The sequence below is a fragment of the Lepidochelys kempii genome, chromosome 8 (genome assembly GCF_965140285.1).
Source record: "Lepidochelys kempii isolate rLepKem1 chromosome 8, rLepKem1.hap1, whole genome shotgun sequence".
NCBI classification, from domain to species: Eukaryota; Metazoa; Chordata; order Testudines; family Cheloniidae; genus Lepidochelys; species Lepidochelys kempii.
In genome coordinates this window covers 879,666-994,499 of record NC_136387.1, presented here as the reverse complement: position 1 = coordinate 994,499, position 114,834 = coordinate 879,666, and the positions used below count along the sequence as shown (strand labels likewise).

The window sequence follows — 114,834 nt, the reverse complement described above, 5'->3', positions numbered from 1 at the left end:
ACGCGCTATCTCAGAGTGGTGGTTAAAAGGGCTCCCTGTGCTCAGGAGGTGGGTGAGAGGTTCCAGCAGTGTCAAGTAGGCGTGCGCTGCACCCACTAACCCACTGGGAGGCAGCCTGCCATCCGCAGCCTAATGAGGCACCTGGCCTGTGCCGCCAGGTCTCCTCCCTGCTGCAAACCCTGAGGCTACACAGGGCATGCTCTAAGCAGATGCTATTGAAGCCAATAAAGGAACTGGCGCACACCCTGTTGTGCCAGGACACTGGCTCCAGCCCCAAAGAGGCTGTGAACTGCTTGTATCAGCCTGTTACCCAAGAGCAAGAGGAACCTTTCTATCAGGGCTGCAGCCCTCTGAGATCCTGGGCTATGGGGAGTGCAGGGGAGGAGCCCTGCTGGGCTACGCAGCTGGGTTACACTTGCTCCTTGTAGGAGAAGCTCCCTCCAAGACGTTGGTGGAGACGGCGAAGGAGGCCACTGAGAAGGCCAAGGAGACAGCCTTAGCAGCCACAGAGAAAGCCAAGGACCTGGCCAGCAAGGCTGCCACCAAGAAGAAGCAGCAGTATGTGTGAGAAGCCAGCCCCCTTTGCTGCTGGCACAAGTGCAGAATAGCACTGGATAGCTCCGTCCCGCACCTCACAGCGGACAGGAGCCTCTCTAGAGTTTATATTTTTTAATTGAAACTGTACAAGTCTGACAATCAGCTGCAGCGAGATCCTTACTAAGGTGTAACTATCATTAAAGAATCTACTTCCACCAGGGGCTGGGCTGGACAATGACAGGCTGGCGGTGCTCTGCACAGGTTCCAGTCGTGGCCTTGGAATGGGGGTGTCTGGCCCCTATCCCCACTGACCCTGCCAGACCAGCAGAGCACTGAGGGACAACCCTGTGGTCCTGACTGGAGCTCTGGCCAGCTGGGACCCACAGCAGCTTCCTGGGGCTGCTGCTTTGCTGAGGCGCAGGCTCTCTAGAGTTGCAGAAACTCCCATGGCAGATGCTCCCTTGCAGCACCTGTGATGGGCAGGCCCCTACCAGAGCTGTCTGCAAAGCAGGGGGAGCCCCATTCCCCACTGGAAGGCAAGCAGCACGCTTGCTTCCCTACTTACAATGAAGGCTTCTCTCTGTTCCGAGGGAGAGCTGGGTTGTCTCCTCCTCCCCTGAGTGCAGTATTTATTGCCCCAGCAGCAGAGCAAGGCGCCCTGGCACAACTCTGCATGCCCCCACAGCAGCAGGCTGCTCCCACTCACAGAGGGTGACTGTCCCCTCTCCCATCCTGGCCCCATCCTGGCAGCTCCAGCCACTTTAGCTATTGGAAACCAGGCCAGGCAGCTCCCTCCCCGTGCCAGCCAGTGAGTTTAGGCCCCCTCGAAGCTGGCCAGGTGCTGCCAGGCTGCACCCCAGGGAGGCCTCAGCCTGGGGGTTTGTCTGGAAAGATGACTGCCAGACTCTGCACACCCCTTGCAGAGCCCTCCCTGCAGGAGCTGTGGCCCAAGGGGGTGGGAGGGCAGGGGCCTTTCCTGCAGGAGGCTCTGCAGCTGTAGCGAGGGGGGCATACTCTGCTGCGGCAGGCTCTGCAGAAGAAACAATCCTGGGACGAGAGCCCTTGGGAGTCGGTGTGGTGTGCTCCTGCAGGACCTGCCCAGAGAGGCCTGTGTGGGGAGCCCTCGCTCAGGGCACCATCTGGCATAACCAAGATTTGCTGGAGCAGCTGCGTTCCCTGCCGGTGCTGAAACTGGCCAGTCCTTCCCCATCACTGCCACCTCATGCCAGTCCTTCCACATGCGTCTCGGCCTCGGGGCGGGAAAAGGCAGCCCGAGCTGGAGCTGCCGGAGATGGCCGGGCCCAGCTGGCCAAGCCACAAGAGGGCCCATTCACAGCCCCCTACAGCTGCAGATGCATGGAAGCCGCTGTGGGATTCTGGGGTGAGGAGTAAAGAAGCCTCCCTGGGGGAGCAGGACAGGGGCCTCTCTGCCCTGGCTCAGGGTGCGGGGCAGAGGATGCACCAGCAGCCATTGCTGAGTGGTGTTACCAGCGCAGCTGCAGCAAGGGGAGGGCCCAGCCCAGCCCTGGGGTTCTGGGGCATTGACTTTGGTCGCTGCTTGTGAGAGAGCCTGGAAGAGTCCACGGCCTTGGCCCTGATTCCCTGGCTGCTAGGAGCAGAGAGCAGCTGCTCACACCTCAGCCTGTCCAACCTCCACACCCTCTGTACCTTGTCCTCCAGCATCGAGGCACCAGGCTGGGCTGCTGGGAGCGGACGGGCCAGGTGCAAGAGCCTTCTGGACCAGAGCCCTCCTGGGCTTCACAGCTCATCAGTGCTGCTCAGCGGGCTCTGCCCCCACGCGCTGGGCAGGGAGAAGCCCGGCTCCCCGAGGGCTCACCCCACTCTGCAGCGGGGCCAGCACAGGCGGCTGAGGGGGGTGTAACGGGAGCCCTCCGTTCACTGGATCCTGCTGCTCTGTGCAGGCGATGCAAGCTCAGGGCTATCCCCCAGCCAGGCAGAGCAGGGCCCCTGGCACCCCTAGCTCCAGCGGGCGGCATGGGGCAGCCACTTGCCCCTCCTAACCGACGCCTGGCCGAAGCGTGGGAGAACCCAGAGCCAAGCCTGGGCCGGGCCAGGCCAGCCCAGCCCAGCCGGCACCTGCTGCGCAAACCCCACAGGCCGGGCCCGCTGTGGCCTTACCAATAACTGGACCCCTGAGGCCCCACCCTTTCCCACCAAGGTCCTGCCCCCCCCCCGCTCCCTCTCTCGCTGGATCCCTCAAGGAGCCCACCTGGCAACTGCAGGTAGGAGACGCCCAGGCTGAGCAGGGGTTGGTGCAGGTTGATGGCCAGAAACTGGGCCCCTGGCCACCCTAAATGGCACCTGGGCATAGAAGCCAAAACCTGGCCAGGTGGCAGCTCTCCCTGCCCATCCCCATTGTCCCCTGGCCTGGCCCCCACCCCACCCCCAGGCACTCGCTGGCATACAGCAGCAGGGGCAGAAGGACGTGCCTGCGGGCACCAGGAGACAGGCCACAGCATGGGCAGGACAGAGCCCCTCGTCCCTCCCCCGCCCAGGCTGAGTGGAGCAAGCCCTGCTCGGTGTTTGCAGACATTAGGGGTGGGGGGGAAAGCCCACCCAGCCTAGGCCCACAGCTGGCAAGGGTTACCGGACGTGGTGCCTCCCCCAGTCTGGGGTAACTAGTCTTCCTATTCGAAATCCAGACAACTGGTGACCACCTGAGTTTGGAGCCAGGCTGCCATCACCCGCACTGAGCAGGACCATACAGCTCAAGGGTCCTGCATTCCTGGGCCAGACCCACACCTGGCCCCCATTTGTAAAGTCATCCCGCAGGGCCAAGTCCCTGCCCTACAAGCATGCGGCATAAGGGATGTTTTCTGGGCTTGCCTGTGCCTGGCTTCCTCCCACAGCCAGCCACGGCCCCCTCTGCACGGCTGTGCTGCCTGCCCCCCGGGGAACAGAGGAGAGCTGCATTCAGCCACCACCCCCCTTTCTCTGGGCTGCAAACTTGGATCCTGAAAACAAGTTGTAATAATGTCCCCCGTTCTCCCACAGTCACCTGACTCCACGGTTCAGGGCTTACTCCAGCTGCAGCTAATGTTCCTGGTTTACTGCATTATTTGAAAACCAAACTTCATTTTGCTTGTGCACAACCTGTGCCATTCATGGATGCAGGTAACCTGCTCCCGCCACCTGCCCATCTTTAAAGGGACAAGAGCCACTGAAACAAAACATAACTTTTGCCATTGCTTCTTAAGTATGCGCGTTACACACAGAATCGTTGTCCTACGTTCCAGCCTAGCTGGGTGCTTGGATGCACTCTTTTAGTGAAAGCTTGGTTGCCCCTCGTGGTCAGGGTCACAGGCCAGCCCAGCAGCGAGCACCAGGAGCGGGGGACTCTGTGAAGCTGCAGACAGGGCCAAAGAGAGCTGTTGGTTGGCGTTTCGTTTGCTAGGCTCTACGCTGGCAGGTGTGGGACTGAATGGGAGCTTGCCTGAGAAAGGGCCTGCTGCACCGTGCCAGCCACATGCGGGTGCCCAGCCGTGGCTGTGGCCACTCTTCCACAGGGCACTAGCCTTCATCCAGCCTAGGGCTTGTTCTTCCTGGCAGAGCTTTCCACCAACCCTACCCAGGTGCAGGCTACAGCCTGGGCCTAGAACAGCTGCAGCTTCCCTAACCCAGCCAGGAGCTCAGAGCCACGATCCTCCCCTCCAGCCCGCTCGGGAGCAGAACCATGCAAGGACAGAGGTACCTATCCCACCACGGGGCTTGGGAGAGGAAAGTGTGAGCGCTTTGAGACCCTGGTTGGAAAGAGGAAGAGAAACTCTCCCCACACACACACAGTGGCAGGGGACAAGGAACAGCTCAGGAACCACCTGCAGCCCCCCCCCCCGCCCCCAGAGTCAAGGTGCAGCCCACACTGACCGATGCCAGTGGGCAGGACCACCCCATTGGGCCAGCCGGACCCCTATGCTCACTGGGATGCGGAGTCTCCCGCGGCAGCCGCTTCCTCTGCACTCCACAGGGGCAGCTGCCTGCATTCCAATCTGCTCTGTGCCTGTTAGTTGCTGCCTCGGCTGGGTAGAGTCTAGGGGCTCCGGGTTTAGTCACTGCTCATGCCAGACCCTGCAGCACCCAGAGCCCCTCTTGCCCCCGGCAAGGCTGGGCAGCCCTCGAGATACAACACTGAGGTTTTCCCAGCCCTGCTTTCAACAGTGTGCAAGGGTGGGCTGGCTTCTGGCACCAGTCCCAGTGGCTGATCTGAGCTGTTCAGTGAGTAGGACAATGCACCTTGCCCACAGCATGGGGCAGGCGGGGATGGAGAGAAGAGAGGAGGAGTCCTCCCCCTGTTCCTAGGCCCCCCACCGTGCCTTGGTGCTGCAGGGGAGGCTTGCCACTGTCACCAGAGCCAGCACTTAGTACCCTGCCGTGCAGGCCCAGACCCCTGGCCTCAGAGCTTCCTTGGGACACGAACTGAGCTCCTGAACCCACCTGGCTTCGTTTGGGAGAGTGGCACAAGAGGCTGGGGCACTGGGCCCAGCTCATGGCCAGGTGGCCAGCACCAGGCTGCGTTCTCTGCAGTCACTTCAGGAAGCAGACCCTGCCTGTCCCAACGCCTCGAACTAGGAACAGGGAGGAGCACGTCAGGCGAGTCCGGCTGGGTCACCGTGGAGCCGGTTCTGTTGCCAGGGGGATCTGCTGTGGTCAGAGTGAGCAGGAGTGGCTGGAGTGCAGTGCCCACAAGTCCAGGCACCATCCCTGTGGGCCCTCCCTTTCCTACCGAGATGGCAGCTGGAGTGCAGCTGGCTGGCTCAGATCCAGGGAGGGTGCACGTGGGGATCTGCTGTCTCCACAGCCCACCCTCCAGCTCAGACAGGGAGTCCTTGACTTAAAGATAAAAACCCCATTGCAAGAAGTAGTGAGAGCCCTTCCGGGAGCTCCCCACCAGGTCTGCGCAGTGTCCCGGCCCGCTCCGTAGGTGGTGCAGGCTGCCAGAAGCCCTGAGCAGTCTTTGGTAGCTTTCCGAGGTAAAGGGTGTGCGATGATCCACGCCACTGGGGCCGCCAACGCACGCAGCCGAGAGCGGCTCAGGGGCGGCTGGGGGTCGGGGGCCTGGCGGGGAGGTGCATGGTGTAGCAGTGAGTGCAGACACGCACTGGCTTCAGGAGGCCGTAGTGAGGGAGCGGCGCCGTGTGCTGGGAGCAGCGAGAGCAGAAGATCTGCCAGGGAAAGAAACTGAGCCATGAGTGAGGGGCGCCGCGCGGGAATCCAGCTCCGGCCCGCTGCAGGGCCACCCGAGGCAGGGGCACCCAGCGCGCCCAAGGGCAGCAGCCGTGAGCACTTGCCTGTTCCTGCATCCGCCAGTCCACGCAGCCCTCCCCCCGTGGGCCCCACCGCCCACTCAGAGGCTGGGGAGGAGCCAGTCTGGGCTGCCCAGGAGCAGCCCCGCTGCCAACGGGGCTTCGTTTGCCCCTCCTCGCCACCCCACAGGCGTCCGCTGGCAGGAGCCCCCAGCGCAGCCGGCAGGGTGGGAGCCCCCTGCCCGAGCCCGGCTCCCTACCTTCCCGCAGCTGCGGCAGTGGTGACGCCGGCGGACCACGGAGAAGGGGGCCTGACACGCCGGGCACCGGCTGCAGGTGCCGTCCGGCACCCAGGGCGGCAGCCTGGAGATGCCTGCGGAGGGACAGGAGGAGGGCAGCTGGTGAGACGAGCCGGGCCCCGAGGAGGCGCATGAAGAAACCAGATCCTGCCGCGTGCCAGCAGCAAGGGGCGGGCAGAGCAGCTCACGCAGACACGGCCAGCCAGGCACCGACAGTCCCCACCACTGGAACGCCTCCCCGGCTGGCTTGCTCCTCCTGCACAGGACTCAGCCACTTGCCCACCGTCACACGGGGACCTGAGCCCCTAACGACTGGGCCAGCCTGCCGCTAGTCACGGGGGAAAGGCAGCCAGAGATCCGGATCTTGTGCGAGCCCAGGGGCCGGAGCCTCACTTTGCACCAATCCTCAAGTGAGGGGGTGGCCGGGCACAGCTGGGCCTGCCCAGAGCTGGGAGGGGAGCATGCTGGAGAGGAAGGGCCTGCTCCAAGGGTTCGATACCTTTCACAGTGAGGGCATCCCAGGGGCTGGCCCCGGGCTGGAACAGGTGCTCTCGGCTTGGCCAATTAGGAGGGCGGGGCAGCACCTGGGCGCAATAAAAGCTCAAGGAGAAGAGACCAAGGTGGGTCCCTGGGGGGCAGGAGAAGGGGTTTGCCAGGGGAGGGGGTGGACCTGTCTGAGGTGACCTTAACAGAACCTGGGGTCTGGCTGGGAAGAGCAGGTGCACTCGGGGAAGGGCTGGGGTAGCCGTGGGGGCAGAGGTGCAGGAGGGGAGCCTGGGGGGGGTGGCAAGCAGATGCTGGAGCCTGGTGGGTGCTACGTTGAGGGGGCGTTAAGGGCCGTGTCCCCTGACAGGAACGGGCTTGGGCCGGTTCTGCAGGGTGCAAGTGAGGTCAGTCTGCGGGGGGATGAGGGAGCAGTGGGAGGGGGAGCACTCGGGGACCCGCAGGTAACTAGCCACTGGCACAGCTACTACCGAGGGCCGGGGTGGCTCTCTCCTCACTGGAATATGTAAACCCAGCCCAGCTGTTCTCCTACCAGCCGCTCTAGGCAGCCAGGAATTGCTGCGGGGGCCTCTGCCCTGTCTCACACAGGAGGGCCGACTTGGTGATCACAGTGGGCCCCTGTGCCCTGATCCAGCAACCCAAGAGCTGCTCATGGAAACTGGAACTGTCTGGAACAGGAGGCCGGGGTGGGATCAGACCTCGTGTGGTGCCAGGGTGCTGACAGCAGGGACCAAGGAAGAGTTTATTTAGTCAACAATTAGGGGCCAGCAGGGACCCCAGTCACACTCTACCCCCCTTACCGTCTCCGTGCCCGGTCCTGTTCCCCTCCCTGTGGCTGGAGCACAGAGCACAGTCTGCCAAGGGGGAAGCTTCTCCCGCTTCTTCCTCCTCTGGGGTGCAAGGGGAAGCGTCAGCACCATGCACACAGGAGCTGTTCGCAGCAGGGAGGGGCTGGTTTCTGCTGCTCAGCTCCCTGCTTCGCGACCCAGCAGCGTGCCAGCAGGCGCACGCCCCGTGGGCAGAGGGCTGGGGCCCCACAGCACAAGGCGATGCTGTTTGTAGCCCGCAGCGTGGGGCTGGTGCTGCACATCGGCTCCCAGACAGTCCCGCAGCTTTAGAGGCCAGCCGCATGCTCCAGGGCAATTGCTCGGCCCCATCAGGGCAGTCCCCGTACCACAGTGTGGGGTGTACTTTGTCTGGGGTGCTGCCTGAGCCGTGTGCTTGGCCATCGCGCCTCCCCAGCCCTGGACCCTCCCCAGGGCAGATTTGGGAGCCAGCATCATGCAAGGGGCTCCCTGCTTGGCATTGCCACTAACCAGCGAGTGACAGACAAGACCGATGGGAGGAGCATCTTCTGGGCCAGCCCCACAGCCACCCCCTCCCGAGAGACTGCAGCTGACGGAGCAGGAGCATCACTCACGGCCGGTATCTGTCCCCACCGGAGCCTCGGGCTGGGACATCACGATGTGGAACACCGTCTTCAGGATGCTCCGCAGGTCGCTGGCGAAGTTGGTCTGCAGCTGGTCTGCCACCCCTGCCCGAGAGAGAGCAGCAGCGTCAGGGCCCGGGGGCCTGCAGCTGCCCCAGAGAGGGGCTCTGCCGGAGTGCTGGTGGCTTGGCCCACAGGGTGAGATTCAGACAGCGCCAAAGGACTCCGCACTAATGACTCGGTCTGGGGCTGGCCACCGCTGTGTCTGCAGGCAGTTTGGGGGGGGGTTAGCCCCACGCTCAGCATGGGGTGGCCTACGGAGACACCAGCGTCCCCAGACGACAATGGACTTTATAGGGACGTACGCGAGGTGCTCGCAGAGCTCGGCTCCTCCAGGCCCGCAGACCCCCCCTCGGGGCTCTGGCCGAGGATGCAGCCTGCAGAGACTGCAGATCCCGCAGCAAAGCTCAGGCTTAAGCCAAGCGTTGGCAGGCAGTGCCGGGTGGGACATGTAGCCTCCACGGCTCTCTTGTGCAGATAGGCGGAGCCGCTGTTTTGGGCAGCGTTACCCTCGGGCTCTGTCCTGGGCTGGGCAGCCTGGGCACAGGCACCAGGCTGGGGCTGGCACTCGGCCTGCCGTGTCCGCTTGTGCCCAGCGGCTGGGAGCATGTGTGCATGCTCCCCCTGCCCTGTTCCAGAACCGCTCCAGGTCCTATGGGCCCAGCTAGCTCCACGCTGCTGCGGCTCCCTCTGTCCCCTTGCGGGGTCCCAGCGGGTGGCAGGACAGTGCCCTCTGATGAGCCGCTCCCCGCTGCCCGCTGTGGGGAAGCGCCTGGAGGACGCACCCCCTGCAGTCACACCTGCTGGCAAGAGCCATTGCTGCCCCATGGCAAGAGCTGACTAGAAGCAGGTTTCTGTGCGCCTGGCTCACGCTCCCCTCACAGGGCACCCCACTGCCCGCAGCGAGCCCAGGACAGCCCCGTGCCCTGGTCCCGGCTCCCCCACTGCAGCGCGGGACAGCGCAGGAGGCCAGAGTTCTCTCCCAGCCCGCTGCGCAGAGCACATACCAGAGATGCAGACGAAGAGCGTGTGGATCATGTCCTGGGTGCTGCTGTAACGGGAGCGGAGCTCTGAGCGTGCGCCGGGCAGAACAGCCCCGGGGAGCACTCTGCCCCGGGCACTGCCTGGCTGTTGCCCCAGGGGCCTGCTCAGAAGAGAGGAGCCAGTTACACAAGAGGGCACAGGTTGGTCCCCCTTCCCTGCCCCCCCAATCAAGCCCCCATCTGATCCGACAGCAGGGCCTTCCCTGCCTTCTTCACCCCCTGCCACCGGCACTGGCCCCTAGTTCAGACACCAGAACTGGGTTTGGTTGCCTCAGGTGACTCGTAGCCACATGGGCTACGAGGCTTGGCCTGGAGGAGGCACTGGTTTGCCCCAGGGAACTGCTCGCTGGGGCCCCTGGCATGGGTATCTGCTCCAGAGCCCGATCATTCATCACCACTTACCCGCCGCTGTTGCCAGGCAGGAGCGGGGGGAGAGGCCTCGCCCACCCGTTCTGCAGGCAGGCACAGGCCTCCATGCATCCTCCTGTCAGAGTCGGCTCCTGTGGCCTAGAAGCCACTAGTGCCAGCTGGCCACGGTCTGTGGAGCATGCCCAGGGCTGCTGGCCTCTGTCCCAGGGAGGCCCCATGCTGTCAGCGTGCCCTGCTCCCTCTGGCATGGCTGCATGCGTCTGCAGCCGCATGTCCCTGCTGGCATTGCCAGCTCTGCCAGGAACCCCCTGGCGCCCAGCCTGAGCAGGTGGCCACAGGCCCGGCGAGGCTGACCCTGTGCAGGCCGCATCCACATCACTAGTCCTCACGCTCAGGGGCCTTTCGGGGAGAGGGTCCGAGCCAGGGGGCACTGGCTCCTTTGCCTCCTCCTTGCCCTTTTGTGGGGCTCCACTCGCAGCCCCTGGGGCTCCAGCTGTTCCGTGGCTGCAGGCCACCGTGCGCTGGGCTCCCGCAGCAGCTGGGGGGTGCAGAGAGCAGTTGGGGGCGGGCTGCGGGGAGCACCAGGGGGCAGGGCGACGAGTATCCGGAGCCGCTTCGCCCCTGGGCTCAGGACCGGCTGCGCTGCAAGGACCCTCCGATTCGGCAGCACACAGGGTCTTCTCCAGCAGGGCGAGCTCCTCCTCCGAGAGCACCCGCAGCAGGTCCCTGCCGGAGACGGGCATGAGACCTTCCCAGGCTGGGCCTCCCTCTGCCCTCCCACAGCTGGGGGGCCGGGCGGGAGGGGAGCGAGGGCAGCTCCATGCCACCGGGCACCTGGGGCCCCACCACAGCTTGAGCTGGGCCCCTCCCAGGCACCAGCGCCAGGAGCGCACTGGCGAGGCAGTCTGTGCCGGGCCAGGGGTCGTGCTGCCAAAGGGCACCGCACCCCGGCTTTATTAACCCCACTGGAGCCCCTGTGCTCCCCATTACCCAGCCCCCCCACCCCACAGCGCTCCCCTTCCCCCTCCCCACCCTGCTCCCCACTGCCCAGCCCCCCCGCCCCACAGCGCTCCCCTTCCCCCTCCCCACTGCCCAGCCCCCCCGCCCTGCTCCCCACTGCCCAGCCCCCCCCGCCCCACAGCGCTGCCCTTCCCCCTCCCCACTGCCCAGCCCCCCCGCCCCACAGCGCTCCCCTTCCCCCTCCCCACTGCCCAGCCCTCCCCACCCTGCTCCCCACTGCCCAGCCCCCCCCACCCCACAGCGCTGCCCTTCCCCCTCCCCACTGCGCTCCCCTTCCCCCGCCCCACTGCCCAGCCCTCTCCCTCCCCCGGGCGCTCCCCCTCCCCTGCCCCATGGCTGCCCCCCACGGCCCAGTGCACCTACCTGATGTTTTTCAGCACGCTGCGAAAGGGGCTGAAGAGCCTGGACGTCTCCTCGGGCCTCCGCTCCAGGCCCAGGGGCCCCTCGGGATAGATGAGGAGCCCACTGCATGCAAGGAGAGGGAGCAGCCCCGTCAGCTCTGCCCTGGGCTGCCCCCTCCCAGCCCTGTCTCAAAGCAAACCCTGGCTCTCGGTCTGGGGCTCCAAACCGGAGGACACCAGCCTCCCACCAGCCGCTGGCCAGTGCCCAGGCCGGGGCGCAGCCAAAGGCTCAGCGAGTGGCTGGAAGGGGCAAGGGGTGGTGCAGGCCCTGTGGTCGGGAAGTGGTTCCAGGTCCCCTAGGGACACACCCGGGGCAGCTGAGCTCACGGGGAGAGGGGCTCAGCTCAGGCGCCCGCAGGCCAGTGACCCTTCTGCAGCAGCAGGGCGAGGAAGTGCCCTGTCCCGGGGCAGCTGCACTGCCTGGCGCCCAGCGGGGGGGGAGAGCGGGAGCCAGCCCAGGGCAGAGGAGAAGAGATGGGGCAGCTTGGAGTCGGGCAACCACTGCCCCACCCTGGGGAAGTCCTGGGCCACAGCTCCGGAAGCCCAGTGCGTGGGGGGATGCCTGGCTCCACACCACCCTGGCTTGTGCAGCCTCAGCCCCCCAGCATGGAGCTGCCCACTCACCTGATGATGGCCAGGCGGGGGATGGTGAACATCAGCAGCGGCTCGCACCCGTCAATCATGTCCTGGCTCAGGTAGCCGAGTTTCAGGGCTCTGCTCAGGGAGGGCAGAGGCAGGGGGCTTGAGACAGGCTGGGACCACGGGCTTCGTGCCAAAGAGCAGCAGCTGTTGCTTTAAGCCAGGCCTGGCAGGCGGGCTGGGGGACCCAGTGAACCTGATGCCCTTTGGTTCCCCAGCAGGCTTGCTGGGGGCGCCCCAGGAACGCTCTGTGAGCGTGACCCCAAGGCAGCAGCCGGGGGCTGGGGACAGTCTCTGCCCCACATTGTGGCAGTCCAAGCACCCTGCTTCCAGGAACGGCCAGGGGGACGCTCCAGCTGCTCAGCACCCAGCTGGCTCATGGAGCGGTGCAGGCGAGAGCTCCCCGCCCACCAAGGAGTGGGGAGCTGGGGTGTCCCCACTCCTGTATCGACTGGCATTCAGCTCCCATTCACCACCGGTGAATCCAGCAGCCCCTGCATAAGCTGCAGGGGAATTACACCCCAAAGTAGGAGCGGGGGCGGAATTAGCAATTCTTGCCCAGGGCCTCTCCCCTCAGGGTGCCCTGCCAGCCGCGCAGCCCCTCACCTCTCCACTGTCTCACAGAAGAGCACCACGATCTCCTGCTGCTTGTAGAGCTCCTCCGGGGACTTCACCGTGACCAGCAAGGACACGTAGCTACAAGAGACAGGCCAGCCATGAATCCCAGCCCTGTCCTGCTTCCCAGGGCACCCAGCGGGGTGTCCTGGAACACTCTGGCCTGGAGCGAGGGGCCCAGATTGTGCCCAGGGGGCTCCTGACAGCAGATCTAGCCCTGTTTGACTCCCTCCAGAGTGGCTTGTCCCGGAGGATGCCCTTTGTCACAGCCCCCGCACTACGAAGGACAAGCAGCTACCGGCATTCTGCACCCACCACGCCCAGCCTGGCGCTCTCTGGGCTGCTGAGGAATGGCCGGGGCGGTGGCGGAGGCTGCTGGCCTGCCCTGCCCCAGTGCTTGCACCTGGCCTCTGTAGCCAAGCTGAGTTCTGTGCCTGGCACGTACCGGAGTTCAAATTCAGCGAAGAGCGTGTCAAACCGGATCAGCGCCATACGCATGGGCTCCGAGCAGGGGCTGGCCTGGCTCAGGCTCTGCTCCCGCAGCACTTTCCGCACCAGCTGCAAGCTGCACACCAGGTTCTTGGCCAGGGGACGCAGCTGCAGCCCGTCTGCTTCCTCCAGCTCCAGGACGGTGCCCGCCACCAGACACTGTGGAGACCACACGAGCCGCTCACGGAGCCAGCCCAGCGCAGCCCCTCCCCTGCCCACCTAGCCGAATCCCACCACCCCGAGAGCACGTGACAGGAGTCGTGGGCTCAGCACAGGCCCAGGGGCCAGGCAGCCTCCTCGGAGTTGGGCAGAGCACGTGGTCTGCTTGGGTGGAGCCCAGGGCTGGACAGTTGGGCGTGGGGGGGGCACTTGCATGGCACCTCCCCTCAAGGTATCTGGGGAGAGCAGGTGTTTTTAGCCCCTGGCTCTCTTGGGTGCAATCCAGTCTAGCATGAGGGAGACCGTACAAAGGATCCTGGCACCCTTCCTGCGCCCCCCAAAAGGGGGTTCTGAGGCTCCAGACAGCTCCAGGAAGTGCATTTCCTAGAAGGACTGGGGTAGGGGAGCTCCCGGACTGCTCCCCAGGAATCACCGCAGGCTGACCTCAGCCGCAAACAGCACGTGGTTCCCCAGATTGTCCACCAGCAGCTCCTCCGGGAACTTGGCAAGGTAGTCACGGCAGTGCCTCTCCTTGGGGATGCACTCGTTCATGAGCTGCTCGATGAGGGTCAGCAGGTGAGCCTGGGCAGGGGAGCAGGAGGCGTCTGTTGAGATTGCTGTCCCACACACGAGGGATGCTGGTCGCTGGCGGGTCCCTGCCAAGCCATGCAGGGCGGGACAGAGCATGCACCATCTCTCCCAGCTCCTCCACCAGGGCCAGGGCCCCAGCCCTGAAGTCCCAGCCCTCCCTCCGCCCTCGCTGCGCTCCCACCCTGGACAGCAGCACAGCCCGCTACTCCAGCTGAGGGCAGGGCACGCGCACACGCCTTGGGCCTCATGTGGGGGGCAGGGCCCTGGTTCACAGGGTACCTGGCTGAGGTGCAGCTGGTTTAGCAGCACCAAGTATTGCTGAGGGTCTGTCTCCACGTCCAGGCCATTTATTTCCATCACCACGCGGGTCACCCTCTCGTCGGCGTAGAAGAACTGGGACAGCAGCCTGGGGTCGGATCGCTGGCGAGAGACATAGGGAGAAGGGGAGCCTCGGTCAGTCACTGTGGCACCCCAAGGACCAGAGCGCTGTGGCTCCAGCCTCCCCCAGCAGGAGGCACTGCAGGGAGCCCTGACTGCTGGAGGGGGTGTGACGAAGTGGGACTGTTCTTAGTGTTTCCTCTGAATAGTGTGGGGGTGCCTCAGTTTCCCCTAGGCAGTTCTTAAGTCTCTAGGGGGTGGGGTAAGGGTGTATGATCCTTGCAGAGCCCTAGAGGGCAGGTGTGTGCAGGGGTCTGGACACAGAGAACGGCCGACACCCTGTTTCCTGGCCACTGATGGCCTGGGCCCTTCCCCCCTCCAAGGTGAGAGCTAAAGGGTTGGAGAACAAAGGAATCCGGTGACCTCCTGGCCTGGGAAAGGGACAAAGCCCAGAGGAGGAGCAGCAGGAGAGAGTTTCAGTTTGGGGCTGGCTGGGGACGAGGAGTGAAGGGCAGACGGGGTTGTCTGGCTCACGCCCCCCCAAAATGGACCCGGCTGATGGGTCCTGTTCTCTGCACCTACAAGCTCTGTGTTAGACCATGTTCCTGTCGTCTAATAAACCTTCTGTTTTACTGGCTGGCTGGGAGTCCCGTCTGACTGTGGAGTTGGGGGGCAGGACCCTCTGGCTCCCCCAGGACCCCACCTGGGCGGACTCGCTGTGGGAAGCGCACAGAGGGGCAGAGGAGGCTGAATGCTCCGAGGTCAGGCCCAGGAAGGTGGAAGCCGGGTGAGCCGTGTGTCCTGCAGACAGGCTGCTCACAGAGAGGAGACTTCCCCAGAGTCCAGCCTGGCTTCATGGGAAGCAGTTCCAGAGCATCGCCCGGGGACCCCGTGACAGGGGGAAGGGGACAGGCCCAGCTCCAGAGCCCTGTCCTGCTTGCTCATATTCGGCCCCAAGAGCTCACATGGAGCCAGTACGACATGCACCACGTGGCCAGAGCGGGTCTGGGGCAGCGCAGTGAGCAGAGGAGGGGCACAGGCAGGAAGGACGGACAGCACCTGCCTCCTCCCAACCCATCGCGCGAGGGGCCAGCACTGTGTCCTGTTCCCCGGGCCCCCCATGGGCAGGAAGAGCTTCAGGGACAGGCCGTGTGGGTCCGGGGGGAGCGGTACTCTGGGCACTGCAGCCAAGCATGTAAGCACCAGAGGCGATTCAGAGCTGGGGGCATGGGGCGAGCTTGGCTCTCCTCAGGCCAGACAGCAGCATCAGTGGCAGCATGAACCAGCCATGGGCCTCAAGCCCGAAATTCCCAAGGGGCACCGTGTCCTTTGGCCCCTCATTTCCCTCCCTGTTACTGGGGGGCTAGGTCATGGCATGGGGATGGGGATGGCGAGAGCACCCTCACGCCACAGAACCCGCTTGTCAAAAGGCGCTCCCGGCCCTTCGCTCAGTGCGCCAGCCAGAGACACGGGGCAGCAACTCATCCACGTTCCTCCAGAGCTGGGGACAGAACCCAGGAGTCCTGGCTCCCAATACCCTGTCCGAAGAGCTAGATACGTCTGGTGCAACATGGACTGCCAAGTGGCCCCATTATTGCCGATGGCCTGGCCAGGAGCATCCAGCTACTGTCCTCGGTCGGGATCCCCAGGCTGCTCCCAAGGAAACCTGTGATGCCAAGATCATCTCTAGGCAGCCTCGGGCCAGCAGAGCTGAGTGCAAAGCTGCAGGCCGCGGCTGTTCCATCAGCAGGAGGCTGAGTTCAGAGCAGCCCCTAGCCCCTATCTGGCCCTGGGGTGAACATGTCCCAGGCCGTGACAAACAGCCCCCTAGGGCTCTTGGGGCTGTCGGCCTTCCTCCAGGTTTCAGAGTAACAGCCGTGTTAGTCTGTATTCGCAAAAAGAAAAGGAGGACTTCCTCCAAGGTCTGTGGGCCCAGGAGAGCAGAATACACCAGTTCTCCAAGCCACTCCTGGCCACAGCAGGCCGGACAGCAGGGTTCCCAGCATGGGTGCCAGCCAGAACCAGCGAATCCTCCAGAGGGGGAAGGGGTTGGGACACGCCTGGAGAATTCCTGCAGCTCTCCTGCTGCCAGAGGAGCCAGGAGCCCCTGCCCTGAGGGCAGCACAACAGATCCCAACTGTCGCTGACGCTCCCAGGAACACTGATCTGTCCGTCCGTCCATCCCCCCCCCCACCCCGAGCCCAGCAGTGGAATTTTTTCAGGGCCACCCATGACCAGCAGGGGGTGCTGCAGCGGGGTTTGGGGCAGGACTGACAGCAGGAGGGCTGCAGGCTCAGTTGAAGCTCACCTATAAACCGTAGCGAGGAGGTCTGTCCCTCAGGCCACGGCAAGCGCCCAGCCAGTGCACATGCTTGTGAACAGCCACAGCCGTGCAGAGCTCTTCAGCAATGAAGTCAGGGCCACAGCAGGCCCCGCCTAAGGCCATGAGGTCACACAAGCCCCGGGCAGGACCTAACCCGGTAAGAGGCCAAAGAGACTCAGCCATGAAGCAGGTTAGCAGCACACACCCCTGCAGCACGCCCGGCCTCTCACACGCTTCCTCAATCCAAGCCACTCCACAATTAGCTAACCACACAGCCGCTGAACTGGGTTGTGCAGAGGCAGCTAGAGTGAGTGGACCAGGCACAGGACTGGGATCCAGGAATCCTGGAGCTCTCATTTTGGTTCCACGCAAAGCCCCCACTGTGGACTGTGCAAGTCCCTACCTCAGTTTCCCCAGGTGTAGAACAGGGTTAATGAGCTCAAGCTGGATCCCAGTAGGGGTGGGGCTGGACGTGTGTGCACATGTCACACCCAGGTACAAGAGTCTGAGAAGGCAGCCTTTGTGACAGGGTGACTGCCCTCGGGAATAGTGAGAGCTAGTGGTCAGTCAGCCCCTGGCCTGGGGTGTGTCCCTTAAAGCCTGGGCCTTGTACAGAGGATGAAACGCGGAGAAGGGTAGAGCTAGGTGCCGGGAGAGCGGAAGATGGGCCCAGGGCAATCAGTCAGACTTGGGGAAAGCCCAGGCTGCTGTCCCTTTAAGGTCCTGGGACCAGAAGCCTTGTAGAGTGGCTGGGAGCAGAGCGTGTGTCCACATGCTGTCGCTGGGGCGATGCGTCGCCCCCACAAGGTATCCAGGGACCACGGCGTGGACAGGAGAACAGAGCCCTGCAGCTCCTCTTTCCCCACCACACACACACGGCTCCCGGGGCCGTGCACACAATGGGGTCACCTGGCGCTAAGACCCTCACTCCTGCACCTCTTGCGCGGGACCACCTCGCCTCTGCAAAGCCCCCAAACCTACTGTAACACTGCCAGCTGGGCGAGGGGCGGCATCCCCATCCTGCTTCGCCCCGTGTGGGAGAGAGCCGCAGACCACAGGAGCCACTCTGGGAGGGGCCGGTGAGACTGATCAGGGACAGCAAGAGAGCCCCTCTGGGCCTCAAAGCATCGCTCTGGAGAAGGCAAACAGCCTACTGCAGCCTGCTAGCAATGCAGCCCCCGTCCCCCATGGGGAAAAGCAGAGAGAAGCCTGGACAGTGGCCACTAGCCACCTGCAGCTCTTCCCTTCACCCGGAAGCCACCCCTCCCGCCGTCAGGAGGGCACCTTGCAGCTGAGCAGTCGGTTGCCTTTCCTCGGCAGTGTCTAACATCAGCCCACAGCACGGCCTGGATCCACCTGCCGAGCTGCCTGTGGACACACCCTGCCTCCAGCCCCTCTGCTTCCCAGTCACCCAGGACTCTCTGGCGTAAGCACACAGGGCCCACCTGGGGCTGGCCATGGGGAATCCCAGCCTGGGCCTTCCCTGTAGCTTTCCTCCAGGGAAAGTTGAAGTGGCAGGGCCCGGCTCTCAGCTAGGTTGGCTGTGCCCTCCTGTTCCTTCCCCAGCCCCCCTCAGAGAGAGACGCAGCTCCTGGCGCTGGGTCACCCCCCGAGCCGGGCCTCAGGGCCAAGACAGGGATCTTCCCTCCTGGGCCTTGCTTGGCCCTGTTCCAGTCTAGGTGTCAGCACCCCGAGCGCCAGGCCCCACCCAGACCCGTTCCCCTTCCTGGATGGGGGAAGACAACCCCCCCGCCCACATGTGGCCTTTTTTAAGCTGGAGTGGAAGGCCTGGGACTCCGGTAAACAGCTCCTGCCTGTTGACACCCTTCAGGCATGTGTAGGCTGTGGCCGTGGCCCTCCCCCACCCACCTTAGTCACCTCGGAGACATGCTCTTGTACCCGTCTTCCCCACAGCTCTGGCCCAGCCCAGGCCCGGGGCCCAGCCCTGCTGGCAGAGCAGCAGGGGCAGTAAGAGTGGGCCGGTTCTCACCCCAGCCAGACCCCATGGACGCTGTCCAGCCCCTGGAGCGTGAACTGTGCTGAGCCACCCCCCAGCCTAAGCCCCTCTTCTCTGGACGGAGGGAAGGAGCTGCAGGGCGCGTACAGAGCTAGGCAGGCCAGGGGTGTCCCTGGGAACACACAGGGGCCAGGCCCCAGGAGTCGATGGGACACTTCCACCCTCTCTGCCTGCACAGGGGGCAGGGGCTGCCCGGAGCTCCAGGTCTGGGGAGAGGCTGGACAGCAGCACCCAGGGCAAGCGGACAGGTTCCTCAGCAGTGCCAGGTGCAGGGACAGCCTAGGTGCCTGGTTCAGACCGGGGCACTTACACCAGGGAGCCGTGGGGCCAGTCTCAGTGCCGACAGGCTCCTGCAAGGGGGCTGCAGCGCTTCCTGGCCAGGGCAGGGCACTGTGCCACAGGGCAAAACTTGGGGCAAAGGGCCCTAGAGCCAAGCCCCCCCGCCAGCACTGCCAGTCCAGGCCGTCCCCCTCCACCTCAGAGAATCGCTGCCAGCGACAGGGGCAACCCACCCCTCATCTGATCCTTGGCTTGGCTGCCCCACAGCCCCCCAGGACCCAGGGATGAGTTCCCTGCCATCCCTGGGAAGAGCACGGGGTATGGGGGGGAGGGTACTGGGGCAGGGGATTCCTGCCAGCACCCCGAGGGGGGCAGATGGGAGTCCTGGGGGGTGGGACAGGGGGTCTCTGGCAGCCCTCCTGGGGGGCAGATGGGATTCCCAGGGGGTGTGACGGGGGTCTCTGGCAGAGGGGAGTCCCGGCAGGTGGGACAGGGGGTCTCTGGCAGCCCCCCCGAGGGCAGAGGGGAGTCCCGGCGGGTGGGGGTGGGACAGGGGTCTCTGGCAGCCCCCCCGGGGGGCAGAGGGGAGTCCCGGCGGGTGGGGGTGGGACGGGGGGTCTCTGGCAGCCCCCCCGGGGGGCAGAGGGGAGTCCCGGCGGGTGGGGGTGGGACGGGGGGTCTCTGGCAGCCCCCCCGGGGGGCAGAGGGGAATCCCGGCGGGTGGGGGTGGGACGGGGGGTCTCTGGCAGCCCCCCCGGGGGGCAGAGGGGAATCCCGGCGGGTGGGGGTGGGACGGGGGGTCTCTGGCAGCCCCCCCGGGGGGCAGAGGGGAATCCCGGCGGGTGGGGGTGGGACGGGGGGTCTCTGGCAGCCCCCCCGGGGGGCAGAGGGGAGTCCCGGCGGGTGCGGGTGGGACGGGGGGTCTCTGGCAGCCCCCCCGGGGGGCAGAGGGGAGTCCCGGCGGGTGCGGGTGGGACGGGGGGTCTCTGGCAGCCCCCCCGGGGGGCAGAGGGGAGTCCCGGCGGGTGCGGGTGGGACGGGGGGTCTCTGGCAGCCCCCCCGGGGGGCAGAGGGGAGTCCCGGCGGGTGCGGGTGGGACGGGGGGTCTCTGGCAGCCCCCCCGGGGGGCAGAGGGGAGTCCCGGCGGGTGCGGGTGGGACGGGGGGTCTCTGGCAGCCCCCCCGGGGGCAGAGGGGAGTCCCGGCGGGTGCGGGTGGGACGGGGGGTCTCTGGCAGCCCCCCCGGGGGCAGAGGGGAGTCCCGGCGGGTGGGGGTGGGACGGGGGTCTCTGGCAGCCCCCCCGGGGGGCAGAGGGGAGTCCCGGCGGGTGCGGGTGGGACGGGGGGTCTCTGGCAGGGGGAACTGGGGTCTCACCTTGGGGCGGTGCAGCCACTTCCTGACGGCCGCGGGCAGCATGTCGAGAGCGCGGCGGGAGCGCAGCGCCCGGTCCCGGACTCCCGGACTCCCGGCTCCCCGCCCGCACGGGGCGGGCCCGCAGCTGGCACCGCCCGGACGAGGAACAGGGGCGGTGCCTGCCGGGGCCAGCCCGCGCCCAGCGCCCCCGATTTCTCTCCCTTTTCAAAGTGCCCCTGGCAGGTCAAATTCTCCTTCAGCCCCGCGTGCGCCGCGCGGAAGGGACGTGCCCCAAACTCACACTGTGGCAGGTCTGGAATAGAACCCAGGAGTCCCGGCTCCCTCCCCTCCCCCGCCAACCACTAGACCCGCTCCCCTCCCAGGGCCAGGGCTAGAACTCAGGACTCCCGGCTTCCAGCCCCCCGTGCCCCGGAGACAGGAGGAGAACCCACCCCCTTTGTGCATTACACCACCCGGGCAGGGCGTCCCAGGCGTGCCCCTGCATGCCAAGGCACTGATACCAGAGACAGGCCATTCCCCTGCTGGGCTGGGCCCGGGGGCCCGGGAATGGGTGCTGGGGGCAGGATGTGTGACGCCATGCATGTGGGGTGGGACGTGTCCCAAGGGACAGAGCGGCCTCAGACTGACCCACGGAGGAGTGTTTGGAAGGGTCCCAAAGGACGGCCGCGGAGGAGATGGAGGCAGGCAGGCAGGGCCCCAGACACCCCCACACCCAGAGTCACTGGCTGCTTGCCCTTGGGTGACGGGGAGCAGTGGGGGTGCCGGGTAGGCTGCCGCCAGCAGGGTGGCCGGGGTTTCCTGGGTTCTGCGTAACCGCAGGGTAGCTGGGGAGGGGATTTCACTCCTGAGCCACAGTCTAGTCATGTCTGTTATTCATGGAGTCGTCTGGCCCCAGCCCTGCTCCCAGCCTGTCCAACAGTCATAACCACCGTCCCTTCCGTGGCAATAGCCTCACCCCTGCTCGGATCTGCGGGGGCTGAGCCAAAGGACTCGGAGTGTCTCCCCACCCCCGGTCACCTGGGTTTGTGTGGAGCCAAGTCTGCAATGGCCCACAGCAGCAGCAGGGACCCCCACCGTGCTCTGCCCAGATCCCTCTTGCACTGTGAGGAGCGAGCATATGCTGGTAGCAGGCCTGGCTGGGGTAGCTGCCCTGTACCTTTAACTAGATGGGAGACAGCCCCTGGGCAGGGCTGGGTGTTGCAATGGGCTGGACCGTAGCCCAGAGCAGTTGTTTGGTTTTCTGAAGTTTGTCAGGACTCGCTGAGCCAGGCAGAACTCGTTCATCCCAGCATAGGCCACGGGTGCAGCCGAGCCAGGGATGCCTCTGACACCAGCTGGTGGCTCCAAGAGCAAGACTGTGATTAAGCTGCAGTGAGCCATGTGCTGGTCCTGCATGCAAGTCCTGCTGGTCCTGCATGGGAGGCAAGGACAGCTCCTGGCCCTGCTTGGGTCTTTGCACCACAGCGCACCAGGAAGTGTAAGTGCTCTTAAGGACATTGGTGCCCTGCTAGTAGGAGACTGCCTCCTTCGGAGGCCATGCACCTAGAGTCTCTGTGTAAGAGCATAAGAACAGCCAGACTGGGTCAGCCCAATGGTCCAACCAGCCCTGTGTCCTGTCTGCCAACAGTGGCCAGTGCCAGGTGCTTCAGAGGGAGTGAAGAGAACAGGGCGATTACCGAGTGATCCAGGGCTTAAATTCAGCCGGAGCTGTCTGGAGCTGAGCTCTGGTAAATATTTTCAAAACCCCTGGAGTTTTTATAACATGTTTGGGGCAGGGGATATGTGGGGGCTCCAGGAAATACTCTATAAGAATTTAAGCCCTGGAGTGATCCATCCTGGTCAGCCACTGCCAGCTTCTGGCAAACATTGGTTAGCCACACTCAGAGCATGGGGTTGTGTCTCTGCCCATCCTGGCTAATAGCCATTGATGGACCCATCCTCCATGAATTTATCTAGCTCTTTTTTGAACCCAGTTATACTTCTGGCCGTCACAACATCCTCTGGCAATAAGTTCCACAAGTTGACTGTGCGTTGTGTGAAGAAGTACTTCCTGTTGTTTGTTTTAAACCTGCTGCCTCTTAATTTCCTTGGGTGACTCCCTAGTTCCTGTGTTATGTGAAGGGGTAAATAACACTTCCCTAGTCACTTTCTCCACACCAGCTATGATTTATAGACCGCTCTCATCTCCCCCTGAGTCCTCTCTTTTCCAAGCTGAGGAGTTCCAGCCTTTTTAATCTCTCAACATACGGAAGCTGTTCACACCCCTGATCATTTTTGTTGCCCTTCTCTGCACCTTCCCTGCCATCACCTACAAGGCAAGGGAAAGAATCCCAGTTACTCATGGTCCGCACCTGGGGGTGATTAACTGCCTCCTGGCGAGACAGGGCGGAGCTGGGCCTTTACGTAGGCCATGGGTGCTCCAGTGGAGGCAGCCTGCCGTGAAGCCCTGGTGTAGGGCTTGACAGGTAGCACCAGAGTCCAGGTTAGGCTCCTGCAGGGGAAGCCTGAGGTAGGGCCACGAGGGAACTCCCATGAAGCCTGAGGCGGGGGAAGAGCTGTTTGGCTGAAGATTTTTCTTTGGCCTTTTGTTTGGACTTGGGGTGCTCCCTGGGAAGGGGTCTAGCCCCAGAAAACCCAGAGGGGAGAGGAGAGATGATGCAGGTCTGAGGGGGGAGCCCAATGGGTGCCTGCTGACAAGGGAGCCTGGGGGAAGGCCCGGGCTGGGGGAGCATTGGTAAGAGAAAGGCAGTGGTTTCACCCTCAGGAATGCTGAGTGGGGATGGTGCTGAGGGAAAAACAGAAAATATCCGTCTCACGCAGGGATTGATAGGATTGTGCATGTAGAAGCCTAGGCTCTGCCATACCAGAGCAGATCAGGGTCACCTGACACTGACCACCATCTGCTGCTTCAGAGGAAGCTGCAAGAAACCCAGCAACTGGTAGGGTGAGGGCAGCCTGCCCCTGGGAAGCTTTGTGCAAATCCCCATTAGCTAGTGGGGATTCCTGAACTGAAGCTGGGGGGTTAGATCCCCTTCCCACCTCAGGTTGGTTTGTCTTTAACCCTTCCTATGCCATGTTGGATGTTCCTGTTCTCCATATAAACGTCCAGCCCTTTTTCTTGGAATCCTGTGAAGGTCTTTGCCTTGGTGATACCTTGTGGCAGTGAGTACCACAGGACGCTTGTGCACTGCATGGAAAAGGTCAGTTTTAAACATGCTGCCTTTCAATGGTTGAATTCCCCCGCCCCCCTCCTTGCTTCATGAAACGGGATTTGCTAGTTGTCCTGCTCTATTCCTGTACCTTTGTCCTGTGATCCGTGCCCGGGCTGCGTGGGCCCAGGCAGCAGGGGAAGCACTGCAGAGGCCTGCAACTTAACCAGATGAGACTGGACTACAAGCACCGAGTCTGGGTCAGAAAAAAGCCAGCCCCTCTGGGGTGAGCTGGGTCTCCGCCTCCTGCCCGCAGGGTCCATGCACGGGCCCTGCCCCTGACAGCCACTGCCACTTCGCTCCTGTGTGACTGCTGTGAAGTGAGGATGCGCAGCAGTCCGAACACCGCTCACCCCACAGCATGGAGGGCTGCCAGGAGCCGGGCATGCAGCTGCTAGGGCACACAGCCACCACAGCAACGCCCAGGCAGGAGCTGGCTCAAGTTTGGGGTGGGGGGGGGCTAGAAAATGACTTGACCCTCTTTGGCTTGGGTCAGGTGAGCTTGGTCTGGTTCCTGAATAAATATTAGGCCTGAGCAGACCCCTACTGTAGTGATCCATGTGCCCAGCAGCTGGGCAGCGTGGCACCTCGCTCCACAGCGCCCTCAGCCGGCTGATTCCAGAGCCATGGTGACGGACTCACAGGCAGGCCTGATTCCTGCTGAACAGTGCCCGCTAGAGGAAGCTGGGTTCTCACTGTGCAAGGGGCCTGCTTTCAGCCCACACAGAGAAGTGGGGCACAATCCTCTGTTTCTCCTGGTGCCCCTGTCTTACAGACACTGCGAGCTCTGGCGTGAGGGGTGCCACAGAGCCTTTGCCTACAGAGACAGGTAAGACAGGTAAGTGTGACGTCCTGCTGTGGCTCAGCCTGGCAGCAGGTGTGCGACTCGCACACAGCTGCACACCAGGAACTAGAGGCCCTCTTGAAATATGGCTCTGGGACTGCTCTCACAGCTGTGGGAGCCCCAATGCAATTAGAGTGCTCTCTCTCCTTCCTAGCCCCGTTCTCTCCCCGTTCCCTGCAGGGTTGGTTACTACAGAAACACTTGATTTTCCCCATCCTTTGATTGGAGTTTTCTGCCTGGGCTCCTAGATGGCCAAGCCCAAGAGCTGCACAGCCCCCTGTGCAGTCCTCTGTCCTACTGCTGCCGCCCCACGCAGCGCCAGCCTGTATCCGCTCCCCACAGGCTTGGAGGAAAGGCTGGGTGGCCGTGGCAGAGGGCTGACCTTGCTTGTTTCACCCATGATCTGACAGGACCTAGGGCTGAAGCCGCTGTGAGGGAGTGGCAGCCCCTTTCCCCTGACGGCTCGCAGCTGGGCAGCACGGGCAGCAGCCAGAGGCGCTCAGGAGCGAGAAAGCTCTTTCAATCCCACCAGTGCCCCGGCTGCCTCGTCAATCAGCCCAGCCCTGGCGAGCTAAGCAGCTGGCCTGGCGCAGGTGGGAAATGCTCGTTCGGATGCTGGCCCTGTGAGCGCTGTGGCTGTGTCTTCTCCACCCAGTACAGGAGCCTGGTGCTTTGGTGATGGGGACAAGTGTGTGTGTGGGGGGGACACAGCGAAGTGGCAAAGGCCTACCCAGAAGCTCCCCTCTGCAGTGCCAGCCACATGGCCTCTCTGGCTTCATGCAGCTGCCCCAGCCGTGCTGGCTGCTCAGGGACGTGACCGGCTTCTGCTTCATGGGAAGGATGAATGCAGGAGCAGCCCTGTAACCCTGAGCAGGTCGTGCCGTGGGGCCAGGAACTAAAGCCCAGGCACATGCAGGCTCTCTGTCCCTGAGAGAGAAGTGCTGCCGGGGCAGACCACGGCGCAGGGCCTCCGGTCTGAACCCTGCCCAGCGGCTCTCCTTGGAAAGGGGAACGTGTCTGGGACAGGCAGGGCAAAGCAAGAGTAGCACCCCGGCCTCCATGGGGCTCAGCAAGGTACGCACACGGGGACAAGACGGGGACCCTGCCTGAGCGCCCCCTCATACCCCACAGTGCTGGGGGGGGGGGGCTCTCTACCTCCAGCCCGGCCCTTCCTGCCAAGTTCCCTCCCCCCCCCGCCCCCCGGCTTCCCTCCCCACCCCACCCCCCCTTCCTGCCAAATCCCTCCCTCCCCCCCGCCACTCCCCTCCCAGCCAAGTGCCCTCCCTCCCTCTCAGCCCCCCCCTTCCTGCCAAGTGCCCTCCCTCTCAGCCCCCCCCTCCCAGCCAAGTGCCCTCCCCCCGCTCCCCTCCCAGCCCCCCCCTTCCTGCCAAGTTCCCTCCCCACCCCACCCCCCCTTCCTGCCAAATCCCTCCCTCCCCCCCGCCACTCCCCTTCCTGCCAAGTTCCCTCCCTCCCCCCCGCTCCCCTCCCAGCCCCCCCCCTTCCTGCCAAGTTCCCTCCCGTCCCCCCCCGTCCCCCCCCCGGCGCGCTTCCCCCTCCGCCCGCTGGGGGCGCGCTGCCCGGCCGCTGCCCGCTCCGGCGATGGCGGCGGCGGCTTCCCCGCGCCGGGCCGCCCCCGGGCAGGGGCCGGACGGGCCGCGCCGCCATATTGGCTGTTGTCCTGTCGGCGGCGGCGCGGGCCGGGCATGACTCGCAGGCGGAGCAGGGCGGCGGCGGCCGCGGCCGGGGCGCGCAGGGAGCGGGCGGGGGGCGCCGCCCCCCCCGCGCCCCCCCCGGCCCCCGGCCCCGCAGAGCCCCCCGAGGCGGCGCCGGGCAGCAGCGCGGAGCCGGGCAGAGCCCCGCAGGTACCGGCCCCCCTGCGCCCCCCCTGCACCCCCCGATCCCGGCCCCCCCCCGCGCCCCCCGCGCCCCCCGATCCCGGCCCCCGATCCCGGCCCCCCTGCGCCCCCTGCGCCCCCCGATCCCGGCCCCCCTGCGCCCCCCGATCCCGGCCCCCGATCCCGGCCCCCCTGCGCCCCCCGATCCCGGCCCCCGATCCCGGCCCCCCCTGCGCCCCCCGATCCCGGCCCCCCTGCGCCCCCCCTGCACCCCCCGATCCCGGCCCCCCCCCGCGCCCCCCGCGCCCCCCGATCCCGGCCCCCGATCCCGGCCCCCCTGCGCCCCCGATCCCGCCCCCCGATCCCGGCCCCCCTGCGCCCCCCGATCCCGCCCCCCGATCCCGGCCCCCCTGCGCCCCCCGATCCCGGCCCCCCTGCACCCCTCGATCCCGATCCCGGCCCCCCCTGCGCCCCCCGATCCCGGCCCCCCCTGCGCCTCCCGATCCCGGCCCCCGATCCCGGCCCCCCCTGCACCCCCCGATCCCGGCCCCCCCTGCACCCCCCGATCCCGGCCCCCGATCCCGGCCCCCCCTGCGCCCCCCGATCCCGGCCCCCCCTGCGCCCCCCGATCCCGGCCCCCCCTGCGCCCCCCGATCCCGGCCGCCCCCCGCGCCCCCCGATCCCGGCCCCCGATCCCGGCCCCCCTGCGCCCCCCGATCCCGGCCCCCGATCCCGGCCCCCCTGCGCCCCCCTGCGCCCCCCGATCCCGGCCCCCCTGCGCCCCCCGATCCCGGCCCCCCTGCACCCCCCGATCCCGATCCCGGCCCCCCCTGCGCCCCCCGATCCCGGCCCCCGATCCCGGCCCCCCTGCGCCCCCCGATCCCGGCCCCCGATCCCGGCCCCCCTGCGCCCCCTGCGCCCCCCGATCCCGGCCCCCCCTGCGCCCCCCGATCCCGATCCCGGCCCCCCCTGCGCCCCCCGATCCCGATCCCGGCCCCCCCTGCGCCCCCCGTCCCGGCCCCCCCCTGCACCCCCCGATCCCGACCCCGATCCCGGTCCCCCTGCGCCCCCCGACCCGGCCCCCCCTGCGCCCCCCGATCCCGGCCCCCCTGCGCCCCTGCGCCCCCCCCGGCCCCCGATCCCGGCCCCCCCCGCGCCCCCCGCGCCCCCCCCGGCCCCCGATCCCGGCCCCCCTGCGCCCCCCGATCCCGCCCCCCGATCCCGGCCCCCCTGCGCCCCCTGCGCCCCCCTGCGCCCCCCGATCCCGGCCCCCCTGCACCCCCCGATCCCGATCCCGGCCCCCCTGCACCCCCCGATCCCGATCCCGGCCCCCCCTGCGCCCCCCGATCCCGGCCCCCCTGCGCCCCCCGATCCCGGCCCCCCTGCCCCCCCTGCGCCCCCCTGCGCCCCCCGATCCCGGCCCCCCTGCCCCCCCCGCCCCCCCCGGCGCCCCCCCCGGCCCCCGGCCCCGCAGAGCCCCCCGAGGCGGCGCCGGGCAGCAGCGCGGAGCCGGGCAGAGCCCCGCAGGTACCGGCCCCCCCTGCGCCCCCCGATCCCGATCCCGGCCCCCCCTGCGCCCCCCGATCCCGATCCCGGCCCCCCCTGCGCCCCCCGATCCCGATCCCGGCCCCCCCTGCGCCCCCCGATCCCGGCCCCCCCTGCGCCCCCCGATCCCGGCCCCCCCTGCGCCCCCCGATCCCGGCCCCCCCTGCGCCCCCCGATCCCGGCCCCGATCCCGGCCCCCCCTGCGCCCCCCTGCGCCCCCCGATCCCGGCCCCCCCCTGCGCCCCCCGATCCCGGCCCCCCCCTGCACCCCCCGATCCCGACCCCGATCCCGGTCCCCCTGCGCCCCCCGACCCGGCCCCCCCTGCCCCCCCCGACCCCTGCCCCCCCCGATCCCGGCCCCCCGCGCCCCCCTGCGCCCCCCGATCCCTGCGCCCCCCGATCCCGGCCCCCCCTGCGCCCCCCGATCCCGGCCCCCCCTGCACCCCCCGGTCCCGGCCCCCGATCCCGGCCCCCCTGCGCCCTCCCTGCGCCCCCCGATCCCGGCCCTCCCTGCGCCCCTCGATCCCGGCCCCCCTGCGCCCCTCGATCCCGGCCCCCCTGCGCCCCCCGATCCCTGCCCCCCCGATCCCGGCCCCCCTGCACCCCCCCCGCCTGCCCCCCCGATCCCCATCCCCTGGCCCCCCGATCCCTGACCCCTGCACCCCTGTACCCCCCCGCCTGCCCCCCGATCCCCGCCCCCTGCACCCCTATACCCCCTGATCCCCGCCCCCTGCACCCCTGGTCCCCCGCCCCCTGTACCCCCCCGCCTGCCCCCCTGGCCCCCTGCACCCCTATACCCCCCCGATCCCCGCCCCCTTCACCCCTGTACCCCCCCGCCAGCCCCCCGATCCCCGCCCCTGCACCCCTGTACCCCCCGCCCTGCACCCCTATCCCTAGCTCCCCGCCCCCTGCATCCCTGCCCCCCGATCCCTGCCCCCCGCCTGTCCCCCGATCCCCGCCCCCTGCACCCTGTACCCCCGATCCCCGCCCCCTGCACCTCTGGCCCCCTGCCTGCCCCCTGTACCACCCCGATCCCTGTCCCCTGCATCCCCTGGCCTCCCACCTCTACCCCCCGCCCCCTGCACCCCTGTCCCCCCCACCTGTCCCCCCGATCCCCGCCCCCTGCATACCCTGGCCCCCCGCCTGCCCCCGATCCCCGCACCCCTGGCCCCCCGATCCCTGCCCCCCCGATCCCCGCCCCCTGTACCCCCTGATCCCTGCATCCCCTGGCCTCCCACCTACCCCCCCGATCCTCGCCCCCTGTACCCCTGGCCCCCCGCCTGTACCCCCGATCCCCGCCCCCTGCACCCCTGTACCCCCCAATCCCTGCCCCCTGCACCCCTGGCCCCCCGTCTGCCCCCCGATCCCTGCCCCCTGCACCCCTGTACCCCCGATCCCTGCCCCCCTGCCTGCCCCCCGATCCCCGCCCACTACACCCCTGTGGCCCCCAGCCTGTCCCCCCGATCCCCGCCCCCTGCACTCCTGTATCCCCCCGATCCCCGCCCCTGCCCCGATCCCCGTCCCCTGGCCCCTGCATCCCCTGTACCCCCCCGCCTGCCTCCCGATCCCTGCCCCCTATACCTCCCCGACCCCTGCATCCCCTGCCCCCTGCACCCCTGTACCCCCCGCCTGCCGCCCGATCCCCGCCCCCTGCATCCCTGTACCCCCCCTGCCCCTGATCCCTGCCCCCCCGCCTGCCCCCTGCCCCCCCGATCCCTGCCTGCACCCTGCTCCCAGATCCCCGCCTCCTGCATCCCCTGCCCCCCCCGCCTGCTCCCCGATACCCGCCCCTGCATTCCCTGCACCCCCAGATCCCCGCCCCCAATCCCCGCCCCCCGCCTGCCCCCGCTCCCTGCACCCCGCTCCCTGCACCCCCCGCCTGCTCCTGCACCCCGATCCCCTAGCTCCTGAACCCGCCCCCCGATCCTCTGCCCGCATCCTGCAGCCCCTTGCACCCCACACCTCAATCCCCCAGCTCCTGCACCCCGCTCCCTGTACCCATATCCCGATCCTCTGCCCTGCCCCAGAATCTCTACCCCATCTCCTGCACCCCCGTTCCCCAGTCCCCCACTTGCACTCATGCCTAGCTCCTGATCTCCTGCACCCCACAACCCTTCTGCTCCCAGCCTCCTGTGCCTCCCCACTGCTTTCTGCCTCCAATTCACCTGCCCTGATCCCCTACTTGCACCCGACCCCCATCCCCGCCTGTATGTAGGTCCCACCCCAGTTCCCCTCTGCACCCCATTGGGGCCCTGCTCCCACCCCAATCAGGAGATGTGCGGGGATGGGTACATGGGTCATATGTACCCATCCCCGCACACCCCAATTCCTCCCTGCACACACCCCCTGCCTGTAGTGCTCACGCCAATCCCATCCAGCCCTCTGCACACGCCCACCTGGCACCCGTCCCGTTCCTGTCCTGGGCCTGCAGTTCTCCCCCTGCACCCCCCGGCCTCCTGCACCCACCCCTTGCCTGTAGCGCCCCATTATTCTGCGTGTAGTAGCCATGCCAATCTGCACCCATCCCAGGCTGGCAGCGCTTACCTGGGTCCTGCCCACCCTCCACCTGCAGCACCTACCCGGATCTCAGCCCGCACCCGCGTGCGCTCCCCCCTGCATCCATCCCCATGACCAGACCTCCCCCAGTATGCAGAGCCCCGTGTCCCACCCCTGCAGGCAGCACCCTCCTCTCCCCCTCCCTCCAAGTCTCTGTACATAGAGCTTGGTGCCCCCTTCCTTCACTCTGCATCGCCCTTTCTGTTTCCTCCCTGCCTAGATGCAGAACCACATGCGCTCCTAGCCGCATCTCCGACCCTTACCACCTAGCCCGCTCCTTCCATCCCCCGTCCCTCTGTCAGCCGTCTGCTCTGCATGTGGCACCCACCTCGTTCCTTCCCTACCTAGCATGGTTCCCTCGACACTGAATCCAGCAGCCACAGCCTACCCTGCAGACACTCACCCCCATCTTTCCCCTGCTGCTACCTTCGGGGGTGGGACAGGGGGCTGGAGCCATGCAGCATGCACCCCTCCAGGAGGGCTCAGGTCCTGTCCCAGGTGATCGCAGCATCCTCTTTCTGCTCTCCTGTGGGCAGTTTGCAAGTGGGTCTGACACCCAGCCCCCAACGGGCTGGCCCTAGCCAGGGCTCCGGCTGCACAAGGCGGTTTCTCTGCGCAGAACTCCACTTCCCCTCAAAGCAGAGGGGGCTTTGGGAATTGCAGACCATTGTGCCTCTTGCTGGAGCCGGGGGGGAGGCCTCTGCAGGAAGTGGGCTGCGGGGTGCACAGATAGTCACCTGCCTGGGTCTTGCAGTGCATTGGCAGCGTCCGCATGAACGCTCGGCTGTGCAAACTGTTGCCCCGGCCTCTCCAGGAGGAATTCGGGGCCCCCAGCTGGAGCAGCCGAGATGAACTGTGGCATTGGGATGAATTTGCAGAAATCTCCTGAGTTCCTGTGAGAGTGATGGGGTAAGGAGACGGCAGCTTTGCTGCAAGCAGAGGGCAGCCTGTGCTGGAAGCTGGCACAGGCAGGCAGGCTCCTGGGGAGCTGGCAGCGAGCTGTGCCCTGCAGCTCCTTTCCAGGTGGGATGTTGGACCAGGCTGGATACATCTCTGGGTAGGCTGCACCTCCCCCCAGTGCACTGAGATGGTGGATCTCCGGGACGGGAGGATTCACTTCGCTTTGTGAGAGCTCACGGTTGTGGTATTAACCCTGTGGAAAGCCAGGCTGTGCACAGCTGCTGCGGCCTGTGGAAAGGGCTCGTCTGCCCTCCACACCTGTCAGCCGAGCGTGTCCAGCCCAGCAAGGGTCAGGCAGGAGCAGAGTCGGGGCTTCACGTGACCGCACAAGGTGGGGACGCTGGAGCCTGTCCGTGGCTGGAGGCGCTAGGCACCTGGAACGCCAAGCTCATCTCTGTGCAGGACATTATTTGCCTGCTGCCTTTGGAGGGAATTCCTGCACCGCTTCCCTCCAGCCTGGGCCGGCTGGCTGCAAGGTGTAGAGAGCTTCTCCAGGGTGACAGCAGCCCCAGGTCCACAGGATCAGAAGCTATGGCAAGTAGCCGAAGATGTCGGGCAAAGTGGGGAAGGAGTTGGTGGGTAGTAGGACATACCAGCCTCGCATCTGGCACTACCTGGCCAGCTCGGCGAAGATGTCCTGGGAACTGGCCCCCTTCTCCCTCAGCCAGGCTCCGCAGGCCGGGGGGCTCAGTCTGTTCGTGCAGCTCACGTTGCCCTCTGGGCTGAGCCTGTTCAGAGTGTGGCTCTCGGGTATCTTTCTCCAGCTCTGAGTTCACTGCAAGGAGAAGAACTGGAAGCGTGTGGGGTCAGGTGTGGCGCAGCGCTGGGGGGCGGGGAAGGCTGCCCTCTCTGGAAGGGGAGGGAAGGGCACCTGGCACTGTGTATTTTCATGATGTGCTCAAGATGTCCCCCCAAGCGGCTAACCCCGGACCCCTGCTGGGAGGAGCATCTAGACTAGATTCCCATGTGCCCCGGCGCGGAGCACGTCCATAAGCTGAGCGCACCGCAGAGGGCTATTGTAAGGGAGCTGCAGGGATAGGATGACCCAGCAGGAGACCAGCCTGCAGCCAGCTGGGGTTCAAACAGGGGAGGGCCTGGCGTTGCTGGCCAGCCCAGGGATGGAGTTCTGCGGAGAACAGCCAGCCAGGGATCACATCTGGCATGGCGGGTGGGCAGAGCAGCGGAGACTTGAGTCCCGGAGGGGAACACCTGTTACACGTGGACTGTGAGTCGGACAGAGCTAGCACAGAGGGGCCCTGCTGCAAGACGGGGGCTCCCGGCAGGCACCCCCCAATACAGGTTCTGCTGGCCTTGTGTGTCACGGGGCTGGCTGTCTGCTCCTCACACTGGGCCATGGCTGCTTGTTAGCAGGCAGTGATGCTAGCCGGCTGCTCCTGGATTTGCTGATCCTCGGGGCTGCATAGCCTTGTGCACAGGGACAAGAGGGGTGACCGTGTATCAGGGTCCTTCTCCTGCCCCTCTCTGTGGTCGCCATGGTGAGCCCTGCTCGGCACTGGGGCGCCCAGGGCTGTACACAGGTGTGGTCTCTCCAGAGCCGGGAGACGTTCCCCTACCTGCCCGTGTCTAGCTTCTCTAGGTCCTATTACAGCTCCCAGCATAGCCCACCGTGGATCCCTGGCCCTTTGCCACTCTCCCAGAACATTGGGCTGGAGGGCTGGCAGCTGGGCCAGGCAAGCTCCTGGGTGTCAGGGCCAGCAGCTCTTTGAAGTTGCAGATGCTCTGGTTCCTTCCTGTCCACCTGCATTCTGCATCCCTGACGTGCTCTCTTGGAGTGGGGTGAACCAGACGGCCCACTGGAGTGCTGAGCTGGGCTGTCCGCCTCTGGTGGGGCAGGAATGGCTCACCTGGGCCTGAGGACCAGTGGGGCAGGGCTTGGCATTCCAGCTGCCCTAGTGCCTCTAGCCATGGACAGGCTCCAGCGTCCCCATCTTGCGCGGCCATGTGAAGCCTGGACAGTGCTCCCGCCTGACCCTTGCTGGGCTGGACACGATCGTCTGATGGGTGCGGAGAGCAGACAAGCCCTTTCCACAGCATGAGCTAGAGACACTGGGCTGGAGGGATGCTGGGAAGCCAGGCTTTATCCATGCTGGGAAGGGAGAGGCAGTGTCTGAGGGGAGCTGGCTGGCAGCTCCCTTGGCCACAGGCTGGGGGATTCTCCCCACTTGATGTTGGTGCAGGGCCAGCTGTGTGTATTCACCAAGAGTCAGCCCCCAGCACGGTGTGATGACAAGGAAATCAGCCCCCTGGGCTCACACCACTTGCTGATTCTCAGCGTGTAGGGGAGCCGCTTGCTTCCCAGCTCCTGGGAGATCATCAAAGTCAAAACTCAGTCTTAAATACATGTGTGAAGATGCAGCCTGCCTGTTTGCCCCTCCTAGCCCCTGGGTGTGAGGAGACAGCGTTCTGCCCCTACCCCGCCTGGGCGGGAGAGGCACAGCCCCACTCGGTCTTGTGCCAGGTTTTTGGTTGAGGGCAGCCCTGCGTGACTTAGGCAGATATCACGAGACCCTGGGCAGTCTGAGCACTGAGACGCTCCAGCCACCAGTGATGACATGACTTGCCTGTGGACAGGCTGGTGGCAGAGTCCAGGCATCCTGTCCCTAGTCCCAGCTTAGCCACCGCCCCCTGCCCCAGGGGCATGTCAGGCTGCATCCTGCTCCAGGGGCACGTCACTAGCTGTTCACGGAAGGAAAACCCTGGTGTGGATGCTGTCCCCAGGAGCCTGCCATGGGAAGGGGTGTTTGTCCGCACTCTGAAGGGGTCAGCCGTTCCAGGAAGGGTGGCCCAGCATAGAGGGCAGCTCCCTGCGGGATCACACCATGGTGCCACTCTGTCCTTACTGAGAACTTCAGGTCAGCCAAGCTCTCGTTGTTCTGAATTAGAATAGTGTAGGTGGTTAGGTGGCTTTTTTGTAATTAGGCCTCTCTCGAAGGCCAAGTCTGCTGGCGACCATAACGCCTCACTCGTCTGTTACCGTGCTGATACATTAGTGCTTTTAAATGACCATTTTGATATCTATTGATCGATATTTGAGCAGTTATTTCGGAGCCTATAAAAGCCCAGCCTTCGGCAGGGCCCCTCTGGTTCTGGAGCGCCCATCTGACTGAAGGCTCTATTTGGCCCCATTCTCATTGTTGGAGCACCTCACAATAACACCCACCCCCGTAGGGAGGCCGTGAGTGCTAGCCCCATTGTGTAGATGGGGACCTGATGCACAGAGAGTCCAAGGCCCTAAGCCATGAAGGTGCCCAAACCCCACCCTTAGGCACCCACGGCTCGTGGTTAGGCACCAAAGTTTCAGTTTGGGCTCCAGCGGGAGCCCCAGAATCCCTGCTGAGCCCTGTGTGCACCTGAGTTCTCAGCTTGAATGTTTCCTTGGAGCCGGTATTTCTGTCCCGAGCGTACACTTGCCTATGGCACATGCAGGGCCAATCCAGTAAGCCCCCAGAGCAGGCCTTCTGGGTCAGGTCCCAGGCAGAGTCCAGCTGGAGGACGTGATTAGAACACTTCTTGGGATGTGGGAGACCCCGGTTCAATCCCCCTCCCCCCGACAGGATTTGAACAGGGGTCTCTCACTCCCCAGGTGAGTGCTCTGCCCGGGGGGCTTTGGGAGAGTCCGGGGGGGCTCCCACAGGCTGTCCTGTACAAGCTGACGGCATTAGCGCAGGGGGTCTGGACCCCGGGTCTCCCACCCGCAGGGACCATTACCGAAAGAGTTACTCTCACTCTGCTGGGCCCCGTGACTGGGATAAACGCTTCAGCAGCGTTCCCACCGCTGGGCTACGAGCTGTACCAGTGGGTGCCTCCAGCAATCCTGCATGGAGCCAGGAGGCGCCACAGGAGAAGCCTTGGGTGCCTAAGGCGGCGGGTTCCCAGTGCGGGGCCTGAGCAGAGATGGGCGCCTCCCTGCGGCCCAGACTTAGGCCCCTCTCTCCAAGGGGGCGGGGCTTCGTGTCCCCCTCTTGTCAGTCTCCAAGGGGCTAGTGGCTCCCTGCCTCGTGGGCTGGCTTGTGGCCCTGTGCTTACAGCCCATCGCTCTCCAGGCGCTGCGCGGGGAGCACACGTTGCAGGGACGTTTCTGGGACTTCCTGCTTGTTCGGGGCCCCGGCACTCAGCCTCGTGCTGCTGAGGTCCCTTCGGGGACTTGCTCAGGGCCCTATGGGAACCCTGGGGCAGAGCAGGGAACGGAACCCCGGTCTCCTCAGCTCCCCCCAGCACCGAACAGCAGACCCGTCCGTCCCTGCTGCCCGGGCACCCGTCACACAATGCCGCCCTAACGAATAGGTTCAAGGAGAAGCCATCCAGGGGCTCGCCAAGGTGTATCCGCAGCACGGTGGCAAGGGACTTCGCAGGGCAGCTGCAGAGCCTGGCGGGGCAGGGGCACACCAGCCCTCTGGCCCTGGAGGGCTGGGACAGGCTCCCTCTGAAAGCCGCCAGGGTCCCAGTGAGCATGTGCAGTAGGTCTCTGGGCTGCTGGCTGGGTGTGGGCCGGAAGCGGCTGGAGCTGAGGCTGTATAAATACAGCTCTGGGGCTGGCTTGGTCCAAAGGGGCTGAGTGGGGCGGGGGGTTGCCCCTTGTCCTGTCTGGGTTTGCCCCCTTATTGCAGGGGGACTCCTGTCAATAACTCACTCCCTTGGGGGCGTATGGGACCTGCCGGTTTGTAACTGGACTCTGGCACGTGGGAGGGGAGCCGGCTGCATGGGGCTAGCAAAGCCGGGGAACACGAGGAGCCAGTACACGGAAGATGTTCAGCTGAGGATGAAGTATGAGGAGTTGCACATGCCTCTGGAGGCAGCAGAATGCTACCGGGCTGGGGACGTGCAGGCTCGTGTCTGTAGGCAAACCTGCAGTGCTGTGAGGGGGAGTGATCAGCGCTCCCGGCTCTGCGTGTGGCCGAGTCACTTCTCCTCGCAGAGCCTGCCGGCTGGCGAACAGCAGACGGGCCCATCAGGAGGCGCAGTGGCTGTGCAGTGTCCATGGAGGGCGGGTGCTAAAGGGGGCCCAGGGCTCTGAGGGGGTTGTGCACGATGGCTGCTGGAAGCCTGGAGATTCTGGGCTGTATCCCCAGAAGTGTTGCAGAGCAGAAAGGGCCTGTTACTTGATGCTCATTTTACAGTTGTGGTGATGCTACCAGAAGCAAAAGGATTACTTTTTAGCTTTCTGTGCTGCCCTGGGGGGAGAGGGCTTGGACCCCGGCTCGGCTGATGGCCTCTGTGACACTCCAGACATTGACAGACGGGAATGAATTCAGGGGGTGAACGGCCATTGGTAGCACCGGGGCCACACCTGTGGGGGGTGATCCGCGGGAACTAGGGGTGATGGGGCTGCCCAGCTGGGGAAGTGTCTTTGGAGTTATGGGATAGTCTCCTGGGAAAGTGGGGAGCTTGGCTGTTTGGGGTGCTTCCTAGGCTAAGCAGAGCACCTGCTCAGGGCAACCCCTGCGAGCGCCCGGGGATGGGTCAGAACCTGGCAGGCCTTGTCCGCACCCCACACGGAGACTCGGCCACTGGGAGCTGAGGCTGGCGGAGGTCAGGCCAGATTTCAGTCCCTCTCCAGCAGATGCCCATGGGGGTGACGTGTGGCTGTCATTAGTGAGCGCAGAGAGGGAAAGCCCAGCTCAGCCCCTCCCCCAGCCTCTTTAAAAAGCCCCCCATGCCGGGTCTGTCGCAGCCCCCAGCAGCCTGCCCGGAGCTGACAGTCTCCTCGAGGCGCCCCCCCCCCAGCAGAGCAGGGGCTCCAGTGCTTTCGTTCTGTCTGTGTCTGGCTGGTTTCCGCGCTCGCTGGCAGAGCAGCTGGCCGGGAGCCCTGCCCGCGGCTGGCACCTGTGCCTGGGGCGAGGGGCTTGGGGAACATCCTTCCCCCCGCTGCGCTAGCTCCCTCCCTGGGGTTGCCGCCAAGGGACACAATGACAGGCGTACTGGAGCCTGCATCGACTTGCATTTCTCTGCTGGCAGCAGACCCTCCCGCCGGGTCCACATACTCTGCTTCTCACCTTCCCGACAGGTGCCTCCTGCATGCTCCCGCCGGGGTGGTGACATTGGCGCAGCCTGGCACTGCCCTGGGGGGCTCCTTTTTCCCCACTCTTGGGCAGCACTTGCTGCCCTCTCCCCCTGCCCGAGAGGCACAGGGTGAGCCAGGAGCCTGCCTGCCTCTCCCCTTCCCCCCAGGATCTGCGTCAGCCCTAGCAAGAGGAGAAGCTTGGCCCTTCCCTGTGCCCCCTTTGCTTCACCTTGAGTGTGAGGCGCCATCTGCTCCACAGCGGCAGTTAAACACGTGGCTCATTGTCCTGGCCCCGCTGCAGCGGCAAACAATGGGGGACCCCTCCCCAGCTCTGCACTCTGCTCTCCACAGCTGGTGGGGGGTCTCAAAAGTAGCCGTGGGCTGCGGCCTGGCTTCCCCACCAGCGCAGGCAGGAGGCCCTGGCCCTGGGTGCGACTGCGGGGCAGAATGCAAAGAGCAGCGAGGGCCTGCCTCCTGCCACATCTGTTCCTCTGTCCACACCAAACAAAGAGCTGGGGAGGGCCCAAGGCCAGTGGGGCTGGAACAAGGGTTTGGGCAGGGGGACAAGGTATCTAGAAAGCAGGGTATTGGCTGCCTACCCCAGTTGGTGTCCTCTGCCTGCCCTTGGGTATTCCCAGGGTCACTGCTTCTGCTCAGCTCTTCTCACTCAGCGCTCCCGGCATGTCTGTGCCCAAGCCAAAGGTGGGAGCTATTGGGAAGGGGCTGGCTGTGGCCATGACAGACTCCACAGCACTTCCCCTAAATGCCCAAGACTGCTGGATTGGGTAGTGCTGGGCTCCACTCGGTCTGTGAGGGCTGCCATAGTGGGATAGCAGCGTCCGGTGGGCACGGCTCTCAGAGGTGCTGCATGGACCCAGCCTGCTGGCCCTCGGGGCCTGTCCTGCGCCCGCACAAACACCTGGGAGCCCTGCAGCCTGCCTTGTGCCCAGCTGTGAGTGACTCGTTGCCTGTGTGTCCTGCTGCAGGTGCTGCCCACTGCCAACCAGTCTGTGCAGACATGTTGTTTGCTATGTCACCGAGAGCGCAAGGACTGGGGAGGCCCATCTCACAACGGGTTGGTCTCCCCGGGCGAGAGGCTGCCTCCAGACTTCGTGCCAACGCTCGTGCAGAACCTGCTGGGAGAAATGCCGCTGTGGATCTGCCAGAGCTGTCGGAAGAGTGTGGAGGAGGAGGAGCGGCGAGCTGTCCAGGAGCAGGCCTTGGCGGTAGGCAGCTGCTGTCCTCTGGCCATGCTGGTTAGGGCCATGGCTCCCCTCAAGGCAGGGGGTCCTGCTGAGCAATCGGTACTAATTGCCACGTGGCAGCAATGGCTGCTGAAGGTCCCCTTGAGCCTGGCACCCCTCTGGCCCTTGCTGAATGCCTATACACATACCTGTCTGCTGGGCATCTCCACGCGGCTGTCTCCTGAGGCTGTGATGCCCTCGGAGGGTTTCTCCTAGCTGGGGGGAGAGCCGGTAGTGCTGGTGGGGAAGGCAGGCGTTTGTTTGTTCAGGATTGTGTGAGAGCTGCCCATGTGGCATGAGGGGCCCCCTGCATGGTAAGGGCAGAGCTGGACGAGTGTGTGCACCACTGACTTATGCCTCAGTTCCGCGCCGCCCCCCATCCCTCTCCTGGCTGGGAAGACTGGCTCGCTGCTCCCGCAGACCTTCGGCTGTTCCTTGGGGTGAGGGGATTTTATTAAGTGACAGGAATTTCCCCCCGTGGCTTGGCAGGCCCAGCTCCTCACCAGAGCTGCCCCCCTCGAGGCCTGATTCCGGGCCCATCAGTCAGGGATTGGCAGCAACAGGCCAACGGAAACCATTGTGGTCAGCTCATCTGACCCCCGGTACAGCCCGGGCCTGAGAGCTGCCCCCAGACCTCCCCTACAGCAGATATGCTAGACAGACCTCCCAGCTGGATTTGAAATGGCCAGAGACTCTGCTGCAGCCTGTGGTAAGTTGTTCCAGTGGTCAGTTACTCTCATCGTTAAAAACGGGCCCTTATTTCCAGTCTGAATGGGTCTAGTGTCAATGTCCAGCCCTTGGATTGGGTTAGACCTGCCCCTGCCTGAGCGAAGGGCCCACTAGCAAATGTTTGGTCACTCTGTAGGCACTTAGAGGCTGAGATCTAGTCACCCCTAACACTTCCCTTTGGTAAACAAGGCAGATGGAACTTGAGGTATGGGCAGCCCTGGCCTCCATGCAGAGATGCACCAGGATTCATGCCTGTGCACATCCCTCCAGGGACGCTCTTGTTCTGGGTGAAGAGTGACAGAAGCACTTCATTAAAGGCGCCCAGTTGGTAGCCTGGTGCAGCTGACTGGTCTAGGCCAGAGCTTGCTGTTGTAGCCCTGCTGTACGCTGGAGAGTTAAGTCCGTGTAGCTGCGTCGCTCAGAGGTGTGGATGATCCACCCCCTGAGCGACAGAGTCATGCGGTGCACGGTGCTGCGTTGGCGGGAGAGCTTCTCCTCCAGCACGGCTCCCGTGTTCTTCAGGCGACGGGAGAGCTCTCTTAGAGCGACAGGTGCCGCTGTAAGTGTGTAGCGTAGACCTGCTCTCATCGAAGGCTGATGTGGAGACCAAGGTGGCAGAGTGGGGGAGACACAGGATGGGCCCCCCACGGCCAGGCTCGGTCCTGGCTGGGGGAGGCCCAGCAGGGAGCCCTGCGTGAGTGAGGATAGATTGGGGGCGTGTTGGGACTTGGCTTGGCCCTGGGGAGCCCAGACTAGACCCAGAGTGTTTGGGGATTCGCCTCCTGCTGCTTCATACTGTGAGTTTCTTTCCAGGTCTCATTATCGCACACGTCCTGCAAGTCACAGTCTTGTGGGGGCGGCTCCCACTCCTCATCTTCCTCCTCATCATCTTCCTCCTCCTCGTGCCACGGGAACTCGGGGGACTGGGATCCCAGCTCCTTCCTGTCTGCTCACAAACTGTCGGGCCTCTGGAATTCCCAGCATGCCAACGGAGCCACGCAAGGCAGCCCCTTGGGGGGGCTCCCTGCTGCATTAGGTGAGTCCAGGCCAGCCCAGGACCATATGGGTCCCGGCCTGGCTACTGGCCATCTCTGGGTCCGGGCCTGAGTGGAGTGCTGTGCTGGCTGGCCTCCAGGGGCCCTGCCTTAGAGAGCAGAACCCCTGGGGTTCCCTGGGCTCTGGAAGGGCTGGCTAGGGGGAAAGGGAGCGCATGGCCTTAGTGCCCAGGGTACAAGGGGGGCTGGATCCTCCCTTGCTGCGCCGCGAGGCTGCAGCCGGATGTTGCGGGGAGCGATATGCGCTCTGCTTCGGAGCTGTTCCAGAGTCTCCAGTGCTGGCCCAGGCCAGGCTCTGCACAGGAGAAGCCGTCTCCAGCGCTGACTCCATTTCAGGTGACAAGCACCCCAGCCTCCCGCTGGCTCCGGAGTGCGTCGGCCAGGCTCCCGCTGTGGCACCTGGGCTCAAGGCCTGTCCCTACAGCCACACCGTCCCCCCAGCTTCCAGCGGGGCTGCCCCCGGTTCGCCTCTGCCTACCTCACTCGACTTCTGTACGACGCTTCCCAAGCAGTTCAAGAGCATGTGCCGCAGGCCCACCCCGCCAGGTGTGTACTTGGGGCTCCTTGGCACTGCTCCTTTCCCTCGCCTGCTGTCCCGGGCCAGCCTGCGGCAAAGCCCTTCTCCCATGGGCTCGGGTTGCCTGTGGTGGGGGAGAAGAGCATGGCAGGCCCAAGGCCCTGCCCAAGAAGGGCCTTTTCTCATTGCTGGAGGATGAAGAGTCCTGCAGAGCGTGGAAGCTGCTGGGCCAGGCCCCTTCCCCAGGATGCAGCTGTGTCCTCTGCCTGTGGCTGGGAGAAGCTCGATGGGCTGAGAAAGTCCCCTTGGCATCTCCTTGCCAGCAGGGAGCAGCCATAAGAGCGGCCAGATGGGGTCAGACCAAAGCTCCATCCAGCCCCGTGTCACGTCTGCCAACAGTGGCCAGTGCCAGGTGCCCCAGAGGGAATGAACAGAACAGGGAATCGTCCAGTGATCCATCCCCTGTCGCCCATTCCCAGCTTCTGGCAAACGGGCTAGGAACCCCATCCCTGCCCATCCTGGCTACTAGCCATTGATGGACCTATCCGCCATTAACATTAGTTCTTTTTTGAGCCCTGTTATAGTCTTGGCCTTCACAAAATCCGCTGGCAAAGAGTTCCACAGGTTGACTGCATGTTGTGTAGAAAAAATGCTTCCTTTTGTTTGTTTTAAACCTGCTACCTGTTAATGTCATTGGGTGGCCCCTAGTTCTCGTGTTATGAGAAGAAGTAAATAACACTTCCTTATTTACTTTCTCCACACCAGTCATGATTTTATAGACCTCAATCATATTCCCCTTTAGTAGTCCCTTTTCCAAGCTGAAAAGTCCCAGTCTTATTAATCTCTCCTCACATGGAAGCTGTTTCATCCCCCTCATCATTTTTGTTGCCCTTCTCTGTACCTTTTCCAATTCCAATAGATCTTTTTTGAGATGGGGCGACCACATCTGCATGCAGTATTAAAGATGTGGGTGTTCCATGGATTTATACAGAGGCAACGTGGTATTTTCTGTTTTATTATCTCTCCCTTTCTTAATGATGCCCAACATTCTCTTAGCTGTTTTGACGGCCGCTGCTCATTGAGTGGATGTTTTCAGAGAACTATCCACAAGGACTCCAAGATCCCTTTCTTGAGTGGTAACAGCTAATTTAGACCCCATCATTTTATAGGTATAGTTGGGATGATCTTTTCCAATGTCCATTACTTTGATTTTATCAACATTGAATTTCATCTGCCATTTTGTTGCCCAGTCCTGGCAGCAGTGAGGATGCAGGAGGGTCCTCTGCAGCCCAGCGTGCTGGGCCAGGGTCAGAGCATGGGCCAGGGTGGGCCATGTGCTCTAGGGTCAGGGGTGGTGGAAGGTCCTCGGGGAGGAAGCCCCTGTTCTTTCTGCTCTTCTGCTGGGGCTCAGCAGAGCCTGCTGGGGTCCTGCTGGGCTCTGTGTGCGCATGGGTGCTCCCCTACCTGCCATGCTGGGCTGGGACAGCCTGGTGCCGCTGCGCTCATGCTTGACCCATCTTTGATCCTGCCTGTCTGCAGGTGAGGCCTTCCACTCCTTGGACCATCACCGGCACCCGGACCTTGCCGCTCCTCCCAACAGCCCCACGGGGCTCCCCTCCCAGCCACCGGCGCTGATCTCCACCAAGCAGTCACCCGCCCACCTGAACACCTCACCGCAGGCAGCGCCGGTCCCTGCAGCCAGCCCCCACGCAGCCGCTGCCGAGTCCCCTCCTGCTGGCACCCTCTCGCATGGCCAGGCCTCCTGCAAGAGCCCTCACCTGCCCCCCGCCAATGTGCCGCTTCTGAAGATGCCACCTCCGCTTTCAGGCTGTGCCCACCCCTGCAATGGGCACTGCAGCGGCTCCCTGGTGCCACCAGCTGCCCCGCACCAGCTGCCCAGCACTAACAGGTGAGAAGGTCTCTGCCTGCCTGTGGCTGGTGTGATGGCCCCTGGTGTTCTGAGGGCGCTAGCATGAGCCAGGGGCCCTGCCAGGGCTCAAGTTGCCCTGTCCTCATCCCAAGGAACCAGCCCTTGCAGGGCAGAAGGGCTCCTCACACCACGGCTCTGCAGAGATGGTCTCACTCCAGCACCACACAGCCCTGAGGCTCCAGGGCCTCTCCCTCCATGACAGTCTGCGAGGCAGACGTGGGCTTTGCTGCCTGTCTCTCCTGCAGTTCGGGAATTGATCCCTCTTGGCTCGGAGACCTGGGCCCGCCCAGCATGCTCTTTGTCACGAGCAGGACCAGGAGCCCAAGGACTAGCTGGTCTGCAGCCGTCTGCCCTGGCCCCTTGGAGTGGGCTGGAGCGTTGGGTTCCTCCCTGGGGATGCCTGTTGGCAGGGAGCCCCAGCCCACCTGGGGAGGGTCAGCAGAGAGTGCCGTAGTGGGGTCCGTGGTGGGTGGGGCGTGTAGTGCAGGCAGCTAGGCTCTGGCTGCACCCCCTGGCTCTGGCTCTGGTTTGCTGGCATGCTCGGCAAGTCTTTGCCCTACCAAAGGGCGTGGGGTCCCAGGGAGCAGCGCAGGGGTCTCTTCCCAGCCGATTAAACAAGCCAGTCAGTGTCAGGAGAGTGTCTGGGGGTGGGGACCACCTCCCCTGGGGCCTTCCCTCCCCTGCAAGGTGGCCCCAAGCAGTTCTGGGACATTGGAGGGGACTGCTCCTTTCGGCAGCCCCAGCACCGTCTGAGCTTGGCTCGGCTGCGGCCCCCAGTGCCTCACTGCCCTGGGTCTGCCTTCCAGCTACCTCCCTCCCTCCCTTCCCCCAGGGACCCCATGTGCAAAGGACACAAGTTCCCCAATGGTACCAGCTGCCACCCGCCACAGTCATGCGAGGCGGACGAGGGGCTCGGGGAGGATGAGGACAGCAGCTCCGAGCGCAGCTCCTGCACCTCCTCCTCCACCAACCAGAAAGACGGGAAATTCTGTGACTGCTGCTACTGTGAGTTCTTCGGCCACAACGCGGTAAGTGAGCCATTGAACTGGGCTTGCTGGCCAGGGGCGCTTGGGAGACTGCCATGCCGAGAGCACAGGCAGCTTTGTCCTCCACAGGCCTGACATCAGCCCCTCTTTGCTAGTCCAGCCCTGGAGAGCCACCCGGGAGCAGCCAGTCCGTCTCCATCTGACGCTGCCCCTGCCCCCTGCAGCTCGGCCAGCGCCTCTCAGTCCCAGCGCCCAGGGCCCCGTCTCAGCCCAGCAGCTCTCCTCGGCAAACTAGGAACCATGCTGCCTTCAGCAATGAGCTGTGGGTGGGGCAGCCCCATAAGCAGAGGGTGGGAAGGGGCCTGGGAACAGCATCCATCTGTGCCAGGCAGGACAGTAGTAGCCCAGGTTGTCTCTGCAGCCCCCTGCGGCCCCCACGAGCCGGAACTATGCCGAGATCCGGGAGAAGCTGCGCTCCCGTCTCACCAAGAGGAAGGAGGAGCTCCCACAGAAGCTGGGCCACAGCAGCAGCTCGGGGGAGCCGGCCGTGGATCACCGGGACGTGGACGAGCTCCTGGACTACATCAACAGCTCGGAGCCCAAGCCCCTGAACAGCGCCAAGGCCGCCAAGCGGGCACGGCACAAGCAGAAGAAGAAGGTGAGGACCAGGGGAGGGGAATGTGCTGTTCCAGACCCAGTCCAGCGGGGGTCAGAGCCACCTTGGGTCCCGTTTTTCCCTTGGTAGCGGCCCTGGCCCTGAGCCCCCCCCCGGAATAGCCCAGAGTGTTAGACACACCCCAGAGTTGGGAAAGGCCTTGAGGCCCAGCCCTACCCACCCTACCTGGGAGGCTGGATCAGGGTTGCACCCCCATAGGGCTCTGTCCTCCCCACCTCGGAAGCTTTCCCTGTGCTTAGCGCCCTCCCCAGGGGCCTGTCAGGAACACCTCTGGCTCTTTGCAGGGACCTGGGCACCTCTCCCACGTGGGGTCTCCCCAACATGTGCCTGTCCTAATGGGGCTGAGTGCCGGATCCCAGTGCGGGCCAGGGCCCCTCCTTGTTCTGGGAGCTGGGAATCAGCCACTGGCCTGTGGTGCAGCCTGTGCCAGCCGATAGGTCTCCCCCAGGCCTGAGCTGGTGGGCGGCCGTGCCGGAGCAGGGGCTGTCGTGCCCCCTCCAGAGGGCGTATGGCACCCCAGCTGTGCTTGCTACAGGCTGAGCTGCGCTGTGCAGCAGTGCTTGGGTTTGCCGCCCCACGCCCAGGGCGTGCCAGCCCGCTGGGCTTCTCTCCGGCCCCCTGAGAACCTCTCACCCTGGCCCACCGCCTTGCCTGTTCCAGGAGAAGGAGAAAGCCCAGCTGGAGGCGGAGGCCCAGAAGCGGGTGGCACGTGGCCCTCTGGCTGGCCAGGACAGGGAGCTGGCGGAGGAGAAGCTCCTGGAGTGGCCCCAGCTGGAGCTGGAGCGGGTGAACAGCTTCCTCAGCAGCCGGCTGCAGGAGATCAAGAACACCATTAAGGACTCCATCCGCGCCAGCTTCAGCGTCTACGACCTCAACCTGGACGTTGCTGACTTCCCCAAGAAGGCCGCTGTGCTGGAGCAGAAGACTCTGCTGTCCCACCTTAACGGCTCCTCGGGCCTGCAGGAGATCGATCTGGATCTCTCCCCTCTGAGCCTGGGCTCCTCCAAGAACCACATGCTGCTGCGGAGCGAGCTGGGCCCTCGCTGGGGGGAGGGCCCTGGGGAGGGGCCACCGCAGGCTGAGAACGGGGTGGTGACGCGCCTGAGCGCGGTGCCCAACCTCTCCCGGATGATCTGGGTCCAGTCCCCCCAGCCGACAGACTCTGCCCAGGAGAGCGGCGGGCCTGGCCTGGAGTGCAAGGAGGTGGCGCCGGCCAAGGGTCCAGAGCCACAGGAGCTGGCACCGGCGGGGGGCAGGCAGAGGAGGAACAAGCGACAGAGCTGCCAGGCGAGGAAGGGGGAATGCACCGTGGTGCCCGGCGCCCAGGCTGGGCTGGAGAGTCCCAGCTCGAAGGGGCTCGTGCTGGGAGCCAAGCACCCTTCAAAGCCTGGAGCAGTGCCCACTCTGCGGAGGGGGAGTGGCTGTGTGGAGCCGCCGGAGAGCGCCAAGGGGCAGGGCTGGGGCTGCGGCGGCTCCAGGCCCGAGAAGGAGAGGAGCAGCGAGTGGAAAGGCCGGAGGGGCGAGGGCAAAGCAGAGCAGCCGGAGCTGGTGCAGCCACCTCCCCTTGCCGCTGGGGACCAGCAGCCCCTGCACCCCGCCACCCTGGGCAGCTCCCCCCAGCCCAAGGGCAAGAGCAGGAAGAGCAGGAGCAGGATGGAGAAATCGAACACGTCCATCGGTGAGTCCCCTGTGCGGTCCCTCTGCTCAGCAGTGACCTTGTCCCAGCTCCGGCCTGTCATCCTGCGCAGCTGAGCGCTGTGGTGAGCGCGAAGCTCTCTTGTCGACTCGGCACGGTGCACGGGGGGAGTGGGGGGGTGGGCTCAGGTCGGTGTGGCTGTGTCGCCCCCCCTAGGCCACGGAGCTGTGCTGCCATAGGGTGGCTCTAGTGGAGACCAGTCAGTGGTGGTGTACCCTGGCTCTGCCCCCCTGCCCTGCACCCCATGGTGTCTATCCATTGCTCTTTGCTCCAAGCAGGCTCTGTGCTGGGCGGCAGCGCGGGCCCCTGGTGCTGAGGGGGGTGTTCTTGGGGCGTGCGGTCCTTGGCGCTGACCCTGCTCCGCCTGGAGCGCTTTGCTGACTGTGTCCCACCGCTTTGCCAGATGACGTGTTCCTGCCCAAAGACGTGGATGGGGCAGAGATGGACGAGACGGACCGAGAAGTAGAGTACTTCAAGAGGTGAGACCAGCCTGCAGCTCTCTGCGAGAGTGGGGCTGTGGGGGTGCCAGGAGGGGCATGTGTGTATCATCCTGGTGGGGGAGGGGCACTCCTGCCCTCTGGGACTCCATGTGTGGGGAGGGTCCCAGAGGCCAGGCTCCAGCCCGAGAGGCTCAGCTGTGCCATGCTGGAGGCATACCCAGAGGAGTGTTCGAAGAGCTAACCCCATTCTCCCTTCCTGCAGATGAAGCCCTTTACGTCTCGTCCGACCCTCAGTGGACATGGAGACCAGCTGATCCCCATCCACTTTGTAATAGCCCCCCCCTTGGTATCAACCCTCCCCCCTTTTGTTGTCTTTTCTCCAGACTAAACGCCGAGTTTTTTAACCGTTCCTCACAGGGCAGGGCTTCTAAACCTTTGATCATTTTTGTTGCTCTCAACTGGACTGTCTCCAGTTTGCTCACATCTTCTCTAAAGTGTAGCACCCAGAACTGGGCACTGCAGCTGGGGCCTCACCAGCGCTGAGTAGAGCGGGACAGTGACCTCCCCTGGCTTACGTACGACACTCCTGTTAGTACACCCCAGAATGATATTAGCCTTTTCTGCAACTTCATCCCATTGCTGTGATCCACTATAGCCTGCAGATCCTTGGCAGCAGGACTACTGTGTAGCCAGTTATTCCCTATTGTGTAGCTGGGCATTTGATTTTCCTTCGTAAGTGAAGTACTGTGCACTTGTCTTTAGTGAATTTGATCTTGTGATTTCAGACCAATTCCTAATTTGTAAAAGCGTTGTGAATTCAAATGCGAATCCTGACCCCCAAAGTGTTTGCAGCCCCTCCCAGCGTGGTGTCAGCCACACACTGTATGTGCACGCTCTCCACTCTGTTATCCAAGTCATGAATGAAAATAATGAATAGTACCAGACCCAGGGCTGACCCACACGGGACCCCACTAGAAACGCCCTCCCAGTTTGACAGCAAACCATTGATAACTCCTCTTTGAGCCCAGTCTTTTAGCCAGTTGTGCATCCACCTTCTAGTAATTCCATCTCGCCCGAACTTCCCCAGTTTGCTTCTGAGAATGTCATGCGGGACTGTGTCACAAGCCCTGCTAAAATCAAGACCTCACGTCTGCGGCTTCCCCCATCCGCTAGGCCAGTGACCCTGTCAAAGAAGAAGATGAGGTGGGTTCTTGACAAATCCACGCTGGCTGTTCCTTATAACCTGTTATCCTCAGGTGCTCACAAACAGATTGTGTAATAGTTTGTTCCAGTATCTTTCCAAGTATTGAAGTTAGGCTGACTGGTCTGTACTTTCCCAGGGCCTCTTTGTTCCCTTTTTGGAAGAGAGGTGTTGTGTTTGCTCATCTCCAGTCTTCTGGGCCCTCGCCTGTCCTCCAGGTATTCTTGAAGATACAGGAATTGCGAATGGTTCCGAGATGGCTTAGGCAGTGTTACCCGCACAAAATTCTTTGTCACTTGCACACTTTAGGACATCCCACCTCTACCTAGTTCCTAGGGATCAAGGCATAACCTGGTTCATTTAAGCACCCCAACCCTTTCCCAGTTCCTAGGGCTCCAGGCAAAAGGCACCAGACTTTACACCTCCATCGGCTCCGGGCTCTACTCCTCCGGGCTCAGAGCAAACACCCATTCCCTGTGGGCTCAGGGCTTAATCTTTGCGGGTTTACAGGGTCTTTTACCAGTGAAAGAGCCTCTCACAGTAATATCCGTCTTAACCTCTATTTATTAACAATCACCAAAACCATGCACATGCTACACATACAGTGCTTGCCACTCCCATTAAGACAGAAGAACTTTTCTTGATGGCCAGCCAGGATCAGGTCCATCTCGGGGACTCCAGTTTCTGCACGGTGTCATTGGCAGTGTTGAGTCTGGCAGCTCTGATCTTTGGGGCTGTGTCCTGGAGTTGGTTCTGCAAAACTTCCTTTTGGGCCTCAGTTTATATAGTGAAACTTGAGTCCTGCTTAGCTGTACCTTAACCAATCATTTTACTAAAACATTACTAAACAATCCTAACACTGTAACAAAAATCGCTAACCAATCCTACCCCACCACCTAAATTAATTTACACAGAGCAAAATTAATTACGTAGCAGACAGAAACAATCGAAGAACCAGACAGAGCTCATACAGACAAACAATAGGGAAGTGGGGACCATAAAGATAAAATAATAAAGAACTGAGGATTTCACAACCACAACTATTGATAAGTGGTTTCTTGACAGACAGATGTTATCAAACTAGGTTTTCTTTAACCATCTTAAGATCTGTTTCTTTACCTGGTGATAGTGGAGGCCATTAGGAAAGGATCTCCTCCTTAACATCCTGATATTACATTGTTTTAATGTCATTTAGATGGAATGTGAGGATGTGACTTCCTGCTTCTTAGCTCATGGCTACTGCTCTCTTAATCTGGCTGCAGATAAAGGCCTTAGGCCTGAGCATATGGCTCTAAGAAAAGGCTTTATCTATACACTAGCTCCTTAAGAACCCTGGGGTGAATTTCCTCAGACCCTGCTGACTCAACTATGTTCAGCTTGTCTAATGATTCTCTAACCTGTTCTGTCCTTGCCTGGGCTTGCGTTCCGCCCCCTTGCTGTGTTAGCAAGTGTCTGGTCGTCATTAACCTTTTTAACGAGAAGCAAAGCAGGCGGCAAACACCTCCACCTCGTGAAGTCGTCAGTTCTGAGCTCCTCCCGGGGCCCTAGGAGAGGACCTAGGCTTTCCTTCTTCTTTCTCTTGCCCCAGTGTATTTATAGAACCGCTTAAGCCTTGTCTGTCCCTTGCCAGGTGTAACTGATTTTGTCGCCGCGTGCTCGTGCTGTTCTTTTGTACTTCTCAGCACTTGGTTCAGGTTTCCACTGATGTAGGATTCCTTTTTGATCTTCAGGTCATTAAAGGGCTCCTCATGGCCTCTGACCGTTTTCCCTGTCTCTCCTTTACTCAGGCTGGTTGGCAGTTGTGCTTTTAATATTGCCCCTGTGAGAAACTGCCTCCTCTCCTGGGCTCCTTTATTCCTGGGCTTTTCTTCCAAGGGACCTAGCCTGCTCTGGCTAGGGTGGGGAGGGTAGAATCCCTGGCTTGGGTGGTGCTGTGGGGCGGGGGGTGGATGGGTTGGGCAGTGGCTGTGCAGGGGGCAGGGAGCGGTCACTGTCTCTGCTCTTTCCCTGATTCTCTCTCTCTCTCCCCTCCCCCAGGTTCTGTCTGGATTCTGCTAAGCAAACTCGGCAGAAAGTGGCCGTGAACTGGACCAACTTCACCCTGAAGAAAACCACTTCAAGTGCAGCTCAGTGAGGTGTGGGGGGAGCCCCAGTGTGTGCAAGGGGCCCTGTGCCTACCCCCCAGCACCCACAGACACTCGCCTCACTGTGCCCCTCCCCCTGCTGGGGGGCTCCTTTTGTTTTCTCTGTGGGTTCCTCTTCCTGTGAATGTGGAACCCCTTCCCCCCAGGCCTGTCAGGCCTGCACCTCCCCAGCCAGTCACAGCTCTCGGCGGGGAGGGGGGGGCGGGGGACTCCCTAGCTTAGGCAGCCCCCTCCCCCGCCCAGTCCCTCTAGGGGATTTTCTCTTCTCCCAGCACTCCGTTGGTGATGTGCAGGGAGCCTGCCAGCGCCAGTGGGCAGCCCCCCCGTGCCAGCCTGGCGCGCAGCCGGGGGAAAGGACCATGCTGGACCTAATAAAGAACTTTTTAATTTTTTATTTTATTTAAAAAACCCAACTTTTTTTGTTGTTTTTTCCTGGCTTCCTGGGACACCCTAAGCCCCCTCCCCCCCCCCAGCTCAGCTGCCCTGCCAGCCTGTCACAGGAGATACCCAGCTTCCTGTAGCAAACAGGCCGTCCAAGCTCCCTGGGGGGTCCAGCTGACCCACTGTGTCCCAGCCAAGCTGAGGGTTTGGGCCCTAGGCAGCAGCTGCAACTTCCACTCTGCCTAGGGGCTGATTTCACTCCTCTCCTGACCCTTCCGCCTCCCATCGCTACCCAGCCGCAGGCCCTGAGCTCTTCCCTGGGTGGGAGGGGCACCTTGCACCTGCTGGGGGAAGCCTCATTGGCACCATAATGAGCACATTGCAGCATCCCATGAGCCCAGCAGCACCTGCAGAGGGGCCGGGGCCTCCCAGTCTGCAGGCGCTGCTCTCCCAGCAGTGTGGGTGCCTGCAGCAGCCCTCTGCACCCCCTTTGCACCAGTCCATGTGCTCTCTGCTCTTGGGTTCCCAAAGGGCCATGCCTGGCTGGGGGCAGAGTGCACCCAGAGCAGCACTTCTGGGAGCCAGGGGAGGGATGTGATTGGTAGTAGCTGGGCTGTGCCTCGCTCTCCCTCTGGCCAGCCCTATGGCCGAGCGGACCTGTGCACGTCAGGCTGCCGGGCCTGCTCAGGGGGCAATGCCTGTGCCCCGCGCCAAGTACAGGGTGAGGTCCTGATGGGCGTGCTGCCCAGCCCAGCCCTGCTTTGGATTGAGGGGGATCGAAAGCAGGGCGTGGGTGCCTCAGCTCATGGAGCCTGGGGTAAGGGATGCCCAGGACAGGAGCTGGGGGCTTTCTCTGCCCCAGGGAGCAGCATGTGCACTCCACCTCCCCTCCCAGCTTGGGCCAAGCAGCACTGGGGCTGGGAGGAAAGAGGACGCCAGGCAGCCCAGCGGGGTCGAACACAGCCTGAGCTCTGCCACCTGCTCCATGCTGGATCTTCCTGCCCTGTGCAGATAACACCAGATTGGCTCCACCCTCGGCTCTGTGGCTCACAGGGTTCTGGTGCATCCCTGGCCCGCCGGGCCCCTGCTTGTACCATAATCCCAGCCTAACCCTGGTGTGACAGGTGTGGGAGCCACGGCGGGCCGGGGGCTCTGGCTGACAGAGCAGCGCTTCCTAGTCTGTTCTCAGGGTGTGTGCTGAAGGGCAGAGGGATGGACAGGCAGTGGGTCCCCTTCTCCGCACATGTGCCCGGCGTTCCCCACACCAACCTAACCCCTTAGGGAGCTACAACGGAAACAAACTGCCAATCTCTGGACCACGATTTCTGGTGCTACCCGGTCCCCCAGCCTGCAGGTGGCTGGGAAGGTGCCGCTGGCCTTGCCCCGCCTGCAAAGGGAGCGTGCTGTGCAGCCAGCCACGGCCAGACTGGCTTCTCTGGTTTTTTTAATTATTTACTTTTGATACTGTGAAAATCTTTCATGCTGAAAGATAAAATGCCGTTTGGACACAGAGCAGGTGTGTGTGCTGTGTGATTAGCGGGTGGCTGGAGGGGGCAGGCCCCGAGCCAGCAGCGTGTCCCAGGTCCAGCCGGGCCCTGGCAGTGATTCTGATCAGCAGCAGCCCGAGGATGCCTTGGCCGTGACATCATGGCCCCCTCGTGGCACTGTGGGGGGGGGGTAGATTGTGCCAGACGCTCCCCTGCTCTCCCCTGCCCCTGGCCATCTGCCCCTCTGAGTGCCTGGCTGCCGTTAAACCCAGCTGTCCCATGCTGACCTCTGCTGGCAGGGACTGCATGGCGGGGCCCCCCCGGGGATTGTAGGGGGAATGGGTCAGTGCAGAGAGGCAAACACAGCCCTGCCTTGAGGGCAGGGGACTGGACTAATGGCCTCTCGAGGTCCCGTTCTGTCCCACGGTTCTGTGAGAGGGCCCCACGCTAGGCCAAGCAGCGGGGCAGCTTCCCGCATGGCCACGGGAGCACCGCCTAGCAGCTGTGGCAGTAAGGGTGGCCTTCCCAGCGCTCCCATTGATGGCTCTGGCACTGACCCAGCCTGGCTGGCACAGGCAGGAGACTCCCTAGCCTGGTATCATGGGCTGGGCCATGTGCCCCTGCCAGACCCCCTGGCTGCTGCAGGCAACGTGATCAGGCACCTCTCACCCAGCATGCCAGCCCGCCCCAGGGTGCAGGGGGGCCAGGCTGGGACATGGAGTTACACTGGCCCCCGCATTCAGGCAACCTCTGCTAGGATGTTGCCTGACCTCTGGTCAGGTCAGCCCTTGGGTGGGAGATGGGGAGCTGCAGGAAGTGCTGCTCCAGCAGGAGGCTTCCCTCTGCAGGGCTCTGTGCTGGGGGGCTGCTGGCCGGTAAGAAAGGCGGCTCTCAGGAGGTGCGGCCCAGCCACGCTTCAGGGCAGGTCATTCTGCCGCCTTCAGCCCCCTCTGCAGCTTCAGCTGCACAAGAGTCACACCCTAAAGGCCTTTGTGCCGGCCCCTGGAGGCCATGCTTCAGTACTGGCCAGGGAGGGTGACCTCGAGTAGGGGGTGGGAATCCACCTCTGTGGAGAAAGGGAATCCTTGGGCCAGGAGATCTGATAAAGTACCCAGTGAGGGGGCTACGGCAGGGGGCAGGGCCACTGCTCTCAGCCTGTCCTAACCCTACAACAGGCAGGCTGTCAATGACAGGGGGAAGCAGCGAGTTCACAAATGGTAAAAGGACATATTTGTTCTTTCAGTGAACGATTAGCCATGGGAACTCTCTGCCACATGATGGCAGTGAGGCCAAGAATTCAGCAGGATCCAAAAGGGGCTCGGATGTTTCCATGGAAAACAAGATCCAGAGATATGAGTAAATATGGAAACCAAATGAGTGCTTGGAAAGGAGAGGAACCTTCTGCTTTAGGGCATGAGCCAACCCTAACTTGGAGCGTTAGAGGAAGTGCCCCGAGTACAGTTCCCCATCGCTGCCATCTGCGGGGCTCTAACTTCTGAACCAGCTGGGGTGGGCCACCACTGGCGGCAGGAGACAGAGCCAGGTGCAGCCCTGCTCTGAGCCAGCCTGGCCGTGCCGGTGCTGCAGCGTGGGTGGGGAAGGCCAGCGTGAACAGCTGCCCCAAAGGTGGCTGGTCGATGGGAGGGCCGTGTACTGACGCCCAGCACCAGAGTCTCTCCGCCTCTCCCACAGCAGGGAGCTGGCGTTTGAGGATGAGGGCCTGGCCAAGAGGAGAGCTGGCAGATGTGGCAGAGCCGGGGGTTGGTGGGTAAGAACCGAGGGAAGGTGGGTGGGGAGGAGCAGCCTAGGCAGCCGCCCCGAGAGAGAACCCACAAATTATAGGGGGAGGGGCAGCAAAATAGCCCCCTCCCCGTTTGCCAAAGCAGGTGTCAAACCGTGCCCAAAGAGCTAGATGCTGCATGTGCCCCGGGCGCCTCAGCCAGGGCCACTGCTGGGGGGCGACGGCCCCGTGCGTGGCAGCTTCCCGGCCATGGGGTGGCCCGTGCTGCCTGGGCCATGCACAGGGTTTGAGGTCCAGGTCTGCAAGGAGGGTCTGTTTGCCATAGTCAGACCCACCCTGCAGCCTGAAGGTGCCAGTCTGCTGCAGCGGCGACCAGCCGCGCCCCGGAAAGGCCTGCCAGGAGCAGGGATAAAGCTGCTGTAACTTGCATTTTGGATCAGCAGCCAGCCAGGCGCACAGGCAGGTCAGTCCTGCCGCTGTGGTGCTAATGCCCAACAAACACCAGGCGGGCTCGTGGGCAATTCAGGGTCTGGAGGGCAGAGATCGGGGTCTGGAGGGAAGCTGGGGGCAGGGTCGGGGGGGCAGAGATCAGGATGGGGGGTGGAGATTGGGGGAAGCTGGGGGTGGGGTGGGGATCAGGGTCTGGGGGGCAGAGATCAGGGTCTGGGGCGGAAGCTGGGGGCAGAGATTGGGGTGGGGGGTGGAGATCGGGGGAAGCTGGGGGCAGGGTCTGGGGGACAGATCGGGGTGGGGGTGGAGATTGGGGGAAGCTGAGGGTGGGGTGGGTATCAGGGTCTGGGGGGCAGAGATTGGGGTCTGGGGCGGAAGCTGGGGATCAGGGTCTGGGGGAAAGCTGGGGGCAGGGTCGGGGGGCAGAGATCAGGGTTGGGGTGCAGAGATCGGGGTCTGGGGGACAGAGATTGGGGTGGGGAGTGGAGATCGGGGGAAGCTGGGGGCAGGGTCGGGGGGGCAGAGATCGGGGGAAGCTGGCAGTGGGGTGGGGGGGTGGAGATCAGGGTCTGGGGGGAAGCTGGGGGCAGGGTCGGGGGGGCACAGATTGGGGTTGGGGGGGCAGAGATCAGGGGAAGCTGGGGGTGGGGGGGTGGAGATCAGGGTCGGGGGGAAGTTGGGGGGAGGGGCAGGGTCGGGGGGGTCAGAGATCGGGGTCTGCGGGTCAGAGATTGGGGTGGGGGGTGGAGATCGGGGGAAGCTGGGGGCAGGGTAGCTGGGGGGCAGAGATCAGGGTTGGGGGTGCAGAGATCGGGGTCTGGGGGACAGAGATTGGGGTGGGGGTGGAGATTGGGGGAAGCTGGGAGTGGGGTGGAGATCAGGGGCTGGGGGGCAGAGATTGGGGTGGGGGTGGAGATTGGGGGAAGCTGGGGGTGGGGGGCAGAGATCGGGGTCTGGGGGGAAGCTGGCTGTGGGGTGGGGGGGTGGAGATCAGGGTCTGGGGGGGAAGCTGGCTGTGGGGAGGGGGTGCAGAGATCGGGATCTGGGGGGCAGAGATTGGGGTGAGGGGTGGAGATTGGGGGAAGCTGTGGGGAGGGGGTGCAGAGATCGGGGTCTGGGGGGCAGAGATTGGGGTGAGGGGTGGAGATTGGGGGAAGCTGGGAGTGGGGGGCAGAGATCAGGGTCTGGGCGGGAAGCTGGCTGTGGGGAGGGGGTTGGGGATCAGGGTCTGGGGTGGGGTGGGGGGCAGAGATTGGGGTCTGGGGGGAAAGCTGGCTGTGGGGAGGGGGTGCAGAGATCGAGGTCTGGGGGGCAGAGATTGGGGTGGGGGGTTGGGGATCAGGGTCTGGGGGGCAGAGATTGGGGTGGGGTGGGGGGTTGGGGATCAGGGTCTGGGGGGCAGAGATTGGGGTGGGGGGCAGAGATTGGGGTCTGGGGGGGGAAGCTGGCTGTGGGGTGGGGGGTTGGGGATCAGGGTCTGGGGGGCAGAGATTGGGGTGGGGTAGGGGGCAGAGATTGGGGTCTGGGGGGGAAGCTGGCTGTGGGGTGGGGGGTTGGGGATCAGGGTCTGGGGGGCAGAGATTGGGGTGGGGGGCAGAGATTGGCGTCTGGGGGGGAAGCTGGCTGTGGGGTGGGGGGCAGAGATCAGGGTCTGGGGGGGAAGCTGGCTGTGGGGAGGGGGTGCAGAGATTGGGGTCTGGGGGGCAGAGATTGGGGTGGGGTGGGGGGTTGGGGATCGGGGTCTGGGGGCAGAGATTGGGGTGGGGTGGGGGGTTGGGGATCGGGGTCTGGGGGCAGAGATTGGGGTCTGGGGGGAAGCTGGCTGTGGGGTGGGGGGTTGGGGATCAGGGTCTGGGGGGCAGAGATTGGGGTGGGGGGGCAGAGATCGGGGTCTGGGGGGGAAGCTGGCTGTGGGGTGGGGGGTTGGGGATCAGGGTCTGGGGGGCAGAGATTGGGGTGGGGGTGGAGATTGGGGGAAGCTGGGGGTGGGGGGCAGAGATTGGGGTCTGGGGGGAAGCTGGCTGTGGGGAGGGGGTGCAGAGATCGGGATCTGGGGGGCAGAGATTGGGGTGAGGGGTGGAGATTGGGGGAAGCTGTGGGGTGGGGGGCAGAGATCAGGGTCTGGGGGGAAGCTGGCTGTGGGGAGGGGGTGCAGAGATCGGGGTCTGGGGGGCAGAGATTGGGGTGGGGGGTTGGGGATCAGGGTCTGGGGTGGGGTGGGGGGCAGAGATTGGGGTCTGGGGGGAAGCTGGCTGTGGGGTGGGGGTGCAGAGATCGAGGTCTGGGGGGCAGAGATTGGGGTGGGGGGTTGGGGATCAGGGTCTGGGGGGCAGAGATTGGGGTGGGGTGGGGGGCAGAGATTGGGGTCTGGGGGGGAAGCTGGCTGTGGGGTGGGGGGCAGAGATCGGGGTCTGGGGGGCAGAGATTGGGGTGGGGTGGGGGGTTGGGGATCAGGGTCTGGGGGGCAGAGATTGGGGTGGGGGGCAGAGATTGGGGTCTGGGGGGGAAGCTGGCTGTGGGGTGGGGGGTTGGGGATCAGGGTCTGGGGGCAGAGATTGGGGTGGGGGGTTGGGGATCGGGGTCTGGGGGCAGAGATTGGGGTGGGGTGGGGGGCAGAGATTGGGGTCTGGGGGGAAGCTGGCTGTGGGGTGGGGGGTTGGGGATCAGGGTCTGGGGGGCAGAGATTGGGGTGGGGTGGGGGGCAGAGATCGGGGTCTGGGGGGGAAGCTGGCTGTGGGGTGGGGGGTTGGGGATCAGGGTCTGGGGGGCAGAGATTGGGGTGGGGGGCAGAGATTGGGGTCTGGGGGGGAAGCTGGCTGTGGGGTGGAGGGTTGGGGATCAGGGTCTGGGGGGCAGAGATCGGGGTCTGGGGGGCAGAGATTGGGGTGGGGGGTTGGGGATCAGGGTCTGGGGGGCAGAGATTGGGGTGGGGTGGGGGGCAGAGATCGGGGTCTGGGGGGGAAGCTGGCTGTGGGGAGGGGGTGCAGAGATCGGGGTCTGGGGGGCAGAGATTGGGGTGGGGTGGGGGGCAGAGGTCGGGGTCTGGGGGGGAAGCTGGCTGTGGGGTGGGGGGCAGAGATTGGGGTCTGGGGGGGAAGCTGGCTGTGGGGTGGGGGGTTGGGGATCAGGGTCTGGGGGGCAGAGATTGGGGTGGGGTGGGGGGCAGAGATTGGGGTCTGGGGGGGAAGCTGGCTGTGGGGTGGGGGGTTGGGGATCAGGGTCTGGGGGGCAGAGATTGGGGTGGGGTGGGGGGCAGAGATCGGGGTCTGGGGGGGAAGCTGGCTGTGGGCTGGGGGACAGAGATCGGGGCTGGGGGGCAGAGATTGGGGTCTGGGGGGGAAGCTGGCTGTGGGGTTGGGGGTTGGGGATCAGGGTCTGAGGGGCAGAGATTGGGGTGGGGGGCAGAGATCGGAGTCTGGGGGGAAGCTGGCTGTGGGCTGGGGGACAGAGATCGGGGCTGGGGGGCAGAGATTGGGGTCTGGGGGGGAAGCTGGCTGTGGGGTGGGGGGCAGAGATCGGGGTCTGGGCGGGAAGCTGGCTGTGGGGTGGGGGGCAGAGATCGGGGTCTGGGCGGGAAGCTGGCTGTGGGGTGGGGGGTTGGGGATCGGGGTCTGGGGGGCAGGGGTTGGGGATCAGGGTCTGGGGGGCAGAGATTGGGGTGGGGGGCAGAGATTGGGGTCTGGGGGGGAAGCTGGCTGTGGGGTGGAGGGTTGGGGATCAGGGTCTGGGGGGCAGAGATCAGGGTCTGGGGGGCAGAGATTGGGGTGGGGGGTTGGGGATCAGGGTCTGGGGGGCAGAGATTGGGGTGGGGTGGGGGGCAGAGATCGGGGTCTGGGGGGGAAGCTGGCTGTGGGGAGGGGGTGCAGAGATCGGGGTCTGGGGGGCAGAGATTGGGGTGGGGGGCAGAGATCGGGGTCTGGGGGGAAGCTGGCTGTGGGGTTGGGGGTTGGGGATCAGGGTCTGGGGGGCAGAGATCGGGGTCTGGGGGGGAAGCTGGCTGTGGGCTGGGGGGCAGAGATCGGGGCTGGGGGGCAGAGATTGGGGTCTGGGGGGGAAGCTGGCTGTGGGGTGGGGGGCAGAGATTGGGGTCTGGGGGGGAAGCTGGCTGTGGGGTGGGGGTGCAGAGATCGAGGTCTGGGGGGCAGAGATTGGGGTGGGGGGTTGGGGATCAGGGTCTGGGGGGCAGAGATTGGGGTGAGGGGTGGAGATTGGGGGAAGCTGGGAGTGGGGGGCAGAGATCAGGGTCTGGGCGGGAAGCTGGCTGTGGGGAGGGGGTTGGGGATCAGGGTCTGGGGGGCAGAGATTGGGGTGGGGTGGGGGGCAGAGATTGGGGTCTGGGGGGGAAGCTGGCTGTGGGGAGGGGGTGCAGAGATCGAGGTCTGGGGGGCAGAGATTGGGGTGGGGTGGGGGGTTGGGGATCAGGGTCTGGGGGGCAGAGATTGGGGTGGGGGGCAGAGATTGGGGTCTGGGGGGGAAGCTGGCTGTGGGGTGGGGGGTTGGGGATCAGGGTCTGGGGGGCAGAGATTGGGGTGGGGTGGGGGGCAGAGATTGGGGTCTGGGGGGAAGCTGGCTGTGGGGTGGGGGGTTGGGGATCAGGGTCTGGGGGGCAGAGATTGGGGTGGGGTGGGGGGCAGAGATTGGGGTCTGGGGGGAAGCTGGCTGTGGGGTGGGGGGTTGGGGATCAGGGTCTGGGGGGCAGAGATTGGGGTGGGGTGGGGGGGCAGAGATCGGGGTCTGGGGGGGAAGCTGGCTGTGGGGTGGGGGGTTGGGGATCAGGGTCTGGGGGGCAGAGATTGGGGTGGGGTGGGGGGTTGGGGATCGGGGTCTGGGGGCAGAGATTGGGGTGGGGTGGGGGGCAGAGATTGGGGTCTGGGGGGAAGCTGGCTGTGGGGTGGGGGGTTGGGGATCAGGGTCTGGGGGGCAGAGATTGGGGTGGGGTGGGGGGGCAGAGATCGGGGTCTGGGGGGGAAGCTGGCTGTGGGGTGGGGGGTTGGGGATCAGGGTCTGGGGGGCAGAGATTGGGGTGGGGTGGGGGGCAGAGATTGGGGTCTGGGGGGGAAGCTGGCTGTGGGGTGGAGGGTTGGGGATCAGGGTCTGGGGGGCAGAGATCGGGGTCTGGGGGGCAGAGATTGGGGTGGGGGGTTGGGGATCAGGGTCTGGGGGGCAGAGATTGGGGTGGGGTGGGGGGTTGGGGATCAGGGTCTGGGGGGCAGAGATTGGGGTGGGGTGGGGGGCAGAGATCGGGGTCTGGGGGGGAAGCTGGCTGTGGGCTGGGGGGCAGAGATCGGGGTCTGGGCGGGAAGCTGGCTGTGGGGTGGGGGGTTGGGGATCAGGGTCTGGGGGGCAGAGATCGGGGTCTGGGGGGCAGAGATTGGGGTCTGGGGGGGAAGCTGGCTGTGGGGTGGAGGGTTGGGGATCAGGGTCTGGGGGGCAGAGATCGGGGTCTGGGGGGCAGAGATTGGGGTGGGGGGTTGGGGATCAGGGTCTGGGGGCAGAGATTGGGGTGGGGTGGGGGGCAGAGATTGGGGTCTGGGGGGGAAGCTGGCTGTGGGGAGGGGGTGCAGAGATCGGGGTGGGGTGGGGGGCAGAGATTGGGGTCTGGGGGGGAAGCTGGCTGTGGGGTGGGGGGTTGGGGATCAGGGTCTGGGGGGCAGAGATTGGGGTGGGGTGGGGGGCAGAGATCGGGGTCTGGGGGGGAAGCTGGCTGTGGGGTGGGGGGCAGAGATCGGGGTCTGGGGGGCAGAGATTGGGGTGGGGTGGGGGGCAGAGATCGGGGTCTGGGGGGGAAGCTGGCTGTGGGCTGGGGGACAGAGATCGGGGCTGGGGGGCAGAGATTGGGGTCTGGGGGGGAAGCTGGCTGTGGGGTGGGGGGCAGAGATTGGGGTCTGGGGGGGAAGCTGGCTGTGGGGAGGGGGTGCAGAGTTTGGGGTGGGGTGGGGGGCAGAGATCGGGGTCTGGGCGGGAAGCTGGCTGTGGGGTGGGGGGCAGAGATCGGGGTCTGGGGGGCAGGGGTTGGGGATCAGGGTCTGGGGGGCAGAGATTGGGGTGGGGGGCAGAGATTGGGGTCTGGGGGGGAAGCTGGCTGTGGGGTGGAGGGTTGGGGATCAGGGTCTGGGGGGCAGAGATTGGGGTCTGGGGGGGAAGCTGGCTGTGGGGAGGGGGTGCAGAGATCGGGGTGGGGTGGGGGGCAGAGATTGGGGTCTGGGGGGGAAGCTGGCTGTGGGGTGGGGGGTTGGGGATCAGGGTCTGGGGGGCAGAGATTGGGGTGGGGTGGGGGGCAGAGATCGGGGTCTGGGGGGAAGCTGGCTGTGGGGTTGGGGGTTGGGGATCAGGGTCTGAGGGGCAGAGATTGGGGTCTGGGGGGCAGAGATTGGGGTGGGGAGGGGGTGCAGAGATCGGGGTCTGGGGGGGAAGCTGGCTGTGGGCTGGGGGGCAGAGATCGGGGCTGGGGGGCAGAGATTGGGGTCTGGGGGGGAAGCTGGCTGTGGGGTGGGGGGCAGAGATCGGGGTCTGGGGGGGAAGCTGGCTGTGGGCTGGGGGACAGAGATCGGGGCTGGGGGGCAGAGATTGGGGTCTGGGGGGGAAGCTGGCTGTGGGGAGGGGGTGCAGAGTTTGGGGTGGGGTGGGGGGCAGAGATCGGGGTCTGGGCGGGAAGCTGGCTGTGGGGTGGGGGGCAGAGATCGGGGTCTGGGCGGGAAGCTGGCTGTGGGGTGGGGGGTTGGGGATCGGGGTCTGGGGGGCAGGGGTTGGGGATCAGGGTCTGGGGGGCAGAGATTGGGGTGGGGGGCAGAGATTGGGGTCTGGGGGGGAAGCTGGCTGTGGGGTGGAGGGTTGGGGATCAGGGTCTGGGGGGCAGAGATTGGGGTCTGGGGGGCAGAGATTGGGGTGGGGGGTTGGGGATCAGGGTCTGGGGGCAGAGATTGGGGTGGGGTGGGGGGCAGAGATTGGGGTCTGGGGGGGAAGCTGGCTGTGGGGAGGGGGTGCAGAGATCGGGGTGGGGTGGGGGGCAGAGATTGGGGTCTGGGGGGGAAGCTGGCTGTGGGGTGGGGGGTTGGGGATCAGGGTCTGGGGGGCAGAGATTGGGGTGGGGTGGGGGGCAGAGATCGGGGTCTGGGGGGAAGCTGGCTGTGGGGTTGGGGGTTGGGGATCAGGGTCTGAGGGGCAGAGATTGGGGTCTGGGGGGCAGAGATTGGGGTGGGGAGGGGGTGCAGAGATCGGGGTCTGGGGGGGAAGCTGGCTGTGGGCTGGGGGGCAGAGATCGGGGCTGGGGGGCAGAGATTGGGGTCTGGGGGGGAAGCTGGCTGTGGGGTGGGGGGCAGAGATTGGGGTCTGGGGGGGAAGCTGGCTGTGGGCTGGGGGGCAGAGATTGGGGTGGGGAGGGGGTGCAGAGATCGGGGTCTGGGGGGAAGCTGGCTGTGGGGTTGGGGGTTGGGGATCAGGGTCTGAGGGGCAGAGATTGGGGTGGGGTGGGGGGCAGAGATCGGGGTCTGGGGGGGAAGCTGGCTGTGGGGTGGGGGGCAGAGATCGGGGTCTGGGGGGGAAGCTGGCTGTGGGCTGGGGGGCAGAGATCGGGGCTGGGGGGCAGAGATTGGGGTGGGGGGTTGGGGATCGGGGTGGGGGGGGAAGCTGGGGCGGGGGCGGGGTCTGGGGGGCAGAGATCGGGGTCTGGGGGGGAAGCTGGCTGTGGGGTGGGGGGCAGAGATCGGGGTCTGGGGGGGAAGCTGGCTGTGGGCTGGGGGGCAGAGATTGGGGTGGGGGGCAGAGATTGGGGTGGGGTGGGGGGCAGAGATCGGGGTCTGGGGGGAAGCTGGCTGTGGGGTCGGGGGTTGGGGATCAGGGTCTGAGGGGCAGAGATTGGGGTGGGGGGCAGAGATCGGGGCTGGGGGGCAGAGATTGGGGTGGGGTGGGGGGCAGAGATCGGGGTCTGGGGGGAAGCTGGCTGTGGGGTGGGGGGAGAGATCGGGGCTGGGGGGCAGAGATCGGGGTCTGGGGGGGAATCTGGCTGTGGGGTGGGGGGCAGAGATCGGGGCTGGGGGGCAGAGATTGGGGTCTGGGGGGGAAGCTGGCTGTGGGGTGGGGGCAGAGATTGGGGTCTGGGGGGGAAGCTGGCTGTGGGCTGGGGGGCAGAGATTGGGGTCTGGGGGGGAAGCTGGCTGTGGGCTGGGGGGCAGAGATCGGGGCTGGGGGGCAGAGATTGGGGTCTGGGGGGGAAGCTGGCTGTGGGGTGGGGGGCAGAGATCGGTTCTGGGGGGCAGAGATCGGGGTCTGGGGGGGAAGCTGGCTGTGGGGTGGGGGGTTGGGGATCAGGGTCTGAGGGGCAGAGATCGGGGTGGGGTGGGGGGCAGAGATCGGGGTCTGGGGGGGAAGCTGGCTGTGGGGTGGGGGGCAGAGATCGGGGTGGGGGGCAGAGATCGGGGTCTGGGGGGAAGCTGGCTGTGGGGTGGGGGGTTGGGGATCAGGGTCTGAGGGGCAGAGATCGGGGCTGGGGGGCAGAGATCGGGGTCTGGGGGGGAAGCTGGCTGTGGGGTGGGGGGCAGAGATCGGGGCTGGGGGGCAGAGATCGGGGTCTGGGGGGGAAGCTGGCTGTGGGCTGGGGGGCAGAGATCGGGGCTGGGGGGCAGAGATTGGGGTGGGGGGCAGAGATTGGGGCTGGGGGGCAGAGATCGGGGTCTGGGGGGAAGCTGGCTGTGGGCTGGGGGGCAGAGATCGGGGCTGGGGGGCAGAGATCAGGGTCTGGGGGGGAAGCTGGCTGTGGGCTGGGGGGCAGAGATTGGGGTGGGGTGGGGGGTTGGGGATCGGGGTGGGGGGGGAAGCTGGGGCGGGGGCGGGGTCTGGGGGGCAGAGATCGGGGCTGGGGGGCAGAGATCGGGGTCTGGGGGGGAAGCTGGCTGTGGGGTGGGGGGCAGAGATCGGGGTGGGGGGCAGAGATCGGGGTCTGGGGGGGAAGCTGGCTGTGGGGTGGGGGGCAGAGATTGGGGTCTGGGGGGGAAGCTGGCTGTGGGCTGGGGGGCAGAGATCGGGCTGGGGGGCAGAGATCGGGGTCTGGGGGGGAAGCTGGCTGTGGGGTGGGGGGCAGAGATCGGGGTCTGGGGGGCAGAGATTGGGGTGGGGGGCAGAGATTGGGGTCTGGGGGGGAAGCTGGCTGTGGGGTGGGGGGCAGAGATCGGGGTCTGGGGGGGAAGCTGGCTGTGGGCTGGGGGGCAGAGATCGGGGCTGGGGGGCAGAGATTGGGGTGGGGTGGGGGGTTGGGGATCGGGGTGGGGGGGGGAAGCTGGGGCGGGGGCGGGGTCTGGGGGGGCGGAGACCGGGGGCGGGGTCTGGAGGGAAGCGGGGGGCGGGGGCTTGCGGCGGGGGCGGGACACGTGGTGCAGGGGGCGGGGCCCAGCGCGCGGCGGCCGGGCTGCTCCGCCCACGAGCCCTGCGCGGACCGCTCCGCAAGCGACTCACTAAGTTTGTCCTTCGGCGCAGCCCGTCCTGCGCGTCGCCCCTCACGTGGTACGTCTGCGGGGCGTTGCTGAGCGACAGGGCCCGCCCCAGGCCCAGCGCCGACGCTCGTGGGCGACGCGCGTTTCGCGGGCGAGTCCGCGGGGACCGGACCATGGAGGTCGGAAGCGACCGGAAGGTGAGAGCCCCTCCCCCCCCCCGCGCCCCCGCCCCCGCCCGGGGGCCGCGGCCCGTGACGTGACCTTGTGTCTCCCCGCAGCGGCCGCGCGAGGAGCCGGCGGAGGGGTCGGGCCCGTCCGGGGAGGAGGATGACGGATACGTGCCCTACGTGCCGGTCAAGCAGCGGAAGCAGGAGATGGTGACGGCGGGGCCGGGGGCGGTGGGGGGAGGGGAGGGGATCGGGGCCGAGGGGATCGGGGCCGGCGGGGGGGAAGCAGGAGATGGTGACGGCGGGGGCCGGCGGGGGGAGGGGATCGGGGCCGGTGGGGGGGAGGGGATCGGGGCCGAGGGGATCGGGGCCGGCGGGGGCCGGGGGCGGTGGGGGGGAGGGGATCGGGGCCGGTGGGGGGGAAGCAGGAGATGGTGACGGCGGGGGCGGGGGCCGGGGGCGGTGGGGGGGAGGGGATCGGGGCCGAGGGGATCGGGGCCGGTGGGGGGGAAGCAGGAGATGGTGACGGCGGGGGCCGGCGGGGGGAGGGGATCGGGGACGGCGGGGGCCGGGGCCGGCGGGGGGAGGGGAGGGGATCGGGGCCGAGGGGATCGGGGCCGGTGGGGGGGAAGCAGGAGATGGTGACGGTGGGGGCCGGCGGGGGGGAAGCAGGAGATGGTGACGGTGGCGGGAGGGGGCCGGGGGGGGGCTGGGTGTGGGGGGCCCGGGCTGGGGGAGGGCCAGGCGGGGCGGGAGGGGAGGGGCTGTTGTCACCCCCCCCACCCTCCCCCCCCCCCGTTGCCGTGGTGCTCCTGGCCCCAGTCCTGGCTTGTGAGCACTCTGGGCATGGGCCCCGGGGGGCTGCCCACAAGAGGTGGGGCTGGTAGGTTCAATTCCACCCCCCGAGCAGAGCCCCTGTGGCCCTGGGCAGGTCACTGGGGCTGTCATGGGGACGGCATCATGGTCCCCCAGGGCAGATTGCGGGGGGCCCTGTGGGTGGATAAAGGGGGGGTCTCCTCCCCCCAAGACTATCGTTCCTCTCCTTGCTGGCAAGGGCACAACGGGGCCCGTGAGCTCCGTCTCCTGTAACGGGGCCCTTGTGGCTGCTGCGTGCTCTGACTGCTCTGTGTTCCCGCAGCTGCAGAAGCTGCTGCAGATGCGCAGGAAGGGGGTGCTGGAGGAGGAGCAGCGGGACAGTAGCAGTGAGCACCGGGGTGATGAAGATGATATTCCTCTGGGCCCCCAGTCCAACATCAGCCTCCTGGACCAGCACCAGCACCTTAAAGAGAAGGCGGAAGGTAGGGTTGGCAGGAGGAGGAGGGGGTCCCTTAGGGTGGCTTGTGGCCGGGGAGTAATCTGTGGGCAGCACATAACTCCCTTTCTCAACCCTCCACAGCGCGCAAGGAGTCAGCCAAGGAGAAGCAGCTGAAGGAGGAGGAAAAGATCCTGGAGAGCGTGGCAGAGGGTCGAGGTGGGTCGTGCTGGGATTGAGGGCTGTGGGGGAAGTGGAGTTGGCTGTGAGGTGACATTCACTCTGGTTCCCTGCCTGTTGCTGGCGAAGCGACAGAGGGAAAAGGTGACGGTGCTCATGCTGTCCTCATGTGGAAGCCCAGCCAACTGGTGTGGGGTTCAACAGTCCCAGCCTCTCCCTAGCTCCTGCTGCTCTCCCTGGAGAGAGCGAGTCAGCGAGTCGGTGTTGCTGACCCAGCGGGGCCCCACATGCACAGAGAGGGACAATTCCCTGCCACTTCACTCCTGTTCTGGCTCCCCCAAACGTCCTTTGTCCTGACTGCCTCACTGCTAAACCTCTAGTTAAAGCCACGTGCCCAGCTGACCTCTCAAGAGCTGACACTGATCCTCCAGTCTCTGTTTTTGTGCAGCTTTGATGTCTGTGAAGGAGATGGCAAAGGGCATCACCTATGACGATCCGATTAAAACCAGGTGCGCTCCATGGGGATACATTGGCTGTCGGATTGCAGCGGCTTTGTGCAAGCTGAAAGAAACTCGAGGTGGTGTGAACTAGTGGTTTGAGTCCTCGACTGGGCATTGGGAGCCTTGGTTTTATTTTTGGAACTGGCAGCTGGGTTCTTCGACAAGCCATTTCCTCTGTCCCTCACTTTCTCCATCTGTAAAATTCGGGTGGTGACCCTGATTTCTTTTGTAGCAGGCTGTGAGGTCCCTGGCTGACAGTGCTATAGAAGAGCTAGGTATTGTCGCTTACTGCACTTCAGGGCACACTGGGGATCCTTCTGGTTCATAGTGGTAGCAAATGCTCCTGCAAACTGCTAGCCTTGGGCTAAATGCTGAGCCTTAGGGGGAGCCCCAGTGAAGGAAGCAGGAACCGAATCTCCCCACATACCAGCGCCATGGAACCTGCCTTCTTTGCTGGAGCCAGCTTTAGAGGTTCCCCCCGGGCCTTAGTTGTGACCCTGAAGATGCATGGCCTCCGAATTCTCTCTCACTGCGTACTTGTGCTCCACACTGACCTGTCATTTCAAAAAAGCTAGGCCATGCGATTCCAGAGCAAATCTCTGAAGTGTGACTGATGAATCTGCTTGAATCTGCAGAGAGCCTGAAAGCGTAGCTTGGGGAGTTCTGACCTGCCCCAGTCAGTTCATTCGGGTTCCCATGGACTCCACAGTTCTTTGGCTGTGAAAGCTGGCATTTTCCCAAGATGCCCTGGGATTCACCCTTCTGCTGTAGCCAGGTGCCCAGCATGGTGTGGTACTGTTTACTGTGTGTATTATGGTAACACACAGGGGGCTCGGTTGTGGCTCAGGGCCCCATTGTGCTAGGCTCTATCCACAAACAAGTTTTTGTGTCTGTTGGGCCCTGCTTGCAGCTGATCCTTGCTCCGCAGCCATCCTCAGCTGTGCGCACAGTTCCATGGGTCGGAGCAGCAGGGCTGGGGACTCGGAGTGAGAGCTGGGGCCCGGTCTCCAGCTGGGGAATTGGGAAGGCAGACGTGTGTGCTGGCGAGCTAGGCAGCCTAGAGAGCAACGCAGCAGCTGAGGCCTAGATAGGCTGCTGAGGGCTACAGCTCCTTCCCTGGCCTGTGGGGGGACCAGGCCCCACGGGGGGTATAACAGAAACATGGCCATGGGAAATACTCCTCAATAACTTGTACCCTGAGCCTCACTGGGAGCGAAGGATGTTCCAGCCTTGGCCATGGAATTAGGGGTTGATGCTGCAGAGTGGAGCAGTTGCTTTCATTGTACCCCAGCGCACATGGGAGCCGGAGCACCAGACGGTACCTGGCTATTCTGCTGGGTGGCTGACAGTTCAGTTACTCTGCTCTGGAAGTGGGCCCTGTGGGTGGGCTCTGTCCCCTCTTCATGGATGGCCCCAGCTTTTGCATTAGTGCCATTGGAGCCTGGAATCCTGGGGGGCTTGGGGCTCTGTCTGGGGGATCAACGAGTACGTAGCTGGGCCAGTCCGCCTGCTGCCTGCCCAAGCAAAGCAGTGTTGAGCTCTGGGTGCGTCAGTGAGTGCAGCTCAGTCAGTCTGGTTTTCCTGTTCCTTGCTGAACCTCCTCCCCGCCCTCTCCGCAGCTGGAAGGCACCGCATTACATCCTGGGCATGTCGGAGGCACGGCACGACCGGGTGCGCAGAAAGTACCACATCCTGGTGGAGGGCGAGGGCATCCCCCCACCCATCAAGAGCTTCAAGGAAATGAAGTTCCCGGCAGGTGATTTGGGGCAGGGAGGAGTTGTTGTGGGGGAGGCACCTTGGTGTGTAGTACCTGGAGGTCATAGATCCAATTCAGGGATCACAACCAGCCCCCCCCCTCCGCCCCAGCTGCCGGTCTGGAGGCAGGGCCTGGGGGGGTGGGGAGGGGAGGAGGTGGCACTGATGAAACAAATGCTATTGGCAACTGGATGGAGGGGAGGTGGGTCACAGCCCTATGTCCGGCCACTCTTGTGCTACTAACACCCCTCTCCCCGCACATTCTGTTCGCAGCTATCCTGAGGGGCCTGAAGAAAAAGGGAATCCAGCAGCCGACTCCCATCCAGATCCAGGGCATCCCCACCATGTGAGTGCTGCCTTCCCCAGCTCTGGGAGCGCGGCCAGCAGGGTGAGACGGACACCCTGCCCCGGTGATACACCGTCCGCCTCCTCCCTGGCAGGGCACAGCCCTGGCTGGGAACACGCAGGGGCTGGTGCAGGGCTCCTCACTGCTTTGGAGTCTCTTCCCGCTGACCCGCTCCCCGTGTCTCCTGCAGCCTGTCTGGCAGGGATATGATTGGCATCGCATTCACTGGCTCAGGGAAAACTCTGGTGTTCACGCTCCCCGTCATCATGTTCTGCCTGGAGCAGGAGAAACGGCTGCCATTCTCCAAGAGAGAGGGACCCTATGGGCTCATCATCTGCCCCTCTGTAAGTGTGCTTGGCTCACGTGGGCAGGTCTGAGCCAGGGGCTTGCTGGGGTGATGTCGGATCGGGCATCAGCCAAGAGAGGCGGGCGCAGTGGGGATTAATGGACTCTCCTCTCTCTGTAGAGGGAGCTGGCCAGGCAGACCCACGGCATCCTTGAGTACTACTGCCACCTGCTGCATGAGGACAGCCTGCCCCTGCTGCGCTGCGCTCTCTGCATCGGGGGCATGTCCGTCAAGGAGCAGATGGAGACGATCAAACAGTAAGTCCTGCTCCGGAGGACCTGCGGGCAGTCCTCTTCCCTCCCTGTGTGGGCACCCCCAGGAGGATTGTATGCAGCAGCCTGTCTCACTGGGCACTGCATCTCCTCAGGCCTGCTTGGGTGCCAGGGTTCTGAGCCTGCAGCCTCGGGACCCTGCAGGAGGGGATCAGTCTGAGGCGAAGGTGAGAAGGCTGGGGTGGGGGCTGGGCAGGGTGCCTGCCAGCAACATGAGGCTGAGGGGTGTGGTGTGGGGTGCTGGGTCCCTGGCGAGGTGGGCAGCTCGCGGGGCCCTTCCTCCCCTGCAGCCAGATTGTGCAGGAGCCCTGATGCCTGCCTGCCCTGCCCTGCCCTGCAGCGGTGTGCATATGATGGTGGCTACCCCGGGCCGCCTCATGGACCTGCTGCAGAAGAAGATGGTGAGCCTGGACATCTGTCGCTACCTGGCCCTGGATGAGGCCGACAGGATGATCGACATGGGCTTTGAAGGAGACATCCGCACCATCTTCTCTTACTTCAAGGTAGCTGGTGGGTAGGGGAGGTGTGGGTGCAGGGCAGCCGGTGCCCTGAAGGGTTTAATTCCCTTGTTCCCAGTCCCTGGCCTGGCCCACTCAGGAGCCTGGAGGTGCGTGTTGCCAGCACAGCTCCCCACCTGCTGGGGGCGCTACGCCCAGCTCCTGGCCCAGGCCTCACTGGCTGCTGTGGAGCACGAGGGTCCTGGCTGGCAGGGCTAATGGCTTCCTTGTCAGGCCCCAGCTGCTGCTGCCCCGGCCTGCCTCCTGCAGCTTTTCACTGTGGGTAACAGCTCTGACCTCCCAGCTTGGCACTGTATTTCTGCCCTGTCTCATGCCTGCTGTCCCATGTGCCCCTCTGTTGGGGCTCTGGTCGCACCGTGTGTTGCCCCAGCCCTGCTGGCACAAAGCTGTTCTCCAAGGGCCCCTGTGTAGGGAGTCTGGGGTGCCTGCCAGCACCCACTGGCTGTTGCTGAGATCAGCTCACCCCATTCGTTGTACTGGCTGAATGGCCGTGCTAACCTCCCTGCCCTTGGCTCTCGGTCCAGGGCCAGAGGCAGACCCTTCTCTTCAGTGCCACCATGCCCAAGAAGATCCAGAACTTTGCCAAGAGTGCCCTGGTGAAGCCCATCACCATCAATGTGGGGCGAGCTGGAGCTGCCAGCCTGGATGTTATACAGGTGAGCTCCTGAATGCTCTGTGCTGGACCCCAGCGTGGCTGGGTCCCGGTGGTCCTGCCAGAATCCACTGTCTGCCAGAGGGGTTTGCTCTGGGCCCTGCGACCTGTGCCCTCCCGGGCCTGTGCGTATTCTCCCAGCTCCTGCCCCTCTCTGACTGGAGCCCTGTGTTTGTGCACAGGAAGTGGAGTACGTGAAGGAGGAAGCCAAGATGGTGTACCTGCTTGAGTGCCTGCAGAAGACCCCGCCGCCCGTGAGTACTGCACACCTGCTGCCCCAGCAGCTTGTCAGGGGAGGGAGGGACTGTAGCTGCTCCTTCTGATGGAATGCAGCCCTGATGCAGGCCAGCTCTTCCTGGCCCTGTGCCCCACCACAGGGTAGGGGACGAACAAGACCGTGCCCAGGTGCTTCGGGGTCCACAGCACTCCATGCTGTGCCCAGGCTCTCAGCTGCAAACCCTCCAACCAGCGGGTCCGCTGTGACGGGGCTGGTCAGTCCTGTGCAGTGCGGGGGTCTCTGTGCTGATGCTGGCCCTCTGGCAGGTGCTGATCTTTGCAGAGAAGAAGGCTGACGTTGACGCGATCCACGAGTACCTGCTGCTCAAGGGCGTGGAAGCGGTGGCCATACACGGAGGGAAAGGTCAGTGAGAGCTGCTCCTATGCCCCGGGTCACACGGGTAGCCGTCCCAGCATGCACTGCTTTGAGTATCCCAGGCTGAGCACAGGGTGGAAGCCTCAATCAGATTGGCTGTGTTTGATGCCAGTCAGGTGCATCCCCAGGGGATTGGTAGCCAGGGCCCTGAAGCGCTGGTGCAGGGGCTGGAAAAGTCTTGGATGGGAGGTGTAAACAGCTTGTCACTAAGAAGGATGCTGGTGACTGGACCCCTGCGGATGGATCCTTCCCCGTGCAAAGGCTCCCCCAGAGTGGGGTGTTCGACAGCCTGGCTGGCACAGGCTCCCCCAGAGACAGTTAGATCAGGCCTTGTCAGAGGAAGTCATTTCCCAGCTGTGAGGGTCATAGGGCTTTTAGCAGGGGAGCTGATGGACTCACCATTGCTTGGAGTCTGGAAGGTGAGACTAGTTGGCTTAAAAAGTTACGCTTGAATCCAGCTTCTGGGGGAAATCCCCCAGCCTGCATGCCTGGAGTGTTGGGTTGTATGGTCATCGCGGTCCTTTCTGGCCATGGACTCTGAATTGCCCTGTTCCCATACCTCCCCATGGCCCATGAAGGGGGTGAGTTGCATGCATGGCCCTCAGCGTGCTCAGAACCCTGCCCCTCTGCATTAAGATAATGACTAATCCAGTCTCAGGTTTCAGGGCTTCAACTGGTCACCTGTGGGGGTCAGGCAGGAGATTTTTCAGTTGGTGCACAATTGCCTAGATGTACTCTGGGGTTTTCTCACCTTCCTCTGGGGTGCCAGGGATCGGCCACAGCTGGAGACAGGGCACCTCTCAGGTGGACCAGACCAGTGGGTCTTGCTGACATGCTTAGGGTTTGAGCTCGAGAAGGAATTTCTCTCTAGGTCAGATTGGCTGGGAACCAAGGGCTTCTTCACCTTCCTCTGCAGCGTGGGGCATGGCCTGCCACATGGGCAAATCTCACCAAGTCACTTCCCAGCTGCTGCAGGGACCTCGGGCACTGCTGACACCTTGCTGTCTCCTCTTCTCCGCCTGTGGCTCACGGCTGAGTCTTAAAGCATTTCAGTCCTCGGGGCACTTGTCCTTGGGCTCCATAGAGGGGTGTCTGTGAAATGCTCTGGCCTGTGAGACGCAGGAGGACAGACCGGATGACCCAATGGTCCCTTCTCTGAAACTCTGCAGCGCCAGCTTGACAACGAGAACCACTTCTCTCGGTGCAATGCCTTCCTGTCAGATGCTTGCATGGGTGGGATCAGAGCTCAGCCTCTCTCCCGGTGCTGCTTTTTCATAGATCGTTTTACCATCTTGCCCATCATTTAGTTGTGTTCTCCAGGGGCCCAGCTCACCCTACCCACATGTGCACCAGCTACGGGAGAGCTCATAGCTAGCTCTCTGGGCCTTGTAGCTGCACTGGTCTCCAGGCTGGGCCGCTTGCCAGCCTGCAACCTTGGTGCTTGCTTGGGCACCCTGCCCCCGTAACAGCTCACTCCATGGCCTCATGCTGGGAGCATGCCATGGAATCCAGCTGACTGTCCCAATGGGAGCTGGGGAGCAGGAGGCAGATGCAGGCGGGGCCTGGCAGGGCAGGGGTAGGAAGGCAAAGCATTAGGGCCCCTGGCAGTAGAAATGGTGCAGCCCAGAGTGTGAGAGGGCAGGGTGGGATCCCTGCTCAAAGCTAGCAGTTCTGGCTCTCAGCAGATTCAAGCAGGTAGTGCTGCACTAGCCTAGCCTCTGTTCGCATTCCCCAGCCGGTTGCCACAGCCCTACAGGTAGAAACGTAGTGGCTTTGAACGAAAGCAGGGGCTGTGGGGCCCTGAGATGGCTTCTGAGGAATGCCTGTAGGGCAGTGCTGCGAAGGGACTAGGCAGTCCAGTTCCCAGGCCTCTGCTGTGAATCTAGCCCCAGCTCCCTAACGTGACGAGCTGTTCTGGACTCAGCTCCATGTGCCATGGGCCACGGCCAGGCAGGTCACCACACCAGGGGCAGGACCGAGGAGATGAGTGAGCCTTCCTCGGACCGGCTGCTCCCTCGGGCCCCCATGGAACCCTGCTGTGGTGTCTGACCCACAGGGCCCCCTGCCTCTGGCGCATGGGGGAGAGGTCTGACTAGTACTTGGCATATCGCTCTGTCCATGCCCCTAGTCTGAGGTGGGTTTGGGGGCGGGGCCCTGAGCTGGCAGAGCGGGGCCCGTGCTAACCCTCTGTGCTGGGCCCTTCCAGACCAGGAGGAGCGGACGAAGGCCATCGAGGCCTTCCGGGACGGGAAGAAGGACGTCCTGGTTGCTACCGACGTAGCCTCCAAGGGCTTGGATTTCCCAGCCATCCAGCACGTCATCAACTACGACATGCCAGAGGAGATCGAGAACTACGGTAGGGCAGAGGGCCCAAGGACAGGGGGAGGGAGGTGAGCCAGGCAGAGGTGTTACCCACACAAAATTCTCTGTTGTTCGCATGTTCGAGGGCACTCACCTTTATGCAGTTCCTAGGGCTCCAGGTGAAAGGCCCAGGGCTCTAGCTCTGTGCAAACACCCATTCCCTGTGGACTCGGGGCTTAATCTTTGCAGGTTTACAGGGTCTTTTACCAGTGAAAGAGCCTCTCACAGTAATATCCTACTTAACCTCTATTTATTAACAATCACCAAAACCATGCACATGCTACACATACAGTGCTTGCCACTCCCATTAAGACAGAAGAACTTTTCTTGATGGCCAGCCAGGATCAGGTCCATCTCGGGGACTCCAGTTTCTGCACGGTGTCATTGGCAGTGTTGAGTCTGGCAGCTCTGATCTTTGGGGCTGTGTCCTGGAGTTGGTTCTGCAAAACTTCCTTTTGGACCTCAGTTTATATAGTGAAACTTGAGTCCTGCTTAGCTGTACCTTAACCAATCATTTTACTAAAACATTACTAAACAATCCTAACACTGTAACAAAAATCGCTAACCAATCCTACCCCACCACCTAAATTAATTTACACAGAGCAAAATTAATTACGTAGCAGACAGAAACAATCGAAGAACCAGACAGAGCTCATACAGACAAACAATAGGGAAGTGGGTACCATAATGATAAAACAAGAAGAAATGAGGATTTCACAATCCCAACTATTGATAAGTGGTTTCTTCCCAGGCAGGTGCCATCAAACTAAGTTTTCTTTAACCATCTTAAGATCTGTTTCTTTATCTGGTGATGGGGGTACTATTAGGCCAGGATCTCCCTTTTAACAGCCTGATATGACATTGCTTTAATGTAATTTAGATGGAAAGGTGAGGATGTGACTCCTGCTTCTTAGCTCATGGCTGCTGGTTTTTTTAACCTGGCTGCAGACAAAGGCCTTAGGCTTTAGGCCTTGCAATATGGCTACAGACAAAGGCCTTACAGAGGGTGAACCAGGCAGATTGCTTTGCTCTGTTCAGGGATGGGAGGACAGGTCCTTGGGCATGTCCCTGCAGTGGCTGGTCTCCTTGGGAAAGGCAGCATCCTTGGGGTGGGGAGGTCCCCCGTCTGGGTGCTCAGCTGGATTCCTGCCTGGCTCTCTGCGGTCAGTGGCCTGGGTCTGACTCTCTGTTTCTCCCCATAGTTCACCGAATTGGGCGTACGGGCCGCTCGGGGAACACCGGCATCGCCACCACCTTCATCAACAAGGCCTGTGGTGAGGGGCACGCGGGAGCGGGGCTGTGGCTGGCTGCTGTGCCCTTTGGGTTCGCAGCAATTGGGCTGAGCTGGGCCAGGAGTGTCTCTGCCCTGCCCTGGGAGCTTGCCCCTGGGCTGGGCTCAACACTTAAAGGGGAAACCTCAAGGAACACCTACGTGTTGCAGGGAGTGGGCTGGGGCTCCCTAGGGGGTGCTCCCTAGCACAGGCCTGTGCGGCCCAAGGAGCAGGGCGGGTGACTCAGTAGAGCGGGCTGCTGTCCCTCAGACAGTGCTGCCCCGATGCCCGTGCTTGTGGGTGCTGTGCTGCCCTGTGGGGTTTGCTGGTGCTTACGGACTCCTTTTGTCCCCAGCTTGGCTGATTTTCCCCCCCCCCTCCCCGCGCGCAGTCTCCCCTGGATTGAGCATTGCCCTCTGTCCTGCTGGTGCCCAGATCCAGTGGGCCCTTGTGGCGGGGCAGAGCTGCCCCAGGCCAGGCTCGGTTCTCATGTTCCTCTCTGCCCCAGATGAGTCCGTGCTCATGGACTTGAAGGCGCTGCTGTTGGAGGCCAAGCAGAAGGTGCCCCCGGTGCTGCAGGTGCTGCACTGTGGGGACGAGACCATGCTGGATATTGGAGGTGAGGGGTCGGCGGCTCCCAGCTGCCCTAGGGGGCGGGGCGGGGGTTGCCACAGCACTGTTGCCTGCATGGTGGTGCAGACGTGGAGGGGGCAGGGCACTCTGGACCCTGCACTGCCCGGCTGGCAGGCCACTCCTGAGGCAAAGCACCCAGAGCTGGCACGTCCAGGCCCCAGCGCTCCCTTTGGTTGGAGCGCTAGTCTGGGTCTCGAGAGGTCAGTTCCCTGCTCTGCCATGGTCTGGGGCTCAGCTCCCCATGTGATGGGCTGGCCCTGCCTCTGCGGGGTGCTGGGCTGGGGCTGCTTCCCCCTGTGCTGTAGGGTGTGCGCACAGTCCTGTCCCCACCCCACCCCCGGCAAGCTGCCTCTGACCCCACTCCCTCCATTGCAGGTGAGAGGGGCTGTGCCTTCTGTGGGGGCCTGGGCCACCGCATCACCGACTGCCCCAAGCTGGAAGCCATGCAGACCAAGCAAGTCAGCAACATCGGCCGCAAGGACTATCTGGCACACAGCTCCATGGACTTCTAGCCCAGGCCCCTGGGCTGCGCTGCTGCCTGTGGTGTGTGCTTGCTGGGCCAGGCAGGAGAGTTCCCCGGAGCCCAGCAGCCTTGGCAGCTGGCCCCGCTTCTTCCCAAGAGCATGTCCATGTCCCTTCCCTCTGGGCTCAGGCATGTCGTAAGGTGCCTGTTGTGTGGGCCGTGGTCAGTGCTGCTCGGCCAGGCCCCGTGGTTCCCTGCTCGGAGAGGAAGCATCGGCGCTATGCTGCAATGGCCCGTTACGTCAGCCAGTGTCAACATGCAGGCATCGGGCAAGCTGGGCCCCCAGCCGCTCGCAGGCTCTGCAAAGCCCCTGAGCACAGGGGAGCCATGGCCAGAAGCAGGAGCCGTCACGCGGGGCTGGGGCCAGTGGCATCTGCCGAAGGCCTGGGGTTCTCAGGGGCGGCTGTGCTGGCCCCTGGGTTGTGGCTCACCGCACGCAAGTTGCTCTGGGCTGGAAGAGCCCTGAGGCATGGCTGACCCTCGGCTGCGGGCCAGCCCGGTGTCGTCGCTGGCTGCGGAGGAGCTGGGCAGCGGGGCACCGTCTCCAGGCTTGACTGTCTGAACTCAGCAGCCCCGTGCAGGCTGCTGCTGCCTCTGCCATGCTCATTCTGCCCCACTGGTCTCCCTGGGGGACGTTGCTCCCCCGCGCTGCCTGCCCCTCACCCCACACACCACAAAGGGGAAGTTAGCGAGAAAGGAAGTCTCCCCGCGCACTCACTCCACTTCAGCGGCCACCACTCCCCATTACCGGCACCGCTGCCTTCTGCACACAGCCCTGCCAGGCCGGCTGGGCCCATGGAGACCCCTATGAAGGCCGGGATCCTCTATGTCCAGCACTTGAAATTTGGAAAGGTAAAGGGGGGAGGGGCTGAGAGTGCTGGGCACAGGAGTGCAGGGAGAGGGGGGGTTGGTCTTCAGTCCCAACAAAGCGGAGCGGGAGTGGCCCCAGGTCACCGCCCCACAACTGACCATGCTGTGTCTGATCTCAACCCCTGCTGGCCCCAAGGCACCAACTCCAGGCTTTGGGGTAGGGGGGCTCACCCAGGCAGCCTCCCTGTGTTCCTGAGCCACACCTGTCCCAGCTATAAGCTGCGTCATGAGAGTAACTCTCACTGAAATGTTAATAAACAGACTTAAAACAAAATCCAGAGCTTTGGGGGGTGGGGAGTTTGAACAGGAGTCCCCCTTGCTATGTGCTGGGGGGAGTGCGGCACTGTCTACGGGGGGGAGGCTTGGGGCCCCTGCCTCTATGCCAACAGAACTGGGGGTTGTGATTGCTGAACTCTGGGAGATAGAGCTGGCGGGAGACAAAGGGGTCACCTTGCCCTCTGCCCCTTTGCGCTGTCTCTGGGGAAAGGTTGGCTGCTGCCGTGGGTTCCTGGGGGCTTGGTGCTGACTGCTGTCTGAGGCTGGGGCAGGTGGGTCATGCTGGGCGCAGGGGCAGATTTCAGGTCAGGTCCCCAGAAGTCTCATTCTCCAATGAAAAGGAGTACTTGTGGCACCTTAGAGACTAACCAATTTATTTGAGCATAAGTTTTCGTGAGCTACAGCTCCCTTGAAGTGAGCTGTAGCTCACGAAAGCTTGTGCTCAAATAAATTGGTTAGTCTCTAAGGTGCCGCAAGTCCTCCTTTTCTTTTTGCGAATACAGACTAACACGGCTGTTACTCTGAAACCTGTCATTCTCCAATGAGTGGCTGCAGGATCCCACCTGGGCAGCTTCACCAATGTGCCTTGGCCCTGCTGAGGCACTGGGGACTCGGAGTAAGAGCAGGCCTTGGGGGGGCACCTAGTGGCTACCGGGGGGACTGTGGGCACAGCTTGTTCCAGGCTTTGGGAACCGGGAGTCCTCTCTGCAAGGCAGCATCTGAGCTGTGTGGTAGGATTGCCATGTGCTTGGCTGCCCAGGCCCATGCAGGGTTTGTCCTTGGTCCCTCCCCGGGGGAGGGCTGGGGCTGTGGAATATGCAGCGAGCTCCCTGGTTGCCTGGGAAAGCAGGTCCCAGGAATACGCCTGCCCCATGGAGCACTGTGGGGAGGTTTGGGACAGGCTGGGGCACGTCCCTTGGGCTGCAGGAACGCTGCACTGCCAGCCTGGCCCTTCGGCTCTGAGAGCATGCAGCACCTTGAAGGTAACAGCAGAGGCAGGGCCCTGACTGGGCAGCTTTGGCTGGGCCCCTGTCTGTGCTAACTGATGATGGGCCCCTCAGCTGTGCTCTCTGCCCCCACCCCAGCTGTGCCCAGTAGGGTGCCCCACATGCGTGAGCTGAACAAAGAGCGGGGAAATTCCCCCCTTTGGGAACGGGGGGGGGACTCTGTGTGCACATGGGAACTGCTTGCATGGGTATAGACGCCCGTGGGAGAAAAGTGTAGGGTTTGAATGATTAAAAGCAAGGCTGCTTTGGGGACAGCTCATTCTATTACAATGAGCAAACACAGTTTGGCTGGGAACCAAATTCCTCCCTGGGGGGCCCCTGCTGTTTTGTTTTATATGTAGTGCACTTCTCCCCCCCTCCCCGCTTTGAAAAAAGCACTCTGCTCCCCTGCTGGGCCGGTATTTATGGCCTGGTGGGTGCTGCGAGCCAGGCTCATCTGCCTCTATCCCTTAGACTCTGCTGGGCCAGGCCCATGGACCCAGCTGCTGCCACACTGTTCTGTCCCGCACCCCTGGAGGTGGGGGTGCTCCCTCTCTCTCTCCCCTGCTGTGCTCTGGCAGGCCAGGTGCTGGCTGATGCAGACCCTCCCCAGGGAGGATGTGGCTGCTGCTGGCTCCGGGGCCTGGGCTCATGCAGCAGATGTGGGGCAGCTATCGAGAAAACAAATGGCTCAAAATGGCTTAATTTGCATCAAGCTCTGGGCTAAAAACAGCCCCAGCAGCCCAGCTCGGTCCAGGGCCAAGTTGTAGCTCTGGAGAGGGCAGCTAGTGGGTACAGCAGGGAGCCCAGAATCAGGACTTGGGGCCTATCCCACCCCATCGCTGGCTCGCTGCATGGCCCCGCCTGGGTCAGGGAAGCCAATCTGGCTGTGCTGGGGGTGGCTGTCCTGGCTAGCCACTAGGCTGAGGCTCGGAAGCCTGTGGAATTGCCTCTTCCCTCACATCCCGCCCCTTGGTGCTCGTGACCCTGAGGTTCCAGGTACCTGCCCGAGGAGTATCAGCTCCTCATGCAGAGTAAGATCAGGGTGTCTTTGCGGGAGTGGGCCGTCGTCCTGCACCTAGGGTCTGGGAAGGCGCCAGATGTCAGCAGGGCACGTGCCCAGTGGGCCCTCCCCGAACCCTTCTGTCTCCTGCAGGTTACTTCACTTAGGACAGAAAAATCACGTGCGCAGTTACCAGCTGGGGATTAAGGGACTAGGTGGTAATACACTGAAAAGGGACAGGCCTAGCAGGGATCATAAGGTGACTGAGAGTCCCCGGTGTGATGCAGCTGGGCAAAAGGCTGCTGTTGCTCTGGGTGTATTAACAGCAGACAGGAGGTGACTGTCCCACTCGGCGGGGCCGCGTGAGACTGGAGCGCTGTGTCCAGTTGTGGGAGCCGCACTCGAGGGAAGATGTGGACAAATTGGAGAGACCAGAGGCAGCAGAGCAACAAACGTGATGGAAGGTTTAGAAAATCTGCCCTGTGAGGAATGATTTAAAAAACTGGGCGTGTTTAGTTCAGAGAAAAGCAACCGAGGGGCACCAATCTGGGGAGGGCTTTTCTAAAGGGTGCTATCTGCTGAGGCAGGGTGAAGAGCAATGGGCTTCAGACTGAGGGTAGGAAGCAGGAGAAACTGCCTGACTCTCCAGGAAGGTCAGCGCTGGGCCAGGGGGCCAGGCCAGGATGTGGTATTCCCGGCGTGGGAGAGTTTTAAGACCATTTTGGACAAACCCATCGGGGGGGCCCAGTTGACTGAGTCCTGCCCCGGTGCGGAGGCCTGGACTTGTGGCCCTCTGGCAGTCCCCTCCAGCCCCTCATCTCTGCCAGCCCCACCCTGTTCTCTGCCGCCTCCCGTGGGCACCAGGGGCCATTTGCATTGCTTTGTGGGCAAATAGGGCTGTGCTGGGAGCCCCTGGGGTGAGTCGTGCCCTATCTGCCCCCCAGAAGTCCTGGAGGAAGGTGTGGGCCCAGCTCTTTTCCAACAGCCCCTGTGGCATTGCCCGGCTGGAGACATGCGAAGTGCGGAATGACGGCTCTGGTCCAGAGAAGGCATCCCTGCGGAGGTGTGAGCGCCGGGTCATCCGGCTCGCAGACTGTGTCTCTGTGGGGCCCGCAGACGGCCACAGCTGCCCCAAGGGCACGGCTGCCTTCTCCCTGAACACCATGGAGAAGAGCTACATGCTGGCAGCCGAGCAGCGGGATGGGTGGATAGCACAGCTCGGCCAGCTGGCCTTCCAGGTACTGCCCCCACCACCCCTGGGTACCGCTCCTCAGCACCGGGGCTGACCCACCTAGGCTCCCTGGGCAGCGCCAGGAGACCCGGGGGGAGGGGGTCTGCTGGGGTGGGGCTGCCATAAACCAAAGCAACACCCCTGCGCTGGCATGGCTCCATCGGCAAGGACCTCCCAGATGCCATCATGGCCTCGCCTGCACTGCCTCCTCCCCCTGGGTGCTGGCATGGCCCTGCCAACCTCACCCACTCCCCCTGGCTGCTGGTATGGCCCCTGTGTCACGGAGTCCCCGGCCGATGCTCTGGAACTGCTCCCCATGAAGCCAGGCAGGACTCTGGGGAAGTCTCCTTTCTGGGAGCAGCCTGTCTGCAGGACACACAGCTCACCCGGCTTCCACCTTCCCGGGTCTGACCTCGGAGCATTCAGCCTCCTCTGCCCCTCCCTGCGCTTCCCCCAGCAAGTCTGCCCAGGCGGAGTCTTGGGGAAGCCAGGGGGTCCTGCCCCCCAACTCCGCAGTCAGACGGGACTCTCAGCCAGCCAGTAACACAGAAGGTTTATTAGACGACAGGAACATGGTCTAAAACAGAGCTTGCAGGTGCAGAGAACAGGACCCCTCAGCTGGGTCCATTTTGGGGGGCAGTGAGCCAGACAACCCCGTCTGCCCTTCACTCCTCGTCCCCAGCCAGCCCCAAACTGAAACTCCCTCCAGCCCCCCCTCCTCTGGGCTTTGTCCCTTTCCCGGGCCAGGAGGTCACCGGATTCCTTTGTTCTCCAACCCTTTAGCTCTCACCTTGCAGGGGGGAAGGGCCCAGGCCATTAGTGGCCAGGAAACAGGGTGTCGGCCATTCTCTGTGTCCCGATCCCTGCACACACCTGCCCTCTAGGGCTCTGCAATGATCAGACACCCTTACCCCACCACCTAGAGACTTAAGAACTGCCTAGGGGAAACTGAGGCACCCCCACATTATTCAGAGGAAACATTAAGAACAGTCCCACTTCGTCACAGCCTGCCCCTCCCCCTGGGTGCTGGCACACCCCACCTCCTCCCCCGGGGCGCTGGCATGGCCCCTGGCTCCTCCCCTGGGTGCTGGCATGGCCTCTGCCCCAGGGGATCTGAGTTGGCTGCACCCTGTTGCCCATATTTGGGTGCCAGGAGGGTACAGCCCCTGTGTCCATGGGCGGGGAAGGGCAGGTGCCCTGGGGGGCTGCAGCTGCTCTGCTCTCTGCTTTCAGTGCACTAACGAGCCAGCACCTGGCAGCACCAGGGACCCCCCTGGACCTGATCTCCACGTGGAGGAAAACACCCTCTACTCATCCTGGCAGGACTGTACGTACAGCCTGGCACCGTGTGGGTCAGGCACAGGGACCCCAGGCGAGGGGGAGGGGCAGGGACCAGAGGATCCCACCCAGTCGGCTGGAGGGAGGCTGGAATTGGGGGCCTTGGAATAGAGGGGGAGGGTCTTCCTGCATGGGGTGCCTGGGGAGAGCAGAATGGCTGGAGATGTGGCTGGGGGCCGCTTGGGGCCAGGCAGTGACTTTGGTGGGGCGATGCAGTGGGGCCGGGCAGTGAGTGGGGAAATACAGTGGGGCCAGGCAGTGACTCTGGCAGGCAGGAAGGGGGACGCAGTGGGGCCAGGCAGTGACTCTGGCAGGCGGAAAGGGGGAATGCAGTGGGGCTGGGCAGTGACTCTGGTGAGCAGGGGGCAACACAGTGGGGCCAGATAGTGACTCTGGCAGGCGGGAAGGGGGACGCAGTGGGGCCGGGCAGTGACTCAGGTGGAAGGGGGAATGCAGTGGGGCTGGGCAGTGACTCTGGTGAGCAGGGGGGAACACAGTGGGGCCAGACAGTGACTCTGGCAGGCGGGAAGGGGGACGCAGTGGGGCCGGGCAGTGACCCTGGTGAGCAGGGGGGAACACAGTGGGGCCGGGCAGTGACTCTGGCAGGCAGGAAGGGGGACGCAGTGGGGCCGGGCAGTGACTCTGGCAGGCAGGAAGGGGGACGCAGTGGGGCCGGGCAGTGACTCAGGTGGAAGGGGGAATGCAGTGGGGCTGGGCAGTGACTCTGGTGAGCAGGAGGGAACACAGTGGGGCCAGACAGTGACTCTGGCAGGCGGGAAGGGGGACGCAGTGGGGCCGGGCAGTGACTCTGGTGAGCAGGGGGGAACACAGTGGGGCCGGGCAGTGACTCTGGCAGGCAGGAAGGGGGACGCAGTGGGGCCGGGCAGTGGCTTGGGCAGAAGGTGGGATGCAGTGGGGCCGGGCAGTGACTCAGGTGGAAGGGAGAATGCAGTGGGGCTGGGCAGTGACTCTGGTGAGCAGGGGGGAACACAGTGGGGCCGGGCAGTGACTCTGGCAGGCAGGAAGGGGGACGCAGTGGGGCCGGGCAGTGGCTTGGGCAGAAGGTGGGATGCAGTGGGGCCGGGCAGTGACTCGTGTGTGGGTTTGTGTCCCTGCAGTGAACGAGTTCCTGGTGCTGGTGCACAAGACGGATGCCTCCGCCAGGTGCGGCCTGAGTGGGCACTACCTGCTGGCCGCCTTGCCCAAGGGACTTGTGCTGAAGACCCCCCAGTCCCGCCAGTCCCTCCTCACCTGGCCCTACCCCTTCCTGCGCAAATTCGGCCACGACAAGGTACTGGGCTGCCTCCCGCAGGGGCCACCTCTGCCCTTGCAGTGCCAGGGCCGCAGGAGCACCGGGGCAGGCCCAGCCCTGCCGCCTGCCTGCTCCAAGCCTGCGTGGGCCCCTTGGGAGACCCGAGCTCTCCGGGCAGGCGTCCATGGCCCAGCACCCCAGGTAACGCTGCTGTCTGCTCCCTGCAGGCCCTGTTCTCCTTCGAGGCAGGCCGCCGCTGCGACTCGGGCGAGGGCATCTTCACCTTGGCCACCAGCCGGGCCGCTGAGCTGTGCAACCTCGTCTCCGCAGCCATCGCCCGCCAGAGCAGCAGCCTCCTGGGCAGGAGCAGCCCCCAAGCGCCGGAGCCTCTGGGCTCCAGGCAGGGAATGGAGCCCAGGCTGCGGAGCTCCCAGAACCTGGAGGAAGCGCTGCCCCCCTGGGCCCTGGAGGGTGCAGGGAGGCCGTCCCTCCCTGCGGGGCTTTGTCCAGAGAGTGGACAGGCCCTGCCCCGCACCCTGGAGTTGGGGGGCTGTGCAGGGGCAGGAGCTGAGAGCCCCATCGTCTATGCCTCCATCCACAGAGGCCTGCAGCCCCCGCTCGAGCCCTGGGGAGAGGCCAAGGTGGAGCCGGGAGTGGCCAGGGCGTTCTGCGGGCAGGGACTCCGGCTTTCGGAGCATCTCTACGAGAACCTCTACACCCTGGGCCGCTCCTGCTCCGTGGAGGGGGAGGGGTCCTCACTCCTGGGCTCCAGGGGCTCCCCGGAAGGGAGCAGCACCAACCTGACCCCCATCTACGACAACAGCTGCATGGTGTCCAAGCGCTGGAGCAGCCCCCTGGCTCCCAGCACGGGGCCCAGCCCCTCCCTGGAGGCCCAGTACAGGCGGCTGCTGGATCAGGAGGGGCAGGAGCGGGGCGAGGAGGAGGAGGGGGAGGAAGATGCTCTAGTCAGCTCCCTCCCGCAGGCCACAGTTAACAGTGGCTTCAGGAAGCTAGTCACCCTCCTAAGCCAAGAGGTAGCCCCCAAGGTGCCTGGCAAGAGCTCCAGCAGCCTGGACAGGGCCTAGCCCCCCTGCTGGGCAGCTCTGGGCACAGGCTGGCGGTGAGGGGGGCACGCAGCCGGCATCTCCCCCTACGCTGAGATTCACCCTAGCCCTGAGCACACGGCTGGGTCAGCCAAGGGCAGCCCCCAGCTCTCCCCTGCCCTGCCTGAGCCCGAACCCCGGGAGAGAAGGCTGGCCCAGGACTCCTGGGTTACTCAGGCAGGTGCCTGGGTGAGGCTCAGTCATTCCAGCGGGATGGTGGCTGCTCCCAAGCCTGGCATAGGCTGACTCTGCCCTTGGCACCTGGGCCCCTCCGCAGGGACAGGGACAGATTCTGCACAGGCCCTTCGAAGGTGTGGGAGGGAGGGATGGAGCCAGTGTGGCCTCATGCGCCCTGTGCTGAGGGCATGCCAGGGCTGGGGTGGCTGGGGCTGGGTCGCATGAACGGGCTGTGCCCGGTGGGTGATGGGGAGAGGTACCCTGCCGGGAGGGTGGGTCACATGGCAGCTGCCTGGCACAGGCTCCCCAGAGGTGCTCAAACGGCAGGGGAAGGTCTGAGCGTGGCTGGGGGCAACGCTGGCTGCTGCAGGTCAGGGGAGGCAGCCGAGGCTCCCTGTTCTCACCACTCCGCTGCCCCGCAGCTGGCAGCCAGTGCACTCCAGGCGGGCTAGGAGCAGGCAGGTGCTGCTGACACTAACGCTGCCGTGGAGCGTGGAGCGCAGCCCAATGGCCCGCCCCGCCCCGCCCCAGGTCCTGTCTGCCACCACTTCCGAGGGAGCGAACAGAACAGGGTGCGTGTGAGCAATTCGCACCCTGGACTCCAGCCCCGGGAGCTGGCAGTCAGAGGTTAGGGACACCTGGAGTGTGGGGTTTGGTCCCTGCCCATCCTGGCTAACAGCCTTTGATGGACCTGTCTGCCATGAATTTACCTAGTTCTTTTTTCAACCCTGGTATAGTTTTGGCCTTCACAACATCCTCTGGCAAAGAGTTCCCCAGGCTGACTGTGCGTTGTGTGAAGAAGTACTTCCTTTTGTTTGTTTTAAACCTGCTGCCTGTTAATTTCCTTGGGTATCCCCTGGTTCTTGTGTTATGAGAAGTAAATAACATGTCCCTAGTCACTCTCTCCACCCTAGCCATGATTTATAGACCTCTCTCATCTCCCCCTGAGTCCTCTCTTTTCCAAGCTGAGCAGTCCCAGTCTTATTAACCTCTCCCATGGCAGCTGTTCCAGATCCACAGAGGAGGTGTCCTGGGTGCCTCTGGCTGGCTCCTTGCAGAGGATGGGCCCCGGCCTTCAGCTGCCAGGATAGAGAGTGTCCGCCATTGTCTGGGCCCAGGCAGCATGACCCCTGCCCTCTGGGGTCTCTGCAAGGATCACGCACCCTTGTCCCAGCACCGAGATACTTGTGCAACACAGAGGGGAAACTGAGGCACACACCATGTTTATTCAAAACATTAAAAAAGCTTCCCCTTTGTCACAGGAGGGCATTTCTGGGGGCCAGGGTAGGGTGGGAGGGATCCCGCCTTGTGCTGCACCTCCCCCAGCAGCTCGGGACCCCACCCAGGCTCCGTGCCATGTGGGTCCCACCTGCTGGTGGCTTCCCGCACCAGGCGCTGTGGAGCCAGCAGGGTTCATCCTGGGGTGGGCGGCTCCCCGCCTGGTGGGTTCCGCTCAGCCCAGGAGGACGCGGGCCCTGCTGCAGGCAGCAGTGCAGCACTGGCATCTCCGCAGCGGGGCTGGGCTGGGCACCCAGCTGCCTGGGCTGTTGCCGGGCATCACAAGCACAAGCCTTCTCCAGCCGCTAGCTCCGAGCAGGCGGGAGCTGCTCCCTGAAACTTGAGCGTGGCTCAGGAGCAGCCGGAGCCGGGCCCACCCCCTGTGGCACCCGGAAGCTGGGCCCCTTATGCCCAGCAGAAGGAGGCAGCTGCCCAGTTTGCCCGCCGGGTTCTGCAGCTCTTGAAGTGGGAGGGGGTTGCTGGGGGCCAGCTGGAGCCCCTGCAGGACGGAGGGCTGCACAGAAGGGGGCTGCTGCCTGGCAGGGATTCGGCCAGGCCTGGCCAGGGAGGTGAAGGGGCCGAGCCGCGTCGACAGGGATGGTGGGGGCAGCTGCCCGGCAGCCGCCCTCGCTCAGGGGATGTGGGCCCTGTGCCGTGAGCACGCAGGAGCCGTGGGGGCGCGCAGGGCCTGGGCCCAGCTCTGGCCTGCAGAGCCGCCAGCCGCTGGCAAGACTCCCGGTCAAGCTGAGCCCAGCCAGGTGGGTGCCTTGCCCCCGGGAGCTGTGCTGGGCCACGCCGCTGTGGGGGGCAGGCAGCACCGAGCGCTCTGCCCGGGCACTGCTGGCAGTGTCGGGTTGCCATGGGCTGGGGGCTGCTCTGAAGCGGCTCCCTGGGGTGATGCAAGGGCTCCCCGTCCGCTCCGTGGAGGGGGCTTGCTGGGGGTTCTCCTGGGGCCTGGTTTCTAGAAGAGGTTGCTGGCCACAGCAGGGTTGGTACCGACAGGGGCTAGTGCAGCTGCTTCCTGAGGTGCTCTGTGGCTCACAAAGGGCCTCTCGCTGGCACTCTGGATCCCACCAGGGCCAGGGCCCGGGCAGGGGGCAGCCCGGGCAGGGGGCGGCCCGGGCAGGGGGCGGCCCAGGCGGGTCCAGTGTCTGGGGCAGGGCCTGGTGCTGGGCCCAGGGGGTGGGCATTTCCTCTCCGCCCTCGGGGGTTAGCTAGGGAGGGGAGCTGCGCAGCAAAAAGGGGTTTCCTGGGGGACGGCGGATTCATTGAACACCAAATACTTAGTGGCGACCTATCGGGTTTGTTGAACTCCCTGTGACCCCCAGACCGGACTCCAACAGTGGATCCTCATGCCCTGGCTCCTGGAGGGCTGCAGGGCCAGGGAGCCTGGTTGTTCAGGGTCTGCAGCTCCTGGGCCAACCCTGGGGTCTGGCACAATGGGGCTTCCTGCGCCCCCCAGAATGGAAATTCTGACTCCTGACCAGCTGACCCCCCTTTGGTGCTGACTGGCCCCTCGCCCAGCCGGGCCATGGCTCTGGGCAGGGCCGGACATATGCCTTCCTGCCCTAGGGTTGCCAACTTTCTACTCACACAAAACTGAACACTTTTGCCCCGCCCCTTCTCCGAGCCCTGCACCCACTCACTCTATTCCCCCGTCCCTGTCGCTTGCTCTCCCCCACCACGCACTCATTTTCACTGGGCTGGCTCAGGGGGCTGGGGTGCGGGAGGGGGTGAGGGCTCTGCCTGGGGGTGCAGGTTTTGGGGTTGGTCCAGTAATGAGGGGTTCAGGATGCAGGAGGGGGCAGGGGGATGGGGAGCGGGGGCGTTGAGGGCTCAGGCTGGGGGTGCAGGCTCTGATGTGAGGCTGGGGATGAGGGGTTGGGGGTGCAGAAGGGTGCTCCGGGCTGGGACCAAGGGTTTGGGAGTGCAGGAGGTGGCTCCAGGCTGGGGAAGGGGGTTGGAGCATGGTGGCGGGGGGCTCAGGAGTGCAGGCTTTAGGCAGCGCCTACGTCAAGCAGCTCCCAGAAGCAGCGGCATGTTCCCCCCTCTGGCTCCTACATGGCAGTACGGCCAGTTGGGTCTACTACATGCTTCCCCATCCAAAGGCGCCGCCCCCGCAGCTCCCATTGGCCGCAGTTCCCGGCCAATGGAAGCTGCATGGTGGTGCTTGGGGCGGGAGCAGCATGCGGAGCCCCCTGGCTGTCCCTACGTGTAGGAGCCGGAGAGAAGACATGCTGGCTGTTTCCCAGGAGCCGCACCGCGCGGAGGCTAGCAGGGAGCCTGCCAGCCCCACTGCGCGGCACCGGCAACCGGACAGTCACTGACCAGAGCTGCCAGGATCCCTTTTCGACTGGGTGTTTTGCTTGAAAACCAGACACCTGGTCGCCCTTCCTCTCACTGCCAAATAATGGGGTGGGGCCCCTGGGCTTTGGGAGTCCTCAGTGAGTGACAGGTGCACTGGGGGGCCATGCCCCGGGTCTCTGCAGTCCTCTCTGCCCCCCCACATCTGGTGCAGGGGTGTCAGCTGCTGGGAGGCAGGAGCTGTGCAGTTGCCCTGCTGCATGGGAAGCTGCTAAAGGCAGCAGGTTCTGACAGCTCAGCTGCACCAAGGGAACAGGCCGAGGCTCAGCACAGGACTTCATGGGCCGCACCGCCGCCAGCAGCAAATGCTCCCTCCCCAGCGGCCCCTGGCAAAGCTCCCTGCTCCGCACAGCTCGTTGGGTTCTTGTTCTCTGGCAGCTCCTGGGGGCAGCCAGGCTGGGCTCTGGTTCCAGGGCTTCCCTCGGGGGGCTCCTGGGCCTGTTCCAATGCAGCACGCAGCCTCTGGGCAGGCAGGTGTTGGGCACATGGTACAATCCCCCCTCCTCAGCAGGGGCGCAGGAGCCCAGCCAAGGATAGGGGGGACTATGTCCGCTCAGAGCGGGCCCAGCGCTGGGGTCTGAAACATCAGTCCCCAAGGAGCTGCCCAGGACCCCAGGTGGTAAACAGGGGGAGTGGGCTGGGGCTGGGTGGCAGAAACAAGCCCACACCATCACTCAGAACAGGCATGTGCACAGCTGGGGCCTTCCCTAGGCTGCTGCTGTGATTGCGGCTCATCGGATGAGCTGAGGGGCTAATGAGCAGAGGGTGCTGGCTTGGCTAGCCGGGGCCGCAGGTGAGCCCTGGCTTGTGTAAGCATGTTGGGTTTAGAAAGGTGAGAGCAGCTTTTCAGATCAGGCTGTGGAGTTCCTGGGAGCCTGTGCAAGCACTGTGATCCCGCATGCCACTTTCCGCCCCGCGGCTGGCACACCTGTGCGGCAAGCCCGCCACGCGCCCCTCAACACCTTGGCCCCTGTTCCCTCTTCTGCCATGGAGCCAACATGCAGCACTGCCAGCAAGGTCCTGCCCCTGGCCCCGGGTTATGAGAGCGGGCGTCGCCTTTCCCAGTGTGGGACCACAGGCCCCCGTTAGGTCGGGGTGACCTCTGGCTTTAAATGGAGTCCGGAGATTAGCGTGAATAACAGGGGCAGAGCATGGAACCAAAGAGAGTGAAATCAGGAGACAGCCGAGTTCTGGGGCTAAGCTTGGAGTGACCCTTCGAATGCCTACGTGCTCCAAGGTGAGCACTGGGCGAAAGTAACAGACACCAGCCCTGGGTAGATGGGCCCTGGGGCAGCAAACCTTTGACTTAGGAACCTTAGGAAACTCCTTCAGCAGGGCTGGCCTAAGGGCTGGTAAATGGTACCAACCTCACTGGTTTGTTACAGGGTATCAAAGAGTAAATTGGGAAGAAAGGTCGCTCCTGAGACCAGACCAACCAACTCCCTGGCATTAGCCCTTTTGTAAGGAGCTTCATCAAATGCTTAGCCATGTTTTGTTACTGATGGGCTGTAGTCAGTCGCTTGGCATTGAGGCTTTGAGGCATGTGTACAAATACCAGTCGGTCTTTGGATTTATGCCACAAATGTATGTCGTGGTAATGCCCTGCCTAGCTGACAATCATGCCAACACCTGGCCCTTTGGGCACTCTAAGTGCCAGAGTAGAGCCCTTACTCAGGAGCAGATGGTTATTTCCAGATTCACATTTTTGGTTGATCACCTTTAGGCTTAAGAAATGCAAAAGGCTTGAGGGAGAAGGGTGATGCCTCATGGGGTGGGGGTTAATGACAAGAATTAGATTAGTTATTAGCAGTGAGTAGAGGGGTCTGCACAAAGTGGAGGGAAGGTCTCTCCCCAGCTTTGGTCAAACGCTTAGGGCTCGCCATGCGCCCCCAGAGACCTGGCTCCAGGGTGGATTTTGTCCTTCCTTTGTTTTTGCCGGACCTGCTACTTCTTGTAACCCCCTCCCCCCTTTGAAACACTGGTTATTATGGTGCCGGATGGTGTGAGAGGGAGCCTGGGGCCAGCGCTGGGAGGTGACTGGGCAGCGTTAATTGGAAAATGAAAACTTAGTTTTGGAAGAAACTTTGAAATTTCCGAGTTGCTCCATTTTGAAAGGTTCGAAATGAAGCTACTCTTCGAAATGATGGGTGAATTAGTTATATTACATGTAGTGAAATATTTTGCCTTCAGGCAGTGTTTTCCAGTAAATGAAAAATATGTCATATTTTGATAAATGTGGCTTTTTTCTCTTTGCAAAAATATCAACGATTTTTGGCAAAAACACATGCTTTTGAGAAATGGCCATTTTCCCAAGAGAATGTCTTATTTGCAAGCTCTGCCCAGCTCTAGCTCAAGAGGGGAGTGAAAGGAAGGGGCGGTGCAGAGAGCTTCAGGCACAAGAAGAGAGGGGCTGTTCCAGGAGGAACAGGTTTAATGGGCAGCAGGTTTTAAACAAATCAAAGGAAGTTCTTCTTCACTCAGCGCACAGTCAACCTGGGGAACTCCTTGCCTATAGAAGGCTAGGACTATAACAGGGTTTAAAAGAGAACTGGATAAATTCATGGAGGTTAAGTCCATTTATGGCTATTAGCCAGGATGGGGAAGGAATGGTGTCCCTCGCCTCTGTTTGTCAGAGGGTGGAGATGGACGGCAGGAGAGAGATCACTAGATTATGACCTGGTAGGTTCACTCCCTCTGGGGCACCTGGCATTGGCCGCTGTCGGCAGACAGGACACTGGGCTGGATGGACCTTTGGCCTGACCCAGTGTGGCCGTTCTTATGTTCTTATGAGGGAAAGGAGGGGCACAGAACGGGGGGCTCAAGAGGGGCATAGGGAGAGGAACTGAGATTTGCGGCAGAACTGTTTCGGGCTTGAAGCTGAATCTTGCACTGGATGTGGGAAAAGGGGGGTGATGAACTGGCAAGGAAGGTGCAGCAGCCAAGGAGAGAGCTGTCCCTGCTGCCAGAACTCAGGGGGAGGGGCTGGTGTGAGCCAGGATGGTGCCCTTGGTACTGACGCTGCCCTGCCGGGCCCCGTCAGCTCATGCACCATGCACGGGACGAAAGCCCCCTCCCGCCGCAGCCCCTTCCCAGCCCTTAACTCTGCGAGGGGAGAAAGTGCCTGAGTTTGCAGGGAGCCTGGTTCTGCTGCCTCCCAGGCCTTAAGTCTGAAGCCCCCTGAGGGTAGGGCTGGGGCAGGAGGCAGGGGCCGGGCTAGGGCAGGAGGGCGGGGCCTGTTGGCCGTGCAGACCCCTCCCCCGGGGGAGCCTGCCCCCGCCCCGCGGCGCGGCCCGCAGGCGGCGCGTTGTCCCTGCAGCGCCCCGGTCTGGGCACCAGGGGGAGCCCAGCCGCGGAAGGCTCAGTAGCCCCGCGCAGGCGCAAAAGGTGCACGGAGGCTGCGCTGATTGGCGGACGGGGCGGAATCGCCCCGCCCCCGGGGGGTATACAAGAAACTGGGCGGGCGGGGCTGCGGCCAGAGTCAGTCTGCCCCGCCCGGAGCCGGCGGCGCGAGCAGGTGAGGGGGGGGGGCCGGGGCGCGGGGGGGGGGCCGGGGGCGCGAGCAGGTGAGGGGGGGGGCCGGGGCGCGGGGGGGGCCGGGGGCGCGAGCAGGTGAGGGGGGGGGCCGGGGCGCGCCGGGGCGCGGGGGGGGCCGGCGGCGCGAGCAGGTGAGGGGGGGGGGCCGGGGGGCGCCGGGGCGCGGGGGGGGCCGGCGGCGCGAGCAGGTGAGGGGGGGGCCGGGGCGCGGGGGGGGGCCGGGGCGCGGGGGGGGGGCCCGCCCGGCTGGGGCGGGGCGGTTTGGGGCCCGGGGGGGGGGGCGCGGCCGCTTCCCTTCCAGGGGCCGCGTCGCCGGCCGGGGCCAGGGCGCCTCGCAGCGCGGGGACCGGCGGCCCTGGCCGGGGTCCGTCCCGGGGCGGGCCGGGCGAGCGGCCTGCGGGGCTCTGCCGGGCCGGCGGCGGCAGCTCCCGGAGCCCGCGCTGGCACCCCGGCGGCTCGCGGACCCGCAGCCCCCCCCCCCCGCCCCCCCCGGCTCCGGCCCCCCCCCCCGCCCCCCCCGGCTCCGGCCCCCCCCCCGCCCCCCCCCGGCTCCGGCCCCCCCCCGCCCCCGGCGGTGCCCGCGGGAGCCAGTCGCTGCGCCCCGCTGGTCCCCGGGGCCCTGAGCCGCTGCCCCGGCAGGTTGTTCTGGGCCCCGGTCGCCTCCCGCGGCTGAGGGCCGCTGCAGCTCCTGGCCGGGGTCCCCCTTCCTGGTGCTTGGGGGAAGGAGCCTTTTATTCTCGCCCCGCTTGTCTGGCTCCGGCTTTGGGGCCGCTGCCCGTCCTGGCACCGGGACACACGCGGGCGCGCGTCCCAGCCTGCCTGGCCCGGCGAGCCGGGTGCCTGGAGTCTGGCAGGAAGCCACAGCTCGGGTCTGGCGGAGGCGGGCCGCGGGAGCCCTGTTCGGGGGGCGCTGCCTTGGCTGGCCGTGTTCCCCGGGGGTAGCGTCAGAACAGGGCTGGGAATGGCTGCGCAGCTCCTCCGGTGCGGCAGGGACATCCCCACCCCACCCCATCGCATCCTCCCCACGCATCCCAGCGCTCAGAGCCGGGCTCCCGCCGCAGCCTGTGGCAAAGGGCCCCGCTCAGGCATGTTGTCCTGTTGGCTCAACCCAGGAAGTGGGGAGGGTTCAGGCTCCCCACCTCTTCCCTGCCCAGCACATTCCTCCCCCAGTCCCGTGGAGATAAGTTTTAAGCTGCAGCGGAGCTCCTTGGAGGGGGAGGAAGTGGGGCCTGCTGGCGAGGGGGTCTCTGGGGATGGTGGGCTCTGGAGTGGGGGGAGCGGATCGGGTCTGAGCCCAGGTGGCTGCTGTCCTGCCCCAAGGCAGCTCCTGTGGGGGTGAGGGATCCCAGCCCAGAGCTGGTTTTGTCTGCTTGCTTTATTGGCCAGCACAGGGAATGTCTGACATGAAGCAATTGCTCTGGAGTATCCCTCCCAGCCCCCAGCCCGGATGAGCAGCCAGAGGAGCATGCCGGTATCATCTTACATGCCTTATATAGCCTGCAAGCTGCTGGGGAGAGCTTGGGGGAGGGTGGCTGGGATCCTGCCCATCACCTACCCGTGGGGGTGTGGAGCTAGATTTGGGGGCTAAGTCGCCATCCCTTGGTGCTGGCCTCTCCCTGGGTTTGGAGGGAGAGGAGAGGCCGAAGGCCTTGCTCCAGCTTCTGTCAGATGAGGTTGGTGGTGACTCCTGGAATTGAGCAGGGTTGGGGCTGGCCCCAGCCCCCTGGCTGGCAGCTGTGTAGGGACAGGCTGTCCTGCAGGGATTCCCTTTCCTGTGCAAACGGGCAGATGGGGTTGCTCTTCTCAGCTGGCTGCTGGGGTGAAGTCTGTCTCCCCTGTGTGTCGCCAGTGATTGGGGCTAGTGAGTGTCAAGCAGACCCCCTGGCAGTGCTGACTTGACCAACAAAAAGGTTTCCAAACCCTGCTGTCACTGCCAGAGTCCCGAGTAGCTTGTGGCTTGGTGAGTACCATGGGCACCTGGCTGTAGGGGCAGTGGCTTTGCACTTTGTAGGTGGCCCCCTCTGACTCTGGGCCGAATGCTGAGGGGGGGTTGGATCCTCTCCCTGTGATGGCTTGACCTAGCTTGGGATCTTCTCTAGCAGTGTCACTGGGGAATCTCCCCCGTGTTCCCCCGGAGTAGCCATGGGGGCAGTGTGTCAGTAGATGGTTGGGACTGGCCCTCAGAGGCAGAGCTGGCCCCAAGAGCACCCTGGCCCCCTTCTCTGCTCTCCTCACTCTTAACTGCCTGAATCTTCTCTTCTAGCTTCAGAAATGAGCAGCATGGACTCCTATAAAGTGATGCTGGATGGGCCGGCACCCTGGGGATTCAGGCTGCAGGGGGGCAAGGACTTCAATATGCCCCTCTCCATCTCCAGGGTAAGAACTGTGGCAAAAACCTCTGGCCCAGCCATGCTGTGACTCCCCACCCCCACCCCGGCCTGGAGCTCCCCTCCTGGAGCCTGTTGCCTGGTCTCTTCCCTTCGTGCCTATGTTCTGGTGTCCTCAACAAGAGCAGTGACTCTGGGCATCCTGCCAGTGGGTCGGGGTCTTGGTGTGGTGGTTTCCATGCCAAGCTGATGTTGAGGGGCTCCTTCTTGCTTGGATGTGAGTCAGTTGCTCCCAGCTGGGCCAGCCTGGTGCTCAGGGGCAGGGTGCTGCTGTGGGATGAACTCTCCCCAGTCTGCCTGGGGTCTGGACTCTGTTCCTGGGGCAGGCCCAGGCCTTGAGACAACCTGCTGAAGTGCTGTAAGGCGCTGTGCCTGTTCATTCTCAGCTGCTTCCTGGGGACTGTCCTGCAGAGCCACCTCCTCTCCTGGCTCTTGGCAGTCTCCTTCGGCAGTCTGCCACAGGTCACACTTGGAGAGTCCAGGTGCTCTGCCCTGGGTTCCCTCTCCCAGCCTCTGAACCCTGGATCTGTACCCAGCAGCATTGGGTGCTGACTTCAGGCTAGCTCCTAGCTGTATGCTTGCCCCACTGGGAGGGTGCTGTGCTCTGTGCAGCCCTATGTTACTGAGACAGCCCTCCTGCACTAATTCCTGGGCTGGGGATCAGGGGGCTGCCAGTGAACTCCAAGGTGGGTGAGACCACCCCTCTACAGCCATGTGCTCTGTGCCTTAGAGCCATTGGGGTGAGCAGCTGGCATTGGGGTGGCAGTATCTGGAAGAAACACCTTTGGATATTGGTTCAATTCCTAGTGGCCAGGTGCCCCATCCCACCCTGTTTTGTTGGAAGCCATGAGGAGGCCAAGGACTGCACCCCCATGTGGCCCAGGCTGGCATGGAGCGCTACAGGGAGCTGACATTGTAATGGCTGCGAATCGGCACCTAGCACAAACTGCACCCCTGCCTTGCCATTCAAGGCTCTTCGGGCCAGCTCCTTGTGCCCAGTCCCTCTGGGTTGGGAGGGGTTCCACGGCCTTGCAAGCTGCCCCCCATGGGGTCCCAGTCCTGCCTAGGCACAGGATGCTCATGAACCTCTCACTGGATCGTTGGCAGATGGCCCTTGCCGTGGAATTGCCTTATAAGCCTTGGAATGTGCTGCAATGCTGGTGGATGGAGGCTTTCCCAACATGCTGGAGGCAGGAGCAGGCTGTGTGAGGGCTCCCTCCTGCGTATGCCGGACAGCCCGTGTGTACAGCAGCAAGCCTGTTGTCAGGGTGAGGAGGGGTCTCTGACTGGGCCTCTGCTGACCCAGCCCTGTGGGGAGCTCACTGGCAGCCCACTGGACCCTGCGGGCGCTCGGGAGGCTCCTTGCAGAGACAGCCTCAACTCGTATTCTAGACCAATGTCTCTTGGCTAGCTGCCTGCACTAAACAGGGCCTGTCTAGGCAGAGGGGTCTGCAGAGGACCAGAGCTGTGCGGCTGTGGTGGCCCCTGAGCCCCCTCCCCACACAGCCCCCCCACTGTCTGTTCCAAGGGCCCTATGCTCAGTGGTGAGCACAGCCTGACTCCGCGCCTATGAATGCCTGGGGGGAGGGGCCATGTCCTGGGGAAGAGGGTTTCCTGAGCGAGCCCCCGCTGTTCCAAGGGGCCAAAGGGCCACAAAGGCAAAGCTGCAGGGATCTCCTCTTCCAGCCAGCTCAGAGGCTAGTTCCCAGCTTGTGGGCAGCCAGCCCCAGGGTTTGGGTTTGGGCCCTGCAGAGTGTGGTGCTGATGGAGGTGCAGCTTCCTTCTGGGACACGTTAATCCCGGGCCAGGTGCTGGGGCCAGGTGGGGTCTTTGGCAAACTCCCCGGGCTGGGGGTGTGCTGCTCAGGAAGGCTGGGTAGTGCACGTGGGTACCATCACACAGGTCTTGTTTGCTGCCCAGCCAGTGGAAGGGAGAGCCCAGCAGAGCTGACTGCAAGGGACTAATGTAGACGAGAGCAGGCACCCTGTGATGTGGTTGTAGCTGGCACTCCACCGCCTGTGGGATAAGGAGCAAAGCTAATGTGTGGGGGTGGCAGGGGCCAGCTAGACGCTTCTGCGGTCACCAAGAGGCCCCCTTCACTCCAGAACCCCTCTCCTGTGCACGCAGCCCTGGCTCCCCGCGTGGGTGGCTGGGTCACCCCCGCCAAGGGCTGCAAGTCTCTGGCGCGGTACTGGGGTCTGTGGCTATCTGAGAGCAGCAAGGAGTGCAAGTGGAGGTTGTGGGGTGCACCTGCAGGTCTCTAGGGACTGGGAACCCCTCCCCCATCATGGATCTGCAGGGTTATGCTGTGGGCCCTGCTTTGCAACAGGCTCTGGGAGGAACCCTCCAGTGGCCAGACCCCAGAGCAGGGGTCTCTCCCTCCAGGGGGAGCCTTGTGGCTTCACTGCCTCCTGAGACTGAACCTCTCTGGGCCTGCAGCCCCTGCTTTGCACCGGGCGCTCTGGGCAGCACCTGCAGCTGAGACGGACCCTGGGGAGACTTGCCTGCTCTTCTGAATTAATGCACCTCCCCTGGCATTGGTGTGCACACCGTGCTGTCACAACCGTTGGGTTTGTTAACTGGACGTGGCCTAGGGAGTCTGCAGACATGAAGGGCAAAGCAGAGGCCACTCTGGCCAGCCCAGAGCCGAGACAAGCTGTAGGGAACCCCTCACTTCAAGCTCCATCTGTCCAAGCTGGGGTCTGACCAAGGAGGTCAGATGGAGGGGGAGCCCTGACTCTGTTCAGCACCCACTACTTATCCCCCATTTCACAGCCCTCAGTCCTCTGATCTCAAGCTGGGGGTGTGTGGTGTAGGGGAGTCCATCTCCCTCTGGGTTGTTGGTTGTGAGGTGTCAGTGTCCTGGCCCCTGGATTTGCTGTTGTCTTCTCAACTGACCCGTGGTGTGGGATTAAGGCTCAGACAGCTGGGGGACACCCTCACCAATGTGTCTCAGCCTGTCCAGAGAGCAAACTGTCCCCTTCCACTCACTGGGGAGCACTGCTGCACTCAGGGGAAACAGAGGCACACACAGGCCTCATAAAAACATTACCAAATATTCCCACTCATCACCCCAGGAAAGGAATCCTTGCCGATGAGGCAGAGCCCCAGATGGGTGCATGCAGAGGCATATGGCCTGGTGGACAGGTAGAGAAGAGCTACTGAGGTGCTGAAGGCAGCTCCCACCCCTTCTTCTGAGACATCCCTGCTCCTCGCCCTCAATGCTGTAGTGTTGGTACCACCCCAGTGCCCTGCTCCTTCTCTCTGGCTGCCAGCTGGCCCAAGAGGTGGCCTCTGCTTGCACTGACAGGTCCTCTCCAGACCAGCTCCATTGGTTAGCTTGGGAGTGCGGCTGAAGCGGAGACTAGAGCAGTGGCCAGCTTCTTCCGTGGCCCCTCAGTGCTGCCTACTGGCCACCAGCCCCTGTGCCCCCTGTCCTTCAGAGTTCCCCTTGCCTGTACCCAGGACTGGTGCTCCTGGGCCAGGGGGACTTTTTCCACCTCTTGTGGAGAAGCATGACCCCCTTACCCCACCCTCTGCTGAAGGGTTGGTGCACCTTGTGTCGGTGGGGGCCCTCTTGGAGCCATCTGTGGCCCATGCAACAAGAAGCTCTGCTTTCTCCCTGGGTGCCAGCTTGCTCTGCTCTGTTGCTGATGCCCTGTCCCTCAGTTTCATGCCCCTTCCCCTGGGTTCTGTGACAAAGTGAGCCCAGCATTCCTGCTTCTCCCACCTGGCAGCTTGTTGCTGGGCTGGTTGCCCTTCGCAGGCCACCTGTAACTGAGCCGGTGCCCTGCCAGACCAGTGACTCCCCAGGCATGGTGTGCTCCCTGCGGGAGGCTGGGCTGCTGAGCAGCCTTTCACCATCCCTGCACAGTGCGTGGTGGTGGTGGGGTGCAGCCCTGGGGCAGGGGCTGAAGATGTTGCACTGGGGGTGCTGATGGCCCAGCCTGTGGGGACCAGAGAACACCCTCCCCCAGCACTCGTCCCCATGGGCCATGAGGCCTCCAGTGGCCTGGGGTTCGAGGCTTGTCTGGGCTCACTGACTCACCTGCAGCTTGGCTCTGTGAGGGCCTTGCCTGTGGCGACTTCACTCCTTGCAGTGGGTGGGCTCTGGAGCAGGGCTGCTGCAGCAGTAGCTCTGGCATGAAGGGAGGTGGCTGGTGCCTCTCCTGACCCAACTCCTGGGGCCTGCTGGGTCAGCGCTGAAGGGGAGAGGCTGAGGGAGGGAAATAGGGAGCTGAGCACTTGCTTGATGGGCTTTAGGGCTGCAGGGAGGAGGTGGGTGGCTCGTTATGCTCCCCAGTTAATGAGCAGGGGCTCTGGTTCCCCTCAGGCCAGGTGTGGGTGACTCCACTGACATGGGGGGCAGCAATAAGTGGGTCACAGCCTGGGATCTGCCTGGTGGCCCCATGCTTATATGGTGCTCGTACTCCACGACGACATCTCCTCCCTCGAGGCAGGTTGGGGGGTGGCTGAGGTGAGAGGCCAGAGTGTCCTCAGACCTGGGCACTTCTCCATGTGCATGTGTGCACTGGGTGAGAGAAGGGAGCAGGTGGGGTCCTCTGTGCTGGCCGCCTCAGCTGTTCCCAGGCAGTGCTAGGGAAGGGAAGGAGAGATAGGATAAAAATATGCCCTTGCTGTCAGCAGGGTGGGTGTGCCAGGGCCTTGGGACACTCCTGGCACAGCGGTCCCATGACCCAGGTGACTTTCCTGGGCTGGAGAGCCAAGGCGGGGTGGGGGGGAGAGAATCCTGGGACTCCTCCACCCCCCCACCATGGTTCATTCAGAACTAGGTGCACGTGGCCATCTTGGGCGTCTCCCACGTGGGCAGAGCTGGTCGTGGCTGCAGGCGCAAAGTGTCCTGGGCGCTCAGCATGTGCAGAACAGGGACCCTCTGCCTGGGGAAGGTCATGGAAGAGAGGCGCTGGCAGCGTGGGGAGTGCAGCTGTGTTGGGGAACTCACCCCACTAGGCAGGCAATGGAAGACTAAGACTTCCCCCAGCATTGTAGCCTGGACAGAGTGCTAAGCCTGGCTACCAGGGCCTCCCCTTGCTGTGGCCCCTCCAGCACAGCTGTGCTGCGTGGGGAGCTTGCTAAAAACTTTCTGCCTGGACTGGAGAGGTGGGAGCTCTGTGTGTAGTTGGGGAGGGTCCTGGCTAGCTTGCCCTGCTCTCAGCAGGAGCAGGGACCTTCCACCTCCCCAGCCCAGCCTGGGCTATGCTCTCCCTGAGCCAGCCCAGCCCTGGAGCCAGCTGCTGTCCTGGGCACTGTGGGAGACCCTTCTCCTGTGGCTGGCAGCTGTTTGGCTCTCACCCCAGGCAGCCAAGGCAGGCTTGTGCCCGTGTTGTCCAGCAGGGTCCCTTCCTCGCCACCTTGGAGGTCCTCATGCTCGAGTGCAGTCTGGTTTCCAAAGCCCTGCATGGGTCTCTACCAAGCTCCCCCATGGGCTGAGGCTGGAGAGCTCTGAGTGGGGGCTGGGAAGGGCTGGTGGGCGACCCTGTGACCATCTTGCCCAGGGTTGGGCTGATGCCTTCAAGCCACTTCTCTGGCCCAGCACAGGCAGCTCCTGTTGGGCTGGGACACGGCTTCCCTCAGGGTGCCCCGACATCCCACTCCTGCCACCAGTGGCCCCAATGCTTACTCCTGGCAGCAGGGGAATGGTGCTGGGGTTTGGCCCCCCTGCTCAGGCTGGGCCTGGTGTCCAGTGCAGCACATGGCTCTGCCAGCATGTGGGGTTGTGCAGGAACTGCCCCCTGTGCCGCCTTGAGGACAGGGCATCCTCTCCTGTCCCTGTGCAGAGAGGGCAAGGGGGGGAGAGGGGTCTGGTTGGCAGGTGGGATTTTCCAGCCCTTGGCGTGGCACCAGTGGCCTATCTGAGTCCTTTATGTTCATGTTGAGCTGGACTTGAGGAAATATTTGGTCCGAATGCAGGGCCCTTGAGCTTCCCACCCCAGAGGAGCAGGAATGGCTCCGGGCCCGTGTATCGCCACTTGTCTCCATGCCAGCATGCTGGAGCTGTGATGGGGTCACACTGGGGCAGAAGGGCATGGCAAGTGCTGTGCACCAGCTCCTAGCACCCTGCAGCTGGCAGGCTTGGTGCCCTGGGAGGGGAGCCCCTGCCCCGCCCATCCGGGCAGCTGAGGCAACGGGAAGGGGAGGGTGTGGCTTGGAGGCTTTTCTGCTGCTGGGCTGGAAGAGTCGCTGCAGAAGCAGGTGGCTGGTCTCATTGCCATAGTGCCTTTCTGAGACACTTGTGCATGCATCCGACTGCCCCACGGTCTCTGGGGCAAGGAGGAAGCGGGGCCTGCTTTAGTGGTGTCCCCCTGTCCTCCACCCTGGCTGTCCGCTGTGCGGAGTGCACCAGCTCCAGGCTCTGCTCTAGACTCTCGGGGGGAGGCGCTGAGCCGGTGCCCTGCTTTTGGGGGTTTGTGTGACTGCAGCCTGGCTGGTTCTGGAGGCCCCTGCGGGTGAAGCCGGGCGGGCCGCTCGCCCAGCCCCTGAGCCGGGCCCTGTGCAGGGCTGGGAGTAGAGGAAATGTTGCCGGTGCTGAAGCAGTGTTAATGTCTCCCTGCGCCAGGCTGGGTATTGCAGCCCCATGGCTGGGGATGAGGTAATGTCTCTGCCTGCTGCCGGAGGAAGAGGAATGGGATCAGCACAGCAGGAGAGAAGCTTCCTGGGGTCTGCCTGGCCCCTCCCGCCCAGACACAGCCTAGGAAATGCCTGTGGTTTCCAGTTCTGCGGGGGAGCGAGTGACGCATGGGATGTGTTAGGGAAGGCTCTGACTCGCTTCCATGGCCCGACCCTGGCCAGTGCTATGGCGTCTAGCGCAATGCCTGCCCGCACTGGGGCTGGTTCCTTTGCTGGGGGGGCTGCGCTTCCCAGGCAGAGCGCCGGTGGGCCTGCGGGACGGGAGGGTAGGCGGGAGGTGCCTGGTTTTCCCCAGTGAGGCCTGCACACACAGCCTCTGCCCTGGGAGCGTGGGACCCTGCAGCTGGCACCAGCTGGGGAAGGTGCATGCCCCCTCCTGCCCTGGCCCTTGCTACAGGCCTAGCGGGGCGGAAGAGGAGGGGAGAACAGCATGATGGGCTCGAAGGGACTGAGTCCCCAAAATTTGTTCTGTGGCCTGCCTCCTCCATTCCTTGTGTGGGGTGGGCGGGGGGATGCAGTCTCCCCTCCTTGAGACACCGGGTTGTGCAGGGAGCCATGAGCGGCCCTTAGGGGAAGGGGCAGCCTGCCCCGGGGTAATGCCTCCAGCCCCTCTGCTGCCCCCTCCCCCGCTGTGTGCAGGGACACCGGTGCTCCCGCAGACCTGGAACTGCGCTGCCTCCCTGTCCCTGCCGGCGGAGCGGCACTCGGGCTCCCTGGGAGCGGGCACGAGGGCTGCTAGTGCTAGGCCCAGAGCCTGTGCTGCCCACCCTGGAGGTGGAGCCAAACTCCAGCTTCTCCCAGCCCTGCTGCCCTGACACTTGTTCCTGAACCTAAAAGGTGCCGACACTTGGCACCTGGGACCCCTAGGGACTGGTTTTTTCCGTTCAGAAAGCTGTGGGCTGTGTGGGTAGCCAGAGGTCTCACCCAGGGGGTGTGACTCGCATCTGCACTGGGTTGGGTACATGCCCCGAACTGACCAGCTGAACACACTAATTGCAGATGTTGCTTGTTCTGCCCATCTGAGGTCTCGGGGTCAGACCACATCCCACAGCCTTAAAACCCGAACACCAGCTTCCCTCTTTGTGCCTGTGGTGAGGGGAAGGTCTTTGTATTCACGTTCCGGAGCATGGATGCTTTCGTTAATGGTGACTTGCAAAGGGGTCTTAAAACCCCCGGGGGCTGTGCTGCAAACACGTAGTCAGTGTATTAAATGCCTGGATCGGTGCTTGTTGTGAGGCATCACATGGGTGCCGGAGCTGGGACTTGCAGCTTTCCCTGGGATTTCCAGGGGTGGACAGTTACTCCTGTAAGGAAGGCCTTCTAGCAGAGATGCTCAGAGCAGTGGGAGAGCAGACTTCAGAGTTGCCTTGGCACTCCATTTTCAACCCGGGTCCCCGGCAGCTCGGGAGTCAGGCTGTTACAGCCGCTCTGCTGCTGTGTCAGGAGTGCGGGGTGCAGTGCCGAAAGCTCATCTCCCACTGAGAGTCCCTCACTGAGAACAGGCTGCAGCAGCCTGTGCTGGGTGTGACAGCCCTGTCAGTTACAGCAGATGTGACACGCAGGGGCTGGAATTAAGGCTTAGAGCTGTTGAACGAACACTTGGAGGGTTGGCTGAGTCTAGCGGGTTCTTGTCCTGGAGATCCCTGGCGGGGCTGTAGGAGGGGAAGCAGCTCAATTCCAGATCCAAAGCAGCCCTCAGAAGCTGGATCCAGGGCCTGCCTAGCCCAATCCCAGTGCTGCAGCCTCCCCAGCTGTAGGCATTGCCCTGGTCAGTGTGGGGGTTACATTGGTGGGGGGGAAGGAGCCCAATCAAGAGCTATGCATTAGCAGCAAGGGCAGGATCAGGAGGCAAAGCAGCCCTGCACTGGACTGAGTAGAGTTGGCAGCTGGGCATCTCCTGACATGGTGGAGGGGCACGGGGCGGGCTGCGAGAGCACCGCTCTCGCCAGCCCAGATGCATGCCTGTTACCCAGCCCCAAAACATCACTACCTCTGGGGTGGAAGACAGCTGCTCTTAGTGCACAGCCAGGCCCCCGTAGGCCTGGGAATACAGGGCGCTGTGTCCCGCTGGAAGAGTTTGGGGAAGCTGGCCCTGGCTGGCTGCGGAGTTGACAGCTCCCCTCTGGTGCAGTCAGGCTCTGGGCTGGGGAGCGTCGGGGCACTGGGATCGGTGTGCTCAGGGTGTTGGCCGTAGCCGAATCACAGGACTTCTGAAGCCCCGTGCCGATAGCATCCCCGAGGGCTGTGGGTGGCTCAGCCCTGCCCTGCCCTCCCCCTGCAGCGTCACTCACTGGTGCTTGGGACTGTCCCCCCAGCAGCACTGCTCCCTGCAGTGCCTGTGTCCTTAGCCGCCTCCCTCCTGCACTGTCCCACTCCTGGGAGCGGCTCTGGCTCTTGGGCCCGGTCTGCGGGGGCTCTTGCCACCCGTCCCAGCAGCTCCCATCATTCCTGGGGAGCTTGTGCCATGTGATTGACTCTCTGGCTCTGCCCTGCAGCTGACCCCCGGTGGCAAGGCAGCCCAGGCCGGTGTGGGAGTGGGCGACTGGGTGCTGAGCATCGATGGGGAGAACACCAGAAGCATGACTCACATCGAAGCACAGAACAAGATCCGTGCCTGCGGAGACCAGCTTTCCCTCAGCCTGAGCAGGTAACGCCCATGCTGCTATCTCTCCTGGGACAGGGACCCACACAGCCCCCTCCTTAGCCCCCACCCCAATTCCGATGCCCAAGCCACAGGGGTGGACTGCCTCAGAGCCTCCAGGTTTGTCCCGCACCCCGCAGAGCCCATAAAGAGCCAATGCTTGGTTTGGCAGAGGGGTCTGGCTGGGCCTGGTTTGGGGAGGGGGAAGAGCCCAACCTGAGACAGGTGTGGTCTATTCACCTCAGCTCCATATGTTTTCCTGCAGAGTCCAGTGCCTCCTGGGGAAGCCACACAAGGTATGTGCTGCTCTTATCCCCGTGGGCGCCAGCTCTGCCTTGTGGCGGGTAGGGCTAGGGGTCCCCATTGCTTTGATGGCAGAACTTGTCTGTGGGCCCTTTCTGGAGGCTCTGGAATTAGCCCCAGGCTGCTCTTGGAGGGCACCAGGTGCTGGGGGTCCTGGTGGCAAAGGCATGGTTGGCTGTGGGTCAGGGCAGATGCCAGTCACCCCACTCCAGAATGTAGGAGGGGTGTAACTGGGCACTGTGACCTCTGACACCTCCCTCCAAAAGGCCCTCCGCAGCAGGTCAATGGGCGTCCCACAGGTGCCTGGCCATGCACCTCCCAGCGCAGATCCTGCTGGGAACCAGGGCTTTGGTCTTGTCTTGCAGGGGCTGGCTCAAAGTGCTGTCCCTCTGAGGGATGGGGGCGGGCAGGGCTGGACCCAGCCATGAAGCTGCCTCTCACTTTCAGTATTTGCACACTGCCTTGGAGTTTCCCTGGCACTGGGCTGGGTGGCTTCTGGGGGGCAGGGCACTGGTGCATGGTGTGGGCAGGTATCATAGTGCAGCGCGTTAGCGGTCTGCCTGTCCGGGCCCTGCATCTGAGTGACTTTGGCCAGGTGTCTCAATCCTTGTCACTAATTCTTTTCAGCTTGCTATTGTGCCCCTCATCCCCATCCGGACCCAGTTCCTGGGCTCACAGCTTCCCGTCATCCCCCGGGCAAGGTGCTGTTCTGTGCCCCTTGCTGGGTGCTAGGTGGGCACATAGCAGCACCTGCTAGAGCCCAGAAGCAGCTGGTGGCTGAGTGCCACCACAGAGCGCTCTAAGGTGCCAGAGGCTGTCACCCTTGGACACCCCTGGGAGGCCAGGCATGGGCCTGGCTTTCTAGCATGGCTGCCCCATGGGTCTGCCAGGTGCTTCTCGCATGCTGCCTGATGTGCAAGCCTGTGTGCTGTGTTTTGTCTCCCGCTCAGGATTCATTCCCCTGCTCTCAGCCCCCGAAATATAACTTCGTTCCTAGTACTACCCTCAACAAAACGGCACGGCCCTTTGGGGCCAGTCCCACGCCCAACTCGCTGCCTGGGCTGGTGACGAAACCTGTGACGTACTCGGCCCCCGCGCCCGCCTCCACCCCCCAGCACAATGGGTATGTTGCTGTCCATCACGCTGCACTGCAGGCCGGGCCTGGTCGCTCCCGCCCGGAGGCCCTGCCTGCGTCTGGCCGTGCTGTGCCCTTGCATGTCGGATGCCTCGTGTGCATGTGGTGAGAGCCCCGCAAGCCAGGGCTGCTCGCTGGCGGGGCTGGACGGGCACCCCCTCTGGGGAGCAGCACCCAAAGCTGTGGGCCGCATCTACAGGGCTGGTGTTTCAGTGACCCCTGGTGGCTGGTTCCGGTATAGAACTGCAAAAAGCAGCAGCCCCCCCCCCCCCCCCCCTCCTTCCACACACCTAGTTCACGCAGAGACTGGCTGACCTGCCTCGCTGGCCCTGCGCTCCTCCCTCTCCCCTTGCTGATGTGGGCTGGGCTCTCTTTGGGGGGGGCATGTGGGTTCTGGCTTCCAGACCTCTCTGAGGAGCCTTGGGGCATGTTCAGCAGAGCCCAGCCTGGAGCCTTCCTGCCAGCTGACTCTGGGCTATTGCTGGTGTCCCCTGCACCTGGCCAGCTGCTGGCAGGGTACCTGGGACTCCCCAGGCGTGGGCTCTCCTGCCCATCTGGGCAGGGCAGTGGCTGGGCAGTGGAGCCGCAGGCAGGGGCTGACCCCACCCCAAAAGGGGACAGGCTGTTCTGTTGAGCTTGGCGGCGTTTTTGTGCCGCCTCCAGAAGCATGTGTCTGGCCGGTCTCTCCTGGGCATGCTGAGGGTGGGGGTGCCACAGGGTACCCCCATGACTGAGCTGCCAGAGCTGGTGTGGGGAACTCTGGGGGCCGCTGAGCGTGGCCCTCATCTCTGCACTGTGCAGTTACTTCGCCAAGCTGGGATCCTTTCCCATGTTCCCCAGGGAGCCTGGGCTGCAGAAAGCTGGCCGGCCAGCCCCTCCCTATCTGAGAGCAGCCTAATCCTGGGGCCCTGACCCAGCCTGGAATAGCGTGGGCTGGGGAGCGCCCTTGGACTAGGTGCCCCAGAGAACCCCCTTGCCAGGTCTGGTCTGTAGCGGGGAATGTGCTGTGATCTACTGCTGACTCTGCCCTCTGGGGCACCCTCTCCTCTGGCCTGCTCTGGGGCAGATGGCAGCCAGAGCTGGCCCGGGTGGGGTCTGGGTGTAGGGAGAGTTGGACCTCTGTCTCGCTCTGCACGTTTCTCTTGTGGATGCAGTGGGTCTAATCTCTTTCTTCCCTCCTTTCCTCTTCTTCCTCTCTCTCCTCCCCGACTCCGCAGGTGCAGAACCCTGACAAGTCAGTAAGCCTTTTTCCTCTGCTCCTAATCCCCTGCATGCCCCGCCCCTCCCCTCCCCCCAGAACGCTGGGCTGGCGAGCACCCACATGCCCCCCCCCATCGTTGGGCTTGTGCCCACTCCCCTCTGGTCTCTAGAACCATCTTGCTGCCTTGCTGTGTTCCTCCTCTCCGCTCGGGGAGGTGCCTGTGCCCTGCTGGGGAAAGGAGCGGGACCTATGGGCTGTGTTCCCCTATAGCCATCCTCTCCCCCAGGCATGGCTCGGGAGCCCTTGGTTCAGCCCCAAGTGCCATGCTGGGGTGTGGCTGGGCGCTGGCCCTGTGCAGGGGCAGGGGTCCTGGCCGAGGGGGTTGCTCCTTGCCCAAAGGACGAGATTTCAGGCCCAGCTTGAGTGCTGGGGGCAGTGAACTGTAGCTAAGGGGAACAGCCCTATCCAGCAACCTCACATACTGCCCAGGCTCAGCCTGCTGCCCTCCCCAGAGCTGGTGCCCAGACGAATGCTTTGACCTTGAGTGGGGAGCTGACATGGAGCCAGGCAGAGCAGCTGCCTCCTCTGGGAGCATGGTGCTGGCTCAGGGGAGGGCCTGGCTGGGGCAGTCACAGGGCAGGGGGCTTTCTGGCCACTGCTAGCTTTGGAATCCTGATGCTGTTCAACCCCTCTGCAGCGAGGGGCAGGGGTCTGCAGAGAGCAGCTGGGTGTCATGGCCGGTGGTTGTGGGGGCAGGAGGGTATCCCTGCCCAGGCACGTGCTCTGTAACCTGTGGGCGGTGGAGCAGCCTGTGCCCTGGAGAGCTCATGGCCCACCATGGAGCAGGCTCCTGGGGCTTGGCTCCCTCAGCACCATGGCTGCCAGCAGAGCCTTTCCTGGTCCCGTGGGGGCTCACTCGGCTCTTCCTCCGTGCTGGGATTGTCGCCTGACTCACTCATGCTCTTATTGCCTCTCTCCTGGCCCCAGGGTCGGTGCCGGCCCCAGCCCACCAGAGGGGAAAACTCAGCCCCGTGGAGACCTGGGCCGCTCCTATGTGGAGGATGAGTAAGGGCGGGGAATCTGTGTCTGTTGCTAGTTGGCATGTTGTGCTGTTGTGTTCCTGGGCCCTGAGCTGCTTGCCCCCGAGGGAAGGTGTCAGCGGGCTGCCAGGCCAGCAAGGAGGCACGCACAGGGATGTGGCTCGTGTCCGAGTGATGTGTTGGGGGTGCTGTGCCCCGGGGGGTGGGGTGCCCCAACCCCTGTTGTGGGTTACCGTGTGGGAGGGACACTCGGGGTTTGGCTGGCAGGCCCTCCCTGTCCTGCGTGATGTGGGGTGTGCCGTGCGCGCTGGCTGAGCGCCCTGCCCTTCTGTCTGCGCACAGGCACGCTCTGCGGCTAATGAGCCCCCCAGTCGGCCTGCCCAATGACTCCAGCAAAAAGCGGCTGATTGAGGATACGGAGGACTGGCAGCCTCGTACTGGCACCACCCAGTCCCGCTCCTTCCACATCCTGGCCCAGCTCACGGGCACAGAGTTCAGTAAGTGCCTCCCTCTGGGTCCTGGCACGTGCGGGCTGATGGACAGGACACCAGGCGTGGGTTGGCCAGCAGCCCTGCTCTGACGCTGGGACTGGACAGGCCTGGCATCCTTCTTGGCCGGGGGCCTTGGGGTGGCTGGTGGCCTGCAGGGCACGGAGTAGCCGGTCTCCCTACAGAGCTGGTGCAGATGGCTCTTGGGCAGCCCGCTCCCAGCAGCGTGCCAGGTATTTTTCCCACTGTGTGCTCTGTGGGCCTGCCCCAGACCAGTCCCTGCTGCTCACGGAGTCTGGCTAACTCCGCGGGCGCCTTGTGTTGCCTCAGTCTAGCCCTTGCAGCACAGCTGGCTGGGGCAGGAGCGGCCTGCAGGCTCCGCGGGAGCCAGTTGCTGGGGCCAAGAGATGGTGCTTGTGCGCTTCCTCCTTCCCCCCCTCAGGGCGTCTCCAACTGTTACTCTCTCTCTTCTCTCCTGCTGCTCTCAGTGCAAGATCCAGATGATGAGCATGTTAGAAAAGCCAGGTAAGGACTGTGGGCACCAGGGTTTCCACATGGGTGCCTGTCTGGGGGTGTCCCTGCTGCCCTGGACTCTGCCACTCCTGGCCTTGAGGTTAAACCAGCCTCCCTGCTGGCAGGCCCCTGGCCTGGCCTTTGCCATCTGCAGGCCCTTGTGCTGCCTTTAGCCTCTGCTGGAGGGGCTGGTCTGGGGTCCTGGCACTTGCCCTCCCCGGTTGGTTGCATGAAGTCATGTGGCTGCTCTTTCTTGTCCTGATTTCAGCCGATGGAGCCTCTTCCTCCCTCTGGCGCTAACCTCTCCTCCTCCTCCTCCTCCTCCCCTCTCTGTCCATCTCCTTCCTTCCTTCCTTTCAGAGAAAAGTTTGTCACTGAGCTGCAGAGCCCCCGCTACACTGGCCTTCGTGACTGGCACCACCAGCGCTCCGCTGTCTCTCTGAACGTGAAATCCTGAGCAGCGCCTGGCCTTGTGCTGGGAGCCTGCACCTCTCCGCCCTGGGCTGGCTCGGCCACATCACATGTTTGCCTGGGGAGGGGCATCCACCTTGCTCCTGACCATACCTAGCTGGGAACTCCTTGTGCCGTGCTGTGCGGTCTGCTCTGCCTGGGCTGGGGAGGGGCCGGCCTGGGGCAGGAAGCATTGTGGGATGGAGGCTGTCCGCGTCAGGGCCCTGATCTCAGACCCCCTAAGCCGCCCACTCCCCAGGGGAGCGGAGGGACTCCACTGCTGCGCGTCCTTGCCCTGTCGTGCCAGGCTTCCCCAAGAGCCCCAGCCCCTGGGGTGGCTGCAGCACCCTTGCTCTGCCCAGCTAGGCAGTGGGAGCTGGGACTGCTGCCTGCAGTGTCCCCTGGGCCCGTGTTCCCACAGTGAACCTGTGGCACCGAGGCCAGCTGCGTCCTGTTCCCATGAGCTGCCCAGGCTGCTGTTCCCAGATGCCCTCTGGCTGTGCTCATGGTGTGAGGGCCTGGCTAGCACCCAGCAGGCTGCCCTGGGCCAGGGGCTGCTGTGCTGTCCTGCCCTGCCCATCGCTGGGGCTGTGTCCTAGCTCCCATCAGGCTGGGGGCTGACAGCAGAGCTCGCTCCGGTCTGGGGAAGGACTGCAGTACCTGGGCCCCTCCTGCCAGGTGTGCCTCCCCCAAGCCTGGTAACAAGGTCTGAGCGGGGTGGCCTGTCCTCTCCCTTTCAATGACCATGGGCTAAGCTAGGTTCCCGTCACTGCTGTCTCCAGACTAGATGGGGACCTTAGGCTGGAGGGTGGGTGTAGACTGAACGTCCCTCTTTCTGGCCCAGCAGGGGTGACCTGGTGCATGGTGGGTGGCCAAGGGCTCTGGGAGCAAGGCCCCTGGGTTCTGTGCCTTGGTGCTGGCCCCTCGGAGCCTGTTGCCTTGCTGTGACAGGCTCGCAGTGCGCCCAAGTGCTGATGTGATGTGACCTGGCTGGCTGAGCCCCCTGCTGGGGAGTGGCCTGGCCTGGCCATGCGGGCTGGGGCTGGGCCCTGGGTCTGCCCAGCACAGCTGCTTGCTGGACCCTTCTGTAGTAAAATAAAGATTCCTGTTCTTGTAACTGGCTCCTAGTCGTCTTTGCTGCCAGGAGGGCGCCACCAGGGCACCAGCTGCCAGCTCTGCGGGGGTGGCCTGGGGCGCCCTGGGGCCTGCAGCCCAGCATAATGCTGTGCCAGCTCTGGGGCTGAGCTGTAGCAGCTGGGGGAACCAGCTCTGCTTTGCTGTCTGCAGAGCCTGGCCACCTTCCCCTAATGCTGGCCCCTGACCTGCAGCAAACCCAGCTCCAGTGCATCATGCAGCTTTGTAGGCTGCTGTCCACGGACTCCTCTGGGTGGCTGGCACCGGTCCCCCAAGAGTGGGCATTGCTGCAGGCTGGGGAACAGGGCTCCTGGCTTTTCCACTCCTGTTTGGTGTAAGGCACAGCTCCAGCAGCCAGTGCTGCCTTTGGCCCTCAGGGAGGGGCTGAACCCAGCTGACCCTGGGCCTGGGGATTGGCCACTGTGGGCTGGCTGGAGAGGCCCTGGATCCTGGAGTGAGAGGTGAGGAAGGGGTGGCACTGAGCTGTTGTTGCCTTCCCCAGGCCTAAGCTGAGAGCTGCAAGGCCAAACTGTCAGCTGGGGGCGAGCTCGCTGGCCCCCCTGGAAGCACCTGTGCGTTCTGCTCATCCCTTGCTGGGGGGGGGGGGGGGGTCTGTGGCTGCTGGTGCCTCCCATCACCCCCGGCATCTCCCTGCAGGCCTGCAGCCAGCTGGTCTGCCCTTTCAGGCATCCTGCTGGTGATATGTCTGTGTGTGGGCATCCTGCTAGCTAGGTGCCTGGGGTTAGGGGGATGTCCGGGGACAGGGGATGTTGGGTTTGCCAACAGGGAGGAAGAAACTGGAGTCCAAGAAAAACTGCCTTGTGGGGGGCTGGACCTCATGGGTAGAGCAGCCAGTGGGCTGCTGCCACCCTTGGGCTCCTCCATACCCCCTGGCGCAGCAGGGCCGGTGAGGAGGCGGGACTGGGCTACGGCTACCCCAGGGTGAGGGTCAGACTCCCCCAGAAGTGGGGGGGGGGGGGTTGACCGCCAGGGTGAGCTGGCAGGCTGCTCCTCCTACAACCATGAGGACTCAGCATGGCTGCTCAGGGCACCAGCCGTTCCAGGGTCCCGTCCTGCGGGCTCCTCACGTGCCTGGGCTCCTCACGTGCCTGGGCTCCTCACGTGCCTGGGCTCCTCACGTGCCTGGGCTCCTCACGTGCCTGGGCTCCTCACGTGCCTGGGCTCCCGCTCCTTGCCCACCGCCCATTGGGCCTGGGATGTGAGCAGGAAGTGCCCCAGCTCTGCAATACTGGGTCATTGACTAACCAAACCAGCCACCAGGGGGGTGCTGCTGCACAGCAGGAGGGGGTGCCTGGCCTGAGCAGCGGGGGCTTTGCCCCTGCTGGGGTAGGAGGGAGCCAGGCCCTGGGCTCCTGCCCCATCCAGGCCTATGGGCAGCTGGCGCCTCCTGTGGGCAGGGGTGGGTGATGGCCAGCTGGCAGCTGCATTAATGAGTTGTTCTGTAGCCAGGTGTCTGGGCTGGACCTGTCTTCGGTGACTGTGCTGAAGGTGGAGCCTGATCACGGTAAGCAGGGGGTGCTGGGGTGGGCACTGCATGGCGCCATCTCTCCCAGCTGTGGGGCAGAGTGAGCCCTTGGTGCCCCAGCAGGGTGCATGAAGGGGGGTCGCGGGGCTGGGGGGCCTGTTTCCAGGCTCTGCCCCAGGCTAGCAGAGTGCAGCTGTTGAGGGCTCTGCGGGTTTGTATCACCTGAGAATCCCTCTGGGGCCTGTTGCAGGTTCTGCAGCCCCCAGGGCCCCAGCTGCTCCAGGCCCTGCCAGCCGCCCGCCCTGGGCTGTGGATCCTTCCTTTGCTGAGCGCTATGCCCCCGACAAGACCAGCACCGTGCTGAGCAAGCACAGCCAGCCGGCCATGCCCACGCCCATGCAGAACCGCAGCTCCATTGTCCAGGCTGCGCAGCAGCCCCCCGAGGGCAGCAGCAAAACCCCCATCTGCTACCAGTGCAACAAGGTCATCAGGTGAGTGGAGTGGGGCCCCTCCGCCTAGCCCCATCTCTGCCATGCACGGGGCTGCTGGTCTCCTGGGGGTGGCCTGGCAGCTCCCCCTTCCTGAGGGAGGGAGGAATGAACCCGCCGGGCCGCGGGGGGCAGCTGGCTCCTGTCCGGCAGATGCACGTGCTAACTCCTCCCCTCCCCTGCCTCCAGGGGCCGCTACCTGGTGGCACTGGGGCATTACTACCACCCGGAGGAGTTCGCATGCTGCCAGTGCAGGAAGGGGCTGGATGAGGGGGGCTTCTTCGAGGAGGGGGGCTCGGTCTTCTGCCCCAAGTGCTACGACACGCGCTACGCTCCCAGCTGTGCCAAGTGCAAGAAGAAGATTGGTGGGGTGAGTCGCTGCTGAGTGTCTGCGGTGGAGCCCTCCCCCCTCAGGGCCCCGGCGGCGAGGGGGGGACGGCCAGGGAGTGGGGCTCTGGGGCTGGGCCGGCAGGCTGGGCAGGGCCAGCGGGTGGTGGGGCAGGGCCAGCGGGCTGGGCAGAGCAGGGGGTGGGGCTCTGGGGTGGGATTGGTGGGCTGGGCAGGGCAGGGGGCGGGGCCAGTGGGTGGTGGGGCTGGCAGGCTGGGTGGGGCTCTGGGGTGGGGCCAGCGGGCAGGGCAGGGGGTGGGGCTCGGCTGGGGCTAGCAGACTGGGCAGGGGGCGGGGCCAGTGGGCTGGGTGGGGCTCTGGGGTGGGATTGGTGGGCAGGGGGCGGGGCTCTTGGCTGGGGCTAGCAGGCTGGGCGGGGTAATGGGGCGGGGCCAGCGGGTGGTGGGGCGGGGCCAGGGGGCGGGGCTCCGGGGCGGGGGCTAGCAGGTGGGGGGGCAGGGTTCTAGGGCGGGGGCTAGCAGGCGGGGCGGGGGCAGGGGGCGGGGTTCCAGGACGGGGCCAGCGGGCGGTGGGGTGGGGCGGGGCGGGGCCAGCGGGCATGGCGGGGCGGGGGCAGGGGGCAGGGTTCCAGGGCGGGGGCTAGCAGGCGGGGCAGGGGCAGGGGCTAGCAGGCGGGGCTCCGGGGCTCGGGGGCGGCTCGGCTGAGGGTGGCGTTCCCTTGCCCAGGAGATCATGCACGCCCTGAAGATGACCTGGCATGTGCAGTGCTTCACCTGCGCCGCCTGCAGAGCTCCCATCCGCAACCGCGCCTTCTACATGGAGGAGGGGCAGCCCTACTGCGAGAGAGGTAGGGGGTGCCCCGCCCCCGCCCCCGGGATGCTGGGACTGCGGCTGCCCCCTGCTCCCGTGGGCTCTGCGGCAGCCTGTCCCCCTGTGGCCTCGCTGTGGGGCAGGGAGAGGAAGCTGTGGCCACTAGCTACTGCTCCAGCCCCTGGGCCGCCCCCAGCGTTGCCAGATGCCCTGCGGGTCCTGCCCTGGCAAAGGCGGGGGGCACCCTCCCCCCTACAGGGACCCCCCATCCTCTGCTGCTGGCCTGGCCTCCGAGATGGTTGCTGGGCAGTGCCGGAGCTCCCAGGTTGCCATGGCGACGAGAGTGCAGTACCTCCATCAAAGCAGAGTGCTGCACGGCCTCCTGGGAAACGGGGGTCCCCCATTCTGCAGACACTGGCTTTCCTGCAATATTCCCCGGGGGGGGCAAGGGGCTCTTGGAGATGGGGTTGGCTGTGCCAGTCCTCGGCAGCAGCTGCAGCGAAATCCCCTTGGCAAAGCGAGCGGGGCCGGGGGGCAGCCGCACACGCAGACCGAGGGGAAGCACGCATGGGGACGCGCTGCTGGCTCCCGGGGCCCCTTCAGCAAACCTGGTCTCAGGGCTGGAGGCCGGCTCAGGAAAGAGCCAGGGCTGGGCTGGCAGGAGGCCACGGGTTGGGACTGAGGGGCGCTGGCTGAGCTGTTACAATGGGGCAGGGGATGGCCACCCACTGAGCATTGGCCCCAGTTAGAGCCAGGCACAAATAAAAATGCTTCCCCCCCCCCCCACCCCCCCAGTAAAGCAATCTCAGGACTGCCCCATCAGTCCCTGTCCAGTTCTCCCAGGGGGGTGCTCTGGGGAGCCCCATCTCAGCCCGCTCTCTCCCCAGACTACGAGAAGATGTTCGGCACAAAATGCCGTGGCTGCGACTTCAAGATTGATGCTGGTGACCGGTTCCTGGAGGCACTGGGGTTCAGCTGGCATGACACCTGCTTTGTCTGTGCGGTAAGATCAGCAGGGCAGCCCTTCGCTATTGCTCACCCTGACTCGATGGGGCTGGCCCTGGCCAATAAGGGCCTAAGCCCCTGCCAGGGAGGGCTCTTCACTGGCGGTGGTGTGAGCAGGATTGGCTGCACCTGCCTCTTGTGCTGAGCTGGTCTGTGTTGGAGAGCAGCTCTGGCTGCCCTGGGCCTCTGACCACATGTGTCCTGTGCCCCCTAGAGTGCTGGGGCAGGTCTGTGCCAGGCATGGGCAGTGTAATGGAGTTTGGGGGGAAAGGGTGTGGATGGGGTGTTGCAGAGGGAGAGCTGGTCTTTCCCTGTTGACTGCCTGCTCTCTCCTCAGATCTGCCAGGTCAGCCTGGAAGGGAAGACGTTCTACTCAAAGAAGGACAAACCCCTCTGCAAGAGCCATGCCTTCTCCCATGTGTAAGGGGAGGCTCCAGCTGCCACACCGCACACGTTGGCCCTGCACGCATCTCTGTCTGCCCCTTCTCTCTTGCTCCATGGGGCCCCAGGGAGAAGGGGTTGGAGCCACCCCTCCCTCTGCCACCTCTGGCCTGGGCAGCACCTTGCTCTGGCCTACCTTATAGGCAAAGCTGAGCCTGCTGCTCTCTTGACCCTCAATGGCCTGTCTTCTCTCTGGATTATGTGCCCCCTGCCCCTCTGGTGGTCTCGGCTGGGCCACCTGTCCCCTCCCTTCTGTACCCACAACCAGCTGAGCCAGGCACCTCGCCTGGGGGCTAGACCTATTCCATGCTGAGCCCAAAGGTGGGAGAGGCTTGCTGGAGCAGGGCTGCTCTGACCCTAAGAGGTGACCAGCCTGGGTGCCAGCTGGATCTATCCTTCCCACCCCCTGGCCCATGCCTGGGGCTGGTGCCTCTCACCTGGCCAGGCTGCTAGCTCGCTGGAAGCTGTGGTGTGGATGAGAGAATCCTGCAGGGTTGCTCTGTTTCCCTCTTACCAGGGGCCGTGGCTCAGCATCTCCCTGGCCTTGCTGCAAGCCCCCAGGCTCATTGTGCAGGGAGCCCTTGCTTCATGGGCAGGACACAAGTACAGTCCCCGAGCCCAGGCCTGCTTGGTGCCTGCTCTTGGTTGTCCTGGAAGGAGCTAGTCCACACCAGCCACATGGCCACAGCGAAAACTACTGGCCTTGTTCCCTGCTACCGCACAGCTGCTATCCTGCCTGGACCACACGCCTATCCTGGCCCCACAGCCCCATGCTGGGCCTGTGCTGAGAGGTGCAGTGGGTCTCTGCCCCTGGGCTATCCAGTACCCTCGGTGAAGGCTTTTCCCAACTCCAGCCCTACCATGGCCCAGGCTGAGGCAGACTTGCTGCCCCTGTGGGACTGACCTGGACTCTGCAAACGGGGAGGTGAGGGGAAGCTGAAACCTGTCTGGAAGAGGAAGCCCTTCACCCTGCCTGCAGAAGCTGCTAGCTACTTCACTGGTGAGGCTGCGGGGCAAGGAGCTGGGCCCTCTACGAAACAGGCATCGACGGGTCATGACCTGGGAAGTGAGTTTGCTGGCAGCTTGGCCGCCTTGCCCAGAGCTGCCCTGCCTGTGTGGGGCAGTGCTTGGTGTAGCCACAGTGCTTTTAGTGCCTTAATAAACACGTCTCTGGCAAGTGTCGGCTGCCCCGGAGCCTGTGGTTATTGTAGAGCATGGGGCAGGGCCCATGTTCCTTCCAGAGTCCCTCCCCGAGCGTTTTGCTGAAGGTTTCTGTTGCTTTCCTGGGGGAAATTGCCACCGATCCTCCCTGCTGCCTTGTCCTGAGCCAGGCAGGACCTAGACCCTCTGCTGAGCATGAGATGCTGCAGGGGAGGACAATCACCCGCTGCTGAGTCCCAGGGGGCGTCTGCCACCAGGGCCTCCGGAAAGCCAGGGCTCAGCCCTCTGGCTCAGTGGCACCTTGAAGTGGCTTGGAGCCAAACAAATCCAGGCTTTCAGAGCGGCCCTTCATGCAGCAGCTACCCCAGGGAGCAGAGGAGGGGAAAGGCCCCAGGGGACTGGGAAGAGCAGTTTGCTAAAGGGGTAAAACCAAGAAGTCTGGCTGGGCAGCAGCAGCAAAATGGGGGAAGGGGGTTGCCAGTTCCCCAAGTGCAAAAGGAGCAATTCAGGCTGAGGCTGTAGCTGAGAAGCTGAATGATTCCTTTGCGTGAGTTCCCCCCCTGAGGATGGTGGAGACACCTCCCTCCCACCTGCTCTTTCCTGGCAGCAAAGGGAGCGAGGTGTTGGACAAAGAGAGGCCGGAACAAACTAATCGTTTAAAATGCAATAAGTCACCAGGCCCCCGCGGCTGGGTCCAAGCCAACCATTCGGAGAGCGTAAGCATGAATTAGCAGAGCTGCTGCTCCCAAACCCAGGGAATCACTGTAAGAACAGCTCCTACCTCAAGGACTGGAGGGTAGCAAATGTACTAGACTTCAGCCAGGTTCCAAGGGGGATGGGGAATGGCTGACCAGTAAGCCATAGCTCTGGGCCCAGCGAAGGATTTGGAATGAGGATTAATAATCGAATACTGGGTAGGTCGTGCTGTGATAGGGTCTAGCCAGCGCGGGTTCTGTAAAGGAAAACTCCGGCTAATCTATGAGGATTTTTTGGCTGTGGTGACACTAGTGCATGATGGAGAATCAGCTGACGTAATTATTTAGATTTCAGAGACCTTTGCTAAAGTCCCACGAGAGAGGCTAGTAAAGAAGCGAAGTGTTCAGGGAGTGAGAGCTCAGTGATGTTACGGAGCAAAGACTGACCAGGAGACAGCCAGCCAAGAACAAGGGGAGATGGTCAATTCACATTATAGCAAAAGGTTAAAAGTGGGGCCTGGAGCTTCCTGACTAGGTTGGGTTTTGTGTCCTAGATTTGCTGATGGGCTGGGTTAAGGCTGATTCCCCACTCTGGCACTTCGAGTGCAGAAGGTGGGGCCCTCAAGGACTCTAAAAATTAACACTGGCCACTCCAGGCTTGTATTAAACTCTCAAGGTTACAGCTTTTCTCTGAGCTTGGATGGGTAGATGCTGCCACCACCCAAGTGTAGAAGCCCTGTGAGAACCCAGGAAGGC

The 114,834-nt window shown here is 63.9% G+C and overlaps 5 protein-coding genes across 21 annotated transcripts; 4 read left to right on the top strand and 1 right to left on the bottom strand.

The window, feature by feature from the left end:
• Nucleotides 1-2,729: 2,729 nt before the first annotated feature.
• Nucleotides 2,730-19,880, bottom strand: LOC144930776 (lateral signaling target protein 2 homolog). Of its 2 annotated transcripts, XM_078853959.1 has the most exons (13): nucleotides 19,788-19,880; nucleotides 13,696-13,836; nucleotides 13,270-13,407; nucleotides 12,623-12,825; nucleotides 12,169-12,258; nucleotides 11,548-11,637; nucleotides 10,886-10,987; nucleotides 9,536-10,228; nucleotides 9,098-9,234; nucleotides 8,022-8,135; nucleotides 7,402-7,491; nucleotides 6,059-6,171; nucleotides 2,730-5,717 (listed from the first exon to the last, which is right to left on the bottom strand). In XM_078853959.1, exons 1-13 carry the CDS (start codon nucleotides 19,827-19,829, stop codon nucleotides 5,586-5,588), a joined length of 2,085 nt encoding a protein of 694 aa, XP_078710085.1. In that variant the 5' UTR covers nucleotides 19,830-19,880; the 3' UTR covers nucleotides 2,730-5,585. The 2 variants fall into 2 exon arrangements, with proteins under 2 accessions (XP_078710085.1, XP_078710084.1); XM_078853958.1 differs by having other exon boundaries at nucleotides 5,630-6,171.
• A 17,931-nt stretch (nucleotides 19,881-37,811) lies between these two features.
• Nucleotides 37,812-49,771, top strand: FAM193B (family with sequence similarity 193 member B). 4 transcript variants are annotated; one of them, XR_012160180.2, is made up of 10 exons: nucleotides 37,812-37,987; nucleotides 39,548-39,770; nucleotides 40,126-40,335; nucleotides 41,846-42,215; nucleotides 43,069-43,264; nucleotides 43,644-43,880; nucleotides 44,559-45,576; nucleotides 45,998-46,073; nucleotides 46,297-46,362; nucleotides 49,273-49,358. XR_012160180.2 is itself a non-coding variant. In XM_073355092.2 (9 exons), the coding sequence occupies exons 1-9, from the start codon at nucleotides 37,907-37,909 to the stop codon at nucleotides 49,367-49,369; spliced, it is 2,508 nt and encodes an 835-aa protein (XP_073211193.1). In that variant the 5' UTR covers nucleotides 37,812-37,906; the 3' UTR covers nucleotides 49,370-49,771. The 4 variants fall into 4 exon arrangements, 3 of the variants coding, with proteins under 3 accessions (XP_073211193.1, XP_073211195.1, XP_073211196.1); XM_073355092.2 differs by lacking the exon at nucleotides 46,297-46,362 and having other exon boundaries at nucleotides 49,273-49,771; XM_073355095.2 differs by lacking the exons at nucleotides 37,812-37,987; nucleotides 46,297-46,362 and adding an exon at nucleotides 38,634-38,714 and having other exon boundaries at nucleotides 49,273-49,771.
• Nucleotides 49,772-62,902: 13,131 nt separating this feature from the next.
• Nucleotides 62,903-74,280, top strand: DDX41 (DEAD-box helicase 41). Of its 2 annotated transcripts, XM_073355096.2 has the most exons (17): nucleotides 62,903-63,060; nucleotides 63,142-63,240; nucleotides 64,169-64,328; nucleotides 64,427-64,501; nucleotides 64,911-64,971; nucleotides 66,582-66,718; nucleotides 66,991-67,063; nucleotides 67,254-67,407; nucleotides 67,530-67,666; nucleotides 68,022-68,184; nucleotides 68,724-68,855; nucleotides 69,034-69,105; nucleotides 69,395-69,491; nucleotides 71,710-71,859; nucleotides 73,067-73,138; nucleotides 73,644-73,754; nucleotides 74,144-74,280. In XM_073355096.2, exons 1-17 carry the CDS (start codon nucleotides 63,037-63,039, stop codon nucleotides 74,278-74,280), a joined length of 1,854 nt encoding a protein of 617 aa, XP_073211197.1. In that variant the 5' UTR covers nucleotides 62,903-63,036. The 2 variants fall into 2 exon arrangements, with proteins under 2 accessions (XP_073211197.1, XP_073211199.1); XM_073355098.1 differs by lacking the exons at nucleotides 62,903-63,060; nucleotides 63,142-63,240; nucleotides 64,169-64,328 and having other exon boundaries at nucleotides 64,463-64,501; nucleotides 64,911-65,039.
• An 806-nt stretch (nucleotides 74,281-75,086) lies between these two features.
• DOK3 (docking protein 3) lies at nucleotides 75,087-83,795 on the top strand. Its single transcript, XM_073355099.2, has 5 exons — nucleotides 75,087-75,143; nucleotides 78,371-78,664; nucleotides 79,891-79,984; nucleotides 81,114-81,286; nucleotides 81,475-83,795. The coding sequence occupies exons 1-5, from the start codon at nucleotides 75,087-75,089 to the stop codon at nucleotides 82,330-82,332; spliced, it is 1,476 nt and encodes a 491-aa protein (XP_073211200.2). The 3' UTR covers nucleotides 82,333-83,795.
• Nucleotides 83,796-89,553: 5,758 nt separating this feature from the next.
• PDLIM7 (PDZ and LIM domain 7) lies at nucleotides 89,554-113,399 on the top strand. 12 transcript variants are annotated; one of them, XM_078853950.1, is made up of 15 exons: nucleotides 89,558-89,683; nucleotides 91,967-92,079; nucleotides 101,234-101,385; nucleotides 101,645-101,675; nucleotides 102,633-102,805; nucleotides 104,035-104,055; nucleotides 105,006-105,083; nucleotides 105,401-105,555; nucleotides 106,035-106,071; nucleotides 109,110-109,168; nucleotides 109,380-109,620; nucleotides 109,807-109,987; nucleotides 110,693-110,813; nucleotides 111,664-111,779; nucleotides 112,119-112,298. In XM_078853950.1, exons 2-15 carry the CDS (start codon nucleotides 91,975-91,977, stop codon nucleotides 112,203-112,205), a joined length of 1,557 nt encoding a protein of 518 aa, XP_078710076.1. In that variant the 5' UTR covers nucleotides 89,558-89,683; nucleotides 91,967-91,974; the 3' UTR covers nucleotides 112,206-112,298. The 12 variants fall into 12 exon arrangements, with proteins under 12 accessions (XP_078710080.1, XP_078710082.1, XP_078710073.1 ...); XM_078853947.1 differs by lacking the exon at nucleotides 110,693-110,813 and having other exon boundaries at nucleotides 89,557-89,683; nucleotides 112,119-113,399; XM_078853949.1 differs by lacking the exons at nucleotides 89,558-89,683; nucleotides 110,693-110,813 and adding an exon at nucleotides 89,880-89,891 and having other exon boundaries at nucleotides 112,119-113,399.
• The last annotated feature ends 1,435 nt before the right edge of the window (nucleotides 113,400-114,834 follow it).

Bases quoted from the DNA above. Each gene is read 5' to 3' on its own strand.
- LOC144930776 (XM_078853958.1), bottom strand. From the start codon at position 19,829: ATGCTGCCCGCGGCCGTCAGGAAGTGGCTGCACCGCCCCAAG. The intron at 13,837-19,787 runs GTGAGACCCCAG...GTCTCTCGCCAG, and splicing joins AGTGGCTGCACCGCCCCAAG to CGATCCGACCCCAGGCTGCT. The intron at 9,235-9,535 runs GTAAGTGGTGAT...TCTTCTGAGCAG, and splicing joins CTGCCTGGCAACAGCGGCGG to GCCCCTGGGGCAACAGCCAG.
- FAM193B (XM_073355092.2), top strand. From the start codon at position 37,907: ATGCCGCTGTGGATCTGCCAGAGCTGTCGGAAGAGTGTGGAGGAGGAG. The intron at 40,336-41,845 runs GTGTGTACTTGG...GCCTGTCTGCAG, and splicing joins CCGCAGGCCCACCCCGCCAG to GTGAGGCCTTCCACTCCTTG. The intron at 43,265-43,643 runs GTAAGTGAGCCA...TTGTCTCTGCAG, and splicing joins AGTTCTTCGGCCACAACGCG to CCCCCTGCGGCCCCCACGAG.
- DDX41 (XM_073355096.2), top strand. From the start codon at position 63,037: ATGGAGGTCGGAAGCGACCGGAAG. The intron at 67,667-68,021 runs GTAAGTCCTGCT...CCTGCCCTGCAG, and splicing joins CAGATGGAGACGATCAAACA to CGGTGTGCATATGATGGTGG. The intron at 69,492-71,709 runs GTCAGTGAGAGC...GGGCCCTTCCAG, and splicing joins GGCCATACACGGAGGGAAAG to ACCAGGAGGAGCGGACGAAG.
- DOK3 (XM_073355099.2), top strand. From the start codon at position 75,087: ATGGAGACCCCTATGAAGGCCGGGATCCTCTATGTCCAGCACTTGAAA. The intron at 75,144-78,370 runs GTAAAGGGGGGA...TCTGCCCCCCAG, and splicing joins AGCACTTGAAATTTGGAAAG to AAGTCCTGGAGGAAGGTGTG. The intron at 81,287-81,474 runs GTACTGGGCTGC...TGCTCCCTGCAG, and splicing joins GCAAATTCGGCCACGACAAG to GCCCTGTTCTCCTTCGAGGC.
- PDLIM7 (XM_078853947.1), top strand. From the start codon at position 91,975: ATGAGCAGCATGGACTCCTATAAAGTGATGCTGGATGGGCCGGCACCC. The intron at 105,084-105,400 runs GTAAGGGCGGGG...GTCTGCGCACAG, and splicing joins CGCTCCTATGTGGAGGATGA to GCACGCTCTGCGGCTAATGA. The intron at 109,169-109,379 runs GTAAGCAGGGGG...GGCCTGTTGCAG, and splicing joins GAAGGTGGAGCCTGATCACG to GTTCTGCAGCCCCCAGGGCC.